Below are 122,951 nucleotides of genomic sequence, written 5' to 3'. Positions count from 1 at the left end.
AGGATCAATCTTAAATTTATACTATTTGAAAGTTAAAATTCGAAATTTGAAATTTCTAGAATCATGGATTCTTGATATATGGTTTGATGTGAGGCTGAGATGAAGATACTGCTAATAGGGAAAACTATCTCTTTTTTATGTAAGAAACCACCGAAATGGAAACAAATATAAAAGAAACTCTATGAATGGGCATTGAATTTCTTTATTAGTGGTTCAGAAACTTTACTCAGTTCCTCCATTCCCCAGCATACCAACATATTTTGGGTCATCACAAAACCATTAATAGGAAGTATCTCAACAACCCCAAGTTCAAAAAAAAAAACAAATTGTTCATCACTCTTCATCTTCACCTAGCTCAATTGTGTCATCACTCTCATTTTTTCTAATTTCCCTAGCTACTTCATTTGATCATTGCTAGATTCTTCATGTATGGCAAACTTCAATACTTAAGGCATACTTCTTTGCTCCAAAACAAGAATGTTCGAAGCCAATTAGTAGAAAGTGTTGAAGTCCAAAATATTAAAACAAAAGAGTTTATCATCCTCAACACCAACCAAAACCAAAACCAAAACCAGTTTATTGGTTTTTGAAATTAGACTACAACTATTTCAAGAGAATTAGCCTCCTCCAACCTGAAAAATAAAAACAAAAGAATTTTGCTATGGTACTCCTTTATAATATTTTATAAAAGATTAAAACATATTGGATATTGGACAGTCCAATAGATTAGAGTATTCAAGATATTTACTTCTTAACATGTTAGCAACATGTTAGCTATAGGTTATCAGCTTCCTACTGTTTTATTATCTATTAAAAAAAGTATTATCACTTGCCTTTTTTTTTATCTTTTATATTCAAGAAGAGGGAAGCCTGCTTCTCAAGTAGCAGATTATCATGCATTCTCATCACTCCGATGATTTTATCTGATAGACCCACGCCTCTGTTTTGTCTCCAATACATTTTCTTCTATTATCTGACTCTTTAGATTGTGTTCTCACCCGGTGTACCAAAAAACCAAAACAAAAGAAAATCCATCAAAAAAATATATACAAACAATTTAAACATAAAAATTACAAAAGGAAACCCTCAATCCAAGCACTCAGGAATCTCTCTCTATCAACCCAAGTACCGGATCTTATTTTCTCAAGCACAAGAAAGAAACAAAAGAAATCTCTGAAATTTTTAAACCCCCATTTTCAAGGGACCAAAAAAAAAATTCAGAAAAATGGAAAGAAAGTTGGAACAGCAACATGACGCGGCTGATGCATTCGAGTGACGACGTTCTTCGTGCCGGACTGCTTGCGCTCCGACGCTCCTCCGCTGGCTTCTGCCCCCCGCAACCTGACAACCCGGTTCATCACTCGCACGGCATCCTTTATCCAGATAATCTCCCGTCGACGCCGCCCCCCGCCTCCCAGCTTCGCCCGCCGGAGTTTCCTTTTCAAGCTCCGTTGTTGGGAATGCGGGCCGTCGGGGCCCTCCTCGGCGGCCGTCGCCTGCCAGTAAGCCCGTAGGCCGCCTTTTCTCCCGCCAGCGCCGCCGCCGCCGCCGATTCGGACCTCCATGTCGCCGGCGGATTACTCTTCACGTCCGAGGTGTTCGTACCCGGAAGGGATAATATATAGAGCGTGGAGGAAGCAAGAAGGGGATTCACCCGCTCCCCTTTTTTCTAGGGAGTCGCCATTTCTTCTTTTCCATCCATTTTAGGCCTCCTCCCTCCTTCGCTCATCATTCGTAGGTTGACTCCTCATTTTGATTACTCCATATTTTGGTATGAACTTTATAGTGTTGCATACATAATAATGAAATGATCCTGATGTGCTAATTGGTGGAAAATTTTCCCTATAACTTGTGTGGCCCACGTTCATCTTAAATTTTTTTATACTTAGTTCAGTTTTCTATTCCAGTCAAAATAAAAGGTCATGAAATAGTATATCCATTTGCCATAAAAGTGTCTTTGTAGAAATAAATACGTGATTTCATGTATAATAGGAATTGTTCCAAAAATGCTGTGCGTTTATATACAAATTGTCAAAGAGTTATGCTAATGGCAACAAAAAATCATATAATGACAATGCAGGAATGTAATCGTAGCTATGATGAAAGGTTAATTAAATTTGTCTCAACCATAGTTCTCTTCCAAAAATGGTATGCCATGTTTGGAAGGCGATCAAGCTTGTGTCCATCAGTATTATTACAGTGATATATTCTTGAAAGGAGATGATTCGCCACTATCCATAAAAAAAATTGAAAAATACGATTGGCCACCAGATATATTGCACTTAGGTTGTTGCACCAAAGTGCAGGAAGAGAGAAGAAATGCACTAATTATGCAGTGACAATAAAATCCATATAAGCTCGGACTATAGCATTAACTAATCCTTTGAGCTCTATGGAAAAAGATTAAATTCGTTTAATAGCCTTTCAATGCTTAGTAGTTGACCTATGCATGAATTGACATATATAATTGACAGCATAGGCAATATCCGGCAAGTGAGAGTAAGGTATTGAAGGGCCCCAACCATACTATGATAATAAGTCGGGTCTGAATATAGATCACTTGCATGTAGTGAAAGCTTGGACTTAGATGGTGTTGGAGTAGTAATAGACTTGGAGCCATCCATGTGAGTCTTCTCGAGGAAATAAGAAATATACTTGGATTGCATAAGAAGTAGGCCATCTTGCACAAAGTGGGCCTTAATGCGTAGGAAATAATGGAGTGGGCCTAGATCTTTTATAGAAAACTCACAAGTGAGAGAAGAGAACAGGTCATCAAGTGGAGCATTAGGACTAACTATGCAAATAATATTGTCAACATATATAAAGAGAAGAAGAACATAAATGTCCATGTATTCGATAAAGAGAGACAAATTGGCTTGATATCCAAAGAAGCTCAAATCACGAAGATAAAAACAATGGCACTAAAACAAAGCCCGCATAGCATGTTTAAGCCTATATAGATAGCATTGGAGACGATAAACATAATGTTGACAATTTGGATCAGAAAAGCCTAGGGGTGGTTTTATGAAGACCTCATCAAAGTATTCATGAAGAAAGGTATTTTTGATATCTAACTGGTGGATGGGCCATCCCTCATAAACTGCAAAGATCTTATCATAATCAATACCTTCTCATTAGTTGAAACCTTTGGCCACTAGTCGGGCCACGATCTCAAACAATCGGATTTGCATTTGATATTATAAACCCATTTGCAGCCTATAATGTAATGATGTGGTGAGCGGGGAACTAATTTTCAAGTACCATTAGCAATTAAAGCATTATACTCTTCAGCCATCACCAATGCCAAGTTGCTTCTTTGTAGGCCTTTGTACAACAACTGGGCTCTACCAAGGCGACATAAAAAGCCATAGAATGTTTGGTGTTGAACCAAGGAGGTTTTAGTGTGCCACTCTTAGCAAGTCACCATCAAATGACTGTCATGAGAAACTGAGTCTTGAATAGTGGATGTGGGCTTGACAATCTGATCATCAGACGCAAGAGATATACCATTGACCTGTGGGGTACAATGCTAGGTCGCACAAATGAGAAATCTGATGGCAATGGTGCTGAAGACGACGGCTGGGTATGTGCTGACCAAGCCTTGATTATGGCATTATCACAACAGGGCTAATATCCTGATATCCATGTAGGATAAAATATGCACAGCAGAATAATAAATAAATAAATAATTTTACTGACCTCCGCCCATTGCTGTTCAAGCCCGAAGATGTCACACGAGAGAGAGAAGAAACCCAGATCTTCTAACCTATGCAGGACTTGAGTGCCTTAGGTAATAAATCCACAAGCTATTTATAATACTAGGTTAGGGATCCGTGTCATTATCTATAAGGTTTATCTCTAACAGTTTCCGTCTATCACAGAAACCACCAGATAAGATAAACTCTTAATAACCTCTTAATTTGATTGGATTTAATCACAATTTAAATGAGGTATATCTTGATGTGGGATAAACTGATCAAGTGGGCCACATTAAGTTTCCTAGAATTAGGAGACGTGATTGACATCGGTTGCAAAAGTAGCTCCAAGAAAGGTTTGAAATATTGAGGTCATTCGAATCAAAACAAACCTAAATCAATATACAGTTAAAGCAAAACTATCTCATATTGTTTGGGATAATTAAAACAATCCTTTTTGAGTGAAAAGTAAAACTTCCTACGTTGAGAAAATTATTTAGAAAATTGTTTTATTTAGGTAAATTTTCTTCTTGCTTAATCTTTTCTTATTTCTTTAGAAGTATAAATAAAAAAGTTTTCTATTTAATTGGAAAAATCAAGAAAGAATTTTGTCATGTGAGGATTCAATGTGAATTAGAGATAATTACTTTCGAGATTTCAGAACTTCAAAGCCACATTCAAAAAACATTAACCCTAAATTTAATTTAAAAAATTCGAATCGAGAGATATGGCTCAGACTTGAAAGTTTGGGGGGTTGGAAACTAAGCCTAATGACATAACACGATTGGATTAGTCCAACTCATAATTAATATGGCATCCCACCTGGCCAGACCAAGTCCACCTCGGTCAAGCTGGGAAGTAGGACATATAGACCAAAAGACCCTTGAGGTCATATGTCATTTGACATGGAACCTTGAAAGTTGAATCTTGGGTTGATAGTCTTCGACTCAATGCCATGCCATAGATTGACCTGAATCCTCTCACCTCAGCAGTCATTTTTCCTCCATATGCAAAAGGGTGTTTAACCGGAGATGAAAATTGCCATAATAGATTGTTTACATCTTAAATTTCATTTTTTTTGGTTTTAGAAACAGAAAAATAGTATCATGACAATAAAAAAGTTAGAAGTTCAGCGTGTTTTATTATTTTTAATAGAAACAACTTCAAAAATTTTGGAAGTTTCAGAAAACAAGCTCTTTGAAGAAGAAAACTGGCAACACAATAAAACAAGCTTATTCATGTTAGATTATTGCGTTTGCAAATGAATAGCTGACTTATAGGGGACAGATTAATACAATGAGAAATGCAGATTTTCTCCGGAGTTGATCTTTCGTTTATTTTTACATTCTACTGCAGTAGTGAATTGACCAAATACTAAATAAAAAATGATTTAATTCCATTCTGAAATAAAGTTTGCAAGTGAAGCTAATTGTCGGCAGAAATTATTATCTCTATGACTAATTAGCGATTAAAACATAATGAAATTGTGTTCGCATCTATCTTTCTAATATTATTTTAGTATAAATTTAAGACTTATAGGAAAATTTAGTTATTTGATAATTAAATATGAATAATTCAAATGAGGATTATGATGGATATTGGGTCTCATCGACAGTGGCCGATATAGAATTAAGAGTTCTGATGTGGTTTTGATCTAATTGGTAGATGGCAATGATGTGATTCTGAGAAAAAAAGTTTGACTGTTTGACATAATTCCAAAGGTTACAAGGTGGTGGGTTATTGGATTGTGTAAATGTAATTTAACCCTGTAACTAAGCCAAACCTCTTTTTTTTTTTAACAATAGCTTCTTTTGCGATAGACTTCTATTTCCATGAGCGCACATAAATGTAAGAAAAGGCGCATGCTTCGTAAATCAATAAAAGACTATTTTTCACTTCATCATTTCTAAATTTTCTACACTTCATTAAACTCTTGCTATAAGTGTAATTGATTTTTCAAATCTTTAGTAAATTGGCATTCTAAAGCCAAGAGGCCAACAACTCTCAAAGTATCTTTTCTTGAAGCAAGTCCAAGCAAAGAAATTGCCAACAAAAAAGACAACTGCCCTCCCTCTCCAAAGAAATGGTCTATGGCTTTGAAATCATTTTCTTATGATCATCATGCCATCTTCCTGGAGGCAGCAGATGATCAAGAGTCATCACAAAAGATTGGTCCATGACCTTGGAAATGATTTACAAATAAGGCACCTGATGTTGAGGCTATATCATTGATGATGATCACCCAAAACTTTTAGGCCAATCCAATCCATCACCAGTCTGAAGAGCTTTTCAGCTCTAAACCAACTGTCCTGCACTGACAGTTGCAGCCCTTTCCAACAACAAAATCCCTGTCACACACAAGACATTCCTTCCTCACCATTCTAATCATAACATCATCACCATAACTTGAGAAGTCCTCAAATACATAGCATCCATTACAGAACTTTTCCAAATAGTAGATGAACAATCACATGTCAGATCAAGTAATAAATGAGTACCAAACTCAGTAGAAATCACATAGACATAGTTCAAGACAGTCTTTTTTTTTATTTGTAAGCAAAATAAGGATCAGGAAAGAAAAAGAAAAGCAAGCAAAATTCTTCATTTACGGTAACATTATACATTAGAACAGGGGAGACAGTATGCTTGATTGATTAAGCCCCCCTCCCCCTTCTTAAACCAAAGAAAAGAAACAAAAAAAAGAAGACCAGCATCCAAAACTTTTCCTCTTCTTATCCTCTCTCTCGACTAATAAAGACTAATATAACAGAGTAAAACTAAGCATAGAGGAATCCAGAGGAGAGGGCCATCAAGAGCACAGCAGCCTCCTCCACTTCGCCCATCCTCCTCTTCTTCCTCTCAAGAAGAGATCTCCTCTTGAACAATACTTCACTCCCCACCCCTAGCATCCTAAGCTTCACCGAAACCCCACCCAAGTCTTTGGTGCTGCTGCTCTCCTCTCTCTTCTGCTTCCTCTCTCTCCTCTCCCCTTCCTTGAGCCCCAGCACTGCCCTCCTCTTCTTCCGGTATCGAATCCCGCACGCGTTGCAGAGCGACTGGGGATCACAAGCAGCAGGAATAAACAACAACGGATCAGATCGGAAGCCCCCACAAAACGAATCAAAATCCAATTTTTCGAATCGATTAGGGTTTAGATAGATCGATACTACTACCTTAGGTCCCGAGGGGCCCCCTCGCCAGAGCGGCGTCTTGGTGGTCCGGCAATCCGCGCAGCTCTTCAGCTCCCCTGAACTCTCTCTGCTACTGCCCAGATCTATAGATCCGGTTTCCTGAAGCCAAACCAAAACCAAAAACAGATCAGCGCACTTAAATCCGTTATACTATAAAACAACAAACGAAATAAGAGATCAAAATGGAACAAATCGATCCAAGATCTCACCTTTTCACCACATAGATCCATCACTCGGTCCAAAATCGCTTCTTTCTCGAAGATCTAAAACGAAAAAAAGGAAGGCGCCCTTGGAGTATAGAAATCGAGATAGAAGAGAAGACGGGCTTGAAAGCCGCTCCCTTAGCCGAGATCTGATAAGGGGGATTGGGGCGGAACAGCAAAACCTCACTCTCACTCACTCTCCTCGCGAGATCTTTCCTTGCAGCTCGCTTTAAAAAGAAAAAGGAGCGATCTTCGAACAGAGAAGAGAAGAGATCGCCACGAAAGAACTAAACCTCCCTCCCCCTCGCTAATCTCCGTGAGATCTTTGATCTCTTAACGATTTCCCCAAAAAAAGGCAAGATTTTTAGAGCTTATAAAGAAAGAAGGAGCAGAAGAGAGGGAAATCTATGGAGAGAGGGGAGAATGGAGGGAAACGGAAAAGCATGGAGGGAAGCGGGAAAAAATAGGAGCAGCGGAACGAGGGAGAAAGGGATCCAATAAAATATAACTCTCGTAGCAACTTCCAATTTAATTAGATTTAATTGATTAATAAATAAAAGGCCTGGGCCCAAACAAGCTTCTATGGGCGCCGTGCAGCCTTTATTTATTTGCTCGTGCGGGCGTAAGTTACCGTCTAAACCGACATAGGTTCGGACCCAGCTCCCAGATCCCCTGCATGCCTTCGAACAGCAGGCATCTTACAAATCCAACGTGGCGACCATATATTAGTTTTTGGGAACAGATACACGTGGCCTCCATATGTAAAGCTGGCTGAGTGATCGTTTCGCTGTTTGATAAAAGACGGCTGATGAGATTTCGGCACCGCCGCAAAAGCCCTGGAGGCAGAAGAGCTCACGAAACCCTAGCGCTGGAGATTTCGCTCAAATGACGGCGATGCCCTCGGCGAGTTAGATTTTTTGACGGTTGTCTCCCTGTCTGTCGTGGGCGGCGCCGCGGAGGAAACCTCGTCCGGCGGACCGTGCGTGAGCGGTATCGCGTGGGGGCATTTCGGTCATTTGGGCTGGGAGTGAGTAGGAGACGGTCTGATCGAGATCCGACGTTGCGATGGGGAGCGGTGGCGTACAGGGTCGACGGTTGGGATGGTCTCGCATCGGGCCGGCAGACGGGTCCAGACCGGACGGCCCGGCCAGGCCCACCGTGAGGTAGGGGAGAAATGTCTCTCTGGGTGGGGGGAAAAACTGCCTGCTCGGATGGTGTTTGATCGATCGACTCAGTGAGTCTGAATTCTCAGTACGGGCAGAGTTTAGGTGTTGACGGCTGATTGGTTCAATAGCATGCATAGGCTGTCGCCACCCGTACCACATGGCAGTGCGCCGATCGCATCGTATTTCTCAAGCCTCCATTCGTCGAGTACTTATCTCGATGATTTTTTTTTTTTTTTTGCTGAAATAAAAGAAAGAGGAGTGAGGAAGTCCTCACCCGCGTAGCAACTTTCACTGGACCTCCTCTTTGTTGAAGAATGTTCAATACGGGCAAACAAGTTTTACTCATACCCTCTCCGTTAGAAAATGTTCGATACGGATAAACAAATTTTACTCATACTCTTCCCACCCGCGGAGGAGCTTCACCAACGTGGCAGCCCCTTCCATGTGTGAGTACGTCACACCAACACCACCTAAGTACCGGCAGATCAGATGGAAACTTCACCAAACAAATAAGAAGGAGAGCATCCGGTCCCTGCATTTAATTAATGATTCACCCATAGACAAACAAATCTATGATTAGCATAGTACACCACCATATGGTATAGGATATACGGCGTCCAGATTAGAAGTGCAAATAATTGGTTATATTCTAGTTTGCTATGTCACATTTTTTTTTCAATTTATAAAAATACTACCAGTAATCTAGGACTAATAAGTCCTAATAAGTCTACACCCATTGTATAAGCTATGTAGAGATAGAAGTTACACTGCAAGGTGTCGGCCTATAAAAGTATAAGAAATAAAGGTGTAAAGACATGATCAAATTTAAATATACCATATCAATACAAGAAATTTAAATAGATTGATCAATAATTGACAAACTCATGCTGTGAAGCAATATTTTTCGTAAAAGAATTAGAAAAAAAAATCTTGCTCTAACGTTCAAAAATTGGTTAATTTTCATTCTATGTTATCCTAATTTTTGATGGATTGGTCATATTTATAGAATCCATGCACGGATTGGTCCAGCATTAGTATCAACGCTCATACTTTACGTCGTGGCAATATATCGATGTATCATATCTCCTAGTAGTTTTAATTTTTAGGTTTTCCAAAGAGCAATAGTAGTCGGCATTTCACTTGGCCTATGTATACGTTAAATTTCATAAACTCGCAAAAAATTATTGAAATATTCAGATGTCGCACTTATCTTAAATCTCATTATGGAAAAATTAAATATAAAATATGTTTAAATATTCATCATGACATAAAAACAGTGGTTTTGTATAATCATTTAATTCGATGATTAATAGTGGTTGCTTTAATATACTTCTGCTTATTTATATATACGTAGCCGGCAAGACATTCTATTATTTTTGGAGAACCAGATAAATGGAAGCATATTGGAACACCAGAGCAAGGATAAAAGGAAAAACCCAGCTCCCTTGTATTAATAAAAGGGACTTTAACTACCTAGATGGTTGCCACCTTATGAGACAAGTTTCTTGAAACTACTAATCTAATCCCAAATTTGAGGCTTCCAAACCATGCCAATTACTCAAATTAGACAAGTCTCTTACTTTCACATCATGCCTTTAGATTGCACTAATGTTTTAGAAGTTCATAGTATTTTCACAGCCTATAAGAGATCACATAATGCATTGCAGTTGTTCGTCTCTGAAAGGTGTTTCTCGTGCCATTAGCATTACTACAGTCAATGACCATTAAAGATAAGATTAATAGACAATTCCACATCGTTCATCGTTTTTAGAAGAAGAATCCTATAGTTTCTCTAGTGCTATTTAGCTTGATGGGAATTGTTGATGCCCATGCCTAATTGATGAGTAGAATGTGATAAAACTACATGGTATATCAATAAGAAACTAAAAACCTCATGATATATCAGATGAATTAAACACAGCGTAAATAGAATTACCTCCAGCCATGTGATCAGATTTGATGTCGTTTGTCTAAAGGTTTAGGGAGATGAAGACTTTGAGAATGGAGATTGTAGGGAACAAGAAATTCTTCTGGTCTATGCCTTCTTCCTTTTAGTGTCTATAGATGGGAATGGCAGGCACTATCTGGCAAGACCAGGGACCCCTTGTATGCACGTTGTACAAGTTAGTTTCATCCCATCAAGAAAACTAACTCCTATATGTATGCTGATAACTATCTCACAACCTTTAGTTTGAACAAGTCAAATAGCTACCCTTATCTTCCAATATGTGGGCCACTATGGAACAAATAAATAAATAAATAAACATATCATTTTATTTAAAATATCTAACATAGAAGGCACAAGCTAGCAAGATTGTTATTGTTCCTGAGACTTTATAGTTACATGTTATCACTCCCATAGCGTAATGAACGAGTGAATAGCTATATGGATGAAGTCAACTGCCCATCATGCATATATGTCTGTGCATGTCAAGAGTATGGCATACTTTTTTTTTCTTCATTTTCTTGATATAGAGAGTATAATATTGTTTCCAATTAGATTATGTGCTTGCTAATGCACATAAGTCTGAGTTGTTCTCCATGTTTATTATTGATGGGGGGCAAAATGGATCATCCTGCTCAGGGCAAGGGATCATCCTATTCCGGCCGGGCAAGACCACAACTCTACTCAGAATCGCCCAATCTCAGACTCCGCCGAATATTCAGTTGACCTCGGCCGGATCTCTCCGCTACTACGATCTGTCGTAACCTCTTTCAACACCTGTAATGACATCCTGAACCCAAGCTCAGAATACCCTGCTGAGTCAATTGCGAGCCAAAAAGTTCCTTCAACCATAGAACTATTCGCCGATACGCCCCGACTCAAGCTCGGGGCGCCCCTATATTCGCCAACGCATCCTGACCGAGCTCGGGGCACCTTTTATATTCACCGACAAGCCCCGACCCGAGCTCGGGGCGTCCTTAATTTTCGACGATACGCCCGGCCAAGTTTGGGGCGCCTCATCTAACAATACGTCCTGACCCTTGAACTCGGAGTGCCCTACTGAGCAAATCTCGGAATCAAGAAAGCGAGGCCGACCTCACCGAATACATGATGCGACCCCTCATCGAGCTCGGCCTCACCCATACCCGCCTACGTGGCCGTACATTACAACGTCTCCACGCTATGCTTCGCTTGCTGGCCAACGACAGTCAAGGACCACACCATGCTACTCCAGCCATACCCTGCTACAACTGCCAACGCCTTACTGTTCACAAGAACGGACTGCACTGTGCGCCTCAAGCAAGCTCTAACTACGTGCCATCTAGCTTAAAGCCATCCCCTCTCATGATGAGAACGGGTCATATCTCCGCCACCTAGGCACCTTTACAAGTACTATAAATAGCCCCATCAAGTAATGCCTAAGGAACTTTTGAACTAACTAAACTCTACTCTAACTTGAGCATCGAAAGGTCCTCACCGAAATCATAAGTGAGGCTTTGTGCAGGTACACCGTCGCGCAGAAGGTGGCTCTCCTTCCTCAGCTCCAGTCGGTAGCTCCCTCGACTCCTCCGACGTAGTCACCTTTGGGTCAAATTTGAACCACAACAATTATCATACCATCATGCAACAATAATGTCCCTGTGGTTAAGCAAATAATCCAATCTTCCACCCCACATGCATCCATGCAAAAAGTATGCTTTTGGTTTGCGAGCATGAAGTGAAATGGCAACCAACATGACTGTATTTTCTAACGCATTTGGCCTGTAGCCAAAATTAGAATCTGAATGAGATTCAAATATTATGAAAGAGTCAGAATTAGGGTTTCGAGGGATTAGAGTATTTTCATTTCTATTTCACAGTCCAACTTTTTTTAATTAAATATATTCAAAAATTATTAAATAATATTTTAAAAAATTAAAAATAAAAAGTGGTAGAGGCCGGCATTGGACTCGAGAGTACAAAAGAAAGGACAGAGGCCGGCGAGACACCGCGTTTACGGGGACAAGGCGGCCGAAAACGAAAGCTAGGGATTCCCATCTGTTTGGTCTCTTCTTTTCTCAGCATTCGACAAAAATACCACCCAACTAAAACCAGCTAGGTCCAAACCCAGAACAACACAAACAACATCACTTAATTAAGAACAAAAAAGTGGGACATATAAGATGAGATGTTTTATGATTTTATTGTGCTTTCGTATTCTATTGAGTCCTGAGGAATCTAAATTACCTCACTGAACCCAACAAGACTGTCCCAAGTCTTATCCTATAGAAAGCAAGATGTCCTTTTTTTTTTTCCTTTTTTTTTTTTTGTAGGGGGGAGGAAGAGACAAGCCCATCCCTGCGTAGCAGCCCCCACTGGGCCCCCGCCCCGCCAGGAAAATATTCGATGCGGGCAGAAATGGCCGTGTGTTGGGCATCCCGACTGGTTTTACTCATACCCTCCCCACCCGTGGGCCCGGCTCAGCTACTCCTCTGAGCTCTGGCTCGAGTCCCACGTGTGAGTACGTCACACCCGGCACCACCCCGGCTACTAGCGGTTCAAGAGCGGTCCTACACCACAAGTCCAAGCAGTGGCCAAAGTAGTGAGCTCCGGTCCACAATTTAATCGTCTCCGCAACGATTCGAACTTGGGACATTGTGGTTAGAATTGCTGCCCAGTACCACTAGGCTACCACCTTGGTGGCAGCAAGATGTCCTTCTCCCCTTCATAGGGGTATAGCATCTTTGCATGTATCAGTTTAAATATTAAGAAATTTAAACTGAGGCATCACCTTTTAAATTAAACAATCTTGCCATATGAATTCTCTCCTTGGGGAGGAGGGGTCATCTAACGTAATTTTACCATGCATACATGGTGGGACAAAGTATGGGTGTTTGACATATTATATTTCAGATTTTAATATGTCGATATCCTAGGACATTAATCCAACACCATGGTGTATTAGACTAGCAAATTCTGTTATTAGAAGGTATATCGGAGTTTCCTCAAAAAAGAGAAGGTATATAGGAGTATTTACATAATGCACCCTCAATATAATCCAACACCATGGTGTATGAGACTAGCAAATCTTGTTCGTACGGGTATATAGGCGTATTTATATTATTATGCACAAACAAACCCACCATATAGCAGTTTTTCGAATACCCTTTTTAGCTCTTGGAAAAGGTTCGATTCCGATGCTCATGGGACCATTTGATGGCTTGATGTAGTCTTTAATCTTGTATTTGATCTATGGAAATCATGGGCGGTCTGTAATGTATATCAGTGCAGTATGCAAACCTGCACTTTCATGGATATCATTAAAAGATCAAGAGCTAGCATTGCATCCAACCATATACCATTAAAGGAGTGCTGGACCCAACCAACTTCTTAAACCTCCCCTTCTTCTCCTAGGACTTGTATGGGAGATTATTCCTAGAAATTTATTTTTTGAATATTTTTCTATTTTTATATTCGCACTTAGGCTTCGCAATTAGAGCTACATAGTTTTGAATGTCTGTAGCATAAAATTGCAGAACTCCATTAATATGTACCATACTACAAAAATATTGTGACGGAGGGGCATGAGCGACATCTAAAGCAATCTTTTAATCTTGATGGATATCTTGATCAAGATATCGGTTCGCATTGGTTTCATAATATAAGAATGAAAAATTTTCAATCTTGTTGTAGGCCTTAAATTAGTTTCATTAAATAAATACCAGTCTTTAATCTAAAATTTAATTTTATCAAAAGGATATCTATATATATTAGTGATGAAGAGAGGCTAATTCCCATCTTTTCTACTTTATATACCTTATCCCACAATGGCTGATTCCTATTGGAATCCAATGGCAAGGGGTGATACCATCGGGAATCCCAATGGCAAGAGGTAGACTACTTTCTCTTGTGCTTATAGTGATCCATCTAATTAGATGTCTGACTGTGCTGGGATTTGCAGTGTTTACTTTTCTTAAAAAGAAAGAAGTATCAAAGTAAGCAATCTATTGTCTGTAAATGAAATATAGGATTCTAGGGTGTAACTTTGAGCTCTATGTACACCGAACCCAACTCTAAGACTTCCATGCAACAAAATTTGGGCATGGTTTAGTTAGGTAAAATTGGTACAAATGGTTTTAAGTCAGAAGGAGCTAAGAGTCCATAATTTATGGTCAATCTTAGAGACTAGTTTCCTTTCCTTACAAGATAGGAGAGAGAAATACCTTCCTACCATTTTAAAACTTGACCTTTGTAATGGAGGGTGATATCTAGACTTATAACAACGGAAACGAGATGTTGAAAAATTAGGACCTTGATTGCTATTATAAGAAAAAGAGATGTCAAAATCTCGACTTGGAAGATTAACTACCATTTTAAGGAATTGATTTTTTTTTTTTGAGACTGGGATAAGCTAATCCACACCTTCTCGATCCAATACCCATGCCATTCTTGAGGCATGACTCTAACCAGAATTGCTAAAAAAAAGTAGATCTTTTATTAATTTTATATTAGATGATTTCTCGAAACATATCGATTAGCTCCAAGGGAGATGATAAGGATTATAGCTGAGATGAAAACTCAAATGGCTAAAGCAATACAACGCCACATAACATCATGAAAATCTTTCACATTGGAACATTCGATTAGGAATGAAGTACAACAATACAAATTACTAATAAGATAGAAATGAACATACAACGATATTCTAATTATCACATAAAGAACAAAGAACAAAGAACCATGTTAGCAGCCAAATAATCCCATTAAATCATCTAAAAACGTAAGCTTTGACCAGATGACAAGCCCTCTCCATTCTAATCATCTCATCAAAACTCAGAACACCCAACCATCACTACACCTATCAATTACAACAATAATACTAATGGTACAACTTGAACAATGCAAATCAGTCTAACGACCAACCCGAGCCTAATCCAACCAGGAAAATTTCCAATCCTAAGTCAACCCAACATTCTCAATCCAAGTGGAATTAGGGTTGGGTTGGGCGGGAAGTCCGTAATCATGTAGCATATTGTTCGAGTCGGACCCAGATCCGAGACACATATGCAATCGGCACGATGCAACGGAAACTATCGGTTTTGATTGAGCTATGGCATGGGATCCAAAATCAGCACAAGTGCAACCCTAGCTAGTCTTCCGCAAGCTACTACTTCCACTTCATTGTGGCCTAAATTTCTGCTCTCTACTAGCCTTGGCCACCTTGGAACAAGAAGCGGAAAGGAAAGCGAAGAAGGCCGAGAGGGCGCACATGGCCCAAGAGAGGACCAAGATGAGCCAGTCCTTGACGTTGGGCTTGGGGGGGTGGCCCCGGTCGGCCACCAGGAGGGCCCGGTAAACGGCCTCGGCCACGGCGTAGGCGGTGACCGGATCCGTCTCGTCCACCAGGGACCCGTCCTCGTTGGCACACGCCACGTCGTAGACCCCCACCGTCTCCGACACCCCCAAATACTCGCAGACTTGAACCCTTGTGTTGATCCGCTCTTCCGCGGTGAGCTCATCCCCATGGGTCAGCACCAAGATGGGGTTGTCATCTGTTATCATTAACAAAAGGAAAAAAAAGGGATTAAAATACTAAACAAATAAGGGTCACAGCCAAGGTTTGATATAATAAATAAATTTTTTTATATGAATAATCTCTTAAATATTAAATTTTGCATAAATATTCTTGTAAAATTAATATTTACATGTATATCTTTATACTTCTTTTACTTTTTTTTTTTTTTTTTGCATATATATATATCTCCTCCTAAGAGAATAAGGGAGGTCGGTTATTTTCTTATTGTTCAATCGGTCTATTTTTTATTGGATCTAGTTTAAATTATAAGTTCATTCCATACCGGACCAGACCGGAATAGGGTTATTTACATTCTTATTATGAGAAGGGGTCATTCGAGCGTATGTAAATAGATACTATGTTTACATATGGATCCCTACGTCGTTACATTCTATTTAGGATTAGGAATAGGCGTAATCGGACCTGCTTTTGACATATCTATCGTTATTTGGGTACCATATAAGGAACTGACCGTTAAAAAATTAACGGTTTTCAAATTAAAATTACTAAAATATTTTTAATGAGTAGATGTGCGGAAAAAAAATATTTATAAAACAATCACGATGAAAAACTTAATAGAATGGTAGTTACTTACCTGTTATTTTATTATAATGCTCTTCAATTACGGCTTACATGAATTCGTCATGATTTTTTTTTTTGTAAAGAAATGACATGAACATCTGAATTTTATCTACCTATTTACTCACACAAACACTAAGAGATAGGGGTTATAAAAAATTTAATAAAAGAAGAAGAAGAAGAAGAAGAAGAGGAACACCAAAAGAACTACCGTTATCACGGCCGTTATTTAACAACTGTTACTTATCACAGCAAAGGGCATCCAAAACCGTTACGGCTATTATAGCACGTGTTAACGGCTATTATAACACGTTATAACGGCCGTCAAGGGAGAGGGAGGGGGAAGACAAACTCACTGCAGTACGTTTGGATTGAAGGGGAGTGGAAGAGCCCGCGCGTGGCCTCAAGCGGCCGGAGGTCACCGGAGACGAGGGATTGGTTGAGCTCGGAGAGGTCGGCGACGACCATGGCGCAGTTGACCCGTCGCCGGACGAAGCGCTTGGCGGCCGCGACGGCGGAGGAGGGTCCGGCGGAGGCGGGATCCGGGAGGGCGGAGCCGCGGCAGGGCTGGCGGTGGCGGACGCCATCCTCCATCCACTCCGCCACCTCGACGAGACCCTCCGCCACCCGGTCGTAGTCGAGCCCCCGGGAGTCGAAGACGCAGAAGCCGTTCCGCGTCGACCTCAGAACGTTGTGCTCCTCCAAGTACTGCGTCCGCCCGTCCTTCCCTGCAACGTCGAGAATTCAAGTAGGAAAAATTTAGAGACGAGGTTTTGATGATAGCTGTCTCGAAAAATCGTAACTTTTGATCCGAAATTGGAAGAAAAGAAATCAAATCAGAGTGGAAACTATACTGTAACTAGCTCCGAAATCATCGCCTTTTTCTGAAAAAAAAATAAGGGGAAAAGCATGCCTAGTTCGAAAAAATTGAGTTTTTTTTCAGGAATTAGATCAATTTTTTTCATGAGAAGTTTAACTTCTTGAGCAAAGTACGGGAGGCTTCGTTCGGAAAAATTAATTTTTTTCAGGGAAGCGTCGGAAACAACAGAGCTTTTTTTGTGGAACAAAATTCATGCATACAGGGCGATCCCAGTTCGGAAAAATCAGAGCTTCGAGCCGAAGCATGGATTGGAAGCGAGGGAGCAAGCTATAAAAAAAGAAAAAAAAAAGATCACAGGTTCATTAAAAAAATCATTAGAATCTTTTTGCAAAACAACTCAAACTACGTCTAAAAAATCAGAGATTTCGGCGGAAATGTGGAAGTAAAGGGGGAAAAGGCCATACTCACATCAGAAATTTTAAGTTTTCTAAACTAACGCAAGCCGCAGCTCGAAAGATCAGAGCTTTTTTGATAAGAAATCCGCAGAAAAGCCGATCGATACCCCCGCTGAGGTTTTACAATTTTAAAACAAACCCAGTTCAAGAAAGCAGAACTTTCGGCCGGAAATAATGAGAAAAACAAGTAAATAAGAGGAGAAAACACATAACGACATAAAAGATCGCCAAATTTTAGAACAACAGCAAAAACCCAGTTTTCCCACAAAAAAAGAAAAAAAAAACCGCATCTTTGCAACAAGTACCGGCAGGGGAGGCGGAATGGGCGAAGGGGACGAAGCCGGACCGGCCGAAGACGGAGTACATGAGATTAACCAGCGAGCTCTTCCCCGACCCCGCAAAACCAAGTAGCAGTATCGTGATAACCGGCGGGATGTCGGTCTCCTGCTTCGGGATCCCACCGGCGGGGAACCAGAGATCCCCGGCTCTATAGGTAAGCAGCTTGTGCCGCAAATCGTCGAGCGACTCGTGCGCCAGCATCGCGAGCCTCTCCAGCTCCTTCACCACCCGGAGCCTTGGCGTCAGGCCGCCGGAGGCCCTGGAGGAGAAGACCTCCCCCCGCCCACCGCCGTCGAACTCGGGGAGGGACCGCCACCAGTAGACATAGCAGAAGAGTTCCTTGCGGTGGTGGTCGTCGTCGACGCCTCCGCCGCCGTCGATGAGGGGCGGTACGGTGCTTCGCATCCCCTCCGCTTCGTTCCGGCTTCGGTGTGTCTCTCTTTTTTTGTTCCTCTTCTCCCCTTTCTTGGGGGCTTCGCTCCTACACTCAAAGGCGGCTCCTCTCCCTCTCTCACTCTCTCTCTCTCTCTCTCTCTCTCCCCGTGCGGGGCTCTGCCGCGGTTCTTAGAAGGTGGGTTTTGGCGCAGTAGGGTGGATGCGAGTCGGAACTCATGCACGTAAAAGTGGTGCATTAAATATTCCGGGACCAATTTTAATTATTTCGTCCTACATTAGCAGGAACAGTTATCGAGTCCGAGAAGGTTCCCATGAAACTTTCAAAACCTTACCATGAGCAAAAGAGTGATGAATTGGCATTTAGCAGGGGTGGATTGCGCAATCTTGGTACGATGTGTTTAGGAATGATTTAAACCAAACTAAATCAGTACTCACAGACTTCCATATATAGATAGATATTGTGTCATATTCGACACATACATACATTCATACATATACACACAGATGGATAGAATTGGACCTTTCTATACAGCATCAAATTTAAGAACACCGGGGCTCTTCTTTCATTGAGAAAGGTTCCATGCCATTTTTCTATTTTGCTGCAATGCCTCCTTACATAAAGGGTTTCAGAGTTTATTGATAAGGGTATGGATTGTATCTTTTGTGCGAAAAAATGATTGATCTTCACGTTGCCGAAGTATCCTACACAACCGAGAACTAATGGGATTTTTTAAACCAACCTCCTCTTAGCTGAAGTTGAATCCATCAGATGGAAATGGGACCTGCTCGTTGTTCCCAAGTATCTTTGCAGCCTTCTTATGAATCTCGGCAATGCCGGCCATCAACTGCACTTACAAATTTAGCACTCCCAGTGGTGCTCAACTTCTCAGCTTCACTGGCCTTCATGATGTTTTCAAGACCTTCGAAAGAAACTGTTGACAATTCTTGGGTCAGGGCGGATGAGGAGATCGCACAAGGGCTTGATGCAGACCTAGCTCGTCGGAAATCTGAACCCCAGTTCACAGCAAGATCAAACTATGAGAGAAACTTCCAATTAGTGAACAAGTAGAACACAAAAAGACTGAAATGGCAAGCGCATGCTTTATTTGGTCGTGCATACCGCTGGAAGTTGCATTTGAGATGGCCAACAAAGCCTCGTTCTTGATATCAAACTCAGCAGTCTGCAGCAGGTGCAATGAAGAACCAATAGTAGCAACAGTAATTACAACATGGGATTTAGTGATAAAAAGTTGTCCTAGCATAACAATAAGAGGAATTCTGATGGGACAAAACAAAGGTTGTTGCACTAGGCACTCAGTAATTCAATGAAGAATAAATCTTTCATCTTTAACTGCAAGAATTTTCTTCAAGAAATTATGATTATGTCTACAGAAACATGATAATAGCTTCACTCACAAGGTCAAGCACACTGTTGGCAAACCTGACAATATGCAAAAGAAGAATGGTATCCAATCATGTCATTCACTTTCACCACCCATGCCTATATCTAAGGTATGCCGAACTGATCGGAACCGGTTGGTTCGGCCCATACCGAACCGGTGCCGACAGGCACCGGTACGATACAATATTTAAATTCGGTTCCGACCGAGTTTGGGTTGGAACTGATTGGTTCCGTACTTAAACCGGTGCGTACCGGCTCGGTACGAACCGATACAAGCCGGTTTCCACCGGTACAAGCTATTACCTCGTGCGGGGCAGCGTGCCCACGTGGGCTGGCAGCCCGCGTGGGCCATTTAACACCACAGCATCTAACACATCCGCACGCGGATGCATAGTTTTTTTTTTTTGCGTCCGCACGTCGCGTCTCTGGTTCGGTATCGGTTCCGAAACCGATACCATTGTCCACCGGTACGTCGGTACGGTCGGTCCGGCGAACCTTGCCTGTATCTGATCCTTGATTCCAGCTGTGATGTTTCATATGGTCCAGCAAGCTTCCCTCTTGGTGGATTTCTTATGATTGTATCTCAAGAGGCTTGGAAAGGAAAGGAAGTGTTTGATCATTGATAACACACTTTGTATCATGATATAGGTAACTGAGACCAGATGAAGAAGAACATCACAACTCAACATAAGCCAAATGTCCAAGAGTTTGACACATTCAAATCCAGCAAGTTTAGAGAAACTATAAGAGCTACAAAGACTGAAAGAGAGCTAATACCACATTGGCAGCCAGTGTGACATAACCATGATATCGAAACAGCAACTTTAAGACAATTAAAGTTATAGAAAAATGAAAGTCTCAATGAATAAATGAAGTATGAAATAAAGCCAATACATTGGTGATGTTTTGAGAAAATCATTTTTTTTTAAAAAAAAAGTAGGCAAAAATCAAAGGAGTTGCATTTGACAGGAACAATTATCATGCCTACGGATTCGACATGCATATAAGATTACATTGCAAGGAACTCTCAATATAGGTAGCAAGCATGCAAAATATGGGAGCTTGTTCATATATTGGCTTGGGTTCAATGATGGAAAATGCATTCTCATGGCAAATACAACAGTTTTCTGCCTCACATGCATCAGCACCATTTATATCTAATAGCGGCAGAGTTGAAACAGATGGCACCCTAAAATGTATCACTAATTCTTCTAGGTTTCCAGCAGCCACCTTTGTTCCAGTGTCGTCCAAGGTCTTTCATTGGTCTTCCCAAAAGAACTTCCTCAAATAAACACTACGTGTCAATTGCATCATGATGTGCAGTCAAGCTACAAAGGTAGCGACAGAGCAACTTCCAAGTGATCACCTAGTATCTAAAAGATATATCGCATCAACCAAATGAATCTCATGGCTATTTAGAGGCTATATCTACTTTTTTCATGAATTCTAGCAAATTCATTAAATTCATGTAATGTCAAGATTTTATTTTTCCATATTTCTACTACCATACTAAAAGAAACTCTCATCATGCATACCTCTCTCACATGACAAAGCTTTAGGATAACAAATATGGGTATGTACTTAGGGCTGGAAATGGGTTCGGGCCGGGCTATTGGCTAGGCCCGACAATTTTCAGGTCGGATTTGGGTTTAATTATAGAGCCCACTTTTTTTTCGAGCCAGGCTCGAGTATATCATTGACCCAGCCCGGGCCCAGCCCAAGCTCGAGACTGGATAAGACCCGAAATCCCCATGCCCTCTGGTGTCGGCTCCGGTCTATGAGAGAACTTATCGCTTCAATGATCACAGGAGGAGACAAGGCATCGGAGCTGGTGATGGAGCGGCTCCTGCAGCTCGTGAGGCGTACATCGACGTAGATTCAAAACAAAGGCTCAATATGAAGGAGGTGGTCCAATTGATCGAGGAGATAGCCACCGGAGGTGCAGACCAGGCGAAGGATGTCGAGGGCGGGTCGTTCGGACCACTGCCGTCGTTGAAGGACGGCCACGCCTACATAGCGCTGGGCGCACCGAAGCCTACGCCAGAATGCATGGGGAGTGGGGGGAGTACCAACGAGCAACAGACCGTCGATAACTTCTCTTATTCGGTCTATTCCCCAAACTCCCAAATACGGAATCCGATCGATCAACAAAATCCAATCCGGAGCCTAAGGCTAGAGTTCTCCTCATTCACCGTTCTCCACCTCTCCTCGTACTCGATTCCTCTTCTCTCCGCCTCCGCCGCCATTGAAGAGGTATCATGATCTTCTCTCTCAATCTCCCCACTTGGTTGGCCTAATTGGGCTTGGGCCGGGGTTTCGTATTTTTGGGCCTAAGCCCGGCTCGAAGCCCGAAAAAATATTTCGGGCCGGGCTCGAGTAGGGGTGTGGCTCGGCCCAGCCCGGTCTATTTCCAGCCCTATATGTACTCATTTCATGTAGAGACCTATGATATTATACACAATGATACTAAGAGAAAGCTTGGTAGAGAGAATAATTGTTGTTGCAACTATGTAGCTGATTTTTTTCATTAATTCTATCACAAAACTGTCACAAAACAAAGTTAACCATAAAATAATGGTTGTTAAGATGCAAACTTAAGATCTCAAAGCCGTAAGTCTGCAAAGTAGGGATATGGCAGAGACAGTGTGGTGACTGGATGAGTTGGCTGATGAAGTTAACTGGCAATAGAGCAAATTTGTTAACACGATAAATAAACACTGCCCTCCTATGAAGTACATGCCCAGCAGTGCCACATATAGAGTGATGGTGCAACTAGATGCAGATGATGATAAGAATATGTGCGCAGGCAAATCGATTAAATAATAACCAGCAATGCATTCATAGCATGGCTAAAGAGGAAACATCTTAAAGCAGGAAATGCTGAAGTTAGAGAAGCTACCAAAGGATTCCAAGTGTGGACGGTGAAGTAAGGAGTTTCAGTGCAACCATCTAGTGACTGATGCAAGTATGAAGAATTGAAGATGGCCCAAATATGGACTGTGATATTAACAAACTTCTACACAAGAAAAAAAATTGATAAGATGTTTCAGGCACAACACTTATGCACTTATGAAAGCACAGATTAATAAAAAAAAGGTAATTGAACTTCAGTTTAGAAATACAGACAAATTGTATTGTACTCCAATTAATGTATTCTTAAGTCTTTGATCTGCTTATTCATCATATTTATGAGGTTAAAAGGAAGCATAAACCAGACCAACCGAAGACAATTTTCGTTTTAAATCCATGAATATTAACTTTTGGAGCACCTTCCAACAATCTGATGGTCGTGATGACGGCTTTAGTTATCGGGGGAAACAGAATAAAATTTGAGTTTTGAGTATTAGAAATCTAACATGTAATTACATATATAGAAAAAAAATTAAAGAGAGAAGGGATACTGAGAGAATACTTTTACTACTTTACTGTCTTCCACTGACTGATGTTTATGCTATACGATGGCTAACCATATTCTCCATGGTTGAACCAAAAGTGGTTCTGCCTGATTATATGGTCAAAATCATGTAGTGATTATCTCTCAACTCCAAGGCTCTATTTGGACACATCTTACTTGTTGAATATCTCTTGCATGAGGGGAGGGTGAAGAGAAAAGTGGAGTGAGAAAGCCAGGAAGGAGTATGTAGGATCAGGAGAAGCCGCCAATCACACTATCCCTGTAAAGCATGATTTACATTATCCATAAAATTTAAGGATTTCAAATTTGATGGCTTCCCTCAATAGGCCCTTTCTTCCCCTTCTGGACTACTCGCACTGCTCCTTGTGATGCATTTGTGATATCAGCAACTAAGCAATGTCCACATCCAAACAGAGCTTAAGTCAAGTATAAGTCAAGCATAACTATTGAAGCGCATATGACATCTGATGCTAAAAGTTGAATTTGTAGAACTATCCAGCTCACAGTTTCCAGCTTCGAAATAAAAAGTGACAAAAAAGTGGAATTAACAACTTTGACAGCATAGAATTTTCTAAAATGTTCACGCTCTAGACCTTGACTATAAATTCTCTGTACTTGATTTAGGAATCACATCAGTGATCCAATATCATTGAAGATTTGAGCACAGTAAATGAGACGATGCCACAGGCCTGATTGTTAAATTCCATCCCACATAACAGTTTTATCATGGAAAAGCATACAGAGAGAGATAAAGTATCCCTTATAAATAATAACAGCAGATAAAGATCTGTACATCTTTCCAAATTATTTTGATAGTGATGTTAGTCATGTTTATAGCTATTGTTGGAGGGTTATTGCCCACTACCATGGTACTTCTTTTCTGTTCAGAAAGAATATAAGGCATAGCTAAAGAGAGTGTAACATAACAAAAATGCGTGAATATGGATAAATGCAGTAGGTCCAGGGCAAAACCCAGCCATTTTCCCAACTTGTTGCTTATGCTTGATGCACTCACAATATCTGAGGTCAATTGTTGTATGGGGAGGCTCAACTACTTTTCCAGGTAAAAAAAGTTTTAAAATATTCTGATATATGTAAATATAAAGAGGAGTATATCAGTAAGATTTTTAAAAGAAAATGTTAATAGAAACAGGAGTCCAAGAAATCAATCTTCAAGTTTAAAACTTAAAAGGGAGCAAGAAGTCAATCAGCAACATGATTTCAGTTAGCATGTTTTGAAATGCCATTTGTTTGAATTAGCTAACGTGCTCGATCAGAAAACAGCGGTTATTTCACTAAACAATTCCCATAGTCACTGAAATGAGAAACAAATGCTACTGTCGTCAAAATCCCAAAGGTTATATCAGATATAAAGTGTAATTTGCAAAAAAAAAAATAGAAAATCAGAAGATCTGTTCAAACAATAGAAACATTGAGATGTTGATGATAGTGTGCATGGGAATGTTTGCATCCATATAAGCGAGTGTGCACGTAGGCCATGTGTGTGTGTGCATATGTCTTTCTGCACGCATGCATGTGCATGCTTAATCACAGCTTTTCCATGATAATAATAATTTGAAAGGGAGAAAACTTCAGGAGACTGTTCGAGAACAAACTTACACATAAATGAAGTCCACTTAACCATTTAAAGTCATCCTAGCTATCTTTTGCAACACTAATGTAAAGATGGAAAATTAGTGTATCATATTGAAAAGCAGGCGCCATCTTCCCCTCATCAGTAAGCCATGAATTGTATACATTAATTTCCATTCCGTGATGTCCCATGGCATTGAACTGACAGCAGTTTGAAAGGAAGTGCATAATTAGCTATTTATTAAAAAAGAGAAAGCAAGAGGTAATGCACAAATCACCAGAAAACCTGCAACTGAATTTTCTGGAAAATACTGGAAATTGAAATGTTTAATTTTGGGTACTTAAATGAGTTCACTTGTCAAATGTAAAATTAAAAATTTCCAAGAACAAAACCAAGCAGAAAATGACGAAACACCATGGTATCAATATGTAAAAGTCTTAGTCACCTTGTACAAGATAATGCATAAACTCCACCATCCTCGTAATATTGTTAAACATGGACGCAGATTGCTGCCATCTCAACCTGGTTAGGTTGCACCTTCACTGAGCGCCTTCAGTTATTGTCAGCTCAAGAATGAAGACATTTTATATTGGTCCAAATTTCAGATTTAAGATCATAACAGACCACCAAAAGTGAATACGTGCTCCCTAATTGGTGCCTGATTTATAAATGTCAACTCAAGCAAGATAAGATTAGTCATTCCAGGACCTTATCACTATCAAAAGATTAAATATACAAGCAATTCATAAATGGCATAGACTGATAAGAACCATGCTGCATACTCTCTCTCTCTCTCTTCCTTATGTACATGCTTTTTCACATGGTATCAGAACACTGTGCTCCATATTGTAACCACTTCTTCCTCCGTTTCCTTTTGATTCTTTTTTCATTTTTCCTTTTTGCACCTGAAGCATGGTTGTTTGGCAATCTCAAGAGTAAAGTTGATTGTTGAAGAAATCCAAAACATTCTTAAATAAAAAATATCAGATTCTTGCTGTCACTTCTTTCTGGATTGATTCTGTTATTGCAGTAACTTTTGACATTCTGTTATCATTTTCATTCTACTACATCTAGTTTGTCACTGAACATGACAAACCATAAAATAATGATTCATATCTTTTTCTGTAATTCATTTGGCCTCTGGTCTGGTTCAGAAGCTTCTCCTTCCATCAATCAAGGCCTTCTAATGCAAAACTGCCAGTATATCGAAAAGCAAAGCCACTCTGGGCAAAGAAAGATGCATTCGCAGGTTCTCTTCCCATCAATCTGGACCTTCAGATGCAAGATTGCAGATAACTTCAGAAGCCACTCATCTTTGAGCTCTTTAAAACATTAGATAGCGAAGCTCAGCTATGCCCATCAAGGTCAGTGAATGGTTTAATGCTTCCACAAAAAACCAGAATTCTGCAAGCCTCATCTGATCATCGTTGCCACAAAAGCCCCCACCAGTAATTTCCTCGTGAGCAACACCTGTTCTAGAACAGTTGGAACCAGATTCTTTATCCATTAAGAATTCTTTGCTCCTGACCATCTAGCAGTTTAGCAGAGATTCTTTCTATGAATCCCCTCACAAGATAAATACAAAGTCACCAATAATCTCCACAAGAACAAACACCATTTTTAAAATGGTGGAACCTGTTTCCATCTCTTATGTCAATTTCTCTTTCAGTAACCTTGGATACGAACTTGATAAAAGTATGGCAGTCACCACAAATTCGGAGGTTCTTCATAATTTGCATTGGTGTGCCATTGGGTGTTGTCAGGAGACTATAAGCAACAGCTAGTTTCTCACTGTGGTAGAGAAGAGCATTCTCCTTCTGCTCCTCCTCCACATCATGAAGAACAAATTTGGTGTCAGGAACATAACCTGTATCTTTCAGTTTCCTATACAACTCCTTCAGAGTAGCACGTATCTCCTCAATCTGCTCATGCTGCTTATCTCCAGTGACAAAATAGTGCATCTTGTTTCTTATTTGCATCCAGCTGCACCCTGGCACTTTTGTCACACCTCGCTCCCTCATCAGCTTCCTCACCTCTTCAACTTCATCCCACATCCCAAGAGATGCATAGATATTTGATAGTAAAACATAATTTCCAGAATTCTGTGGCTCCATATCAAACAGCCTTTCAGCAACCCTTCTGCCAAGTTCCACATTCTGATGGATTCTGCAAGCACCAAGCAGTGCTCCCCAGACTACAGAATCTGGCTCAATAGGCATGTTCTCTATGAATGCTTCAGCTTCATACAAGTGACCAGCCCGGCCAAGAAGGTCCACCATACAGGCATACTGCCCCTCCAGTGGCATGAGCCCATAATCTCTGTTCATTGACTTAAAATAGTGCCATCCTTCATCGACTAATCCAGCATGGCTACAGGCACATAAGAGCCCCATGAAAGTGATCTGGTTTGGCAAAACTCCTTCAGATTTCATCAGCTCAAAAATCTCAATGGCTTCTCTCCCAAAACCATGCTGACCGCAGCCTGCAAGCACTGAGTTCCATGTAACTATGTCACGCTCCACCATCTCATCAAAGACCCAGAAAGAATCAACACAGCCACACTTAAAGTACATTGTTATCAAAGCATTGCCCACAAAGAGTTCCAAAGCATAACCCAATTTAATAGCAAGGCCATGGATCTGCCGACCTAGCTTCGTGGCACCCAAGCTCCCACAAGTACTAAGCAGGCTAGTTATTGTTGACGAGTTGGGTAAAATTCCTTCACGTAACATTCTGAGGAATAGTTTCAAAGCCTCATTCCCATGTTCAGCTTGTACATATGCTGAAATCATGGCAGTCCAGGACACTACATCTCGATTGGGCATCTTATCAAAAGCAGTTCGTGCATCCTCCAACATATAGTTCTGAGATAGTGCCACAATCAAAGAGTTCCAGGATACAGTATCTCTCACTCTCATCCAGCTAAAAACCTGACTTACATCTTCCATCTTCCTGCACTTTGCATACATAGAAATCAGACCATTGCTAACAAATGAATTGAACTGAGAACCAGCCTTAATTGCAAGAGCATGCAACTGTTTGCCCATCTCGAGAGATCCAATGTTAGCACAGGCAAAGAAACCACTGGTGAAACTTGAAAGGCTGGGCAGCATCCCGAGCCCATGAAGCTCTGACAGAAGCTCCAGAGCTTCCTCACTCCGCCCATTCTGTGCATAGCCAGCTATCATCGCGGCCCATGAGATTGCATTCCTTACGGGCATTCTATTAAATAACTCCTCCGCCTTATCAAGCATACTGTTCTGTGCATACCCAGCAATCAAGGCATTCCAGGACACCACATTAGGGTTTGGAATCTGTTCGAATAGGAGTCTTGCCTCGTGAATCCTACCATTTTGAGCAAAACCAGTCAGCAATGCAGTCCGAGAGGCGATCGACTTCTCGGGGTCCCTCTCATAAACAGAGAGAGCATCATCCAACCGTCCAACATGCGAGAAGGCAGCAATCATAGTGGACCAAGAGTATTCATTCCTCTCCGGCATTCCCTCAAAGAACTTCACTGCCATGTCCAACCCTGCACTCTCTCTCGTGTATGCATTTAGCATCGCGGTGCCCACAACCACATCCCCCTCAAAATCAGCCTTGATCGCAAGCGTCCGCAGGTTCTCGAGCAGCTTGAGGTCACCGAGACCAACAACCGCAGAGACAGCGGCGGCAAAATTGGCCTGGTCCGGGCTCACTCCCTCGCGGTGCATTCTAACAAAAACCCTCCACGCCTCGCTGTGGTCATCAATCTGAGCATACCCAGAAATCATCACAGTCCAAGAAACCAGATTCCTCTCTGGCATATTTTCAAAAAGTCTTCGAGCTTCCCCCATCCGATGCGCGTGGCAATACCCGGTGATCATAGAGTTCCACGACACAATGTTCCTCTCAGGCATTTCATCGAACAAAATCCAAGCATGCTTGATGTCCCCATTCTGGACATACCCACTGATCATGGCATTCCAAGAAACCTCATTGCGCTCCGGCATTGAGTCGAACAGGAGGCGAGCCTCGTCGACGCGCCCGTTCTTGGCGTACCCGGAGACTAGAATGGTCCACGTCCTGGTATTCCTACCAGCGAAGGCATCGAAGAGAGAGCGAGCCTCCTCCATCATGCCGTTCTGGGAGTACCCGAGGATCATGGAGTTCCAGGTGATGGTATCCCTGTGCGGCATCTCGTCGAACAACCGGCGGGCTTCGCTGGCATGGCCGAGGCGCGCTAGTTCTCGGATCCTGGAGCTGTAGACGGAGAGGTCTCTTCCCGAATTTCGATACACGGGGAGGGCAGAAGTGGAGATAAACCGGAGAAGAAGACGACGACGACGAACCATGGGATGAGAACAAAGGAAGGAGTTCCTCCCCCATCTGAAGACCACCGCCATGGAATTGGCGGAAGACTGAAGCCTTTTTCTCGGCAGTCGGAATTCTTTCAGATTTCGGTAGCCAAACTCGCAGCACGTGTATCGAACGGCTCTGATTAATGACCATCAGGTGTAACTCCAGAAGGGCGGGACGAAAAGGGCAAGAATACTAGGTGAAATGTGTATCAATGGATGTTAGCTATGTATCACCACACAGAAAAGACTTGGGTGTATATCACTTTGACAAACGTTATATATTAACAAAATATCAATTTACAGTTTCAAATATCTATCGATAAAAATATATTTACGTGTATCAAGAAATTGTTAGATATGTATTAGGATATTGAGAGCTTGAGAGGTGTAAGTTGCAGCTGGCGAGCCAACACTTTACTCAGGCTGGGGCGACAGTAGGAGGAAGATCATGTTAAGAGACGTAAATGAAGAAAAGGAACCAAAGTTTATTCATCCATCAACAACTTTCTTTCTTCTCCGTTCAAGAACTACAGGAACTACAATCGCCCCATCCAGAAAAGAAATGAGGCACTTTGATAGCACTTCACCCTTCATCCAACAAATAAACGAGGTTTTTTATATTTCAGGCTCCGTATCAAATAATATCAAAAACGAATAAAGAATACTGCAACACAAATTTATTGAACTGGCCACGAACTGATAGAAATGTTTACAATTAGATTTGAATGAATTTAAATTCTAAATTGTTACAAAACTCGATATACAGTCAGCATCCTTTCACATACGATCCAAACACTTACCCACAGTTGAAGATCCAAACACTTACCCACAGTTGAAGAATACGAGGATTGAAAAGATCCAGAGACTTTCGAAGTTTTGAAACCCTTGGAACCTTATAAAAAACCTAATTTTATACCGCATAAAGGAAAGAGATTGGGGCAAATATTGCAATGAAATACGGTGAAAACCAATAAATAAAAGATACAAAATACAGAAGGCCAATTAAACATAAACTTAATACTTTAGTGTACACATTTAGTGGGGGCAAAAAAAAGTCGATAAACCACTAGCAGAAGTAACAACGCGTTGAATAATTATAATCAAGAGTCCACACCAAGCAATAAAATTTGACCGCATCCAGCTTGAACCAATAAAAGTGGACACAAATAAGATACTTCAATTCCATTTCTCAACGTTTTGAAGTTGCTGTGACTTGCACGACATGCTACAATACACTCTATCAGAAAGGTCAAACAAACGACCCCTTCAAGAGAAACAAACCAAGAATGGACCCTATTAAACCTCTAAAAGAGAACTCATGCTATACATGAGGTAAAAAGACTATAACCTGTGTTTTATAATCACCTGCAACATGCAACAACACATACTTTTTGACTCAAAGTGGGCCAAATATTTTCCACTCCCTTTCTGACATTCATAGACCATCAGGCTAACCTCATATCCACTGGTAGGAAGCCAGAGGAGCTAGACCAATAAGACTTGTCTCAGAACCAGAATGCACCCTGGAATGATGTCTGCCATAAAACCTGCTCCTTTATTTGGTAGAACCTTCATCAACGCTTCAGACTGGACCGACTGGACCCGACCGGACAATAACACAAGACTCCCCCGACCGACATTTGAACAGGCCCCATCAACATTGCTGGGACACCATCCTTCAATGTCTGCAGAAAATCCAGCAGGTTGGGCACAATGCAATCTTCTATTACTCAACAAAAACAATTGAACTTAGGCCATTTAACTCAGGTGTTAAAACAGAAGAGAACTAATGTTATATCTTACACCATCTAACCTTTCAACTGAAGTTGAATCCACCAGATGGAACTTGGACCTGCTCGTTGTTCCCAAACTGGAACCCACTTTGAGCAGCATCACCTGTAGGCATGGCATCATCTTCCTCCTCCAACCAATATGTCTCGAGGATCTTTACAGCCTTCTCATAGATCTCTGTGTTGTCATGGCTCTGAAGATTCTCAATCTTCTCTAAGCCCTCAGCTTCATCAATCATCTGCGCATACAGGTTCACACCCGCAGTTGCACCTAAGTTCTTTTCGGCCTCGCCAACCTTCAAGATGTTCTCGAGCCCTTCCAAACAAACAGTAACAATTCTTGGGTCAGGGCAAACAAGGAGATCACACAACGGCTTGATGCAGCCCTGGCCCACTAGAAACCTGCACCGCAGTTCACAAGCAACCATGTCAAGTTATAAGCTATGAGGAACATCCAAATGTGAAAAACAGCATGGAAGTTTCTAGACTGTCAAACACATACTTAATTTGATCATGGGTACCACCAGAAGTTGCATTCGAGATGGCCCACGCTGCCTCCTTCTTGATATCAAATTCAGCAGTCTGCAGCAGGTGAACTAAAGGACCAATGATACCAGCAGCAATCACAGCCTGTAATTCAGTTGTATCAATTATTCTTAGCACAATAGTAAAGGAATTTTGGTAGGGACGAAGAAAAAAGTTGTCGCACTAGATACTTAATAATTCAGAGAAATATAAAACTTCCTATATTTAACTTCCGAGTCTCTTCAAGAGAATATGCTTGTGTCTCTAAAAACACAAGTGGACTCATTCATGATATGTAAATGAAACAAGATATGTAATTAAATGTCTTTCATTTTCATCATCCATACCTGTATCTGATCCTTATTTCCAGCTGTGATATTTGAAATGGTCCAGCAAGCTTCCTTCTTTATGGATTTCTTATGATTGTGCGTCAAGAGGCTCAGGAGGCAAGGAAGTGCCTGATAATTGATAACATACTGGACAGGGGCAAAATATATTGTTTCATGACATCATGACATAGAATATAAGATTAGAGGGAGGAACAGTACAGCACAGTCTAAGCAGAATTTCTTCAAAACAAGAGTCAACACATTCGAATGCAAAAAAAAAAAAAAAAATCCAGTCATCACTTAATTAAAGTAAAATTCAAATTTAGGAATGACATGCACTAGGAGAAAACTGATATGATGTGGAGAACAAATGTGGCATAATTACCAATATTGAAACAGCAACTTTAAGCTAACTAAAGCTAAATTTGAAATAAATTCTTTAGCTATAAAAAATACATGAAAAATGTACTAGTGATATTTAAAGAAAACTGAGTACCAAAAGAAGGAACATGCACGCATCATCATGCCATATTTAGCAAAAAATGTGGAACATTGGTGCTTTTTGACTTTCGGATATCAGCTAGGCTCAAAAACAGAAAAAGTATAGATTCGTGGAACAAATTGTAATATTTCTGCCACACATTCATCTGATACCAACAAAGTGAAAATAGATAGACTAAAATGTGTCATCGTTCCTTGTCAGCTTCCCATAGTCATCTCAATTTCCAACATTTACTGATTTATCGATCTTCCCAAAAGAAGTTCCTCAGATAAACAGAAATTGTCCGCCTGTATCATAACATGCAGGAAAGATACACAGGAAGCAGCAAAGAAGAATTTCTAAGTGACTCAATAGAACCTGAAAGATATAAACACAAGAAAACCATTGCTATTCCAAAGCTATTTGTTGTAATTTATGGATACTTCTTGTAATGACCCAGGACCTTATCCGAAAAGGCTAGCCAGAGAACTGTTATTTTGATTCCTTGGCCTTGTATAAGTGACTAAGATCTCCTTGAGGCACAGTTAATTTGGGACTAAACATGTGTCCAAAATGGGTCCTCACACCCTCCTCTTGTTTTAAGCCTTGGCATTCTCGTTAGACTATCAAATTAAATCCAGTTGCAAACACCACAATTGGCTAATGGACAGCCCCAAATGTCCCAAGCTGCAGCTCCCCTAGCACACATAGATCATGGGTCAGATCCACTCTGATCACCAAATTCCACTACTTGCTTTGGTTTTCACACACAATAATTATCTAAAGGGCAATAACAAACTATCCTAAACAAACAAATTATGTCGTAACCTGTTAGGGACATTTAAATTACACAAAGAAACGTGGCCACCACCAGAATCACACACTAGTTGCACAAGGTTTTCAACTGAAAGCACGATCATTACTTTGTGATTTTGCTGAGAACCATGAAAATATTAAAAAATTCTACTAAGGACTTGTAACTTGTACAAAATTTGGTTGACATTGATCTTGGTTACGACCTAACTTCTCCATCTCATCAACATCAATAAATTCTACCCTTTCAAAGACATACCAAGCAGGTTTTTAAATGCCCAACCAAGTAACTAGAGGACATCCATACATTTACACACAAATGCACTTGGAGTACCACCTCCAACAACATTAGCATACAAGATTCTAAGATGAATCTAAAAGGTAGCTTGTGGTACACCAAAGATACCCTAGACTTCAGATGTTAACATGCTTTCTGATTTACCCCACTTCTCCCTTTATCCAGCTCCCCAGTTCCTTCAAATCCTTCTTTGTATAGAAGCAATAGTCAAACCAGTCCAAATGAAACCATATAGAGCCACAGGGAAAAAACATCACAAAAAAAAGTGGAAGCCAAACAAGAAATTGATGCTAAATAAATCCAAGCAAGGGTCAATGCACATTGATAAAGGGCACTGCAACTACCACTAGCAAGGGTGTTGCAGCTTCCTCAAATTCAAAAAAAAAAAGTTCTACAACAATGGCCGCAAATCAACATTCAAACATGCTATAAGCATCAAGCTGAGGAATATCCATTTGTTTCGTGCAGAATTTACATCATCCAGAGTTGTCAGTGCACAACAAATAAAAACATCAGAGAAACTTGTCAACATGCTTCTCAAATTCTAATTAGCATCTCATAAGAGTATATACTTGTTGAAAGGCATCAAGCATTAAAGGATATTCTAAAAGAAAGCAAAGAAATGATACAAATTAGATGATCAGTGCTCGTTCAGATACCTGTGTCTGCACGTCGTCTCCAGTGACAATGTTACCAACAGTCCGTAGAGCTGGAATAAGCACCGAAGGTGAAGGATGCCTGAAAAGATAAGACACCAAATTAAGAGGACATTCAGAAGAAAGTAAAAACTCTGATAAAAGTTATAAACAAATAAAAAATACATACATAAGCAGCTCTACAAGCCGAGGGATGACACCCGCTTCAATTACAGCTTGGATTTTGTCATTGGTACCATCTGACAAATATGACAGTGCCCAGCATGCATCAGTGAGAACTTCCTCGTCATTTGAATGAATGAGGCGCTCAAGTGCAGGAAGAGCTGGCTTAACCTGCTCATCAATAAAATACAAGCCTTTGATACAATCATACAGATTAAAAGGAACACATTGCCAGATTATAAAGAACATAATAATATAGCCAACAGCCAGACCTGCTCAAAAACTGGTTGTGGTTTTCCCCTGCAGAAATTCGACAGAGTCCATGTGGCATTCCTCAACATTGAGAGTTTGGCATGCTCGTTCAGTTGAGCCAACAGTGGAATCAATGCGCCATTGGCCAAAACAAGATCACGGCATCTTGGGGAATCACCAGCAACGTTTCCCAAAGCCCATACCGCCTAAAATTCAGTATAGGGTCACATAATAAGCTAAAATGAAAACCCGCAAAAACTAATCCTTTTTTAGCGTTATCAACAAGGATATCATGAAAAAAATCCAGATTCTCAATTTACAGATCTCTATACACCTGCTCGCGGACATCATCGCTGGGGGAACTTAGAAGCTTAACAAATATCGGAACAGCCCCGTGATCTATCACGACCTTGGTATTCTCTGAGGTCCCTGAGGCGATGTTGGTGAGTGCCCAAGCTGCTTCAAACTGTCCAAATTATTCAGAACAAGCAAAATATTAGAATGAATTAAACAGCCAACAGCATAAACGCGCATGACCAAATTAAATTAGCTTCAACAGAAGAAATTCTTGCCTGAAGTTGGGGAAAATCTTCCCTTGTAAGGAATTCCACAAAGCGGGGAACCACTCCAGATTGGATAACCTCCTCAATTGGAGGGCTTCGTTCTATTTTTTTTTTATAATAATACAATTACAACAGTCAATTTCTCGGAAATAAAAAATCACAACTGAGAATATATTATTGAAGAAAAGGTACCGTAAAACCATTAAAATTGAGGGAAAAAGAGAAATCTTTGATCAATCCTTTACCTATAGATAGAAGCTTTCGGAACTGAGTGGTTGCCTCAAGCTGCAGCGTGCTGTCGTCCGAATAGACACCCGCCACCATCGCCGGAAGGCTCTCCAACTGCGAATTCGAACACAGTATGAAAAAACAAAAAAAGTCCATGAGACCTAAATCCAAAAACCCTAGCCCTAGAGCTAGAATAACCCTAACAGGCCCATCAATCAGGCCGATCTCGCGATCCAGAAGACTAGAGCAGCAGATCAAAATGAAAAATGGATTCACCTTCTTCTCGAGAGCGGACGCGTGTAACGCGGGAGGGGGGAAGGGCTGGGCCTGCATGCCCTCGCGGCGCTTCTTCTGGAGGCTCTCCTCCCGTCGGCTCTTCCGGATCTCCACCATGTTGTCCTCCCTCCGCCGCCGGCCCTCCTCCGCGTCCACCGCCACCTTGTACCGGTTCCGGCGGACCTCCGCCCGCTCGCTTGGCCTCAGCGACATGGCACCCGACCCCGGAGAACGAAGAAGAAAGACCTGGAAGAGAAGAACACCGGACGAAGAAGCGGAGGGCCGAGGGCTATACCCTAACCCTAGCGCAGTTCGTATGAGAGAAAGCGAGACAGAGAGAGAGAAGAGGACTGGAGGAGAACAGAAAAGGGCAAAGGGTTCTTTTTTATAGGTTGAAATGAGAGACGCCACGGCCGACGGGAGACGAAAAAACCCTAGAATGCTAATACTTTGAGATAATTTCAAACCAAACGGAACCCCCGACCCACCCGAATAATTTCTTGTGGGTCCCGCTTGCTTTTTTTTATTATTATACTGTCTTGGGCGAACAAGTGGGTTAGACAGACATTCGTGGTTATTTGGAAATAATTTCCAGGCGACGGTAGAATGGTAGATGTGGAAAAAAATCGTGGTAACGTGCTCTCGAGAAAGAATGTAACTAATCGGATACCGGGTACGTGGCAGGTATTGCTTATCGACTACGGTTACGCAAGGTTGCTACAAACTGACACCAGATTGACGCCCATCTATGACATGTTCGGGCCACGCGGCATCTTGGGGTAGAGGTTTAGGTCGGTTAAAAGTTCGAGGGCAAAGGTGGTGGGGATGGAAAGAATCGCGGTATCGTGCTCTCCGGGGAGAAGATTAGGTAAACCTCATCTTGAGGATGTGGCGAGTGACGATTGGCTGTTATTTGACTCGAGGGTCGGTTCGGGAGTGAGCGCTCGTCTTCCACGTGCCGTATTGTAGCTTAACTAGATCTGGTTTGGTGTAAATTTTACGTAAGAAAAAAGGGTCATGAACTGTGACCATATTTACAAGTTAGTAACATTTGAACTACGAACGGGGGGAGGGATCTCGGCCGTTGGATGGTAAAGGTTGGGCGGTGGAAGAGAGCATCACGGGAATCTGGTTACGGTTCGTTCTCCGGTAAGATGTTCCTCGATATCGTACCGGTTGCAGACGATGGTTTGAATTTTGACTACTGACCCGGTCAGAGAGAACACAGAGCGGTGACTGGATTCTAAACCTCGCACGTATTGGACGGCTTTGTTGACTTGAACCACGCGGGCTAGTGTGAGTCGGATTAGGTTCGCACGAACGACAAGACGCACGATAGGGAAGCGTCTTTACCTCATCACGACCTACACTCCATGTGAGCTATGTCGTGGGATCAAAGCACGCTCAACCAATATGGTAGTCTGGTGGTAAAAAAATTTGGACTCCATTCGAGTTGTCCGGGTTCGAAATGTGCAGCTATCGATTAAATCAGGAGACCGCATGTCTCACGCCTGAATAACTCTGTGTGGATATGCTTTCCTTCCATCAGTACTAAGGTGACGCTGGGATGACGTACTCACACGTGGATGGCCCAGTGGAGTTTTCCACAGGTTGGGAAGGGCACGCGGAAACTTGCGATCCGCATCGAATATTTTTTGATAGAAGGGAGGCCCAGTGGAAACTGCTATGCGGGTGGGGTTCTGCCTCTCCCCCTCCCCTCCTATTATTTACCATAAAAAAAAAAAGCACCCTCAACCAACGTAGCTGCAAATGAATGAGTGGCCAGCTTTAATTAACTCAAACCATATGCTAAGTCGAGATTGTGCAAGTCGGGCTTGAACCTACAAACAAAATATGAAAGAATTTTGAGCTGAGCTTGGTGCTAAGTCTTAACCTGGCTCAAGGCCCAACTTTATTCTTAATCCAACCAAGTTATTTGTTTGAGGTCTAACATGTGATCTGAGCTTTTGAGAGTCTATCTCGAGCAATTAAAATTTAGTCACTATCTCACTAAGTCGGATTCTTGAATCCTTGATGGCCTAATCCCTAATTCCCTAATCCTTATTCGGCTATTCACCTACTCCTTGCTCTCATCCATCACCCCTCTCATAACTTTTCGTTGCCTCACCTACTCTTCCAAATAGGGCAAGCAAGCCCTCCTCTTGTTGGCAATTAGGCACCACCTCTCTTCCTCTTATCAGCAGTGTTAATCAAGTATCCTTTGTCCCTACTGCTCTCTCACTCTACGTGATATGTCTCTTGATATCCCCCATTCAATGGATGAAGCGAGGCTAGGGCTTGGCTCAAAGCCTGCCAAAATTTTGGGTCAGTTGGGCCGATTAGGTCCTCCTAACCTTTTGGCCCAACCTGGCTTATCCGATATTGGGCCTAGGCTTGGGGACACGTTGGGCTCAAGCAATGATTTTGAGTCCCAAAAAAAAAAAAAAAAAAAAACCTTTGGCTTAGGCCCAACCCAATGCCCAAAAGGCGAGCCCAACAAGGAAGTGGTTTGGCCTAGCTCGGCCCAATTCCAACCCTATTCAGAGAAAGATAAAAAATGAAAATGATTAATACTAATAAGAATTTTTGCATAGGAGCCTTATTAAGCAATCTATTAGATAAATGCTTGCTCTAATTCTTTACTCATCCATCTATCTCCTTATATTTTATGCATTTTCAGCATTCTCTTGTGACCTTTGTATGTGGCTACACCTAAATTTATACATCTCGTCGCAAACTAGGATTTGCCCTGGTGGTCACACCCGTATTTAATAGCCAGATATCTTGGATTCTATCTTTGGACAGTGCACTATTTATGCATTTTCAGCATTTTTTAGTGATCTTTGTGTGTAGCTACACGTTAATTTATACGACTTGTCGTGACGTACGGTTTGCCTTAGTGGTCACACCCATGTTTAATAACTAGATGTTTTGAATTATGCTCTTATATAGTGCACCTCTGGAAAGCTAGACCTAAATAATTGCAATGTGGATAAGACTTTCTTTGTTTAAGGGGGAACAAAGCAACTTATCGGATCCCATGTCGCGGAACAAGCTAGAATGCACATTCATCCTTGCCTAATATCAAGTGTCCAAAAGGATGTAATTGACTTAAACCTAGTTCTCCATGCTTTGGATTAATAAGGTTTGTCAAGTTAGACCATAGAGATTGACAAAGGTCCTAAGCCTGCTCACATTTATAGCTATGCCTTAGATTTTGGGGCTAAACTCGAACCTTCAAATTAATGACATCAAACTTCTAGGCAAATCATTATGAAGTTGTTATTAGACCACAGAAACTATCTTGAATCTTGATTGTAACCAAATGTCCCATTTTTTCCTGTATTTTTCTTAAACTTTTTTCTCGTATTAATTGGAGATTAATCTATACTATAAGTGCTTGAAATGTCAAAATCAGCCCAATTAGAGCCCAGCTTGTTAGGAAAACGCGGCACCTAATAGATGCAGCCAAACTCCTAGCCTAACTATTTAGTTAGTTCAAATGGGTTGGCAATAGGTAAAGTTGAGTTGGGCTAGGTTGGGTCAAGGCCATATAAAATGTCTTTCCATGCTAGCTTGACCTGAACTTGACCTACAGCCAACTTAGCTGACCTGAACCTCACCCATTTAACTAGCTAACCTCCATTTATTAGTTTTGCACTTTTCTTAACATGGGTATGGGAACCGAGCTACTCATTTTTACTCTTTGCTATGTTCTTTTTGCACTATTTAGACTACTGGGTATAAGGTGGGACTCTGAACGGGACATGCCAATATCCAAGTCTAGCTCGAAAATTTTTTTCAAGCTTTGATCTGAGCCTAGGCCAAAATTTTTATTTTTAAAAAAATCATAGCTTGAGCTTAACGTGAATTTTGGGCCGGATTTGAGCCAAGCCGAAGGCAAGCTACATCGAGAAGCAGATAGGAAGAGGGAGATCATAAAGAGAGGGAGAGAGAGAGAGAGGGGTAGGAAGTAGACACTAGAGATGCCTGATTAGTATTGTCGATGAGAGAAAGAGAGGTGATGCTTGACTACCTATAAGAGGACTGTCTCATCTGCCTTGCTTGGAATCGTGGGTGGGATGATCGAAGGGGCAATGAGAGATCAAGATGGATGATGGGAAGGATCACCAGACTGGACGAGAGTAAGTTACATGTGAATAGCCGAATAGGGATTAGAAAATTAATGATCGAGCCATCGAAGGTTTAACATTGAGATAGTGACTCAATTCTAATTGTATGGATCGGACTATCAAATGCATGGAGCCCAAGTTAGACCTCTGGCCATTACTTTAGTTCGACATAATGCCAGGTCATGCCCCGATCGAAGATCAGGCCTAGTCCCAAGCTCTTCAGGGCCAAACAACAATCCAAGCTCAAATTTCTTTCCAACCTAGTTTGTAGGTCCAAGCCTGACCTTCAAATTAGTAACATACACCTATGCTCCTTTGCCTTAGTAATGATTAACCTAGCAAGATTTTTGTTAAGTTAGCCCATGACATAATCTCACGCGTGTTGTGTCTACACATGCATATAAGCGCATGCATGTGCGTGAGAGAGATGAGGGGGGTGGGGGGAGAGAGTCACATATTTTTATATTATAGAATCATTAATATTATAAGAAGGGAGGGAAAGAGTCAGCACATTTTTTTGTTCCTATAAAATCATTAATATTATAAGATTTAAATAACTTGAAATTTGGCATGACCTAATTAGAGAGAGAAAGACTCAAGGATCATCTTTTTATAGGTTACATGGCATGGACTAGCTAGAGAGAGAAGAAATGATTTTATATTCATATATTACATTTATTAATACTATACATAAGCATAAGACATGTGTAACAATTTAGGACCTTGTCTAAAAAAAGACTAGCCAAAAGATACTACTTAAATACTTTGATTTTGTATAAATGCTTAGGATCTATTTATTGCATAGTTGAATTGGGACTAGACATACTCCCGCGTAGGTCCTAACAACATGAGAGCCCTAAGATGAAGGCGGAAAGCATGAACATACACAAAAAAATGCAAACACAAAAAGCCACAAGCCGAACATGAAGAAGGAACCATTTGGTGAAGTTGAATCAAAATCATCGTGGCACCCACTATAGTTCAATCCCATGGTTCCACAAGCTTGGATGATCATTAGGGTCTATGTCCGCCATACTAGTATAAGTACTACACCCTCCGACCCTAATCCCAATCCTAGGTTATTATTGAGTCCTTCAAGTAAGTGCAACAAAGTGTGTTTCAGCACACGCTCCCTCCTTCAAGAAATTATATCCTACACTATGTGCACGATGTGATGGTACACCACACCAATCACAAGCACGCATTTCTATCAGCCAATCACCGAGATAAGCGCTTGATGAATGGGTTCCACAAGAATGAGCATATGTGATTGGCATGGTGCAGTGCCATGGTGCATATGGTGTAGGATATAATTTCTCCCCTCCTTCGATCTCCTTGAACTTCCTCCAAAGGCAGTTTGAAAACCAATTCAATGGTGAGAGTAGTATGGTTTCATTGCTTACGGTTGGATATATTGAATGGAGAGAGCTCTCATTAGTTGTTAGACCACCTTTGAAAAGGTCTGTAGGGTTGCATACATCCTTTCATCTTTAAGCTTTTGGATTGATGCTAAGGACTCGAAGAGGAATCACACCAACTGAGAGAAACTCAAGCATGCACGTTGTTGTTGCAGTATAGTATGGAGTCGGTATCACCGTAGTTGGAGCTCGTGCTTTAAGGGTATGGTATTTTGGCGCCACCACAGAGAAGGCAGGCAAGTTCTTGAGCGCACCCAGGTAGGGTTGGGAGAATGACAAGGAGGGATAATGTGGCTGTCATGGTGAGGAAAAGCTTAGAGGTCATGAAGTTTGGGAGCCTAGTTATAGTGTTGCTTCCGATGGGCAAGGTGAATATTATCTTTAGGTTTGTAGCTTGTAAGTGCAAATAAAAAGGGTACATGATTGGATGCCATATGATCTAACAAATGCCATCATCCATAGGTTACCGCATAAAACTTTCTGTAATCTAAGAGTGAGCTTTTTCCATATCCATAATACCATCCAATTGTATTTCTGAAAGATAATAACATAAGTAAATTTCACAGTATGTCGACGATGGGAAGCTTCGAGCACTTCGTTAATTAGTTTTTTTAATGGAAAAGGAGAGATCTCATTTGAGATGTTATTAAAAAGGATAACTTAGATTTATCTCAATGATCATATCCTTCTAATTAGCAACTAGTGGTTTTAGGTATTATTTATGAGTAGTGCATCTTCAAGTTGTTGGAATTATCTAAGTATAGTGCAAATGGATCTCTCTTTTCAAAAGAAAAGATTATAGCTTAATTCATTTAGCAATAGGATAGCACCCTGCTGTTTTGTCAATTATATTGCTCTTTTGATAAGAAGATTTTTTTTTCAACTTCGATTGTATTATATCTCATGGAGTTTCTTGCCATTCAATTCAATTACATTAGTAAAAAAAAATGATATAGGTTTAGCTATAGCTTAAGAAAAAATTATAATAACACCTCCTCAACCTTGGACTTTTTCTAGCTCTTAACTTTAAAAAGTTTCAAACTGATCATTCAAATTTCGAAATCATTTCAAGCTAATCCTGCAGCTCCCCAACCAGCAAACAATGTTAGCCTGCCATTGCAAATGACCAAAATGCTCCTTCCCTCTTCCAAGTGGAGATAAATGAAGGAGTTTGGAGTGCTTTGAGATATGTGCGATTAGTGATCCTTAACTATGGGCCATACACTAAGGATGCTTTGAAATCTATACATGCAGTTGAATGAAGGGGTTCGAAGTGCTTTGAGATAAGTGCAGTAGGTAGTCCTTAAATATGGATCATATACTAAGGATGCTTTGAAATTCATATAGGCAGACGAATGAAAGTATTTAGGATGTTTTGAGATTTGTGTAGTGGTTGTTTCTTAGCTATGAGTCATATATAGAGCTGATCATGAGGCAGGCTTGGGCACAAAAAGTCAAATTTTAAATAGGTGCCCTGGCTCGAGGCTTGACTAAAAATTAATATAGTTTAGGTCTAAGGCTAAATTTTGTAATATTTTTTTGTTATACTACAGTCATCTCGAGAGAATGGAGAATTAATTTTTTTTTTTTTTTTTTTTTTGAGTAACCGTAGCATTGCCTAAAAGATAAATATAACTTTGCTGATACGGCAACTAACTTCTATTTGGGCACAATTATGGTTGACCGTGTACCTTACTCGGATCACCTGAGCCACTCCATACGGGCGGACCAAATGTTTCTTCTCCTGTCCTTCCAAATATTAGGCTCTCCTAACGGCTCTCTATTTTCTCCTGTGGCTCTCCCCTCTACTCGCTATTCTTTTCCGAGCCCAACCCCAACCACCCTTTATTCTATTCTCTCCCTCTCTTTAAAACTATTTTCCCCTCCATTGGGTTCTTCCAAAGATCTCTCCTCCAAAACCAAAACCAAAGGGAAACCCCAGAGATAGTGACCTTGTGAACCACGGTGAAGAGATGTCCTCGGAAGGTTATGGACAAATCTCTGGTCCATCGAGCAATGCAGGCCAAAAGAAGAAGAAGAAGAAGCTCGCTATCATTGGTGGCTCGGCGGCAATCCTCCTCTGCATGGTGGTCGGGGCCGTGATCGGTGTCTCGCGCTACAATTCTTCCAAGGGTGGCTCCTCTGATAGCAGTGGTTTTACTACCACGTCGAAGGCAATCAAATCCATTTGCCAACCAACGGATTATAAGGAGATATGCGAGAGCTCTCTCACCAAAGCAGCAGGCAACGCGAGCGATCCAAAGGTGCTTGTAGAGGCCGCATTTAACGTCACGATCAGCTACATTCGTGATGCATTCGACCATTCATCGGTGCTCCAAGCGACTGCGAAGGACCCACGGACCTCCGATGCACTCGATGACTGCAAGAAACTCCTTGACTACGCCATTGATGAACTCAGGAACTCATTCACCAAGTTTGGCCAACTCGATATGAATCACGTCGATGATGTCATCGACGACCTCAAGATTTGGCTCAGTGCTGCAGTCACGTACCAAGAGACGTGCCTCGATGGATTTGAGAACATAACCGGAGATGCCGCGGAGTCCATGAGGGAGGCATTGAATAGCTCCCAAGCCTTAACAAGCAATGCTCTTGCCATCATCGATGAGATTTCTTCGGTGCTCTCCACAGTCCGGGTTCCTTTCCTCAAGAGAAGGTTTCTCTCGCACGAGGAAGAGGGGAGCGGCGAGTACCCTTCATGGGTGGCAAATGGGAAGAGAAGGCTCCTCGCCCTTGCAGCGGATCAGATAAAGCCAAATATAATTGTAGCTCAGGATGGGAGTGGAAACTACAAAACCATAAAAGAAGCACTTGGTGCAATCCCCAAGAATAGCAATTCGATCTTCGTGATATATATCAAGGAAGGAGTGTACAAGGAGCAGGTGTGGCTGGATAAAAGTATGATGAATGTGATGATGATCGGGGATGGCCCAACCAAGACGAGGATCACCGGAAACTTGAATTACATCGACGGCACAACAACCTTCAAGACTGCAACTTTCGGTAAGCAATTCGTTACAATTCAAGCTATTTGCTACTACTCGGGTTTGAATGATTCCTGGTATTAACATATGTAAGCAACTTGTATATTATCATAAAAGATAATTATCTATATATATCTGTCTGTCTATCAATTTATCTATTTTTTTTGTCTATATATTAATTATATTCTTTTTGAATGATTTTTAGATTCTTTAAATAATATTAGGTAATAGAAAGCTGACTATGGACATGAAATGCATGTCTCCATGTGTACGTACTATTGGATTTTAAAAGATTTTCGTGCTTTAGATGTTAAAGAAATTTTCATAAAACTAATTCGATCTGAAACTTGAACTATTGGGTAGGGTAGTTCGGTTCAGATAGAACTGTTAAGATACTAGACCTTTGTAGGTTAATAATAAAGAGAAATGTCGAAAATTCAGCACTTTTTAGCCATGACTTTCAAGGGAAATAGTAATCAAAACATCAAGGAAGAATCATATATAACCTGGTTTAAATTGATTGTTGGTAAAAGGAACTTTTGTCTCTTTTGCTTGCAAGATTATCTTTAAAACACTCCTATTTAACTTAATCTTCGAATTTTGAAGATCAGATCGATGCGATACAAACTCTAAAGAACGATATCAATTTATGGAAAAAGCTTCTTGAGTTAATATATTACGTTCTTGTATCTAGCTAGTGCATGCTCGATCTCTTTTAACAACACTTGATAGATAGAGTCGTACATGCATGTTTGGTAGTTCTAATCACGTCGATTTTGTTGATAAAAAAGCTGTGGTGGGAGATGGGTTCATCGCCAAGAACCTTGGGTTTGAAAACTCTGCGGGTGCGGAAAAACACCAAGCCGTTGCCCTGCGGGTACAATCCGACCGTTCAATCTTCTACAACTGCCAGATGGACGGCTTTCAGGACACGCTCTACAGCCATACGAAGCGCCAGTTCTACCGGGATTGCACCATCACCGGCACAATCGACTTCATCTTCGGCGACGCGGCCTCCATCTTCCAGAACTGCATCATCCGAGTGAGGAAGCCATTGGCGAACCAGCAATGCATCGTGACGGCAAGCGGCAGGAAGGACAGGCGAGAGGCCACCGCCATCATCCTCCACAACTGCACCATCGGCGCCGACCCTGACTACCTACCGCTCCGCGCCAGAAATCCATCGTATCTTGGCCGGCCATGGAAGCCATACTCGAGGACCTTGGTCGTGCAGTCTCAGATTGATGACTTCATCCACCCGCAAGGGTGGCTGCCATGGCTAGGGGACTTCGGCCTTAATACATGCTTCTACGCCGAGGTCGACAACCGCGGCCCGGGGGCAGCCATCGCCAAAAGGGTCGCGTGGAAGGGGTACAAGAAGATAGACTACAGCCATGCGCAGAAGTTTACAGTCGAGCAGTTCATCCAAGGGAATTCATGGCTTAAGCCCACAGGTGTGCCCTATATTCCAGGGCTGCTACCAGAAACGGAGGCCGGCAGGGTGCACTAGTTTGTAATCTTGGTTGTATGAAGTTGTGGAAGAGAGAAGGGATGCAGAGATATTGAAGAAAAAAAAAGGCTGTGGGACAGTGGGAGTGATGTCCCTTCTCTCTCTCTCTCTCTGTCTCTGAGTAAAGAGAGGAGTAGGATTTATTTGCTTCCTCTTCTCTTGAATAGGTGGAAATTAATAAAAGAAGTATTGGATTCTTTTATTTGTACAACTGTTATTATTTGATGGAGAGTTCTATGTGCTCTTTGTTTTAATAGAAAGCCCTCATGCTGTTTTATTCCTTTTTTATTTTTAAGCAATGTTTTATTCTTTTAAGATGATGCAAGTTAGTTTGCAATTTTGGTTCTTTTTGTTCTGTACACACTATTCAGGTAGGTGTTACAATAGCCATATAACATGGCTCGGAGGGAAAAAAAAAATATTAAATGTTGATGATCGATCGTATGTGAGATTTAATCCTAAGTAGAATCATTAGTGGGAGATTGATGAATTGATACAAATGACTAGGTGAAAAAGTTAATGGTTTAAATTTTTAAACAACTCTAGCATACTAGCTAGCCCCATGTAACAATCTTTGATCTCTCGTTCAAAGCTTATCGACGTAATGGATCAAAAAGGGAGATGATATGAAATTAAGGCATGGAGGCTTTGTCAAAAATAAAATGATTATAATATTCTTTTGAGTGAAAGTAATAACAACACAATTCTAGTTATGTAGCTTGATTGCGACAAGCTGCAGCCTTATTTTCTGTTAAATGGTTTGGGGTTAATTTTGTTGCCTATGGACTTAGGCCATGGTCTTTTGCGGAAAATACATGCAAAAGCTAGCACAGGCCTGTCAATTTCCTCGCCAATAGCCTTGGAAAGTTGGCAGTCATGCCTTGAAGACAAAACGTGCACATCCGTACAAAAGAGATTGATATAGCAAATGGCCATCTCTTGCTCGAGTGAAAGCATTTGTTGCTTGTTCCTTTTGCTTTCCTCACTTAACATTGCATGGCCCAAGCTTTATATTTGGGTGCAAGGGGGTCAGAATTGCACAGATTAGGTCTAGTTTGATCAAGACTAAGGCTCCATTTAATAAAGTTTTTGAATGATATAGTGGCATTTGATAAAAAATCAAGAACTTTTTTTTGGCTTTGCCAGAAAACTGAAAATAGTAATACTACTAATAATAAGAATATCACTAAAAATAGTAATAGCATTAATCATAGTAATAATACTAAAAATAGTAATACCAGCAATGATAGTAAAATACTTAAAAAGTAAAAAAAATTAAAAATACTAAAATACTAAAAATAGAAACAGCACCAAAAATAGTAATCATACTAAAAAATAGTAATAGTACTAAAAATAGTAATAATACAAAATAATAATAATACTAAAAATAGTAATAGTACTACTAATAATAGCGATAGAACTAAAAGTAATAATTGTATCCTATGGGATGGCACTGGCCCCATCCCTTAGGGCCTTGTGACTCATCCTAGCATACTCATATCCATATGTAGTGAGACGCTGGTTTACCAAAAATAATAATTATTATTATAACAATTGTAATAGTACTAAAAAATAGTAATAGTACTAATGATAGCAATAGTAATAATACCAAAAAATAATAAAAATAGTAATAGTTTTAATAATAGTAATACTACTAATAGTAGTAATAATATTAAAAATAATAATAATACTAAAATAGTAACAATGCTATAGTAATATATATATATATATATGGACATATATGTATTATTGCAATCATAATTTGATATTATTATGATAATAATTTTATATTATTATTATAATATTATAATATACCATTACTAATATAAAAGATAATCTATTATATTCTGTTATATGATTATATTATAAAAATATTATATTTTTATTAAATATTTATATAATGATATTTAATAATAATATAAAGGGATTATTTGCTTGTCCATTTGAAGTCATAGTGGTTGACAAGAATGGAACCTGCATTGTTTCCTCCCAGCTGAGGACCATAGAAGAAATCAGTGGAGAATTAATAAGATAAGCTACAAGAGGAGGTGATACTTTTATAACAGAGATTCTCTTGCTCTTCAAAGCTTCTTCATGGTGCTTCTCCAAAAAGTGGTTCTCCAGTAATTTAGTAATTCTCTTTGAACTCTTTCTGAAATGATCCCTCATAATTATCTACTGCATGCTTCTTCCGACAATGAGAACTGATTTCCCTACAAAGTGGCGGCTTCCACCAGGTGCAAGAGTGAACCATAGATGACCACATTTGCGCAATACTTTATAACTACAGCAGGATGATGATGGCTCTTGTAGCTCGCCAAAGTTTATTGCCTTGTCCTTTCTAATAATTATAACACATCATCCGGAAGTTTATATTAACAACGACTTCATGCCAACTTCATCACAGAGCTAAATTTGGCTGGCAGCAAAACCTGTCAATTATAGTCCCACCAAATTCTATTGTCAAGATGCTAGATGTTGCCAATCTATTATGACTCATTTGGTTCGCAAATTTTTTTTTTCTCAATAAAATATTTTTTCTAAAAAAATAAATTCTGAAAATATAAAGCTGGGAAAATTTTTTTGGCATGCTTGATTGTTCAAAAAAAAAGAAACATATTTTAAAGTGGCTAATATTTAGTTGAGCATCTATTTTTCTAAAAAAATATATGAAATACCTGCTATATATTTAATAAAGAAAAAAAAAATTATGTATAGATTTTGATGGCTTAGAAATATTTTGAAAAATTAAAAAAACTTTAATTTCCAATCAATAAAAAAATAGTTTTTTCATGTTTTCCATAGATTTGTTTTTTTATGAAATATAAAAATTTTATTCTCTTAAGTATGTTACTTTTCTATCTCTCTTCTTTAAAAACTTCAAGAGATTTTTTTTTTCGATAGCCAAACGAGCTGTCAATGTTGAGGGGTCTCTTTTTTTTTTTTGTGAAAACGGCAATTCATATAGCTCTAACATGAGTACATCTTGCCAAGTCACAAGAAAGCAAAACGTACAATGGGGACGGAAGCTCTACTGTGGATGTTCAAAGAAGCTCCTCGAAATATCGTGCAACATAAAAGGCGACCCAGTCTGCTACCTTGTTCGCCTCCCGAAAGACATGTGCTGCCTGGAACTCGTCCATCTCTATAACCAACCTGCGAGTCTCATGAATAAGAGGATAACCATCTTCATACCTGTCCGCACCCTAAATCCAATCGATCACTATAGATGAATCCCCCTCGAGGTGCACCCGCTCGGCATCGAGCACCTACCTCGCATAGGATATGCCCTTTCAGGCTGCCCAAAGCTCTGCCCCAACTACAGTAGGTCCTGGTGTGCATTGGCCACCTGCTGCAACCAATCTACCAAGGTAGTCTCTGATAACGAATCCAATCCCTCCGGACCTCCTATCCATCGCCATGCTGCCATCAAAGTTCATCTTGAGACGACCAAGAGATGGGAGCACCCAAAAAACAAGGACAAACCTAGGTACTGTTCCGTTGAGGGGTCTATCAATTGCCAAAGAAACTGTGAGAGGTGGAAGGTTGTGCAGTTACAAACCTGGCATGACCTCGGAGTAGCCCAAGGCAATGACATCACAAGCAAGAAGCCCAAAGAGGCGACAGCAGCATTTAGATCAAGTTATTTATTTTTGTAACTTTGACAGCCAACCACCCTTTTATTTTAATAACATGAAGCATGTGGCATATATAAACCACCACTGTCCCATTCATGGACTGCCGTACCAGTCCATACCGGCCAGTATCGACCGTACGTACCGATCCGGTCTGGGATCGGTACCGGATCAGTGAGGAATCTGGTACCGGTAGCTTATCATTGGAAAACCGGTATGGAACTGGTATGGACCGGTAGAAATCGGTACAAGACCAGTATGGAACCGGTACGTACCGGTCGGAGCCGCCATCGGTACGCTGACCAGTACCGATACGGCGGACCTTGGTCCCATTCTTAGCAAATTTAATTCACTGTTGATGTCCGCACAGGATAAAACATACAAATATTAATCATAATCTAATGGTTTAACAGCAAATGCAACGGTATCAATCAAACGTCTGGATTCCAACAACTACCAAAAAAATTTCTTACAGATTGAATGAAGAAATGTAGCTGTACAAGCAAGCATATTGTCATCTTGGATGCTCTTTTTTTTTTTTTTTTTTTTTTTTTTTGGGAAGGTCCAAGATAACCATCGCTCGAGTCCCACGAAGCATGAATTGGATGGGCGACAGAAATGGAAAGGTCATTCCTTGTTGGGGTTTATTGGAAAAAGAATCGACAAGCTGGTAATGGAAGCTCGAGTCTCTCAATTATACAGAGGGGCTGAAGCAAATGACAAGACACAGAAAAAAGCTCTATTTGGCTGCTGCAATTGCTTTGTAGTTTAGAAGTGAGAAGCACGCGAGAGAAGAATTTGAGTATGGGATTTGGAGGTCGGAGCATGGTTGAGGGAAGACTGATTCAGAGAACCCTGAGACATTTGAACAAACCCATGAAGCAGAAGCATCTAAGGTGATAGACAAGTTGATGTTTGAAAGGCAGATAGCAGTGAAGGGATCATCTTCAATTCCGGAGAGGACACCAGCAATGGAAATGTTTGTGCCAACCACATTCTTAAGGGTAATCTGCTTGACGACCGGAAGAGCATCAGGATCGTATTGGTCATCAGGATGGCTGCCACAATGTCCTGTGAACCGAAAAGCCTCATGAACATTTTCCATCTTGACATCCGATATGACTATGTTTTCAATGAAACCACCTCGGCCTCGGATAGTCTTCAATTTTATACCGGTGAAAGAATCATGGACATGCAGGTGCTCAACGTATATGTCAGATATTCCACCAGACATCTCACTCCCGAAGGCAATCGCAGAGCCAAGAGAAGTCTGCAGGTGGACATTGTTAATGTGAATGTTTGAGGAAGGTCTTCCAAAAGAGATTCCATAGTTGTCCCAACCGCTCTTCAGAGCAATGGCATCATGTGAGACATTAATGCTGCAATCCTCAATGCATATATATGAGCATGAATCTGAAGCAGTAGTAATATGTGTTAGATATGATAAAAATTGTTTTGTTTGCTGAATCTGTTTAAGCAACTGAACAATCCAAAAAAAATGGATAGTAGTAAATAAAGAAGTCTATGATGTCATGACCGATTAAAAGCTTAAACAAATAATAGTTTTAGCATGTACATTTCAAAAATTATCACATGGTCCAATTACATTTGTGATGATAACAAAGGACACACATGTACCTCAAGACTTTTTGCTTTAACTACAGGGAAACAATTTTCTAGCCCCACCCATTTTGAACTCTGTAGGAGTGACAGTAACTTTCTATATAGGTTCACATGCATGAGATAAAGGCATGTTAACAGGGAATCCTACCTATTACTGCCAATCAAATTTTATGGCCAGAGCTAGTATCAATAACAAAATGTAATGAGTGAATTATCTAAAGGTCCTTAGCAATGACTGAAGCGGCTGATATGCTGATGCTGTGATGTAGAGCAAGATAAATGTGAACCTCTGCTGAAAACATTCTGTACTAAATACATCAGATGTTGGCTTTCCATGATCTTAACTTTACATATTGTCATTCAAATGAAGTATTGTTGGCACTGAAGGAGCCACATCAGGCATCATGATGCAGCCATTAGGTTCCATTCTATCATCGCATGAGAAGGAACGGAGCAGACAATCCCTTTTCAATGTGAATCAACAAAAGTTGCTTGTAGATGACTCCCAGGAATCCTCTAGGTGATCCTAACTAGAACAACAGAATGAATAATATGGAGTATGGGGATCTGTATCATGCTGTGCATATTTCTCCTATCTTTGCAGTAAATTAGTTATCCTCATTCCAGATCACATATAGTGGCCTTTCTTTTTGATTGAACTGTGAACTGAAAGCAAGTTAGGTCAAGACCTGATCAAAGCTTGCACAAGTCACATCCTACAGCTTGTATAATATCAACTTGTCATGTAGAGGAGTCGAAGGACAAGCATTGCAAGTTGCATGTATATAGAACATACAATGTAAGCATCAGATCTAGACCGCTCACTCTCAATAGTCAATGGTAATTTCACATAATATTGTAATCCTGGCACCTGAGAAATATGTTCTGTACGAGGGCCTTTAACTTATCTTCCATCAATCTATTGACAAAATTTTCAAGCTTCTAAAATCCATAATGTATTCTTCTAAGCCTAGTAAGTCCCAAATTCCTATTTATGTATGGCAGTTTTTGAGAAGAACAAATAGTCAGCATATGAGCACTGCAAGGAACTAGCTGAAAAGGATATTAAGGAGATAATAACAGAGAAGTCAGATGATTTTTATACTCTGATGTATATAACAAACAGAAAGCATAAAAAATGCAAATAGATATCAGAAAGGAAGTTGGATGCTAACCTGGAACTATACCGCTTGTAAATAGAGACTTGGATGAAGTGCGGATTGTTATTTTCTGAATCTCCACATTGCTGCATCACATATAAATAATTATGAATAGTGGCTATGTGTTCGAATTCCATGAGTAAAACATGCTCTCCAACTTTTTTGTTCCAGAACTATGATTTGAGTTTGCAGGGAAAATGCAACACTGGATACAAGTAAGGTAGGACTAAACACACCTACAGTATACTGGATGAATGCTCCAAGCAGGGGAGTTCAAGAATGTCAAATTTGAAATCACAACATCATTGGAACTCACAAGCTCCACAAGGTGAGGACGGCTAAAGTTTAAGGTGTGAGTATGGAACCACCCCCACCAAACAGAACCCTGACCATCGATGGTTCCATTATCACCTATAGCAACAAAATTAGTAAGGACATATGCAATCTCACTGTAAGAAGGATGAAATGTCTGCCGATCTGCTATAAATGTATAGTAAAAGAAAATAAAGGTGACAAAAATCTTGCCTGTTATCACTACATCTGTCAAGTTTTGCCCATTTATCAAGCTACCATGCCTTCCACCTGGAAGATCTAGGCCTTGGCCATACGAGGGTAATGGCTCAATAATAGGCCACTGAGATGATTCCTACAAGCAAGAGGGGAAATCATTGTCTGACAATAGAACATGCCTGAGTGTAAAATTTTTGGTTAAACAAAGTATCTTTTGCCTTTTTTATAACTTAAATTCCTGCATGCTGATTTTCATAACATAGTAAAATCTCCAGAACAGGGCAAGAAAGCCACCAGCACAAAATTTTCAAGACAACACAATTTTCCCTTTCAGATTTACTCGGAGTAATAAAATCCCAAGCAAGCACCATTCACCTCTTTCAACAACTAACAGAATTGTATTAGCTAACACCATGCTTAAGTTGATATGGAAACAGAAAGCTCAAATCTGGATATATTGAACCATAAAAGAAGAGTATCTGTTTTTTTTTTTTCAAAAAAAAAAAAAAAAACATCTACAATGATGAAATTCATGAGGGTATTTGGAAAGTCATGACATTATAATAGTGTGAGGCTACATCTATTCTGTTATTTAAATGAAAACTTCAGAGTGGCATATGAGGCTCAGCTCGTGCATTTGTCTGTCCCCACAGCATATGCATTGCATGTGCCAAACTCCAGTTCACCACTAATGAAGAGAAGGCAAGTTGATACTGAGAATAAATAGTTTGATATGAAGCTGAATGAAAGCTGTGTCACACAGACACTCATGTCTAGCTCCTAAAATCCGTGTCAGACGCACGTCCAAATTAGATATATGCCAGACACTTGCATAGTTATCAAATTTTTTCTAGGTGCAGCTTCTTAAAATTGGGACAGAATAGGGCTGCAATGAGTTCAAAGTGGACTTTCAGATTAGTTCAAATGTATGTATTAAAATAATTTTGCAAATTATCCTTTTTCTAAAATTTTTAAGCTAATTAGGTAGTTTGGATGAGAAATATCATAAATATGCATAGTGGAAGACATTTTTGGCAACAAATATGTATCACACATTGAAAATCCTAAATATTCTATAAGCTCAATGGGAGAACTTTTTCCTTGGTTTGAGATATTGATGAAATATAAAGCATGTCCATTGTGTTGCATGAATGTCCAGTATCTATATTAAGAATTTAAAAGTACAGTACTATACATCATTCTATCATGGGTATAATGGCATATTGGGGTTGTAGGGTACTTCTACAGTAGTGCCCTGGTAACATGAGTGCCCCAAATTAATTATCGACACCATCTTGTGAGCATATAAATTAGTCAGACTGGCATATAAGCCATGACAGGAAAAATACGACAAGAATAACAAAATGAATGTCAATACATTATAGAAGAAGACCTGAGTGCCAATTATAATGGCATCCTTGTCCAAAAAGAGGGTAAGGTGGCTGGTGAGGTTGAAACTTCCAGTCAGCCACCTCCCTTTAGGAACATACAGCTGAGCGCCGCCCTTGTCGGCAAATGACTTCAAATAGAAGATAGCATTCTGAAAGGCAAGTGTATTTAGTGTCAACCCGTCTCCGATGGCGCCAAAATCCGTTATGGAAACACTGTGCGGTCTTGGGTTCAAACCCCTCTTGTATTTGCAGTGCCCATCCTCCCCTCCATTGCCTCTGACAGCATGAGCAACTACTAAAACTAATAGCACAACTACCTGAAGAAGACAAGAACCAAGCCAACACATCAATTAACACTGCAAAGTGCAAATAGTGCATGCACTCAGTAAAACATCGACCAAAGAGACCAATAAGAATGGAAACTTTTAGTGGTTAGAAGAATCTACAAAACGGCAATGAAATGGATCCAATATCTCATGGATATATAATTCGAACAATTACACGCCATTCAGCTACACTTCCAGCGCTGATGAGGCAAAAGAAAAGGAAGGGTTCCACATTATCTAAGAGAATGCAAGCCTACTATATTGATATAATGAGAAACAAGTGGCAATTGATTGAAGAAGCTCAAGTTGGAATTGAGCATTGAGACAGAGAAGATCAGATTGGCAACTAGGATCTACTTTATTAAATTAACTCTTCCACAGAAACCCAATGATTCTTCTTCTCCAAAGAAAAAGTAAGATCAAAGAAAAAAGAACTTCAATGCCTGTACTCCTGAGCCAATCAAGCTCATTAAAGGAGGCAAGTGGAAGTATCTTTGGAAACTCTTATGATTCAATAATACAAGAATTTATATGCGTCAAAGAAATACAAAGAATCAAAGCTAAACTCCCTGAGACAAAACCATTAGTCTAATCGAACCCCACCCAACAACAAAAACTAAGTAAAAACCGAAAGACTACATGAAAGAAATGGCGGGTTGGTTCAAGAATGGGCAAATCTAGGCATGACTGATCACAAGACACCTCATAAAAGGAGCCAATGATTGAACTTAGCCCAAGCTCCCAAGCACCCAAAAGAGAATTTTTTGGGGAAACAACACCAAATTGGGGAATGCCGTAAATCCCGGATGGCGCATGAAGAAAAAAAAGAAAGTGGAGAGCATCGCAAAAAACAGCCAAAAACGGCAAAAATGAAAGCAAAATTGAATTTTTCAAGCATACAACAGAAAAATAAAGGCAATCAAACTCTTAGAGATCCATTGTCACCGAGAAAGATGATTCCTTTATCAAACAATAAGCAAAAAATAGCCAAAAAAACAAAAAACGTACTTACTTGCCTCTTCATGAGCCCCCTCAAGCCCAGGGGCAGGACAAGGCACAAAGGAAGAAGCTCCAACCAGAAGAGCCGCAAAGAAGAACGAGGAGAAGAAGAAGACTTTGGTTGGGGTAGGGGGTGCGGCGGTGGAGGTGAGAGCGGAAGCGTGGAATTATCGAAGAAGAAAGAATGAGAGACACGAGAAGCACAAATGCTTAGAAGCTGTCGGGTCTATACTTGAGAAACAAAAAATGATGATAAAAATGGAAGAAAGTGTTGCCTTAATTGCACCCAAAAGGCAACCCGAGTTGACCCCAATCAAGACTTTACGGGATCAAGCTAGGTGGAGACTCGAGAGGCAGTCATGGTGAGTGTAGGAGAAGGTCCCCGTGGGGGTGGTTTGGGTCTCCTTGTCAAACACACACACACACACACAAATGTGTGTGTATATATATATATATATATATATATGTATATAAAAGAAAAATTGAGGGATCTTGCCATGGTCCCAAATAATAAAAAGGTATGGGATTGATCAGTTATTCTAGTGAGGATCTTAATAAAGGAATAAAGAAATTACCTTCCTTGGTGAAATGAGTTGGCACCAAAGGCTAGAACTATGGCATCAACTTAATAAATTTTGAAGAAAGCAATTTTGCTTGCCAATTAAAAATTTTGGATAGCCATAATTATCTAATATAATATCAATATTTGCACAAATATTATAAAATATACATAGACATCTCAGTTCAGTTCTCGATGTACTTTGAACAACACGCATATCAATAGTTTACCTTACTAAATATAGAATAATGCAGCACAAACATCTCATCTAAATAGTCCTTTATAAGATAATTATATAATTAATATGTGCATTTCTCCCTGTTATATTTTACCAATAGTTATGCGTAAATTTTTAATAAAAAAATCACATGCAAATCGTTGAGAATAAATTACCAAAAAATTAATTTGATTCTATAATTTTATTTTGTGAGATGCAGCAATTAATTAATTTTTTTTTGTTTAGGTAAAAGAAAAAAGAGGAGAGGAAAAACTAATCCGTCTTGCAATTTTCATTGGACTCTCTTCGCTGAAGAATATTGATACGGAAAGACAAATTTTACTCATATCCTTTCCATCCACGTCTTTTCAGGCGGATACACAATCGTGCTACTACCTCGGTGATATTAATTGAGCATTTTTGAAAACAAATGTTATAGTATATGATAGGATATCATAAATGGAGTTGTAAATCTAAGTATGTTATATATATATATATATATATATATATATATATATATATATATATATATATATATATATATATATATATATATATATATATATATATATATATATATATATATGAAAGTGTGCACGAATTTCTTGTTTATTAAGAAAAATAATTAAGTATTTTTTCTGCAAAGAAATATAGTGAAAATTATGGTGTTTTTCTTGGGCGTATCTGTGGGTGAGCGAGAGAGAGAGAGAGAGAGAGAGAGAGAGAGAGAGGAAGGGTTGGCGTGGGGTGGGAGGGGATGCATGGGACTGCGTGTCACACGTGGGTTGCCAGGAAGGAGGTGGGCCCCACCTTCAGCCATGCCAGCGGATGCTAGCCTGGCACCGCTCGCTCGCCTTCGACACGACATCGTGTCGCATTTACGCTGGCCTCTCCGTCACTTACGCTCCAAAAGCTCAAGAGGAATCACCTGAGCCCCCCGGCCCACGGGACAGCAAAGCTTTCGAATCGGACTCTGACACATCGGATTAGCAGGTGGGGCCCACGGAAGGGTGGGAGGTTTGGCTTGTTCGCAAGTTAGGATTGCATTCAACTACAAAGAAAGGAGGGAAAAAGGGTTGTTATGGTGAAGGAAAGTTGTGGAATGATCAATCTATTAATCTATCTTTGGCGCATTTCATTCACTGGACTTAGGTTCCTAGCTGGATTAGGGTGGAATGATCTAGATCCCATGTTAATTTACAACAAAAAAAATAGCATAATGTTGGCTTGCTCTTTTCTTATCCTCTTGCAAGCTATATTATAACTTGTTTAGAGTTAATGACATTATGAGATTTTAGCTATCATGCTAGAAAATATCACTAGTTTTGCTCATTCAGGTTTTCTATTTATCAGCAAGACTCTTCTAATACTTGCATTACGATATAGGTTAAGTTCGATTAAGCTACGTGCTGAGCCGTACATTCATGATTATATGCTGTAGTCAGGTCCCAAAATTGGAAGAGAAAAAGGAAGGCGAGTGATCTCTCTCTAATTTTACAAATCAGTACAAGGCTTCTTGTATTTTTGCTTTCGAACCTTGTGCTAGAGTCTTGATAAAACTCATGAAAATATGGTTACTAAGAATAGATAATGCGTCATTAAACCATTAATGTATACTTTACATGGCACTTGTGCAATGTTGCCATGAAAAAATTCCAATATCACATAGAAAATTCTAGGTTTCCTTTAGCTTATTCTACCAAATATTCTTTAATCTTTTGATATTCTTAGATTACACATGCATCTACCTATTCTCATTGATTTTCTTTCTCTCTCTTTTTTTTTTTGACATGTTCATAACTTATCATGTCCCTTGCTTTCTCTCCTTGTGATTTGATTAAGCATGGGCTACTCAAAATTTATTATACCCAACTTATAGGCCTTTCCCTTCCTTTGATACGGTAAAGCCCATTAAAGTCTGCAAAACGTATGACTTTTCAGTCATAAAATTCTCACGACAAGCACATCTCACTCATCATGGAAACTCATTTCTTTCACATCTAATCCCATGCATGGTGCTTGCAATTCTCATCATTGATTGGGTCATTTTTTCTTAATTATGAAGCCAATTTTTTTGGGCATTTTCCACTGACGTGGCATATGACATGTTGATGCTTGCTTCGTAGAACATAAAGGTCTACAAAGGGATTTATTCCCCATACCTAACTCTGAGTGTTTCTTCTTCCATATCTTGTTTCTTATCCCCATACAAGTGACTTGAAGCATTCATTTCATGTTTTGATGGCCAGTGATAGGTTAAGCATGAAAAATGAAGAACAAAAAAAAGTTGAGATATTCTTAGTTGTCCCCATCATATCATTTGTCAAGCCCATATAGTGGAGTTATGAGTTAATTACCTTGCTTTCCTGCGCCACCCTTCAATCTTACCCCTACAATGATAAGGAACTTGGCTGTTGCTTTGCTTACAATTGAATAATTTACCTACCAACATTGATTCACTTGCTTCATAGATGGTTTTCAATCCATCCATGCAGAAAAGGAGCTTCATGGTCCATGGCATCTTAATCACTTCCTCTACACTTTCGCCCCCAAGGTTGCTAATCCTCCTTTTCTTTTAAGAGGGAGAGAGGATGGAGGAAGATTTATCTCGGTTTCAAATTACTCAGATCTAGATTCTTGATGGTATATTAGCCGAGACTAAAACCAGTAATTTCCATTTGTTTTGTGAAGGATAATGAGATGCAGTGGATTCTTTTGAAGCTGCGCAGATCCGCATCTATCAAGATATGGCTTAGTTCATGATTGCCTTTGCATGCTCATGTCAATTTCTTTGGAGTTAGTTTGCTTTGAAAGCAATTTTCTGCTTATCAGTGACAAGTCTTCAACTAATCCACATCTCCAAACTCATCTTTGATTCTTAGATTTAGGTTCAAGGGACTTGCCAAATCTAAAGTAGCTTGATCCAAATCTTGTTTGCTTTCTTAGTGCATATTCAAAAAGTTTAGATATATGGGTCAAGCATAAATTGTGACCTTAGACTTAGGAACTCCAACGTAATTTGGAAGCAAGATAAGCAATTCAGGCATAAATCGTGACTATCCTTGATAAATATAACAATTCCAAGATGAGCTAGGATAAAGTAGGATACCCTTTTTTTGTTTGGATTTAAATCATATTTATCCACATATATCATGATAACATTGCACGATAGTACAATCTATAAGACTATAACACGGCAATCAGCTTAGGATGAAGACATAAAAAATATTTCTCTCTTTATATCCTATCTTTATTAATAAATAACTTTTTTAGTCATTTCACACTTTCAGATGACATAAAAAAGACTTTAATCTCATACTACTTAAAATATTACAAAGCCTTATTATCCGCAATCAGACCAACCTTGTGCAATGTTTACAAATAAATGATCACTTTAGTTGTCTTGGCACTTCTAGGTGACATGAAAATGACATCGATTTCATAGCACCTAAATTATTAGGGAGCCCTAATTGTTCACTGACCAACCTAAGAACTCTATTTTCTTTTTATTCTTTCTATTCCTTTTTTTTCTTTTGATGTGTTTTGTATCCATCCCAACAATAACATGGGCTCGGGCGACTAGCAGGGATCCCGCAAGAGGTTCGGGGTCAGAGGGACCAGTTTTTACAGGCCATGCGCCAATGTTCAAAGTCCCTACTGCTTCGCCAGAAGGCGGCTTAAGCGATTTGCACGTTCTACCAGATCTGGCTGGCTAGGAATGCTCAAACTTTTGGCGAACGCAGTATATCGTCCAAATTTATGGTGGAGAGTGCCCATGTGCAGGCGGTGAAGCTTAATCACATCATACCTATCGAAGGAACCTTGACAGCTTAGGACATCTGGGTTTCCATTTTGCTTGATAGTATCTTGTACGGTGTTTTTCACCTGGGAGCCTCCACCTCCGAGTTGCTTCAAGGTCAACTTCAATGAGTCTGTCTTGGACGGAGATACGATGGGCGACGCAGGTTTTGTTATTTGGGACCCATCTGTCAGGGTCGTGGCTGTAGGGATAGTTAACTCTTTGACATATCAGTTTCGGGTGTTTATTATGCCCAGTGTGTTTTACGGGCCAATTCCATCGTCCTGAAGGGGGACTCGGCCACGATCATCAGTTGGATCCAGAGGGGCCCAAGGGATAATGGTTGCGTCCATCCTTTGCTCCGAGATATCTGGGCAATGGTGAGGGATGGAGGGCCTTTCATGCCAAGCATATTTTCCGTGAAGCTAATGGGGCTGTGAATTGGGTGGCTGCTTATGTAGCCAGTCATTCCGATAGTATCCTGTGGGCTGGAGATGAGGAGTTGCCCTTGGCACTCCGAGGTATTTTATTTTTTGATTTTATTGGGTGCATCTGTACTCGTCAAGTATGATCCGCCTGCCTTAAAAAAAAAAAAAAAAAAAAACTGAGCATAAAATAAACCTATGAAAATAATAATTTCTGGTCCAACGGACCCTGTTAAACCCTATATATCAAACGGCTGATGATGCGTCTGATCCCTGGTGATCCCTAATGTGTTCCCAACTTAAGCAGCCTCCCTAAAACCCTCGCAGGAAAACAGCTAGGCGAGTCTTCCGCTTCCCAAAACCCTCGCCTCGACACCGAGAGGAGTCTCGGATCTCTTCTGTTCTCTTCTTGCCTATGGCGGCTATGGAGGAGCTCGGTGGATTGAAGAAGAGGAAGCGCGACCTCTCTTTGGTGAACGGAGGGGAGAAGCCTGATCCGAAGCACCGCAAGAAGGCTTTGTCCAAGCCCGCGAAGCTCCAGGCGACGGGCTCCGACAAGCCTCCGAAGGCCCTCAAAGCGAAGTCGGTTAAGCTTGCCGAGCCGGAGAAATCGGCCGCTTTTCGGCCGAAGAAGAAACCCAATACCCCCAAGGAGCGTCGCTTGGCTGCTAAGGTCTCTTCCTCGATCTGAGTCTGTTGCTTTATGGCTTATTTCTATATTGGATTCAAGTGGATTTCGTTGGCATCGATATTTCTAACCGAATACCATCGTTTCCTCTTAATCTCTGATCAAGTGATGCTGTTGGAGAAGGGAAAAAAAATGCCCCATTTATTTACTATTTTTGGTATTTCGTCAAGGAATGCTGATTCTCGAGAGAAAGTGGTTTCTAACTATTTTTCGTTTTTTTGGGAAACCAATGTGAAAAATTTAATTAGCTATGGGAGAATGTTGGAATTGTTAGTTTCATGGCGAGCAAGAATTTTAGCCGTGGAATATGAGCTGGGTGTTGGGGGTGTTTCATTTCCTTAGTTTTTTTATGTATTTTCTGTTTTTAAGATGATGCACTGCTGGAACTAAATGGAGTTTAACATCTTGTGTTTAAGGAGGATCAGATACTAATTGGGTTTTGATGTTTTGGTTGCAGGACATGGCAGAGACAAGGAAGAAGAAGAGGAAACCAAATTACAGTCTCGAGAAAGTAATATTGATTGCACCCAATTTTATTTTGGAATCCGTTTACCCATGTTGTTATCATGATTTAGTTACAATCAGGGATGCATGTTAATCTCCATGCGTTATTTCAAAATTTCATGCAAAGTTTGGTTGGTTTGCTTCTCAACTTCCTTTGCTCTTTCCCCCCCATTTTGGCATATGGTTTTGATAGATTTTTGAGAGTGCAGCATGGAACAATTAATCAGCCTGTTAAATAATTACATCTAGATTTTAAGTTTCTAGCAGTCGCAATAATCTATGAAATCCAGTACTGTATATGTTATAAATTTTGAACATTAGGCGTAGGTAAATAACATATTATCAGTCATTCATGCAGTGTTTGTTTATCTGTGAGAGCATACTCTCCTCGTGGCATTTGTGGTTATGCATACACACACTTTAACGTGTTACTGCCATCCTTGCAGCGATACATGCTGTTTTTCTTGTTTTTGTTCATGATGTTCACTGCTTGCGGCTCTCATGCTCAAGTTCCACATATAAAAGTATGTTTTGTTTGTAATACAATTTGTAGAAAAAAATTCCAAACATTTTCAGAGACATAATATGCTGCATTAATTATCTTTAGTGTAGCCTGATTATTCTAATGATGAACTAGATCAAAGTCTGAAAAAGCTAACCTCTTTTAACACATGTAACAGGAGCTTGCTTCATTATGGGAAAAAATGAGATGTTACAATATACAGAAAGAGGACAGATCCAAGTATGTTTTTTTCTTGGTTAGTTATTTATGTTCAATTGTTACCTTCTCTTTTGACAAGGTTAACAAATCTGTAGGTTGGTAACTGAAACTCTGAAGAAGATGAATGGAAAGTTTCTAGATATCGTGGGTTCTCATGTCTCTGCACGTGTTCTTCAAGTGAGTTCAATTTTGTACTCAGGGTTTTTTTCCACTTTGCAAAATTTTGGACAATGAGTTATTGGTTGTTCTCCATGTTTGTATAGGGTGGGATAACTTATGATTGTAACTGTATGATTGTAATTATGATGTTCCTTGCCGATGTGTGATTCTTTGCTGATGAATATTGCACTGTTTATCAGACATGTGTTAAGTACTGTTGTCAAGCAGAAAGAGATACTGTTTTTGAGGCTCTCCGACCTCATTTTCTTACTCTTTCACGCAAGAAATATGCGGTTCACCTTGTAAAGAAACTTTTAGACACTGGTACGCCTCATAAACTGCATGTGGAAATACTTAATGACAAGGTCATTTGAAAGTCTTTTGCCCTTTTTTTTTGTTTCTTAATTTGTATGAAATTCCTTCCTGTTTGTTTTGCAGCCACAAAGAAACAATTGGAATGGTTCATCTCCTCTCTCCATGGGCATGTTGCTTCTCTTCTTCGACATACAGTAGGATCTGCAGGCATGTAATAAAACTGTGGAAATTGTTTAGCTTAAGCAATCTAGTACGACACAGTTTTCTGATGCTATCACTATGTCATTGCTTAGTGCTATTTGGTTATTCTAATCAGAAGACAGGACTGATAATCAATAATTGCAATTAAACTCAATGGAACTGAAAGAAGATCCCTGATAAACTTCCTGCAAGAAACATGTTTTAGAAGCACACAGGAACATCTGCAATTTTTTTTTTATCTGTACTTATTATGCTTGTGTAGAAGTCAGTGCCAGATTTCTGCGTGTGCACGTTATTCATCATACTTTGGGTAAAAATTATAAGAAAATTAATGCTTTCGGCATGTGAAAACTTGGGCTTGCCGGTGCATCAATGTTGCTTCATTTTTGCACGTGATGCCGATGTTCATATTCAATGGTTAAATGGTTTATGCTAAAGAATAGGATGCATAAAAGCTTAATATGATCGTTCAAGGTTGAACAACTTGTGACCAATAATGTATCAAACAAGGTTTGTGGGACCGCTATAGGGGGTTATACCGGTTGGTGACTGGTTCGGAACAGTATGGATATGTACTGTACCATGTCGAGGCGTACCATAACAAAGAGGAGGGGAGAGGGAGAAAGTGAGAGAGAGGGAAGGAGGGAGAGGGAGAGAGGAAGGGGGGAGAGAGGGGGAGGCTTACCGACAATGGGTTCACGGCATTGAAGAGTGGGGAGAAGTGGCATTCGGCGGAGGGAGAGAGAGAGAGAGAGAGAGAGAGAGAGGAGGGGCTTCTTTTCAATTAGGCGAGGCTTTTGAGCACTCCACCGCGGGGGCTTGGAGAATATGAGGGATTTCTTCTCCTTGATTGCTCGGTGAGAAGAAACCCTAGCCTTCGAGAAAGAGAGAGATAGAGAAGAAGAGAGATAGAGGGGAGGCTTACTGATGACGGCTTCCGATGTTGAAGAGGAGGGTGCGAGCAGTTGGAGAGGAGAGAGAGCGAACGAGAGAGCCCTCAAAGGCTCTTGATTCATTGAACGGGGGAGGGAACCAAATCAATCCAATCTGATGAACTGTCCCAACTCAGCATCATTCAGTTGAGTATGGGCTGAATGGCTCGGTTTTGATCGATTCGGCAACCATTGGTATCAGCCCTGCTCTGCCTCACCCTTAAAAGGAATTTGAATGCATGACTTTAAGCTTGACTTGACTCCATTATCTTCAACACAAATACCCTAGGCTCTGTTAGGCTAGTTTGAGTAAAGCATGCATGTAAAGGTATCATTTTATTTGTGGTTTTATGTAATACTCTCAATATATAATTTGGATCCTTTTAGGATTTCTTCCATGTGGAGTTGGTTGTGTTGCATGCTTAAATAGTTTCAACTGAACTTGAGTTGAAATCCTGTTAATGCTTGCCAACCTAAACCCAAACATGCTATTGCTTGCCTAGCCAAACCCAAACCAAGTACATATTGGCCTTGTCCGACTTGAAGCATATGCTTGGCTCGAGTTGCACCTGTGATGATACTTTTCATACTCATCATATGCACGTGCAACTGCTGGGTTACATATAAAAAGCTGAACAATCTAGGAGAAATTGGAGCTAATTTAAGAATGTACTATTTTTTTTTGTCAAGCTTATGTGCTGTTTGAAGGTTGTTGTTCATGAAAATTTTGTTGCACCTTCCTTGTTTCCTTACTCAAAAGATAGCCTTTTCTTCTTATTAGGTACCATATAGAAACTCTCCATCGTGCATTTAAAATAGTGTATGCTGATTTCTTATATGTTTGAACCTCTGATATTGAATCAGATTTAGGTACTTTTTAAAATGAATCTTGTTTCTTTTTCTAGTCATTGAACATGTATACCATCTGGCAAACGGGTCTCAAAAACAGAGTCTTTTGATGGAAATGTACTCTGCAGAGCTTCAGCTATTTAAGGACCTGACCCTAACAAATTCAGGCAGGTAAGGAGACAAACATGATTCTTCAGGTGCTCTCTGCTTTTTAATGCTTGCATTTACCATCCATCATCCTTCTGTTATATGCAAATTATCTTGCTTTCTTATGGCTTACATGTTTTCCGCAAGGATAATGTGATATGGCATTTGGCCAGGATCATGGACATGTTGTATGATCTGCCCCCTTATTTCTTGCTGGGTTGCTGTTCATTTAGTAATGCCTTTTTTCATAGTATACTGTTTAGTACTATTATTTTGCTGTACCATGGGTGCTGCAATGCCTCCAATCTCTACTACACTTTTCAAAACTTCCATGGCCTCAGTTCTTTGGCATATTCTTGCCGCCATTTACTTTTAGTCTTCCAGTCTCCTATTCTTCTTGAAACCAAGGGAAATGTATCAATGTTCAGTAGAGGTGTTGGCCTTAATCCTTTATATTATACTGTTTTTGGGTGTAATGGTGGTGCACCATCTTAATCTTGGTAATACATAACTAGAAAACAGTCAGCATATAACTTCCAAAGCATAAAATTGTGCAGAAACTCATTGAATAATATATCTGGAGGAGCTTTTTTTTTGTGATTGTATATTGATGATTAGGGCATGGGGAAGGTAACTTTGCTAGGCTTGTCATATGGTGTCCATATTTTATGGAGAAAGTCACTTGTGTATTTACAGAAAAAGCCATACATTATATAGCATATGCAATGCAAGAAGGAATTCTTGTGATTAAAAATTTTCATTGGTTGAATTGGATTTTGCTATTTATTTAGTGTTGGAAAGTTGTACCCAAGTCTACCTCTATGTTGAAGTCTTGTGAACAAAAATACTTTAGCCTATTTAAGGGCTGGCCATGTCTTTGTCCACCGTATTTAGCCATATATCTAAACCTAAAATGTTTAGATATATGGATGATATAGCCTTAGTGGATGAAACTAAGGTCAAGGCGAATCATAAGTTGGAATTATGGAGGAGTGCATTAAAATATAAGGGTTTTAGGTTAAGAAGAACCAAGACAGAATACATGGAATGAAGTTTAATAAAATTAGAAATAGAGATTAATGTGGAGTGATCCATAGGATTCCTGAAAGCTATCATTTTAGTATTTAGGATCAATTATTCATTAGGGGAGATTGAAGGGAATGTTATCCATATGATTAAAGCAGGTTGGATAAAATAGAGAAGTGCAATTGAGATATTATGTGATCATAGGATACCTGCCAAGTTGAATGAAAAAAATTATAGATCAGCGATACGACTGGCTATGTTTTATGGTATAAACTGTTGGATTGTTAGAAAACAACATGTGCATAAGATGAGGGTGGTCTATCGTAATATAAGAAAAGATAGAAGAAGAAATGAAATCATTTGTAAAAAAAAGTAGAGATAGCACCAATTAAGGACAAATTGAGAGAAGGACAACTTAGATGCTTTGGACATAAACAATGTAGGCTAGGGGATGCACAAAGTATGAATGGGTGATTTTATCTTATAAGAGGAAAGAGGGGTAGAGATAGATCAAAAATCACATGGGATGGAGTAGGAAGAATTTGATATCTCTACATCTTTTAGAAAGTGTGGTCCTAAATGGAGCGGAATGAAGGAAAAGGACTCATGGAGCCGACCGAACTAGTTTGGGATTAAAGGCTTAGTTGAGTTGAGTAGAGTATCTAAACCTAAATGGTGGATGAAAATGTAAGGCAAACTTGTCATTTAGAAAGAATTTTTCTTTCAATGATTCTTATCCCATAGATAAACCAAATGCTTTATAGTCCTATCCAAGTTGATCTTGGTAGAAAATTAAATATGCAATCAAGAAGAAAAAGTTAACCCAAGGATGAAACTTACATATAGGGATAAATATAACCTTAATCAAACTGGACTTTATAAAATATATATTCAAAAAATATAAACATAAATACAAGGAAAAGAAATGCGGTTCTGAGCTGTAATTGTTTTGGAAAAACCGTAGTTGAGTTGATCTAGGAAATTTATCCTTTTAGATGAAAAACATTATGAATGTAAATGGGACTGGTTTAAAATACTCTCTTTTCTCTTTCATTGAGCTACTTGTCACATTTTCTACTTTCTTCTTGAGAGCTACACGATATCAAAAAGATAGAGTGTAAATTTCTTTAAAGGTGTAAATTTCTTCGAGGTGATAAAAAGTGAAATGTAATATTATAATGATGAAATATTATTGGCAATGACAACTGATGATTTGTCGTGATATCAATAATTCAATTGGTTTCATAAAGTGGTGAGTGTACGGATTCCGGTGGTTATGGTTTGTGGTTGTGATTGGATTTGTAGTGGAGATTATGAACTCTAGTTGATGAGAGGTATAATGTTGTTTCATGCTGGCATAGTAATGCTGGTACAATGGTGCTGGAAAATTTTAGGTATGATGTTCTCTGGTTGTCGATGGCTGTGGCAGTGTGTTGGTTGATTGCTGAGGCGTGACATTAGGCTGTCCTGGTCTTTTATGATGGTGATGGTGGGTATCTGAATCATGTTGAGAGAAGAATGAAGCAACATCTTTAGTTACCACTACTCTTATAGTTGGAGCATTAAGTCACCAATGTTTCATTTTTCTATCCTCTGATTTAACGTTCGTTTAATGTAATGCTGGTTGGACCACAATATTCACTTGTGACCCTAGGCTTGGTGCCCCTTCACCTGTCTGGTCTCAGTGAGATATGTCTGACAAGTAGGAACTTGTCAGGCCTTGACCAATAGAAAAATGCCACATTACTGGGTTATCTGAACCTGAGGTCCAAGAAGCATTCTCCTACTCGTAACATGAATTCAATTTAAAATTGCAATTTTCATCTGCAACCAATGAACTATATATATATATATATATATAAGTGTTATTCTTTTTTTTGTGATAAATGTTTTTGGTTTCATTTGGAAATTCAATCACAGAATATGAGTGTGTTTTCATCTGAGCTAACATGTCACCTTTCACATTTTATCAGGTTGGTAGATATAATCTCTAAACTTGGACTGCAGAAATCGTCAGTGTTACAGCACATGACTACTGTAATTCAGCCACTTTTGGAAAAAGGAATTGTTGATTATTCTATCATACACACTGCATTAGTGGAGTACTTCACAATAGCTGACAGGGTAATGTTAACCATGTTTAATTCACTACCTTTAGATCCAGTATGTGTTTTGTCTATGACAGCAGGTGCTGCTATGTCTTGTCTGATTTGATTTTGTTTAAAGTCCTCTGCCGCAGACGTGATTCAACAGTTAATACCACTTCTTGTGCAAGACTCATCTGCTGCAGATGAGAGCCAACCAGTTCCACAGTTACCCAAAAAAATGAAAAATAAAAAGAAAAAGTTGCAACTACCACTTCTTGTTCGAATGATGCGTACAAGAGATGGATTGAAGGTTGGGATCCTCTGCGTGAAGCATGGGAGTGCAAAGGTCTGTACAAGAATTTTATTGTGAACAATGTTATTGACATTGTCTTTCATTCTAATATTTCACTTAATAATTAAATTGTCAAGGTGCTTGTTGATAATAACAAATCAGCAATTTCGATATACTTTATGATGTGGTATCTTTCAAAATCTTGTAGGTCATTGAGTATCTTTACTCACGGCACCTACATAGCCTTATTCTAATTCTCAGGATGATGGTTAATTTGTATTCCAATGTTTGAACTCATTATTTCAAAAAATGTACTTATTGTCATCCAGAAGCGATATGCTTTTCTTGATTTTCATTATGCAGTTTTTGTGCTGATCTATGCTCATGGTTTGTCATATGCATATAGAATATTAATTGAAACAATGTTGTGACTCATTTTGTCTCTAAAATATTTTTAATATCATCTGCTTTCAGGAAAGAAAGAAGATAATTAAAGGCATGAAGGGAAACACTAGAAAGCTAGCTCTTGAACAGTATGGGAGTCTTGTAAGTACTCCTTCCTCAACTCTGTAGGAACAAGTATTCTTGACTTTTGAACTCTGATCATGATTAGTTATCTCAGAACATATGATCTTATTATATCTCTCTCTCTCTCTCTCTCTCTGCGGATGCGTGCTAATTGTATATTTTTTCATTTTTTTTTATTTTGCTTATTGTACCACCATGATAATTTTTGCTACTTTTTTTTTTAATCACAACACCACTTTGCCTCACGAATGCTTTTTCTTTTTAATTTTCTTAACTTTTTTAAAGGTTTTAATGGCTCTCTGTCTCAATTTGCATAGAATTTGATGAGTATGGGGGAAAAATATAGTAATACATGATTGAGTATCAGTGTTTATCAGCATACAGGTAGGGTTGCTGCAGAATCCAGCTTCATCAGAATCAGAATCCTATTAAGATCAGACCTAGGGTCATATCTATTAATTTTAAACCCAAGTTCTAATGTGTTTACAAAAAGATTCTTGTATTTGACTGACATTTAAGTAGGTTTAGGTTAGCTCGACCTGATCAATTTGCATCTCAACATGTGATTATCATAAGGGTTTTACATATTATATCCTTAGTTGGTACAACTATGCTTCGTTTAAGGCACTTGTTTCCAGTGATGCTGAACTGACCCTAACCAGGTAGTTCGGCTCGAACCAAACTAAATCGATGCCAAGTTTGAACGGTTTAGCCACATCACTTGGTTCACTTAATAACCCTCCTGTCCAACATGGTTCAATGATTCAAGAGCCTTCGAGGCTCTCTCTTCGCTCTCTGTCTCTCCATTGGATGACACAAAGCCTTCAAGTTTGTGGTAACCCTCTTCGACGTGAAACCCTCATGGTAACCTTCGTCGACGTGAAACCCTCGTTGGCAAGCCTTCAAGGCTCTCTTCTTTGTTCTCTCTCTCTCTCTCTGTGTGTCGAACGATCCCCCCTCTTCAACGTGGAGCCTTTGCAGTGAAGCCTCCCTCCTTTCTCCCTCTCCCTCCCTCCCTCTCTTCCTCTCTCTCCTCCCTCTCCCCCTCCTTGTTTCAGTATGCTGTAGAACGGCATGGAACATACCCGTACTGTGGCGAATCGATAACTGGATGGTATGCATCCTGGTACTAGTTCGGCGAACCTTGCTTGTTTCAATACTATTCTTCTTTCATTAAGAACTCATCTCAACAATTTTTTGCCAGATTTATATTTTGTGCTTAGGTTTTTTTTCTTGTTAGCGGATGTTCTTTAGTGAAAAATGCTTTTGATGAAGTTTGTGGCGAGTTCATTTTTTGGAGTTTTGTGACTATGTATTACTTTTGGAATCAATAGTTGTTGGCATCGCTTATTGCATATGACAACCATAAGCATCTCATCTTGTTCTGTGATTTGAATGATAAAGTTGTTTCGTTTTACTACATTATATACCACTTATTGTGCTGCTAATTGTGAGTTTGATTATTAATAGATGTATGAAATTTGTGGTCAGCTTTTAGTTGTGTTTATCACCACCAGCATGCACATACTAGATTATAAAATTGAACTTATCGACTGTCTATATCAGTAAAGCATGTAATTTTATTGTGCTTTATCTAAAATTTACTACAAATCCATCTAAAATAGTCTACGTTTGTCCCAAACTCTTTATTTTCTGGGAATCCCTATCATATTTTTCTTAGCACACATGTTTTCCCCCTTTTTTCCATTTGCACCTTCCATTTTTGGCATATGGTATACTAAAACAAAATGAATATTAACATACAACACTTTGAAAGTTTAAATGGTTAATGCATAGCAATGTCGACAAATGTTTGCTGTGATTTGGATTTTATGCTTTTTGACAATTATTATATGTTTTCTTTTAACATATATAATTTTTACATCCAAGTTAGATTTTTGGTCACCTTTGGACACCTAGAAGTTCCATGTATTCTCAATCTTCCAATTACAGGATGCTGCTTTTTTTTCCCTTCCTTTATTAACTTATGAAGTAAGTTATTACAGAAGTTCCATGCTGCTTTTTCCCTTCCAATTACTGATCTAACTTGCTTTTAGAAGTTTTATTACTAGTTTGTTAGTTTTGGATAAATTCTTTTTGTTAATATTCTATAGCATAGTGAGCCTTTGGCTCGTCTTATGATTTCAGTGATTGAACAAGAACTGTCAGAAGATTATTCTATGTATCTTCTCTGAGCTTCTATGATCCTTACATTTCAAGTCATTTCTAACCAAGTTAAACGAATGTTATCGTGTGTATTATCCTTAGGATCAGTACTGATTTACATTATTTTGATTTTCTAGCTGCTCATCTGCATCCTTTCAGTGGTTGATGATACAAAGCTTGTAACGAAGGTCAGTGCCTTGTTGTTTGATTAGTATAAATGTTGTATAATTTATTACATTCAACCTGGTGACACTTATCTCAACATATCTGAATATTATTTATCAGATTGTAATTCGTGAGCTGCAAACAGTGCTGAAGGAACTAGTATTAGATAAGGTAGCAGATTGTAATATCACTGGTTGTTTCTTATTTCCTTGATATTTCTTCTGGCAAATTCAAAGGGTGCGTATTCATAGAATAACAAAATAATTCTTCTGCGGACCTTCAGAATGGAAGACGCCCATTATTGCAACTGCTCCATCCACTGTGCTCACGCTATCTTAGTCCAGCTGACCTGGCTTGTCTAAATTTATCTGTTCCTTCCCTCTGCACAAAGGTATTTTTTTGTTTGCAATTTATGCAATTCAATCTAACAGGGTGTAAGAATAAGTTTAAACCTTACATTTTCATTTCAGGTTGAAGGGCAAGAAGCTCTTGCTGAAGCAGGCCCAGATAAGGAATCAGAGATTGAGATGAAAGCCTCAGTATCTGATAATGATAATAGCTTAATTTGTGGGGAGAGCGTGCAGTTAGCAGTGGAAGGAAAGAAGGATCCTTCAGTACGGAGACGTGAACTACTATTGGATAGTGGGCTTGCTGAGGTGATGTCTTGGATCCTTCTACATGCATGCAACATTCCAAATCTAAAACTTACAAGTTCATTCACATACACTGCCACTGGAGGGAGAGGGAAAATTGAACATTGTGCTTTATAAAGCTTACTGATTTATGCATCCATGACCAAAATAATCAGATACTACAAAAGTTAGGTGATGAAGTGATAAAGATGGTTAGATAAGATGTTAGACAGTTTATACGATGGTTATCAAAGCTTCGATTCTAAACACATAAAACTTAATTTAAGTCATTGCAGTAAATCAAACTTATTGTGAAGTAGACGGAATGAGTTTAGAACATTAAAAAAGGTGCTATTAATTGGTGGTTGGTTGGCATGTCCTGATGCACGAGTTTTTTTTTTCTCTTTAGCCCATGCATGTAGTTCTATATGGATGAACAATCTCAATAAAGATTTTGTGTGGATTAACAAGATTTCATTTTGCTTAATTGGAGGCTTGTAGCCTAATTAGATAGTGTTCTTTGGTATCCAGGCAATAGAAGCCATTTTGATAAAAAACTAATTTTTTGACGTTAATGGGTTTCTGGGATTTTGGGTTGTTCAGGACTGTTGATAAAGAAACTAATGTTTTGGGTTTCACAAAGCGATTTTGCCTTAGTGAGTAGGTGGGACTAAGTTGGTTGCTATGTTTTATAGGTCTAGGTATTGAAAGGAATACTTAGATATGCAGGTTTTGATAACCAATCGTGTTATGGAACAAGTGGGGAAATTAAGAAAAATGGTGCAGTCTACACCATCTTAGTTCATGTTTTTTTGTGTATCATTATTTGTAGATATCTTAAGTTAGTTGCTCCAGTGGATGCATTCTCCCAGATTTGGCTCATTCACATAGTATGTGTATCAGAGCATCTATATCCTTCAAACTAGTATTTCAAGCCCTGCCTGCTTGTGCTAAAACAATCATTTGCACCCAATCATATTACATGGTTGTATATGCTCCTTCTGACTACTGCCTAGATCACTAAACCCAGATCAATCTCAGCCTATGATGTTGCATAAATATACTACTGGATGGATGAACAACATGTGAGACTAATTCTGACATGCCACGGGACTAATGAGCATATTGGGTAAGCTCATGGATCTTGAATTTCCTAAAATTTTAGGATGTCTCATTCCTCCGGAAAGGCGATTAACTGTATTCTAAATTGGGACTCTAGGAATTAAAATTTCCCATCTCAGTTGTTATTTTTTCTCTGTGCAGTTGACTTTTCCTTAAACAGCTATGTTTGGTTTATTCCATGGATGAGCTGTCTGCACATCTGAACAGCCCTAAAACTAGGTAATCTGACATGATTGTGTAGTTCGAGGCGTCATTTGCCTGCATCTAAATGAGCTTATGGTTTCCTTGTGGATTAACCATCACAGCTAAGGCAAATAGGAAGTATCAACAAGGTTTTGAAGAGAATAGAGCAAATATGAGAGCTCTAGGGTATGTCGAAAAGTTTTAAATGAGAAGTCAAAGTATAACATCAATGCATCTTCCCTTCAAGAAATGAACTTTGATATGCCTTAAATCAGATTCTTCAAAATTCAAATCAATTAGGGGCCCGAAGATGGATAAGATATTCTAGGGGCATCACTAATTGTTTGGTATGTATGGCATTTGGTAGATAATATTATTAGCAAAAGAAAATCTTCCAATCTGAGACAAGGATTTACTTGGGAAAAATCCTGTGTATACACATTTATTCTGTTTTTATAGTGGAGCTTCAAGAAAATTTTAGGATGTGATTTTTTTTTGGGGCAGGGAGATTAATAACTTATGGTGCTTAGCAGAAGATTTCAATATATCAGGTTCTTATCCCCCAAAAGTGAAGTAAACTAAAATATTGGACCTTGAGTTTGTTGATGGGATTAGGGAGAATGAAAAGAATCTTGTATCTTGTGTACAAATATCTGATAAATGACAATGATGCCTTTAGAACTTGTAAATCACTTGTGTTATTGAAGATGGATGGACTAAATGAGTAGATTTTTCACCCCTTCATTTTTTTTAATGTGGTTGCGTTGTAAGGACTTTTTAGTGAGAGAATGGTGGAGTTTTTTCTTATTGTGTCAACGGATGAAAAGTTTGATGAAGATCTGGGATTGCTGAGAGGGAACCTAATTCAAAAGATTAAGTGTTTAGAGATGGAGAAACAGTTGGGAAACATCTTTCTGAATGTTCAAAGCTTTGATAAACTTAAAACACTATCTTTGGTTAAATGGTGTATCTCCATCCTCTTTAAACGGTGAAGATAAAAGTTGCTAAGTGGATTGCCAAGGTTCGATTCTCCGTGGAAAAACTCAACAGAGACAACCTAGAAGGATATAATAACATAGGATTTTTTATGAGATCACTAAAGGAAGAACAAGAAATACTGATTTGCTGTGGATGGATGTGGAAGCATCGAAAGATAAAGTCTTCAAAAGAATATCAGATTTTCCAAAACCTTAAAAGGTAACTTACAGCTTATATGGGATGATCACTTCCATGTTAGCCTAAAGCTATTATGTGGGCTCTTTCAATCAAGCTGAATGAGTAAGAACTTTTAAATAGCTGTAAGAAGTGGTTGGTTCCTTGAATAAGATAAAGTCTTTAAGGTTGGGTTGCTTCTTGATTTTGGCCTTAAACAGTTTCACAATCTAACAAAGAGCAAGATGATGATTGTCAGAAATTCATCAGGATGCAATGCTTCAAAAGCCTAGGTGCAGGAGGGCAGTTGGGAGGTCACTTAGCACCTAGGTGCTAGACTGGTGCTCAAAGGTCAAGGACCTTAAGGTGGCCCATTTTTAAAAAGAAATCAAGAAAAAAAAAAGATAAATATCAAAATAGTGATAAGAAAAAAACATAAATGTTAAGGTGGCCCATTTTTTAAAAGAAATACGATAAATCAAGAAAGAACGTAACATAGCCTGTGCTCAAGCTTTAATATAGGGTCTTTCTTTGCTCAGGATGGTGCAACATTTTTGCTTTCTGTGTTTGGCTAGTAAATGAATCTGGTCAAATATTGTTGATGATGTCATTGGTTAAGTTGCATTAAGTGTAAGAAATCAGACTTCAGTGTTGGCATGTTGTTCCGGGAATAATGCAAAAAAGGAATTTCAGAAGGTTGCAGATTTGGTATTATTTTCTTTTAAAAAATGGTATCAAATATTGAATGATGCACGCTAGAAGCAGGTTTCCATGCAGGTGGTAAAGCTCAACTCTAGGTTGTCTCCACCTTTAGTTTTATTAATAAAATGAGTGCATGTGTGATGCATTTAATTTATTCAACAGGCAGGAGCATTTGATGGATGGCTGTGATTCCATCAATCATGTTTGTTTGGAATAGATTGATAAATATGCTCCCTTTTTAATTATGTTTTCTTTTCCATGATCATTTATTAGGGAGTGAATATGGAGTGCATGTTTACTAATAGAGGGGTATATTTAGAAATTAAGGAAGATGCTTAGCCTTACGCTCTCCTTAAGTGAGACACGTGGCAGACATCCAGCAGCCATGCTGGTCATTTCTGCTATATATTAAAGATTTTGGGCTCTGAGATCCACCATTCCAAAGAAGAAAATGAAATAAAGAAAAGGAAAAAGTTTAGTAATTACTGCATTCAGTTTTTGAGTGACATGCTTTGGGATGTGTCACCAATAGCTAAATTAGTGATTTCTGGTGATTGTATTGCAGAGTCTCATTGCAACTTGTATTGAGAATGCTGGTGAGCTACTCCGATCAAATTTCGGCAAGGAAGTAATATATGAGGTTATTCCATTTTACTCTTTTTTTTAAGCAATTATGTGGTTGTAACTGTGAAGAAGACTTGGAGTTTTGTGGCTTTACAGTTCAGGCCGACAAGGCGACAGATTGTTTCTGAGACAATTTTGAATAGTCTTGGAATTGCACCTACATTTCCCATTAGAAATTTTAAGCATTATTATGATCAATTATAATTATTGAACAACGTTGAACTTTTTTGCTTGCAGGTTGCTGTTGGTGGAACTGATGGAGTCTTGCAACCTCTGGCTGATAGGTTGGCCGCATTACATAAAGCAATAGCTTCTTTGGCTGCTCTTCCCAAGATGAATGAAGCTGAAGAGGAGCATGTTTTTGAGAACTTTCACTCCAGCAGGACAATCAGAAAACTTATCCTGGATTGCTCCACCTTTGCTGTCACACTATGGAAAATAGCATTGGAAGGAAAGTGTGAGATGTGGGCTCAAGGTCACAGGTATGATGTTTCGTCAATTTCGACTTGCTAATTTTGATTATATGCTTGTATCCACAGATCATTGGCAGCACTCAATTTTCATTTGGTGGCTTCTGCAGTTGTAAGGTGGTCACTGCATTCTTAGAGTCATCTGATACCAAGGTGAAAGATATGGTGAAATCTGAGATGCAGCCATTGATAGATCGCGATGTCCTTAAAGTCCCCGAGAATAAAGCTAGTTGAGAAAGAAGATTGAGTCTCTCCTACCTGGTGATACTGGAATATACCAATTAAACAGATATCATGAGTTACCAAATTTGACATTGGTGGCTCTTGATAATTTTCAGAGACATTTACGTGTAGCTTCTATGACTCCATACTTTGTTTGCTTCTATCTTGCTCATTAAGGTACTAGATATCAAATATCAGATGAGTGAAAAATTTTGTAAGAGACTATCCTGAATTGCTGCCAAACTAAGTACAAGAGAATGTTGTTTTTGATGTATGATAATTAACTAAAGTCGTCTCCATAATTTCTTTGTTCCTATCTTGCTCGTATCAGATGAGTGAAAATTTTCGTAGGAGATTTATCTCGAACTGCTACCAAATAAAGTCCAAGGAAATGTTGTTTTTGAGTGTATAACATATAATTAAAGTTGCCGGGGATAATTGCTATAAGCTCTAAATTTTGACTTGAATGAAAACCAGGTACAGGAGCCATATGTTCAACTAAGTGAACTCATGTTCCAATGATATGGATCAAGGGCATAGATTGTTGAAGCAAAAGAGACAGACCAAGTAAACGATGAATGTATCTAGAACTGGGGTTTTGAGATAAATTGTGCTTTTCTCGCTGTCTGGTTTTTGTTCTTACTCCCAGCTCAAAAGACAATTACACGAGCAAAACCAATCATAGGTTCATTCCAAGCATTCGGGGACCGTAGAGGACACTTAAATACAACAACATTCAACTATAACTCATATTGCTGTTTTGGCTCCATGCAACTTCAATTACTCGGGATCTATGGTTACTAGTAATCAACGCATATCTTGTATTCACAGGTTGATTGTTATATTTCAGTACATATGAAATAAAATTGAAATTATAAAAACATCCCCACAATGGTGAAGATGGACCAGAAAAAATGTTTTGCCGTAGCTCATTTTTTTGCTTCACTCATAAAAAACCGCAGCTGAGTGTCATCTGTTAGCCATTAAAGTAGATATGCCCTGGCTTACTTTTTGATGAAATTTTGAGAGAGTCAAAGCGTTCCTTTGTGTTTTCAGAACATAACATGGCAGAAATGGAATCCACAGCCCACGAGAGGTAGGTATTTGAATTATATTTGCAATTATTAAGGCTTCACCATACTTCGCTTCGAAGAGAAGATGTCCATCTCTTGGAGTTCCTCTGCCATCTTTAGTCTTCTCATGCTCTCCACAGGCACGATGAAGACCTTCAGGCTCGGGAAGAAGAAGCCACTACTGTGACGGAAATGGTACAAGTGTGGTGCCAAAAGAAGCTGCAGAAAATACATTGCTTTCTATCATTGCAGATGCCACCAGTTCCATCCCCCTGGTAGAATCATGCATATGTTTATGCTGCAAGTTTTGGATTCTAGCTCAGGGTAGGATGCTATAGGTATTGAATATGCCAGTATCCATAAAACTCCAAGGGCTTGTTTGGTTTGCAGGACGCATTTTCTCTCCTAAAAATATAATTCATGGAAAGCAGATTCTTAGAAAAAGGATGCCTGAAAAAAATACTTTTGGCATGTTTGATTGACAATGAAAACGTGACAGATTTAGTGCTTATGTTTGGTTGACCATCCACTTTCCTGAAAAAGTTATGTATAATTCCTATTATACCCTTAATAAAAATTAGATCTTTAATGCCTTTTTAATGCTGAAGGGCTTTTTTGGAAAAAAATAAAAAAGAAGTAAATTTCAGCTCACGAAAAAGTAACTTTCCCATGTTTTTTTATGGAAAAGACTTTCTTATGAAACGTGAAAATCATATTCCCATAAGAATACAACTTTTCCACCTCTTTCTTTTGAAAATTCCAACCAAACAAGAGGCATCTCATTACTTTTTCGTTGACCACACTTTCCCCCCTTCTTTTTCTGCGAACCAAACGAGCTCCAAGAGATTTATATGGTAAGATTCAACTTATAACGAACTATGATAAATAATCACTATATGCTTACGTAGAAAAGAATGATGGAATTATTGTTTGGCAAGCTTGAAAAAGATGAAAATGGTTGCGAAACCATACCGATGTGAAAAAGAAATAAAAAGAAATAAAGAAAACAACCGATGATCCATGATGATTGGCTTAAAGTGATGTACAAACCCTATAAAAGGCCTGATACAAAATAACAGTTTTGATAGATTTGCCGTATGTATGTCTAGGTTCTAGGGCAAGAAAGCGGTTGAGAAGACTCAAGAAGCCTGGACAGCTACAATAAAGCTCAGATGTCTGAGGACTTGTTCAACATCAATCAAGAAAAGCAACATAAATTGTAACATGGCTGGTAAGAATGCTTATCCAATTATTTGCAAGATATATTTTTTTCCCCCACTCATTTAAAGGTAATACCTTATCTTTGTTTTTCTTCTAAGATGATTGCAACTTTTTTGAGGCATTAGTTCTCCATCTCATGAACTTTGTTCTGCAAGCGCTTCCTCTCTCATGGTGAAAATGAAGGCAATGAAGACACCTTGCTGCAAAATATCTCGAATTAAAGTCCTGCAACTGTTTTTCAGTCTTTTACCTTGAAAATTGTAAATGCATTATAACATCCTGCAATCCAAACAGCAAAGAGCTTATAATGGCCATAATTCTATCAATAGCTACAAAGACAATCAATCAGGCTGCTTAATGTCTGCTATTAGTCTAACTTCTGAAGTAGCCAGTGGCGTGCCACCTGCAGCAGATACCTGGCATTTTCGAATATATTTCTTTCACTAGCCTGAGTTAAGTCGCAGAGTTGCTAGATCTGGCAAAACCAATTTACTCAGGACAAAACTGGAGCCATTACACGACCACTAATGAGGCACAGTGCAGCTGACAAGATAACAGAAAGCTTCACCTTATAAAAGTTGAATCCTTGCATATAGGCTTATCCACCTAAGCTAAAAATCCCGATTAGAGGAGTAAAATATAATTGGAATCTTAGGTTCTCAGTTCAAACAAACCATAAGATTGTCTTAGCACAAGGTATTATACATTTACTGCAACACAAATGTGGCCCACAAAAATGAGGTTAAGAACAAACACATCACAGAATAATACAGAATAATGGAATTTTCTACTTGGTAGCCTGCCCAATCATGTTGCTAATAGAACTAGCCTGCTCTTGAGCCGTTTCCACCAAAGAATCCTGAAGACCAAATTCAAATCATTAAAACAGCATTTTTTCCTATAAAGGAACTTTATGAGGGCAACAGTCTTCTTATTCCTCTCCTTGGTGGTTATTAGTAGAAAGCTAGATGATCAAACTGACAATAATAGAGAAGTAAATAAACAAAATCAGTAATTCTTTTCCTAAACAACTTCGGGAATATTATCCACACACATGTTTTCTTCTTAATTTTACTTTTTTTCCACCTATTTTTTTCTTCTAACAATTATATGACCATTAACTGCTATCTGATGAAAGTGAATTGCCCTCTGTCATTAACAGTCAAGAAGAAATACAGTTGAAATGTCCCTGGATGGCAGGCTAAAACATCAATTGGCATCAAGGAGATTTAAGAGCAGAACAATTGTAATTAATCAAACCTGTGCTGCTATGAGCCGTGCAACAGTCTTCTTGCTTGGCTCTTGAAATTCACCAGCAATCAGAATCTCATCCAATATATAGTATGCCTGCTCGTTTGAAGGCAAGTGACAGGGATGTTAGAGCAGGAAACAAAGATGAAAAATTGATCCAATACAATGGCGATAAATGGCAATACCTTGTGAAAATTGAAGATCAAGTCGAGCTCACAAACCTGAAAAATGTAAAGAAAAATGATACCTTTATAGAGGAATGTGTTTACAAATCAAGAGTATATAATTACAAGACAGTGGACTCACACTGCCAAAGTATCGATCCAATATCTCAACAAAATGATGAATAATTTCAAGAATTTCCAGTTCATTGTCATCAGCATCAATGCACATGCAGAAGTAGAGGCTGGCATATCTGAAGATGAAACAAGAGCATTATTTGGTAGCCCTAACAAGCAGCACAAAAACCAGCACTTGAAAGTGGCATGTTCATATTAATTTCTGCAGCATAACATTACCTTCTATATACAACCTTGTATCCCTTCCACTCAACAAAATTGCAGAGCTTTGGGCCTCGTGTGAGAATCAATCCGCTAAGCTCTCGAATGACCTTTGTGAGACAATGAAAGCATTTAGGATGCACATGGATTGAATAATATTATAAACACTTGAAAGAGATACAGGATATCAACAAAACATCCTTCATCTATACTACTGACTCTTCAGAATTGTAGATATACCCTCTTTGCATAACAGATAAATTAGCATCCCAAATAGAAAAACCTCAATATCAACTTTGAAGCAACAAATGCAAATGGTAAGGTTAACATAAATGTACCTGATTAAATAAAAGGAACAGATGACTACCAGGAAAAATGTAACATCTACTAGAGAACATAAAACAAGTCATAGCCCATCAATTTTGTGTCAGTTTTATGGTTTGGTCAAGACAGAAACAAGAAGCCCCATGGCATCAGTCATAGACACCTGATATCTTGAATTGATGAAGTACAGCCAAACACAAAAATTATTTATTTATCATATTAGGTTGGCCTACATTTCCTAGACTACATGGAACATGATAGAAGTGATGACCCCAATCTGATGAAAAAATAGCCTTTTTTCTTCCATTACAATCCCATCGGTCAAAACATCTGGATATGAAACACGTTAGTAGAAAACAAACTTCAATATCCATTCAACTAGCTGTAAATTGCATTTCTTGAAACAAGTGACCAACAAACAAAAGCGTTAATTGAAATTTAAAACTAGGTACATGTAAATGATACAGAACCATAGAGAGGATAACAAAGGACACAGAGCCACAAGGCAAGCTGATTACCGCCAATATTACAGAAGGAAAACAGTTCCATTTTTTGAAGCCATGAGTTAAATGGTAAAGTTCACATAAGACAAGCTTTTGAAACCGAGAAAGCAACAACAAAATAAGTTAATATGTTAGGGAAAATAGAAATTAGCAATATATCAAACATGATGGATTACAAAATTTTATAGAACAACATACCTTGGTTCTTTCCTTTTGTGAATATGGCGAGTACCATTTTGTCAATCTAACCTTTCCTTGTCGGCTAAGTAAAATTACAAAATGGATCTGGAAAAAGTAAAAGAAAAAAGTTATTAGACATGCAATATAAGAAATTAAGAATAGCTGCCAAGGTCTCCAAGCAAGTAGAAAATCTAAGAAAGCATGCTTAATGATAAGAAGTAAAACCACTGTCTCTCTCTCACACACACATATGATCAAATCGGGCACATATATAAGAAGAATACTGCAAGTATCTCCCAGCAAGAAGGAAAGTAGTGGAGCAGAATTGGTGTTTGGGATGAAGGCATTGTTACTGAAAGTTACCTCTGTAGTTAAAGAATTCCTATAAATGATGGCTCTCTTCTTTCCTTACACATTTTATTCATCTTCCATGACACATAACCATATAAATGCAGAATCAACCAATAACTAGAGGGTAGATAAAGGGTTGATACCTTAATTATGTAATTCATACAATTGCTCCATGGAGCCTTCCTGAATGGAGCTTGTCTCTATATCCTACTGCATATTTGATTGGAAAAAACTTGAATGATGATAGCTATATTGACCTGCATCATCTTACCAACCTGATTTTTCTATCACCTTATCTTCTAGTCCCACTTAATGCAACCACCGAACTTCCTCCGACTTCCTCATTTCTCCTAGACTTCCCACAAATCTACTCCGGCATTCTCGTCCTCTTTGGTGCCCCTAATAACCCACAATATCTACCATTATACCTTTGTAAAGTTCTATCTTTACCGCTCTGAAAAAAATAGACAGAGAGAACTATAAATATGGCTAGGGATGGGGAAAAAAAGAATTCATCATGTAGCAGTAAAAATTCTTATTCACGTATATACAAAAGGCTGCATAGCACTCGGATTAAATAACAACCTATAAAATTCTTCAGCAGAATCTTTAATCATTACAACAAATCATCACAATACATTCCAAGATCTAAAAGGAAGACCCATCAGAAAAAAAACTAAAAACTTCAAAATATGGTTTTGAAATACTAAATCAGAAGAAAGGTAAACAGAATTAAATGTGAACTCAATAATCTAAAGATCGCAATATGATGCCCATAACTTACATTTCTCGAGAGGAGAAAGCAAGCAGAATACTGACCACATAAACGTTCACGTAATCACAAGAATCAGCTCAGATCTGCTGATCCGTTGAGATCATTCCATTCAGATCTAAAAGGATTTAAATACGCGGTAAAATCCATCAAAACAAGTGCACGAACCCTAAATCTCAAATCAGGGCAGAAATTCACCGAGAAGCACACACATGGCTCGATTAGTCGATTAAGACTATATTTTGAGATCGGCTGAAGATAACTAACCATCTTTCCTGGGATCGATCGGGCTTCTCTCGCTCTTCTTTCACCGAAAACTTCGATCCAGCGACGAGGCTCCCGTCGTAGAGAACGGAAACAAGGCGGTAGTTTTTAACCCACGCTTCTGCGCTCTTTACAACTATCGGATTCGGGTCGCTGTTAACGGTCCATCTAGAGAGGATGAGCTCATGAACCTGAAAATGCACCCGATAACCCGACTCCTACATGCTTCTCAAATGTTTGACCGAATGCCCGAGTGCAAGTGAGTTCGGGTTGGTCGCAGCATTACTGATACTGAGATAGAGGAGGGGTGGGTTATGTGATCAGAGATCATGAATTCAAATTTATTATTGTCGGACGGTATATCTTTGATGAGCCAATCAATGATGTAGAGTTGAGAGCGGCATGGAAAAGCATTATTTATGCCAGATTAATTTTGGAGGTGGATTGTATCCATCTTGAAGGCGACGTAGCCATAGTGATCGATTGGATTCAGAAGAGCGTTGATAGGCACAACTGTCTTGATAGCCACCCATTACTATGGGACATATGTGAGCTTGTGGGAGGGCTTATAGTTTTTCAGATCACTCATATCTATCGGAAGGCAAACAGTGCTGCTGACTGGGTTGCCTCCTTTGCTGCACATCATGTAGAAGAGTTCTGCTAGGAGAGTTTCCCTCTCCCCTCAGACGACTTTTTTTTTTTTTGACTTTTATGGGTATACTCATGCGCGTATGGTGTGAGTTACTACTGTACCCAAAAAAAAAAAGTGAGTTTGGATTGTCCTCGAAGAAATTATATCATACACAACATACACCACGTGGTCACAACCTCTCATTTCTAAAATGATTAGCAGCGATGAGCATTTGATGAATAGGCCTGTATGAATGAGCGGTTGTGATCGGCAATATGCATGATCATATGGTGTACATCGCATGGATACAATTTTTCTTACTGTCTAGTTTGAACCGTAGAGATGCATTCTCCCAGCAGGCATGATTGGATGAGCCCAATGTAGTGTCGCGTTATACCATATTTTTGGTCTATTTAATCAATGAAATATCTGGACCGCCGTGATCAGAAAACTGGACCTCTTCAATTTCAAGAGAATCACCACTCAAGTTCACCAAGCTGGTTAGCATAAGTTATGTTTTTATTGAATTTTATTTGCGAGTCTACACTAGGATATGGAGTTTTAGTTTGACCTAAGTTTCGGATCATGTTAAAGTCCAATTGATTTCGAGCTTTGTCATGTTTTTAGATTTTCAACCTAAACCTGAATCAACTTGATTTTTCTTTTTTTTAGTAGAATCAACCTGAAATCATATTAAGATTTTTTTTTCTCTTAAAAAATATTTAAAAAGAGCTGATTGATATTTTGCAACCAAGTTTGATGCAAGTTGTATGCGTATTCGTCCAATCAAACTGGATCCAGTCAACCCATGCACTAACTCTACAGATAGGCCATGTGTCATTTGTGACTTGTAATGTGAGAAGATAATTAGGGACATGATGAGAGAAAAACAATTTTAATGTTTCAAAGGAGAGGGCGGACCCATAGAGAGTTGGATTTGGATGAATTGAACCTAAACGTCAACTCAAAATATATCATAGTAGGGGAGAGCGGCTCAATGCATTTGGAAGCTTAAGGTGAACTAACTAAGATGAGCTTTTTTTTCTTTCCATTTTGTCTTTGAAGCCGAAACTGCAATGGGCCGGCCTAAAGCGAACTAACTAAGGAGACATTTTTTTCTTTTTGTTTTGTCTTTGAGGCTAGCCTTCTTTGGGCCGGGGCCTTAGAAGACCACCTTAGTCGTCTAAGAGTTAGGCCGGCCCTGCATGGTAGAGCTGACCAATTGAAATGACTTATTTGAAGTTAACCTATTGCTAGTAAGCGTGCTGCGATGAAGTCCAAAGATCATTGAGTACCAAAAAATTGGTTTTAGCTCATGTTTTGAGTTAGTCCCAACCCAACTTTGGGGTTCATTTGCATATTCCACATTATGACCTTCACTATTATTGGTTCACAAATTTTGATCAGTGGGCCAATAAAATGGAGTCAGCAATCCAACCTGCTTGTGATGATAACTTAATCTAAATAATTTTCCCAAGATTTTTTTTTTTTTAAGGAAAAGTGGAGCAAAGACCAAGAAAAAAAAAGTATGAACAAGTTCCCCTCAGGGAAGATGACTCAAAGCATTACTTCTCTAGTAATGACAAAGTTCTTTGCACCCAAAAAAAAAGACAAAGTCCTGAAGTACAATGATGCTTCTAGTCTTTAAGCAACCCTCATATATTCTTCATTATTAATAGGGGTCAATTTTTCTTTTTTTTTTATGGAGGAAGGTACAGTTTCTTTCTCTCATAATGAACCAATAAACAACCAGAACCAGTTGATTCCAGCCACCCCTCTAAGCTTTTAGGAACAATTCTTCTCCTCCATGCAGTCCCCTGTCCACATTGGAGGGAGCTTGACCTTCAACTATCACGTAGGGTTTGAACCACTTCCAAATTCTCCTAGTAGGTTTGTAGTTCATCTTGAGATAAGCCGTTTCCTTCGGGTAGTTGCAAAGAACACAGCCTTCCGGTACGTCAACCTTTCTTCCCCATGACATCCTTCGTTTGCATCTTTCCTTTCATGGTGATCCATGAAAAAAATCGTCACTTTCTTTCGATGCTGCCGCCTTCCATAAAGCTGAATAATGGAGAGATCAAATGCCAAGGAGTCACCGCGTCATCGTCCCTTGGATTGACTAGAGAAATCTGGAGCTCTTACTTTGTTCTTGTAGCACTCAGGACTGTGCTCGTTTCCTGAGAGCCCCACTGATTTTCTCAAGGTAAAATTCGGCAGTAGCATCAAGGAGGATGGATGGTATGGTGTTGGATTTGTTATTAGGGACCAGAAGGCTAAATTTGTGGCAACTGGGGGTCGACGGATTTTCGATCAGTCTGTGCTCAGCGCCGAGATCAGGGCCGCGTGGAAGGGTGTTTCCTATGCGAGAAGAGTGTTGAGCGCAGATCGTGTTATACTGGAGGAAGACTCAGCTACAGTGATCGAGTGGGTCCAAGAGTCGGGCCGTATGGCAGGTGGGTTGCGACTGATACACGATATCCACAGCCTTTTGGAGGAGTGCGTCTCTCACCAGATTATCTATATCTTTCGAGAGGTTAACAGTGTGGTGGACTGAGTGACATCTTTTGTGGCTTACTACTTTGGAGACTTTGTTTGAGATACTCATGCCTTGGTGCCATCTTCAATGTATTTTTTCTTTCTGTCTGATTTTATGGGCTGCACTCGCACTCGATGTATGTGAGGCGCCGATATACTAAAAAAAAAAAAAAAACCTTAGTTAATTAATAAAACATCTAATTTCCTAATCCATAGATAATGCTTCGGGGTGTTATTAAGTATACATTAAATGCTCCTCAAACTATTACTTGGCTTGCCAAATTAACATCAAAGAACCCTCTTTATCATATCAATTCTCAAATTATATCAATCATCTCGTGGCACATGCCCCCTTTTTTTTTACCAACTCCAAGTCCATGGATACATGTTCTGGTATTAATAGCAGCAAACTAACGAACTAGTCACCAGACTCCACCTCCTTCCATGCATCCTATCATATCAATTTCCGACAATGGTCCATGATTGGACAAGTTGCTTCTTTATTCTCAATATATATATATATATATATATATATTATTTTTGATAGATCAGATGCGTCGTAGAGCTTAAGGATGGGCTCATCTTTAAAAAAATTAAAAAAAAATAAAAAGTAGCACTAGAAGAAGAAAATAATTTTGTAATTGTTCTAGAGTACCATAGAAGGCAGCTAAATCGTTACCATATTCATCTCTCAATATACAAGTGATTCGGAAGGCAATACAATTCTTCTTCAGGCCGTAAATATCTTACAGCAACGGATGCTCATTGGTCGTTTCATACCACCTCTTGGTCCATCTAATTACTGTGGCAATTTTCTTCGGGATGAATATAGTCTGCTCCTAAGATGAACCTTGTGTAGATGATGCTTTTTTAGTAGCTTTCGGCTCCACTTGGAGGATAGAGATACCATAGATATGGCTATCCTCTGCCGCAATAAATCTAGGTCCAAGGTCCATGCTTACAAATATGGCTACTAAATGTCCATATTTTTATCATCAGTGGTGCCATCTAAGTTTATTCTCAAAAAGCTGGAAAATGGAGGCCCCGATATATTTAATATATTCTTGTTGTGCAAATAATAAAGGCCACTTGTCTTAGCATCTCACATCATCATACTCTACGGTAAGTACACGAGGCAGTTGAGTGCATGCATCTGGAGCTCGATCTATCCGGCCTTGCTGGTCCACCAAAACGCTGCCTATGGGACAAGTGGACTTAGCTCAGATACGGAGCATGCCAACTGCACCAAATTTCCCACACCCATTTCAACACCCTCCACGTATTCATGGATGATGTAAGCGATGACGTAGCGGTTGCAGTTGGATACCACGTGTGTGGTGGAGTGCGAGCCCACGTGAGCAGGAGAGCAAGTCGTAGACGTATCCCCCCGGGTTCTGGGTTCTCAACTGTAGGGTGCCCTATTAACCGTACTTCCTTCCATTCATTGAACCCGGCAAGCCGGCGTGAAGAACGGCGGACAAAATCTAGCCGCGGTCGGGCGAGCCTTTTTTAACTCTATTTACAAAATGAAATTTAAGATTTTAAAACTTAGAATCTTAAAAAGAATCGCAATTATCTTTTTCCTGTTTACGATATAAAGATCTTTATTTTAAACTACGCAGACAGGAGCCGCATGTTCTCCACTTCGTGTCGTTCTCCGGACCATGGTCAACCTATCCTCCGAACAAACCCATAAAAACTTCTCTGCGAAAACCTGATCCGCCGTCTTTAGCAAAAAAAAAAAAAAAAAAAAAAACCTGATCCGCCGTCCGTTTTGCTCGTAGACGCCACCGCATCCGCTCGTGCGAAATGCGTCATACGTATATATTCTCCTACGCCCCCGGGTTCTGAAAATGGAAAGCGGTCGGTATCCGACCGTGAAGTGTGAACTAAAGAGAATCGGGAAAAGAAATAGCCTCCTACTCCTGTCCTCTCTCTCGCATGGCCTTTATTCGAGTCGAGTCTCTTTTCCTGCTGCTCTCAGAAGGAGTCGTGTGAAGGCGAGGCGACGATCTCCGATCGTAATCTCGAGGAGCCCTCCGCTTTCATAGTTTCAGTTGTAAGTCACCCGTTAATCAGCTCGCCGGAGCTCGTTTTCTTGTCGTTTCTTGTTCTTGATTTGGTGCGTTTTCTGTCTTTGATCGGGTTGAGTTGGAATTTTGTTTTCTGTGTTTGGGGGTTGGGGTGTTGGATTTGATGCTGCGGTCTAGGGGTGTAGGGGAAGGGCAGTTGGATTGACATTTTGCGGTCTAGGGGTTCCAACCAATGGATTTGTGACCCCTGTCATTGAAGGGGATTGGAGAGGTAGAATGGGCATTTTGGAATCGCTGAATATTAGTTCAGGCGTTTAGGCTTGAATGGTTGTAGTTTTCCGTGGTCTTTGGGATTTTGGAATGATGTTGTGCAGTAAATGCTCCATGTGATAGTTCCCTGGGGTTCGTTATAGGATGCCCTGTCGATGGAGCGGATGAAAGCAAGATTCTTTTGTTTTTCCCTTCATCTCTCTTTTCATTGTGGTCCTTTAATGGAGTCATGGCACATGATATTAACTTTTGGAATCGATGCTCAGCAAGTTACTTATCTGGCATCTATCACAGATTTTTATTTGTATTAGATTTTATTTTTGTGTATCAGAACTTTGCTTAATTAAGTTGCTGCTTGGGAGTTTGCGTTCCTGTGGAGTCTGCTTGCTTGGGAAAAATCTTGTCTTTGTTACATTGAAAAAAAATGCCATGTGAAATATCCAATTTCAAAAGTTGGATTTCTATATAGGTGGTATGTTTGGCTAACGATTGTTTTTTCTTATCGCTTAAAGGAATGTGGCGGCTGCTGGGAGATGGAGGGCTGTGACTGCATTGAGCCTCAATGGCCTGCAGATGAGCTTCTGGTGAAGTATCAGTATATATCGGACTTCTTTATAGCGCTTGCCTATTTCTCTATACCTCTCGAGCTCATTTATTTTGTGAAGAAGTCTTCATTCTTCCCATATCGGTGGGTGTTGATACAGTTTGGTGCTTTCATTGTTCTTTGTGGAGCAACCCACTTAATTAATTTATGGACTTTCACAATGCATTCGAAAACACTTGCTTTGGTGATGACAATGGCAAAAGTGTCGACCGCTGTTGTGTCCTGTGGAACTGCGTTGATGCTTGTGCATATAATTCCTGATCTGTTGAGTGTGAAAACAAGGGAGCTTTTCCTGAAGCATAAGGCTGAGGAGCTTGATAGGGAGATGGGCCTTATAAGAACACAGGAAGAGACAGGAAGGCATGTCCGAATGCTGACGCATGAAATCAGAAGCACACTTGACAAGCATACTATATTGGAAACTACGCTTGTCGAGCTAGGGAAGACTTTAGATTTGGCAGATTGCGCACTGTGGATGCCATCCCGTAATGGTTTAAATCTTCAGCTTTCTCTCACTCTAAACCACCAATTACCTCTTGGATCCGTCATCTCTATTAATCTACCTATTGTCAATCAAGTTTTCAGTAGTAATCGTGCAAGAAGGATTCTGCATGCGTGTCCACTAGCAAGGGTCACAGGAAGATATATGCCACCAGAAGTTGTTGCTGTCCGAGTGCCACTGTTGCATCTTTCAAATTTCCAAATAAATGATTGGCCTGAGCTATCTGCAAAGAGCTACGCAATAATGGTTTTGATACTCCCATCGGATAGTGCAAGAAAGTGGCATGTCCATGAACTGGAGCTTGTCGAGGTGGTTGCTGATCAGGTTATCATCAACTCCTGTTTTCCATTTTCTCCAATAAACTATCATTTGTCTTTTTTTTTTCAAAAAATAGTTGTTATTTTACTAGTATCTCAATATGGTTAATTGCTATGGTGTTAACTTTGATGAAAGCGATAATGCATGTAGTCTCTAATTGCATTTAGTCAAATCTACTACTCGGTATGGAAATGAGCACCTAATAAAGTTTAAGTGTCTTTATTTGATAATGCTGGAACTTGGAGAAAGATATTTTATGAGAACTTGAAGGTTGGCCTTGGAAGGAACTTGCACCAAAGGGTCTCACGAACTCATTTGACTACATAAAATGTAAAGCAATTTCATCTGTTTTTACTAAGAGAACCCATGTTACGTAGAAGAGATGCACTTCAGATACATTCTAGTTGGAATACTTCCAATATAAGCCACAGAAAGGATTTGTTTCCAAATTTGGCTGGTGACAACAAACCCATAAGCCAATGAGATGCTTATAGTACAACCTTGTAGGAAAAAGATCACGGATTTCTTATTTCGAGCATCTCACATGTTCAAGTTCATTGTCAATCTTGCAAGAATCCAATTGCATTAGGCAGCAAGTTTTAGCAAACTCCTTGTCATTCAATTTCCTCCTGAAAATCTGAATGGACATGCCCTCCATTGTATGCCATTCAATAATCTTTCTATGTTACATTCAGATTGAAGATCCTAGGGAACACTTTCTGGAGATCACTCTGGATTTTAAATTCTTTCCAGCTGTTGCTTGCCATATAATTTTTGTTCTTGGTGCTACCACCACATCTCACTTTTTTTTTCTAAATAGATGTCAACTCTAGTCGTTGTTCATCGAATCCCATTCTGGCTAGGCTTAGATTGTCAAAATAGTTCTTTGGAAAATGTTTGGTAATGCATCTGAGTTTAATAGGGTTGGATTTGGTTTACATGCATGACCTTTTTCTGGTGGCAGCATTTGACTAGGTGTTGCTGAACTCTTTAACTGAGGACCTTTTCAAGATAATTCACGCACTAAATACATGTGATCCCCTCCACATTCCTTATCACTTGCATCAATGAGACCTCAACTAAGAAAAACGCATTTGCCTACTGTAAGGGCTTTATAACTTTTATTACAGATATATGTTCCAAAGGTGGTAAGCTAAGTTTACATTACTTATGTGCTTTTAAGGGTTCAAAAAGGTTAAAGGATGAAAATATTACATTTCATGCTGTGCTAAGTGGCTGGGCCATGTTGGTCACATTCCCAATCACATGCCAAAGCTTGTGGCAAACAACATGGGCCCATCACACACCCTGCATGGATCAGTACAAGGAATGTTGAACCGGCCCATACTGGCCGGTTTAGCCCGTATTGAATCGGTCTGGTCCGGCGTTAAAAAATTGTACTGGCTCGTACCGGTCCGAACCGGCATGTACCGGCTGGTACTAGCTCATACCGGCTAGGCCAAATTTTTTTTTGGCTTTTGGAGACCGAACCAGTGGTACCGGTTCAAACTGGTTTAGTGGCCGACCAGTACGCCTGCTAGTACCGGTTTGGCGATCCTTAAATCAGTACAGACCGGCATAGTTTGATACACTGCATAGAAGTACTGCTGTCGTACCATGCCCATATCTCGTTACATTGGCATTGGCATAACGCAATACTTTAATGCATGAGTATGAGACCTTGAGTCACTGGTTGATATTGGAATACCTTGGAATGATCTCATGTTCTTCACTTTTCTTGAATACTTTTTTACTGGTTTTACTTTATATTTTGGGGATAGTAGCTGAATTGCCCTGAAATCATTTTGCAATGTTTCCTTTTATCTTTTGTTCCTGCTGCTTTTGTTAGATCTGTGTTGAAGAGGAAAAAATTTCTGGAGTCGAATAAAGCTAGTGTGATGTGCATGTTATTGCTGATCTGAGCTTGTTCTGATTTGATTGTTTTGGGCCAAGGGGTTTATAAATGCAAAATTGGTTTGTTTCTCTCATTTTAAAAAAAAACTAGGTGTTTGGGGCCTGACTGCATTCTGCATCATTGTTTCAAACTTAGGGACTCATGGTTGGATCCCTCCATTGCTGAAGATCTGCCACTATGTATTGTTGTTGATGAAGTTTGATATGTAGCTGTCACTCAGATATGTGTAAAAAAAACTTGTTTCAATGAAGTTTTCTATGCAAGATCATGTGAAACTATATTCTGAAACAGTTTCAATATTCTGTGAAAGATCATCATATAATGAAGTAAATTATCATGCCATTCAAAGGAAAACTGTGAACAAGTTGCACCATATTTCCAGTTCAAAAATTATTAGTGGATATGTTAATTGAAGAATGTGTGAAGGAAAATTCTGGTTGTGTCATTGCAAACTTGATCGATACAATTTATACGCTCTAACTTGAGCAGGAATGCAGGATATTTGAGGGCTTCAAACATCTGCATTTGGGTTTGTTGTATGCAAGCCCTGTACCAGTTGTTTCCCCATAAAAGGGCTGTCTTCTGTGCAAACAACATGAATAATCATAATAAAAAAAATAGAAGAGACAGCTGCCATGTGTGACAGACCATTGTCTCTCCCTTCTTGTTCTCCCCACATCATCTTATCATGTTCTCTCTCCATCTTTTTGTGTTTAATTTTACTTAGATTTTTATCAGATTTATTTACTTTTAAGCAAGAAGGGTATTGTTCTAGCATGGCATACAAAATTGAGTTACTGCTAGCAGTTTATTATAATCAAAAACTCGATACCAAGACCCACCCAAAACAAATAAAGTGAAAAGCAGTGGACTCTTGTATTTTCACTAAACCTAGGTAGCTGAAATTGTGAGTGAATTGACTTTCTTTTTTTTTCCGATAAACTGGCACCTCACACTAGTCGAGCATGAGTGCACCCCGAGCAATCCGAAGTGAGTAGAGCAGGCGGGACCACCTCAACACTCTAGTGAATTGACTTTCTATGAAGCTTGTTCTTGTAAATGTTTTACTGAATCAATAAAGTTACTGGATTCTTCTGGTAACTTCTTTTGCTATTAATAAGCCTTTCCCCCATCTTTCAGATATTTCATCCACTATAAATTGAATGATTTTTTTAAAAAAAAAATGTTCGAAAAAAAACTCAGCAATTAGCAAGCTGTAATTGTGGCAAAGCATCAACCTTATTCTGGAAGGTAATTTGTTGGTGTTTATTAAATTACAAATACTTTCCTTATTCCTTCTCTAACATCTCTGCTTTTCTTTTTTCTTGATTTTCATGATTGTTTTTTGAGCCTTTGACTTCTTTTGCAGTCACTGATTTGAGTGCATATGTTATAACTCAGGTAGCAGTTGCGCTTTCTCATGCTGCCATTTTGGAAGAGTCTATGCGGGCACGCAATCAACTCATGGAGCAAAATGTTGCTCTAGATTTAGCTCGTCAGGAGGCGGAAAAGGTGATTCGCGCTCGCAAGGATTTTATAGCGGTCATGAATCATGAAATGCGGACTCCAATGCATGCAATTGTTGCTCTGTCATCCTTGCTTCTGGAAACCAAGCTAACTCCAGAGCAGCGCTCGATGGTGGAAACTGTATTAAAGAGTAGCAACCTTCTAGCAACACTCATCAATGATGTTTTAGATCTTTCTAAGCTTGAGGATGGGAGCCTCGAGTTGGAGAGTGCAACTTTCAATCTTCATTCTGTTTTCAGGGAGGTAATATTTTTTTTTTTTGGTTTTGTCAGTATATTCATTTGTAAGTTTTTCTGTTTACCTGATCAAATTGTTGCTTTGATTTGTAGGCCGTTAACTTGATCAAACCGATAGCAGCTGTAAAGCAGCTCTTGGTATTGGTTGCACTGGCACCTGACTTGCCTTTGTATGCCATTGGTGATGAAAAGCGGCTTTTGCAAACAATTTTAAATATTGCTGCTAATGCTGTCAAGTTTACAAAGGAGGGCCACATATCAATTACAACTTCTGTTGCCAAACCAGACTCGCTAAGAGACCCTCGAGCTCCTGAATGTCATCCAATTGCTGGCCATGGGCACTTCTACTTGCGTGTGCAGGTCTGCTAGCATCTGAAACTTGCCTAACCACGGCTAATTTATATCATGCGGCTCTGATATATTGGTGCTTTTACATAGGCCAGGGTGTCTTGATAAGAAATGGATACAATATCTAGCTACGATAGGAGCAGAGTTCTCTATAAAGCTGCTTTTATTTTTTTAACTGATGCAACAACCGATCTTAATGCCAGGAATCGACCAACCTCAAATCCATGCAGTAATTTATTTTCTTTTTCCACAAAAACGTCATCTTTAAGTGCATATTATTGTGTTAGAACCATCTCAAGATGACAAACTTTAGATCCCTTTTCTTCAAATGCTAATACTTAAATGCTGCAGGTGAAGGATACTGGTTGTGGAATCAGTCCCCATGATTTACCACACCTCTTTACCAAATTTGCACACTCTCATAATGGAGCAAACAAAGGTTGTAGTGGAAGCGGACTTGGGCTTGCCATTTGCAAGAGGTATAATCAAAAAAATATTCCAGCAACATTTTGTAGCTATTTTAATTGTGATCTGATGTGTTTAATTTTTCCTTTTAAAGGAAAAATTTGATGTGTTATGTTACTCTTTCATTCTCTAGAATCATCTTGCATGAATTTTCAGAGCCCTCTAAGAATCTAGTTATGATCAAGAATTTGCGAGAGCATAGATTTTCCATGCCTGCAGTATATACATCAGCATTTTGTTACTTTGGTATCACATTTTCACTGGTGCAATCTAGGTTCATAAATCTCATGGGAGGACACATCTGGCTTGAGAGCAAAGGTGTGGGGAAAGGTTGCACTGCAACATTTATTGTGAAACTTGGCGTCTGCGAAAGTTCGAGCAATCGTCTATTCATTTTCAACAAATAATGACAGTGAGTAGGTCAAATAATGGAGATGAAGATATTTCTGGCGCTGGAGCACTCTTTAAAGATGAGAATGGGTTGGTGCCCTCGAGGCTTCGATACCAGAGAAGTGTGGAAGAAAATGATCTACATGATGGAGCATCACAAAGTGAAAACCTATGGTTTGTGGAAACAATTTTGTGATGATTCAAGGCAATGAATTGCTCATTCATCACCACAAGTTAAGTGTACAAGGATGGTATATTGATGTCATGCGCTGAGGTGATTTGATCTGCACCTAGGCTAGGCTAAATTGAACAGCAAGTTGCCTTACGGAATTAATGTTTAACAAGTTGTACATTAGGAAATCCATTTGCTTACTGATGGAAAATATTGTATTTTGCTACTTGAAATAAATTCAAATCTATTGGTGAAGGGGTTTCCTTGAACTTGGCTTTTCTTAGGGCGCATGCTTGTCTTTTACAGGGTCGCATATATCTTTTTAGTTGATACTTGGGTTGGAATAGGTTTCACCATATATTTCTAACCATTACAAATATTTGGGTTCTTGTTTTTAATCTTAATTGATTTTTCAAATATGAACAATCCTTTGGTTCCCCATGTAATGAATGGCTGATCAAAATTTATCCTTCCTTAGGAAAGTTTTTTTTAGTATATGTTATTTTTTTATTCATGATTATGTTTGGCTCATGCAATTTGCTATCCACCATTCTTTGTCATCATTTATTTCAATGGGACAATGACATATTTATATTTTCAAAAGACCATGGTAAAATGATATTATATATTTTTACAAGCATGTACTCTAATAGTGATTTTACATAAAAGAATTGTTTTTTTTTTTTGTACAATGGCTACTCACACCATTTTAGCATGAGTACAATCAGAGTCGAGAAAGAGAGGGGGGGCATCAGATCATGTACCTCTCCAAAATGATAGGCAGTGAAGGAGACAATCCAGTTTGCCACTCTGTTCACCTTCCGATACACATGAGCAGCTTGAAATGAACCACAATCTCTCTCCAACTTTTGGATATACCTAGAATATTCTTCACGAAGGTGATACCCTCCCATGCTGTCCTAAGCTTTGCTCCTATAACTATAATGTCACAAGTGTGAAGTCCTCTAACAGCAATCAGCTTGGAGTTATGATTCCTAATCATAACACTGATTCCTCCTCTATTTCCACTTGTCGACACACTACCATCGAAGTTCACCTTGAGATAGCTAGAGGGTGGAGGCTTTCATGAGATAAGAGTAAATTTCGGCGATGTGAGAGCCCAAGATATCCCCAGTCCTTCCGGATGAGATCGCTATTGTAACATTAAGAAGAATTGTTAATAGTTTATTCTTTTAGTAAGCAAGATTATCTGTCCATATATAAATCTTAAGAGGAAAAGTATCAAGAAAGAAGGGCTAGAACTGAGGCAAGAAGCAAAAACCACGCAAAATTAAAATGGATTCTGTAGTCATTTGGCAACAGCCCTTTCTTTTTGTTGTGTGGATAAATGAAGCTATAAAAGAGTTAAAACACTACCAACATTGCACCAACATCTTACGATATTAGTGTCTTTTCTCAAAGACAGAGCTAACAACAAATACTGTGAGATTTCAAAAAGAATATTTAGAATGTATAGATAAAGATTTGCAGTAACATTGATTAGAGTATCACACCAAAATACTAACTCTACTCATCAAAATTGTTGGGGAAAGAAGGAAATTGCTATAAAAACATTCCTGTGTAGATTTTTTGAATAGGCATGAACAGTTAAGATAGGACTTCAGTAGTGTCATGTTACAAATGGATGTGTGGTGGAAGAATTCTTCTTCTACTTTCTTTTTTTTAAAAAAAGATAGAAGCTAAGGGTAAAGGTTATTTCAGGCTGTACGTTGGACCGCCTTAATATATACAGTCCATATGCACATGGAATTCGCATCACACATTAAAAAGAAGGGAAAAAAGGGTTCACTAATAGAAATAACCGTTATAAGAATGAAGAAAATTCAACTTTAATCAAGGAATAGTGGTTCTGTGTTTGGAGGTCATGTTAATAACATGTCATAGGGCTGTAAAATTTAGACAACTAAATCTGAGACCTGCTAATCCTGGAGTTACATACATATAAATTAAAAAAAAGAAAAAAAGAAAAGAGTTGATTTAGAATGAAAAAAAAAGAAAAACGTTGATTTGGTAGGTTGCAAGAAGGAAGCATAGAATAGAAGCTTTCAGCCAATAGAAAGAAAGATAAGGACTACTTTTTCTTCTTTCTCTCTCTCTCTCTCTCTCTCTACTTTTTCTTCTTTCTCTCTCTCTCTCTCTCTCTCTCTCTCTCTCTCTCTCTCTCTCTCTCTCACAAATATAAAATAAAATAAAAATCTGTCCACAGCGTTACTTGGGAAACATTTTATCATGCATTATTAAGAAAAAAAAGGAGAGAGCAATATAACCTTTCTGCCACAAAGAAATAATATATATATATATATATATATATATATATATACTTCTACAAATTTAAATTTGTATGAATACTCTTTTAAAATTTATATTTATTTTTATATTCTCATAAAATACTATTTTTTACAAATGCCCCTATATTTATTTTTATATCCTCATAAAATTCTTTTTTTTTTTTTACAAATGCCCCTAATTTTTTGTTTTTTTTTCGCTAAAGAAAAGAGGTAGGGGGAGGAAGGGATAAGCCCACCCTCGCGTAGCAGCCCCCACTGGACCCCCACCCCGAAAGGAGAATGTTCGATGTGGGTAGAAATGACCGTGTGTTGGGCACCCCGACCGGTTTTACTCATGCCTTCCCCACCCATGGGTCCGGCTCAGCTACCCCTCTGGGCTCTGGCTCGAGTTTCAAGTATGAGTACGTCACACCTGGCACCACCCCGGCTACTAGCGGTCCAAGAGCGGTCCTATACCTCATGTCAAAGCAGTGGCCGAAGCCACATTTTAATCGTCGCCGCAGCGACTCGAACTTGGAACCATGAGGTTAGAATCTCCGCCCAGTACCACTAGGCTACCAGCCTACCACCTTGGACATGAGGTATAGGACACAGGCAGAAATGCCCCTAAATTTTTCAAAAGCACCGTTAATAAAAACCATATTTACTTTAATTAAAAATAAAATAAAATTTTGAAATTATTTTTTTATCATCATCTTATATTTTTTTTCTTTTACACATCTACCTATTAAAAATATTTTAATTATTTTTAATTTACAATTATTATTCTTTTAACAAAATTAGACAGTTAAGATACATAAAAAAATAAGGATTAAAAAAAAAAGCTGCATAGCAAAACAAACATTTTACAAAACTATACATATAAATATCAATTTTAAAAAAATATTCATGCAAAATTTGATATATAGACAAAATTTGAACAATGGATTCATTTTGACAACAAGATGACATAAAAGCACGTAGGCAGAACTAGCTTCGGCTGAACAGTGTTAAACTTCACTGTCTGAATGATCCACGTAGGCAGAACTAGCTTTGATATCTTGAAAAATATTATACATATCAAGATACGTTAAGGTGACTTACCACAACAAGTAAATATTTATAAAAAAAATAAAGTGGCCCACCAGAATCCACAGCCGTATCCAACCCATCCGCAGCCATCACGGCAAACAACCAGCCCAGATCCAAAGCAAATCTAAGCGAGAGAGCGGCATCGTTTGGTGAAAGGTCCGATCTACCATCTCACCGGCGAATCGTTCAACGCAAGCCGCGGGCTTCCTTCTTCTGCCCTAATCTGTTAACGCCGTGAACCCGGAACACGGTAAACGACGACGGGCTTCCCCAAGAAAGAAGCCGTACCTCCCGTAAAGGACGTGACGGGACCGTACTTCTGTTTACCGGAAGCGGAAAAGAGGTACGGCCGTCGCATACCTAGGGCTCGCGGAGCTTGCAGTCTAGGGCAAAGGAAAGAAGCGGCGGGGATTCGCTGATCGGACGGTAGATCGAGGCCTTTCGCCAGACCATGCCCCCCCGCCCTCTTCGTCTCCCTCTGATGCACGGTGATGGAGAGGGATGCTGCTGCGGGAAAGGCTCGATGGGGAAGCTAATGGGAGGAAGGGTCTTAATTTATTGTGGCAGGGGAAGGAGACGTCTCGGGTTATCCGTTGGAACGAGATCGGACGGCTGTGAGTGCGTTAGGGTTTTGGAGGATGGGGAATTAGGATTTCCTCCGAGGTTTGTTGCCATAAATGGGCTGGGCCCCAGAGGAGGGCGCTCATGGAACTCGGGTTAGGCCAAAATGAACCTGGGCTCCGAGTCGCAACTCCAGATTGATTGCCACATGCAGACGGCGCACATATGACATTACTGTTATAGCAGGAAGCTTAGGGCAGTATGAGAGGGTATCACATGTGCGAGGAGTATCCTAGAGACTGATAATATTTTTCTCGAATGAGACTCTGCCATGGTGATCGAGTGGATACGAGATGTAGAGCAATAGGACGACGACCACCCACTGCTCAGGGATATCTAAAGTCTAGTGAGAGACTACTACTCCTTTCAGATTACCCATGTGTACTGAAAGACGAATAGAACGGCAGAATGGGTCACGTTCTTTGCTGCTCATCATTCAGGAGAGGTCCTGTGGATATGGTCTGATATTGCCCCCAATATTTATGCTATTTTATTTCTCTCGACTTTGCTGGTTACACTCACACTAAATTGATTCTATCAAAAAAAAAAAAAACCTATTTTACTAAAAGAATTTGTAATGATGGCATTGATTTGTGAACGACTTGCAAAGTGGCAAGGTAAAACAAATCAAAATCCATCCTGATTTCACCGATTTATTTTTTAGTATTTTTGTACCTAACCATCTAGTAGGTATGGAAGAATGACTCTATGTTGACATTGTATTTGGTGGGTTTTTTTTTTTTTTTGGTAAAACCTGCCATTCATGTTATGTATATAGTTGAAAGAATCCCAAAACATGGTCTTATGTTTGGCGCAACAAATAAACTGCTTTATTACTAGTACAATGAATCTCACCAATGTCTTCTTCATGATTCTCGTAGCAATCTAGGCCGGTTGTAGTTCAAAAGTGAGGACTACTTCGTTTTTAGTTTACCTATCCATTACTCAAATAACTTCAATGATAGTTTAGAGGTTGTATAAGTTGCTAAAAGACCAAGAAGATCTCAATGACTGTTTCTTGTATTTTTCACTACCTTCAAATTGTTTATTTTCGTTATATGCTTGATCTGTGTGTATTGAGTTCTTTCTTCTCCGGCTTAATTTGGTTGATTTTGATTTATTTCTTCATTGATGATGCTTTTTTCCAGGTTACACCAATCTATCCTTGCTTAAAAAAGTAGAGATAATAAAAAATACCGGTAAATACTTAATCAAGTAGTTATTGAGAAATGTGACTATCCAAGTGGTAGAACTCTAGTTGAAATCCTCATAAATAATAGCCCAATCTACGAGTCAAAACTTTAAGCATGCTATTAGAATCAAAGTTCTTATTCCAAAGTGTGATATATATTCTTTTGCTACTGTATCTTATATTTGTGTTTTTTTATTTATTTCATTTAGCGTGTGTGTGTATATATATCCAACAAAATTGCGAATTATCACGACGCAATTTCAATAGATCGCGAAAGAAACTTGATTAAATAAGAAAGCATCACACTGAAAATGACATAGCCAATCATCGAAATTATCCCATATAGGCAGGAGTTTTGCATGAGTTATTTATAAAGAAATTATCATTGGCTGCTAAATTATTTGAAAATTTTAAATCTTATAATGATCCAATAAAAAAATTACATTGGTTATATTAATTTTGAGACAAGTTTATGTGTCATCGAGCATTTATTAACTAATTTTACCTATATACACAATGATGACATGCTTTATTTTGCTAATCCAATGGGCCCATGCAAATATGACAATAGGTAATTAAAGAAACACTCATGCAGTATGTTGATTTTGTCTAAAAGTTGAATTAAGCAAAGTACTTAAGGTTTGGAGTGGGTTGGACCAACTTGAGGGATAAGCCCATGTACGGCCCGGCCCAGCCCAGCCCATCCGCCGGGCGCAGTACGAGAAACCCTAGGATCATTTTAAAGCGATAAGATATATAAGCCTCACCCGTCGCCTTTCGCACTCCTTCCGGAGAGAGGCGGCGAGGGGAGAGGGAGAGAGAGAGAGAGGACGAAGATGGTTTCTCTGAAGCTCCAGAAGCGGCTCTCCGCGAGCGTCCTCAAGTGTGGGAGGGGAAAGGTCTGGCTTGATCCCAATGAGGTCAATGAGATCTCCATGGCCAACTCCCGTAAGCTCTCTCCTCTCCTTTCTTCTCCTCTTACCGGTCTTATGACCCATCTAGTGTTTAGGTTTATACTTTTCATCATACCTTCTGCTGGAATCGGGTGTTTCGATATCTTTCTGAGTCTTCTTTTGTAGATCGGCCGGCACAGCGATTTTGTTTTTTCTTATAGTCTTGTCGTGACTTTTTTAATATGAGATTTATACTCTTGATTGACTCGAAAACATATTCTTTCTTGTTTAGAATAATTTTAATCAAACCAATTACTTCGTATTTGTTTATGTTGCATGACTGAGGGTAGAGTTTGTCGGTGGGAGTTGGGATTTCGGGATCGTGAGTTTTAACAGTTATGTTGATGTGATTTTCTATCTTTGTGCGGACTTGTTATTTGATCTTCTTAAACAAGATGGATAAGATGTTATTTTTCCGTCATGCTGAGGTTCATATGATCACTGCTTCATGGCTTTTTACTGAATGAGTAGTTGCAAAGGGGAGAACATTAGAATAGAAGTATAATCTTTTGAGTTGATTCTCTTAACTATTGCTTTCGGGCACTTCTAGATTTCCTGTAATGTTTTGTAATGTTTTAATGTAGAATCTTTTCTTGGTCATGATGAATAGCATACCTTGGCGTACTCTGCTGTGTTTACGGTTGATGTTCAATATGTTACTGCTAGATGAAGTTCATGATGAAGCTCTAGTTTTTGATCCTTGCTATGATTCCAATTGCTAATATACTATGTTTCTCTGATCCTACACGAATTTTGAATCAGTCCAGGAATTTTATTATTTCTTTTATGCATTTAAGCATTTAATTTGAAAAATTTCCATGTCAAGTGGTGAATCATTCGATCCAAGCTATTTAAAATAAAATTGCTGTTGGCTTGGATAAAACATTAGCAGATTTTGCACAAGTGACCTGTTCATTCATGACTTAAATGAGTTGGTAAGTTAAAAGACATGTCTGATGCTAATGACTATTTTTTGTCAAAGGATGTTTTTCACTTTGGCATTTCTGATGTGAAATTTCACTGAAGTGAGTTAGATTGACTTCAAAACTTGCTATGTAGAGCATATGCACCCTTATTTTGCACCTTTCTTTTTCTTGCGAGGGGGCAGTATCTTTCAAATATTAGTTCTATCAACACTCTTCTGAAATGCTCCTGGAGCTTCAAATTACTTTATATAGGTTATAATCCGTAGCACTTGTTGGCTACCTAATTTGTAGACTTCTTTGTTATTCCACAAACCATGGTGCTGCACTCATGACAAAAATCATTCTTGTATTCAATCATCGGTTCGGGATGAGTCCTAAAGAATTTGCCAAATTTTGAATGTTATATCCTCCTTAAGAGTATGGCTTTGCTTGTTACGATTTCTGCGAAGTTAACATGTTTATTTTTGCTAATACAATTGCATAGATTGTAAAAGATTTTCTTAATTGGATTTAATATTAGTCTACAGCTTTCTAAGGAGATTTGCAGGAGGAAGAACTTGGAATTTCAATAATATTTTAACTTATAGTTTAATTATAAAAAAATATGCTTCAATAATTTTATCGGTCTAGCATGTAAGCCTTCAAGAAGTATTTAAAATTTACAAACTCTTGGTAAAAGAATTCTATTATGTACTGTGTTATTATTTTTAAATTATTATACGTGACAAAGTTTTGTAACTTGTTTAAACTTGTAAATTTACCTGATTATTGACTCCAAGGAAACATTTTCTCAGTCACCAAGTTGACTTGCTGAAGCTGAATATATAAGAGAAGATGAACTGAGAGAGTCACCAGTCTTCCAAAATCCGAAGAAATTGACTTCTGGCAAGTTTGAGAAGAATCAGCCACTAATGTTTTATTTGTTGCATTATGAAGCATATGATTGATATGGTGGATTTCTAAATCTACTCTAGGATTTATGATTTACTTTAGGATTTATAATTTGTGGTGTTCAAAACGGTAGGAAATGTTAAGATGTCAGGCGTGGGTAAGAAAATACTTTCTTTTGTGGTGCTAGATTTGATCTGTTTTTGTTAAGTATACAAAAACTTACATATATCGAGGAAAATGAATCAAGTCTAGTCATAATCTATCGGTTTAAAAACCATGTTATGACCTTTTCTTGTACCAAACAGCTTTTTGGCTCATTTTTCAGCAAAAGATTCTCTTTGTTGTCTAGGAGTAGCATACATTATACATGTTGGTTATCTCATTGTTGGGATAAGATTTAGAGAAGTAAGAAAAGAGGCTAAAGGAATCAGTGTATCATCTTGAATGGATACATCATTTAGATTGGGTTTTTTAATTGAAATATTGTCACTGAATGTTAACTAATACACCCTTTCTGTCACTGGATGCAATGTATGGAGACATTGTCTAGAGGAATGGATTATCAAATTATGTGATTTGTTTACAATTTTTTCCAATAAGTTTAATGCTAAATCTCTTTCTATCTCCTCTGATATTTTTTTCACCAATGCCCTCCCCCTTCTCTTGAAAAAAAGAAGGAAAAAAAAAGAAGGAAGATGTTGGTGGAAATCATTGTCCTTCTTGACTGGCTACCTCCTTTCTTCTTCTTTAGAGTACTGCTTCTTTCACTATCATCGTTATGAGGGTTCATTATTTTCTTCATGGTGGCCTTATTTTTGAGGGATGACATAAGAAAGAGTTCTGGTCCTTAATATTGCATATGAAGATCTGACATCATTCTCCAAGAATACTAGAAGCTGAAGATCCAATTTTACTGGTTTGAGTGATAATTTCAGGCTTATGCACAGTTTCTTGATATGTATGCATCTGCGTTCACTGGTTTGTAGGCCTAGTTGAATTTATTGTAGCATCAGTTTGTCTGAATGCTGTTTATGATGTGTAATTAAATGTTTTCTTGGCATGGGAATAGTTTTTGTGATCTGGATCTCGAATGATTTCTATGCTTGTCAATGCAGGTCAGAATATAAGAAAGCCGGTCTGTTCACTGGTTTGTAGGCCTAGTTGAATTTATTGTAGCATCAGTTTGTCTGAATGCTGTTTATGATGTGTAATTAAATGTTTTCTTGGCATTGGAATAGTTTTTGTGATCTGGATCTTGAATGATTTCTATGCCTGTCAATGCAGGTCAGAATATAAGAAAGCTGGTGAAGGATGGATTTATCATTAGGAAGCCCATGAAAATTCACTCACGGTCTCGTGCAAGGAGAGCGCTGGAAGCAAAGAGGAAAGGACGACATTCTGGATATGGTATATCTGTACTAAATGAGAATGTGCAATGTATATCTGACTTTTTAAGTTAATTTTATTCATCGATATTTCTAATGCTGCAGGTAAACGCAGGGGTACAAGGGAAGCTAGGCTTCCCACAAAGATCCTCTGGATGAGGAGGATGCGAGTTCTGAGGCGTTTGCTGCGAAAGTACCGTGAGTCAAAGAAGATTGACAAGCATATGTATCATGACATGTACATGAAAGTGAAGGGCAATGTCTTTAAGAACAAGAGGGTGCTGATGGAGAGCATTCACAAATCCAAAGCTGAGAAGGCAAGAGAAAAGACTTTATCTGACCAGTTTGAAGCGAAGCGGGCAAAGAGCAAGGCAAGCAGGGAAAGGAAGCTTGCCAGGAGAGAGGAGCGTTTGGCTCAGGTGAGATAAAGTTTTATCCCTGCCTGTTTGTTCAGTTGTGGATTCTACCATCGGATGAACAAAATTAAGGTTTTCTATTCCATTATTTGATTTTTACTTATCAGTTTTTAAGGAATAACTTCTCAAGAGGAGGCCTGTTAGATCCTAATGTACCTAATGCTCGATGGTTGTCATCAAATTGCCATCAAGAAAATTTGTATGATGAGGATGCCTGCATAAGTTCCTGTTAGATCCTAATGTACCTAATGCTCGATGGTTGTCATCAAATTGCCATCAAGAAAATTTGTATGATGAGGATGCCTGCATAAGTTCAAATGTATGGATTCCTCATAGACATATATCATTGCACTCACCACTTAAATTATTTTTTTCTTAAAGAAGTCCCAACATGTATAGTGAACCCATTAGCCTTCCCAGATGGCAGAAGGTTGGTTTTCCCAGAAGGTTACAAAGAGGTTAGTTCAATTCTGGCCCTCTGGAACCATTAACAGATAAATCAGTTGAGGGAAAAAAAGGAGTGGCTTAAGGTTACAGATGGTCTTGCTGGGCTGGATTTATTGATTATAGACAGGTGGTATTATGGCTCTGTTACGAGGCCCATCTTCCATTATTACGACTCTGTTGTGAGGCCCATCTTCCATTATTACGACTCTGTTACGAGGCCCATCTTCCATTGGAGTGTTCATACTCCTATTCTAGCTTGATTGAGTTTTAGAGTGCAAATGCAAATGCTCTATCATACTTGTAATTGCCAGACAACATGATACTGTCGATTTACCCTTCTGCGGTGGCAACTATTTGATGCTTATCCTAGTAATCCTAGAGTCATTAACATCCTTCAGCCATCCCATGAAAACAAGAATTTGCTTTCATGGTGTAGGTTTTTCTGCTTAAAATTTACAAAAGATTGAACAATCACTTGCTATTGATAGGCTTTGTCAGGCATTGCAAAAGACTGTTTGGTTGTTGCAGTATGTCTAGTGTACTAGGTTGGGAAACCAACTAATTTTATGTTCCGATTTTTTTTTTTCATAGGGTCCTGGAGAGCGGGCACCTGTTGCACCACCTGCGGCTCAACCTGCAGGGTAGGGATTCTTGCCTGTTCTTTTTATGCTTTTAGTATCTATTGGACAGTGGGTTAATGCTGTTTTTCCATTGCAGGGCTCCCAAAAAGGCCAAGTGAAGATCAACTGCAAGTAATGCTTAAGGACAAACTATATTTTGAGTTGCAGGATAGGTATCAGTGGGAAGTAATGAAGCATTGTTTTCTGTCTGTTTTGTTTCTTCAAACCATGAGATGGTTGTTTAAAATACTGCAAGATTTTAGTGGAGTCTTCTTTTTGTGGTTTCTTTGATGTTCTTCTGTCAGGTGTTTGTTAGAGAAACTTGCATGCTTGTTCTTTATTCTCCCCTAAAATTGGAGAGTTCAGAAGACCCTGGAATGTGGTATATGGTTTGTAAACCATGTGAAGACTGTTAGATGGCCATTATTTCTAGAAATTGGCTCACCAAACATCATTCTCTGTGCGAACACTGGATGGTTCTGCAAAGGTATATGTCAGCATCGCAGTGTCATGGTTCCATGCCATGCAATTGATGCTTGCTGGGGTCATCAACTCATCATGATGGGTGATTTATTGACTCGATTATTTTTCAGGTCATCACCCTTAAATATTTGAAGGATAGAGAAGCTTCTGTTCCCATATTTGATGCTAAGTAGTCAGGCTTTGGTTGCATTCAGAAGACTAACATAGTTCTTTTTGCAATGATGTCGATTATCTGATGTTATTGCTGTGCTTCCATCCGCATGCACGCTGTTGAAAGGATTGAAATGATTTGATAAAGCAAAGCACCGGCAAAATTAAAATCACACTATAGAGCTTAAGGTTCAACACTTTTCTTTTGGTGGGAGATTTTTATATAACTCCGGCTCTATCCTAATCCGAGCAACAGAGTGGGAAATAATGTGGAGCATTTTGCAGTGTTATGTATCATGTCTTAAGGGGCTCTTGGAAGTAGAGCATTTCAGATGTGTTATATAACTAAAGAAAGAACCCCAGCGATTTCAGGTGTGTTATGGGCACGGTCTTTTGCCCTTTTTCATCTGTTTGCCATCTCTCCTCTTCTTTTCAGGGATTAATCATGGGATAAACAGGTTGCCTGTACGATTGCCTGTCTGAGAAAGTTCTAAATAAATGTAAGCAAGCATTGAATTTAGTTTGCATGATGTGTTCCCATCGTGTCGCTAACTCGACTTGTCAAGATGCAAATGAGAATTTAAGCATCAACATGCCCTTTACAATAACTTTGCATTAAGTGAAAATATCTTTGCGTTACGCATCTTTCTTATTTTCTTGGAAATGAATTACACAAATTCAGTTGAGTCCAAAATGAGCAAATTTAGTGTATTGTTGCTGTGGCTTATATTTTTCATGACTACGGTGTTAATTTGTGGTTCTAACTAATGATGAAAAATTTAGATAATCTATATGCTATTATCCTAAGTTTGAATCTAAATGCCTGTACTAAAGGATATGCTTGTATACTCCGCCTAGTTCAATGGAGGAATAAACCATGAGTATGAAACTCTAGATGTCAAAAATCCTTACGGTGTTAATGGTGGTTATTAAGTGGTTACCCAATGTTAGTAACTTGACGGTTGGATAGATGATGATTTGACTTGTTCATAGGCCAATATGAGATATGTCTCATTCTTTTAGACACAAGCTTATGAGAAAATCAACATGGCATCATAGTTCTTTTTAGCATATGGAGCGCCAACATGGCATCGTAAAGGATTGTGCGGAACATCTATTGCTTTATTTTGTGCATCAGATAGAGGAAGTATCTTGATAGATTCTGACATGTTGGTTTTGTAAAATGATTGTATGCAATAGGAGTTACCTCAAATTTCAAACATAATATATTCAACACCAAAATTTCATCACCGATGAGAAAATTAATAAACCTTAGGTCTACTAAACAAAGAAATAGCTTAACCGCTTATGAATTCTTAAAATAAATAATGATAAAAATATCATTTTTACGACATGAATTAAGTAAAAATATAAAATATATTTATTTTTCAGATTTTATTACACAAGTGCCACAGAAAACAAGCAAATAAATATCACTTTTATCAATTACTTGTTTACTAATTACCAACTAGAAGTCGGGACATTTTGGCAAATTATTAAATACACCTGATGCTGCCGTAGGCGGTCGCACAATTATTCACATATAGAGCTACAGAGATCGTCTCCATATTTGTCCCTTCCACAAATTCCTCCAACTCCAGTAGCCGCCGATTTCCATCTCTCTCTCTCTCTCCCTCTCCCTCTCTCCGCCACGATCTCCATCTCTTATGGAGATCCACTGATCCGCCCCATGGCCAATTGCCTCGTCCAGCTCCAAACCATCAAGAACTCCTGCAATCACCTCATCATCGCCGGTAAAACCCTAACCCTTCCCCTCTGCAAGAAGACCCTAGATTTGCCCCCTTCGTCCCTTTCAACGTTAATTCTTTGTCATTTCCTTTCTTGCTTGTTGGGGAGTTCTTGTTTCATTTCTACTCGAAGATCCTAGATCTGTCGACTGTAGATCTGTAATAGTTTAGTTTTTTTAGGGCTTCTTTGGGCTTGTGGGCCTGCCAGAAGAGGTCAGGCCCAAAGCCATCATGCTCTGTGGCATGATGCAGTGGAGAAGAAGACCCCAATAGGAGTCTTCTTCCTCCTCCGATTCCGGCAGAAATCGAAGATATCCAGGCAATCTAAGTTCGAGTAGAACTCTAGGATTTTGCCTATTTAACTCATTCTCTGTTGAAAGCCATCACTGGTTTCTCCAAGAATCGCCGCCGATCTTGACGATTTTTCTTCGAATCTCCTCTCCAATTCATCGCCGAAAGGGGCCGTCAGAACCTCGCCGGACCGAGGTGAGTGTTGTTTGCCTTCCTCTCCTTTTTTAGGTTTATAGCCGTCCTTTTGGGTTTAAGCTGGCTAATCACCGGGATTTAATCCAAAATAAGGGTGCCCTGTTTTGGTGTTTCTTCCTCCTATGTTTGCTGCCGCTGGCTGCTGGAAAAAAGCCGAACCTTGCCGCCTCCTGGGGACCCTGAGATCATGTGGTGGTGGGTTAGGGGAACAACCATGATTAGGCCGAGTTGATCCGTTCTTTGATGATCCGCCTCCTTTTTTCCTCCTTGCACCAGTTGACCACCGTTGCAGGCGATGCCTTGGCAGAGAGACCGCCCTGGCTGCCGCCACAGGAGCTGACTGCCTTGGCCACTTGGTGGCTGCCACCCTCGTAATCCAAGAAGAAAAAAGGAGAGACATGCTCTCCCCTCTTTCGACAAGAAAGAGAGCTTTCTTTCTTTTCTTTCTCTCTCTCTCCTCTCTCTTATCTCTTAATTTTCTTTCCAGAACCCAATATCTAGACGTGTCGACTTGATCTACGAGCTCGAGTTGACCTATGTAATTGACCCCAATCTGCCTCTAGTGTCCGAGCGGTCTACTGGATTGATCATTCCGACCCTGTTGAATATCCTTGATGAGCCATGTTGATTAATTTTGGCCCTGATTAGTCTGATTTATTGAGCAAATTATTTAGAGCTGACATATAAAACCACCATACACCTAGTCATGTTATTTCATATTATTTTATTAAGATCATCAATTAGACATTAATTTTGTTATTAATATTTGAAATGGGTCCAGTGGAGCCGTCTAACGAAATCTGATGGTCTAAAACAAAAGAGGTAGGTAAATCTTATACTCTTTACTAGTTTTCGAACTTGTAAGTAATCTTGACACTCCTTATTAGTTTTAAAATTTACATATTTTTCATGCTTATGGTACTAAATATTGATGATGTCAATTTTTCTTAAATTTAAGAATCAAGCATACGATATTCTAAAACTCATAATTTATTACAAAATAATGGTTTCATGAATATTTTAATATTAATAACTTGTTTATGAATTATGAGATACATATTTATGAAAATTAAATTTTTCTTATGAAAAAATAATTTTATGATTATTCATTCTTCTGTTAAACGCTTATTTATAGAATATGAACTTTATAAAACCTCGACTAATCACCCCAGTCTTGTTGAATGTCCTGAAAACCTTCATTGATAAACCATGCTGATTAATCTTGTTCCTAATTCAGTTCGATTTATTGAACGAATTGTCTAAACTTGATCCACATGAACCACTGTACACCTGGTCAAGTCTCTAATATTATTTTATTAAAATCATCAATTAGAAATTAATTTTACTATTAATATTTTAAATAGGTCTAGCAGAGTCGCTTAACGAAGTCGGATAGTCTAAAATACTAGAAGTAAGTAAATCTTATACTCATTACTAGTTTTCAAACTTATAAGTAACCCTGATATTTCTTATTAGTTTTCAAATTTTCATATATTTTTCATGCTTATGATACTAAATATTGATGATGCAATTTTTAAAAAAATTAAGGATCAAACATACGGTATTATGAAACTCATAATTTATTACGAAATAATGATTTCATGAATATTTTAATATTAAGGAGTTGTTTATGAATTATGAACTACATATTTATGAAGATTGTATTTTTTTATAAAAAAATAATTTTATGGTTATTCATTCTTCTGTTAGAACACTTATTTATAGACTATGAACTCTATAAAGCCTGGACCGATCACCTCGGCTCTGTTGAATGTTCTTAAAACCTTCATTGATGAACTATATTGATTAATCTTGGCCCTAATTGAGTCCGATTTATTGAGCAAATCGTTTAGACCTGACCCACATGAAACCACCATACGCTTGGTCAAGTCTTCTCATATTATTTTATTAAGGGCCCGACAAATCTTTGTTCGTTCAAAGGGCGAAGCCCCTCCTCCAGCCCTCCACGGCCCTTCAGTGGCCTTTGGCGGCTCTCCCTCTTTCTCCTTCTCTCTTTTCCTCTCTTTCCTTCTCCCCCTCCTTTAGTTTCCTCTCTTTCCTTCTTCCCCTCCTTCACCGGTTTCTTATTTTGAATGCCGAAACCGTCCCAATTTACCGTCAGCATGGCTAGGTACGCTCCGAACCAAGTAGTTCGAGACGGTGCTGCACTCCCTGGATCTCACTAATATCAAATCCACAGCATACTATTCTGTTAGGCATCAACAATGTGAGGAACAGCAAAAGGTTCATTCTTGCCTGCACGCCCAAGTCTATCCAATCACTGCTTTTTCGCATCTACCACTTGCATTTATAAGGTTTTTCTGACAGACCAGCAGGACATAGATATAGATAGTCAAAAGAATCTCAAACAAACCACAATCCAGAACAATTCTGAAACCTTTTCGGTAGATATAGATAGTGAAAACTCACAAGAAGCTAGTTTCTTCTCTTCAATACAAAAGGCAATACCATGTAAGTAAGGGATTGCTAACAACAAGAAATTGGTTATACCACACACGAAAAATTCATAAAAGGCAGATGCAACATAAAATAAGATTTAACGTTCAACAAATAAGAAAGAAAACAGAACATGCATACACTTTCTGAAGAAGTTTGTAGGTTGTAATGAATCATATGCAGAAACTAAGTTTCATAACAGTATATTTCAACACTCAATATTGCATATTACGATGCCACCATCCCCACTAATCAATCATAGCTAGCATTCAGAAACTTCAGCAACTCATTGCGGTTGTTTTCTGCCAGCTTGTCTTCCTTTGTTTTCTCAACCTTCAGCATAATCTAGAAAAAATAATAGAAGTCTAGGAATAATTTGATCTTCAAAAGTTTCTAGCAATATATCAATGAATAAAAGTTCGCACCTTTTTGCCAGACACGGCACTGCGTCGAACGCCATCCTCTTTGTCACGACCAAGAAACTGAAGAATATAAGAAATTTCTTTTTAAATAGAAAGAATTTAATGAAATCCCTATAAAGCCTGAAACGAAGACTCTTGATTTCAAGTACCTTTGAAAGCTGGACAGGACTGCTGCACCGCTCAGGCTGCAGCTTCTATATTTAGCTCCCATAGCCAAAATCACCAAGCCAACATGATACCCAGCAAGCCAATCCAACATCCAGTTACCCGTTTACATACCCCAGCTCCAATGCCAAAGAGCCAACCCAGAAACAAACAGCAAGTAATATAAGATTCCCTTGCTATAAGTTTAAAAATCCTGGAAATACTATCATGTTGCTTTTTATTTATATACAGATGAAATGAAGATGCACAATATGCAGAATGGCAATTCTAACTATCAATAGAGGTGGCAAAAATTTTGCCAAAGCAATATTGTTAACTATTGACTTGGTTATCATGGATCAAAGCTAGAATAGTCTACATCATTAATCTCCAAATTCGTACATCTGTTATGCACCTTAATCTCCAAATTCTACAAGTATATTTAAGCTAACTAAGATATCGCGAGCTCAAATATGCCATCATCCTTAACAACCCACTAAGTCTAGAGGACAATCAAAAAGCACCTGAATATTTTCCCAAAGAAACCTATATATAACATAATAACCTACCTCTTTACGCTTCTGTTTGTGCTGTTTGTGCCTCTTGCTTCGGTCTTTATCCTTGGTCTAACAACAAATATGGAGATAAGAACTTCAAAAAAATGCATATGATGCTTGAGAAACTTTGAACATAGATGTGTTAATAATAATACCCAAAAGCATATCAGGACGCACCTTCTTTGATCTTTCATCATGCTTGTGCTTCCTCGGACGATTTGATGCCTCGTATCCACTATCAGAAGAGCTCTCACTGCTGCTGTAAAATCATAATCAATGTTCAATACTATATTAACACCTAGACAAATGAATGATAAAACTCTACAGAGATGAAAGAAATCATCACATAAATCACAAATGCTGGGTCATGAATATTCTAAAGATAGAAAGCCGTTCTATGGTAAGAAAATTATGCAGCTTTCCGATAGAACCCATAAATTTGTATTGTGCATTTCAGATGGTCCTCATCATTGGACAATCATGACTGACAAAAGTTTGTCTCATCAACAAGAAGTATACTGTGGACTCACAACTCTAATTCAAGAAGATTCCTCAAAAGGATTGAGGAAAAATTCTATAACTGGTTGTTCACATGACATCTCCAACAGAACTGGTGTTAGATCTCCTGTCAAAAGACTGAGAAGCCAAGCTGGTGAGTGAACAAGGACCACCATTTGGAACAAACAGCCTAAGCTTATGCACCAAGAAGATGATTCTTCAGAATTTCATGCACCCAGAAAAATCAATCATGTTTTGATGCAGGGGATCACATTCATCTCTAAGGCACAAGATTTAACTAAACAAATGAAAATGATCCCCAAGTCCGTATCTTCTGTCAGCCTCCAATACAAAAGTTTGATAGGAAAAGCATTACCCTTGCGAATCCTTCAATAAAAACCCTTAGGGCTCGTTTGGTTCGCGGGAAAAGAAGGAGGGAAAGTGTGGTCAACGGGAAAGTAATGAAATGCCTCTTGTTTGGTTGGAGTTTTCAAAGGAGAGAGAAGGGAAAGTTGTATTCCCATGGGAATGTGATTCCCACATTTCATGAAAAAGTCTTTCCCATGAGAAACATGGGAAAGTTACTTTCCCATGAGGCGGGAATCGCTCCATTTTTACTTTTTCCCAAAAAGTCCCTTCAGCATTAAAGAAGCATTAAAGAGGCATTAAAAACCTAATTTTTATTAAGGGCATAATAGGAATTATATATAACTTTCCTAGGAAAGTGGATGGCCAACCAAACATAAGCATCTTGGAAATTTGTCACTTTCCCATGGTCAACCAAACATGCCAAAAGTACTTTCCTAGGCATCCTCTTCCTAGGAATTTGTTTCCCAGGAATCATATTCCTAGGAAGAAAAATGCTTCCCGCGAACCAAACGAGCCCTTAAAAAATTCCAGAAATCCCCTTGGTATCAAGCAATATTCTAATTCACATATACAAACCAAAATAATGCAACAACATATGAAATCAAACAGAAGGCCTCAAAAACCAATCTTTAATAGAAATTCTCAACTTTCCAGCCACGAATGTCCATTACATATTGGAAAGGAAAATTCTGCATTAAAGGGACGAGATTCCGACCGAATTAAAAAAAGCCACAATCCTGACTCTAATCTTAAAATTCCTTATAAAGACCGATTAGGCTAAAGAAGCGACTCGCCTGTAACTATCGATGTATGAAGAAGAGGAGTCGCTGGGAGATCGGTGTCTCCTCCTCCGCTTCCCCCGAGACCGGTGATCTTTGCGAACCCTAAGGGCGTCTCTGCCCTCACGGCGGCGGCGGCGGCGTCGATCCCGGAGAGAAGAGGAGGAGGAGGAGGATGAATACGAAGAATCCGAAGACGATGCGGACGCCAAGGGCACCATGGCGGACGGGTCGACAAGGGCCGCTTCCCTCCGGTCTTCCTCAAACCCTCGCTCCCCCGATCGAGAATTGCCTCCGGTTAGCGGACCGAATCCTGAAGGCAACCCTTACAAAGCTGCGTACCGTATAATGGACGCGGACATGGGCTGGGCCTGTCCATGATGGGCCCACTTTAAATTTTAGATGGCCCAAGCCACATGGACTGGGCCGTATGGCCCATCTGTAGATGTCCGAGGAGAACTTGGCGGAGCCTATTTAAACATAACATATCAATATATTATGATATAATATAATATAATATTATATTTATAGTATAATATAATAATAAAAATATAAAATATTATAATTATTAGCGTAATTTAATTTTTCATAATATAATAAATTTTTTAACTAGGTGATAAAATTGGTTAAATAATTATTAAAGAAATATTTTGTGTAATTGTTATATTTTATCATGGGTATTTTAGTCAAAAAAACAACTTTCCGATTGGGTCTAAAAATACTTTTCCGGAAAACTCCAAAATGGAGCCTCTCCTAAAAAGCTATTTTAGCTTTTTTAAAAAGCTAAAAATAGCTTTATAAATTTTTTACCAAACACTCCTATTTCATCTAAAAGTATTTTTGAAGAGGCAAAAAGTACTTTTTGGCCTTCTAAAAGCTCCCCCATATGGGGCTTAAGAATGACTGAAACCCCCCAGCACTAAGATCACTGCATGGTGTATGGTGGATGCACATGTGCCATCACGTTATCATTGCAGGCATATAGTAAGATTATATTGTACCAAATGATTAATATTCTAATAAAACGAGATTTCGAACATGAATGTATGAAAGTGAGCACTCCATTTGGTAATCTGTTTCAACTCTCAAGGTTTACAATGCTGCATAATAAGTATTGTGTAACATCTTTGTAGATCAGGATGGATCATCTTTAAATAAACCCACATAAATAGATAGACATATGTAGAGGGCTAAGTATGCAAATAAAAAGATTGGAGGGATTCATATGTAAGTTCGGAAATCACAGGGACTATGCAAAAAAAAACCCTAATAAAATAGAAGTAACTATATGTGCAAAAAAAAGATGGAATATCGTGCCATGATGACATCTCCACAAATTCTATCTTAACCAAAAGCCAAATTGACATCAACATGTTTCGAGAAAAATCATCAACCTTGCGGAAAAAATATTTGCTGCGTAGGTTATAAAATGCGATCAAATCCTGGATAGTAGACCTAAGATAGAAGAATTTAAGCTCCGGCATGTTATTTTGAATTAGTAGTTTGATAGGACTTGTTCCCTTTGTAAAACTTGTCTTATATTAGGTGAGAATGGTAAGAGAGTAAGTTTTTCCAATGGGAACTTTGAAAACCAGCACAACTAGATGATGAAGACTGAGCAGCCGCGAGAAGTATATTGACATCCAGCTGCTAGTCCTGTTTAGTTGCTGGAGTTGAATATCTTGAGCCTTCAAAGATGATGCATGTCTCCGCCGGAATCTAGTCTATACTCCAAAGTTAAGCAGGTCAAGGTAACATCATAGATTAACTTGGCAAAGCAAAACTTAGTCTTCTATGATGTCACAATGTGGAACAAAAGTAGTGGGGTTTGCAGGATATCAAGAAGCCTCTCGATGTTTGTTTCTTCTATGAGGGGGAAGAGGGAAGCTGAGTTAATGATGAATTTCTTCCTTCTTTTTGAGGTCAGAGTTGAGATGTATGGAAGCAAACATGGATGGTTGCTACTCTGTAGTATGACTCTTTTATTGAAAAGATAGGATAGGTGCAACCTGAAGAGTTAAAGGGATATGCTAGTGAATGATCAGTAGTTCAGTAAACTTGAGAAGATACTGTCTACAAAGTTCGATGTACAAAGTTCGATGATCAATTTCATATTTCTTGGAACATATGGTAGCTGAACATGAGTTCTTTTCCTTTACATGATTGCAATGGAGTAGGCCGGCAGAGGGGAGAGAGCTCATTTCAAATTTTTTAATGCTATAACAAATCAGCTGCTTCTTTGGTCTTCTCTAAGCATGGATCATCAAATTTTGGCATCTTATAGAGATTTTGGTTTAGACTTCTTGCTAATGCGACTTCGGCTAGACTTGCTCAAGGAGGTGAGGGATTGGACTTTTTATCTCATGGCTTCAACATTGAATTCTATTTGGCTCTTTTACAGTGTGATGTCAGAGCTTCAATTTCACCCTCATTACCCATAGCACTAGGTCATATATTTTGGTATTTGGTATTCTGGGTACTTTCATTCATCTTTCAAACTTTCTGAACTTATAGGACATTATTCTGGAAACTTACAATGACATCATATATATGCAGCAGGAAGCAGAAAAATTCCAAGAAATGTTTCATTGAGGCAGTAAGATCAGAGACAAAATTAAATCTATCAAAGATCTAGTGGACTATGACTAAAAGACACTCAAAAATATTTTGAAAAGAGTCATCATGATTGGCATGAAAAAGATTCAATTTTTTTAGGATCTAGAATAAATCCAGAATCTCTTCATTTTTTTCAAAATTATTGGGATGCCCCCATCGTTACCAAGGAAAAAATGCAGAGTTTTTGAAAAATAAATTTGTAATTTTAAATAAGTAATTTAATATAACTCATTTGTAATCTTTGTCTAGTTCATTTTATATTCAATAGGAATGATAGGGATGGGTAATCTTGCTGTCCACGATATCAGTTAAATCAGTTCTTGTGATGTTGAACTTTGAAACTCAGAACTAGTAGATGATTTAGACCAGGCAACTGTGAGAAGAGTCTTAATCCTTGGCTGCTATTGTTTTCACCAGCTGAAGTCAAGTTTGTTTGCTTTGGATTAAGAAGGTCAAGCAATTTGACAATTTAACTGCACTGAAAGTAAAGAAGATGATGGTGAATGGTTATGGAGGTGTGTTTCTTCTCCTCCACTGTCCCAGCGACAAAGTATTGAACTCGAGACAGCAAAAGATGGCCTACAATGCATCATGCTTATGAAATTTCACCTGCTGCAGCAAACTTAGTGGTGCTTACAACATGTCTAAAGCTTTTTGATGGTGATGTTTTGTTCTTGAATTGAACCAATAAATGAAGGCAGAGATTCTGAAGCTTTTGAATGCAGAATGCCCTGTTTCTTTTCTGAAAGCAGTAAGGAGAGATTATCAGGGTACATGGAAATTTCCATGGTACGTTAATAGGATTCTTCATGGATGACTTTAGGATGGTAATATCATTTTTTTTATTGGAAAATAGAGTCAATGCAGAGCTGAAAGTTTTATTCATGGTACATAATCCTCAATGACTCGACAAACAGTCATTTAGGAATTCTGAAAAGGTTGACAATGAACTACAGTTGTTCCTGCTGCAGAATTTAAACTGGAAGATAAGTTTATGAGGGGGGGAAATTTTCCCTTTCCTCGAAAAAACAAACTAGATCTCATCCAAAGGAAGGATGCAGTTTTGCGAAGCCGCTGACATTTGGAAGTCTTTCTTGCTCAATTTTCGTTATCATATTTCTGATTTTCTTTTGACTCAAATAGTTAGGTTCCGGAGATTTTGGTAGCTGTTATGTGTCGGTCCGCCAAACCACAGGAACGACAAAATAAATGGTTCACGAGTCTGATGAACCTGGACGCCATGGAGGCTCTTGTTGAAATCACCGTTTGTCCTAAAAGCTTAGGCCAGACTTTTTTTTTTAATGGATGAGCCTAATATATGAAATTTTTAATAATAGAGTTAAAAAATAATACCATATTGAAATCACCATTTATTCTAAAAGCTTAAGCTCATAGAATGAGTTCTAAAGTCCAGCCCGAAGCCTGCGGCCCAGCGTGAGCCATCACCAGTCCTACTAAGGGAACACAGAAGCTCCGAGCTCGGAAACACTCTCCTCCTCGCTAACCGCCCAAAGATGACTCTTAAATAATAAAAATACCCTCCAGCTCAATACCTGGCCATACGTGCACGAAAAGCTCCATATACATCACAATCACTGGCCTTCCAGCAATCTCACTTGTGGGACCACCAATGCGACGGTGTCTTCCAGTATCTAGCAGCCGTCTGATTGCTTCCTACTGGCACTTACTCATATTTCGGATGGACAAAACGGACCATGAACCTAAGTGGCAATCTCCGTAATTTCATCGGTTTTAAGGGTGTATTTCAATAAATGGGTGGCTATACCAATATTGCCATCTTTATTGCTTATGCCATATAGTTGACTGCCATATAGTTGACTTCACAACCATCACCATTATTACTATCTCTTTACCATATTCCTACCGTCATTATTGTCACTTCTATCATAACACTATTATCACCATCATTATTTTACCGCTGCATTTTCTCCCACCCCTACTAAGTACTAACACGGTTGTCTTCTTTATTTCTATCGTTACCATCTTTTTTCACTGTCATTATTTTGTTTATATTTTTAAAAATAATCGACTACAAACATATTTATATTTTTAAAATTTCAAAAATAGAAATAGAGTTTTTATTCTTTTATTTCTTAAAATAAAAAAAATAAAAGTGATATCAAACAATAACTAAATTATTTTTGTACTGGCTTGTTTGCTAACTAGGAAAGTAGTTGTAATGGTACTAACTGCATGGATTCGGTGGACTCTCACTGCAAGCCCCAATATCCACAAAATCCACACCCTAGCATATCATATGAGAATCGCATGTGTTTAGTATACGTATCCATGTGATATCTTATTCACGATCTTTCAAAGGAAACAGAGCAAAAAGGAAATATACACTGCACACGGTCAAAATTTTACAAGCTCGTTCATTTTCTCCAACTGAAATATGACACGCAAAGAAAACCCAATAACCCAAATAAAAAAAGTAATAATAATAACGACAAGAAATACTCCACCCGGTCTACATATATCAGCAAAGCTGGGACAGACCTACGCCTCTTAAAACGGCATCCCTTTCTCGTGCTCTCTGTGATTACTGGCGGTAAGGAAGATGTGCGGAGGAGCGATCGTACCCGACTTCCTCGCTCCAAGCGGCGGCCGAGAGCTCATCCCGCCGGTTATCTGGCCGTCGGAATCATCCGATATCATCCCAGGTAACACCAAATTCCTCCGCCGCATCTCCATAACGTTTCCCGCGGTTCGTCTTATCAGTTCTTCTATGTTCTTTTAATTCTCTTTTTTGGTAAACTTTAAGGTGGCGACTGCGAGGGCGAGAAGACGGTGGAGAAGGGTTCGGTGGCAGCGGCCGACGTTGACGGTAAGGCCGGGGGGAGGCGCCGAGGGCCGCGGAAGAGCGCGTACCGGGGAATCCGGCTGCGGCCGTGGGGGAAGTGGGCGGCGGAGATAAGGGACCCGAGGAAGGGAGCGCGGGTGTGGCTGGGGACCTTCACCACCGCCGAGGAGGCCGCGCGAGCCTACGACGCCGCCGCCCGCGAGATCCGCGGCCCCAAGGCCCGGCTCAACTTCCCCGACTCCCCATCCTCCGCCGGCCCCGTCTTCCCGATCCCCAAGAAGCCCCGAGCTTCGGCGCCGAGGGGGAGCTCTGCGTCGTCGCTGTCGCCGTCGCCGGCGTCGTCGGGCTCCGTCTCATCGCCGATGCAGTCCGTGGTGTCGCTCGCGGGGTCGGGGGAAACCATGCCGGGATCGGTGGGCCGTATAATCTCGGGCTGTGCGGTGACGTGCGCCTCGTCTGATCCATGATAAGATTTCCTCGATGGACGGCTGTGATGTATCGTAGGCTCGTAGCTGTAGTGTTATAAACTGTAATCTCCTGCACTCTTTAAATGAAATAATATTTTATTTCCCCCTTTTTTCTTTTGAAAAAAAGGAGAAAATTCGAGTAGTTTGCCTCCACGTGCTAACGGAAGGGCCCGCACCAGTGTCAATCAATCATTCATACCTTCTCATAGAAAATCCATGCGAATGAAATATCGGCAGTACAATTGTCCACGTGGGCACTTTGGACGGCAGATCCGTCTCCGGCATAAATATTTCTATGAGTACAAATTTTCCAGTTTCTTGACTTGCGCGGGATGGCTTTCAAACCGACCGCCCAACCGTTTGCCGGCAATGGTAAGATTTTTGTCGGATTCGGGTGAGTGGGAGTTTAAGTCGAGTGGAAAGGACGAGGTACTGATGGGACTGAGAGCGTAATCCACGAAGGGTTCGGGTTGTATCTTTCGCGCGAAAGAATGATTGCCCTTCTTTCGCGACATCAACCGTTGGATCGCTCTATGCACAGCTATCAAAGCACTCCAGTCTCTTTCCTCAATCCGCTGCACAGATCTCCGAAGCGGATTTTGCGAAATCTAACGGTTGATGTCGCGAAGAAAATCTCGCGAAAGATCCAACCAGAACCCATCTTGGCAACATGGTAAACTGGGTGCTGACTTCCGGTGTGCGGATCTACGCAGGGTGTGCCCATCGTTTCCTCTTTTAGCCTTTTTTGGTGACACGTTAAGTTATAGGTCTGAACTCTATATGCTGCTTTCCTGCCGTGCTTAGATCATTCAGATAAGTGATTATGATGTGCGGCAACTGATCACCATGGGCGTGAGTGAATCATACCATATTCTTACACGTGGCAGGCGTGCTTTGATCCATTATTTTAAATAAGGGTAATAAAGAGCTGTTATTGACATTATTGAAGTAATTATTTTTTATTGTTATCTGTTACGATGAGTTGTTATGGCATAAATAATAACAGTTATTGTTACTTGTAACTTCCTCCAAATAAGACAATGTTTTTCAAAGTTTTTATTTTTATCTCAGAATTCTCTAATAATAATTGTAAGGTCCAAAAGATAATATTATTTTATCTATTAAAAAAAGTTTAGAAGAAAATAACACCATTATTTTTTCAATATTATCCAATATTTTGGTTATAACGCTGCTATAATATAGATGTTATTTGGACAATTATTTTAATATTCAAATTTGAGAATTTGTTTTTAATGATAAATGAGGGCTGTTATGACTGTTACAGTGGTTAACAGTAGTTTCACCATTTCTGTTATAATGGATAATTGTTCTCTGAATTTATTATTTTTTTTAAATGGATATTATCAAGCAGTCATAGAATAAATACGCCCATCCACATCCGTTGTCAAAATATTATGAAGCTGGCGAGGAACCCAAGATATTCTCGCAATGGACTCCGAATGATCATAAAGATGTTAAGCAATTCGATTCATTGTACTATTGGTCAATACGTACAGAAAATTTTTTAGTGAAATGTTACAAAAAGATCTACCACTACATCAGGTTCTCTCTTTCATGGTCTCTCTAAAAACATGAGCAGCTTCAAAACAAGCCAAGATGGGATAAGCCTCTAAATGTCTCAAAGCAAAAGGTGAGAATTGTCCCTTTGATTTTTTACCGCATGATATATGTGAAATTACAGCTTTGGATTCTTCTTCCAAGATAAGATAATATTGGAAGCTTTCAGAAAGTGTAATTTTCTCGTACTGATTTTTCCAAAATAGAGTTAATAATAATATCACAGCTGCAATTAGTGAAATTATTTTAACATCACACCTGGCCAGACGCCTGAGAAGTTAGTGTATCACACATATGGGCGTTATTGAATAGCTTAGTAATTCTCATGGACGAAATGTTTGAGTTGCAACATCTCAAGGGACAAAATCTTGGGCATGCTAATGAATGGCAAAAGGGTCGATGTATGGGCATCCTAATGGATGACAAATGGGTTGTCGCACGACATTCAAGCACAAAAATCTAGCCATGAGCTGCCTTGGTCTTCTGTTCCTCCATGAAAGAAAGAACGCATCTTCATTGATTTGGGAAAATGAGGATAGGTTCCCCTAGATCAAATGCAAATTCTAATTTAATTATTTTGGAAAAATAAATGGTGCAATCTCACTATCTAAGAGAACTCCATACCTTCCAAAGAGGAGAGGGATTCCAACAAGTAAAGTTTAATTCATCTATTGATATTTGCTTTGACAGATCATGCTGGTTTGTTAAAGTTCGATTGTAATCAATTCCCTGCTAGATCTCCATTTAATGCTCTGCATGGACTTGATACCTAATCCTTTTTAATCAAATGTGCATGTTATAAAAAGATACAAGTCAAATGGGACTGGTAGAATAAGCTATGGCTGAAAGAAGAGCTCTTGAGTTATCTATTCCTTTGGAATATTTTCAAGGAGATATTATTTAAATTACTTCTGATCTTGCGGTGGCTTCATTGATGAAAGTGGAATGAGGATTCCTGCATGTATGTGTTTATTTTTTTATTTGCTACGGATTAAAAAGATCTTGGACATTTAAATTTATACTAATTATGTAGTGAGAAGATCTTAGATACGTATATAATATTAAGGAATCCAAATAATATCTTATAAACTAGTCTTTTTAGGTTAGACCTTGAGTCATGATATTAAAATTTGTTTATTTATTGAATGTTAAATAGGAATTGAAATTGAATTGTTAATGTGATAGATTTCATGCCACAAGTTCTTATGCCTAATATGTGGTTTAATTATCTTTTTCTTGCAAAAATATTTATTTTCAAGAGATCATGCTGGACCCTAGACAGAACAACTTTTCAATTATTTGACTCAACTATCTTCTTGCCTCATGGGATGAACAAATCAAACAACTATCTAGATTTGGCATGCTTTAATAGGACCGACATGGGTTGGCAGTTTAGGTATATCACAAGGAGTATTGTCCCCACACATAGAGCTTATTCCCTATGGACGTCTTTGTACTAAAGAGAGAAAAATAAAAATAAAAACATTCATAATTCTTCTATATACACAATCGAGCAAATTAATTGAGGGGGTTCTATAAATTTTTTTCTGAACTACTATTTATAAATGTCATTTGTTGCCCAAGGTGACAAGCCAAGAGGGGGGGAGGGGTGAATTGGTTTTTCTTAATTTTCGATTCCTTAATTATGTTAATTGATGAGTGAGTGATTTAGTTAATATAGATTAAGTGCAAATAGTGAAGTTAGAACAATACGCAATATAAATAACAAGAAGTATAGTGGTTCGGTGTTCTCCTATGCACCTACGTCCACTCCCTAAACGATCCCTTGGGAATTAACTATAATCCCGCGGATTAAAGTTGGATTTTTTTCGGGCTCATAATCCAAAAATCTTTACACTTGGTTTTCCGGGATCACCAAAAACCTATGTTGGTTTTACAGGCTCACCAACAAATCTTCACCGTTGGTTTTACGGGTTCACCAACAAACCTACACCGTTGGTTTTACGAGCTCACCAACAAACCTTACAAGATTGTTAAGAAGAAGAAGAAAGTTGAAACTCCTAGATGAGCAGATATAATAATTATAAGCTACAAAGAAGAGTTAAAATATAGTTATCGCTTTGATATGGCTC

The 122,951-nt window shown here is 39.0% G+C and overlaps 11 protein-coding genes and 1 pseudogene across 27 annotated transcripts; 5 read left to right on the top strand and 7 right to left on the bottom strand.

Annotated features, from left to right (window-relative positions):
• Positions 1–6,269: 6,269 nt before the first annotated feature.
• Positions 6,270–7,601, bottom strand: LOC103712613 (GATA transcription factor 15-like). Its single transcript, XM_008799178.4, has 3 exons — positions 7,096–7,601; positions 6,869–6,985; positions 6,270–6,751 (listed from the first exon to the last, which is right to left on the bottom strand). The coding sequence occupies exons 1-3, from the start codon at positions 7,114–7,116 to the stop codon at positions 6,473–6,475; spliced, it is 417 nt and encodes a 138-aa protein (XP_008797400.1). The 5' UTR covers positions 7,117–7,601; the 3' UTR covers positions 6,270–6,472.
• A 7,321-nt stretch (positions 7,602–14,922) lies between these two features.
• On the bottom strand, positions 14,923–18,687 carry LOC103698753. Its single transcript, XM_008780797.4, has 3 exons — positions 17,914–18,687; positions 16,690–17,061; positions 14,923–15,731 (listed from the first exon to the last, which is right to left on the bottom strand). Exons 1-3 carry the CDS (start codon positions 18,350–18,352, stop codon positions 15,358–15,360), a joined length of 1,185 nt encoding a protein of 394 aa, XP_008779019.2. The 5' UTR covers positions 18,353–18,687; the 3' UTR covers positions 14,923–15,357.
• A 161-nt stretch (positions 18,688–18,848) lies between these two features.
• LOC103721672 (pentatricopeptide repeat-containing protein At4g02750-like) lies at positions 18,849–29,928 on the bottom strand. 8 transcript variants are annotated; one of them, XM_039116307.1, is made up of 4 exons: positions 25,200–29,928; positions 22,645–24,954; positions 19,464–19,524; positions 18,849–19,378 (listed from the first exon to the last, which is right to left on the bottom strand). In XM_039116307.1, exon 1 carries the CDS (start codon positions 29,137–29,139, stop codon positions 26,341–26,343), a length of 2,799 nt encoding a protein of 932 aa, XP_038972235.1. In that variant the 5' UTR covers positions 29,140–29,928; the 3' UTR covers positions 18,849–19,378; positions 19,464–19,524; positions 22,645–24,954; positions 25,200–26,340. The 8 variants fall into 8 exon arrangements, with proteins under 8 accessions (XP_038972235.1, XP_038972233.1, XP_038972232.1 ...); XM_039116305.1 differs by having other exon boundaries at positions 18,849–19,350; XM_039116304.1 differs by having other exon boundaries at positions 18,849–19,350; positions 19,464–22,758; positions 24,781–24,954.
• Positions 29,929–30,251: 323 nt separating this feature from the next.
• LOC103721674 (importin subunit alpha-1b-like) lies at positions 30,252–35,893 on the bottom strand. Of its 3 annotated transcripts, none has more exons than XM_008811971.4 (11): positions 35,468–35,893; positions 35,209–35,305; positions 34,973–35,064; positions 34,735–34,866; positions 34,421–34,606; positions 34,156–34,319; positions 33,990–34,068; positions 31,757–31,885; positions 31,387–31,514; positions 30,898–31,286; positions 30,252–30,779 (listed from the first exon to the last, which is right to left on the bottom strand). In XM_008811971.4, exons 1-10 carry the CDS (start codon positions 35,678–35,680, stop codon positions 30,911–30,913), a joined length of 1,596 nt encoding a protein of 531 aa, XP_008810193.2. In that variant the 5' UTR covers positions 35,681–35,893; the 3' UTR covers positions 30,252–30,779; positions 30,898–30,910. The 3 variants fall into 3 exon arrangements, with proteins under 3 accessions (XP_008810193.2, XP_008810194.2, XP_008810191.2); XM_008811972.4 differs by having other exon boundaries at positions 30,252–30,817; positions 30,908–31,286; positions 35,468–35,892; XM_008811969.4 differs by having other exon boundaries at positions 30,908–31,286; positions 35,468–35,892.
• A 6,994-nt stretch (positions 35,894–42,887) lies between these two features.
• On the top strand, positions 42,888–45,813 carry LOC103721692 (putative pectinesterase/pectinesterase inhibitor 28). Its single transcript, XM_008811997.3, has 2 exons — positions 42,888–44,042; positions 44,815–45,813. Exons 1-2 carry the CDS (start codon positions 42,992–42,994, stop codon positions 45,531–45,533), a joined length of 1,770 nt encoding a protein of 589 aa, XP_008810219.2. The 5' UTR covers positions 42,888–42,991; the 3' UTR covers positions 45,534–45,813.
• A 3,742-nt stretch (positions 45,814–49,555) lies between these two features.
• Positions 49,556–55,416, bottom strand: LOC103721675 (probable polygalacturonase). 4 transcript variants are annotated; one of them, XM_008811973.4, is made up of 6 exons: positions 55,191–55,416; positions 53,840–54,169; positions 52,477–52,597; positions 52,188–52,362; positions 51,967–52,037; positions 49,556–50,581 (listed from the first exon to the last, which is right to left on the bottom strand). In XM_008811973.4, exons 1-6 carry the CDS (start codon positions 55,200–55,202, stop codon positions 49,908–49,910), a joined length of 1,383 nt encoding a protein of 460 aa, XP_008810195.2. In that variant the 5' UTR covers positions 55,203–55,416; the 3' UTR covers positions 49,556–49,907. The 4 variants fall into 4 exon arrangements, with proteins under 4 accessions (XP_008810195.2, XP_008810196.2, XP_008810198.2 ...); XM_008811974.4 differs by having other exon boundaries at positions 52,477–52,585; XM_008811976.4 differs by having other exon boundaries at positions 52,477–52,585; positions 53,855–54,169; positions 55,191–55,415.
• A 5,052-nt stretch (positions 55,417–60,468) lies between these two features.
• LOC103721676 (pumilio homolog 24) lies at positions 60,469–76,380 on the top strand. The gene is made up of 17 exons (XM_008811977.3): positions 60,469–60,850; positions 61,323–61,376; positions 62,050–62,111; positions 62,186–62,267; positions 62,450–62,573; positions 62,688–62,771; positions 64,603–64,717; positions 67,693–67,843; positions 67,946–68,152; positions 68,573–68,644; positions 70,930–70,980; positions 71,078–71,128; positions 71,241–71,348; positions 71,428–71,613; positions 75,314–75,388; positions 75,610–75,854; positions 75,953–76,380. Exons 1-17 carry the CDS (start codon positions 60,593–60,595, stop codon positions 76,074–76,076), a joined length of 2,049 nt encoding a protein of 682 aa, XP_008810199.2. The 5' UTR covers positions 60,469–60,592; the 3' UTR covers positions 76,077–76,380.
• A 2,522-nt stretch (positions 76,381–78,902) lies between these two features.
• Positions 78,903–82,650, bottom strand: LOC103721677 (AP-1 complex subunit sigma-1-like). 3 transcript variants are annotated; one of them, XM_026810246.2, is made up of 9 exons: positions 82,507–82,603; positions 81,725–81,921; positions 81,611–81,677; positions 81,135–81,221; positions 80,128–80,219; positions 79,916–80,024; positions 79,795–79,830; positions 79,619–79,705; positions 78,903–79,217 (listed from the first exon to the last, which is right to left on the bottom strand). In XM_026810246.2, the coding sequence occupies exons 3-9, from the start codon at positions 81,626–81,628 to the stop codon at positions 79,146–79,148; spliced, it is 501 nt and encodes a 166-aa protein (XP_026666047.1). In that variant the 5' UTR covers positions 81,629–81,677; positions 81,725–81,921; positions 82,507–82,603; the 3' UTR covers positions 78,903–79,145. The 3 variants fall into 3 exon arrangements, with proteins under 3 accessions (XP_026666047.1, XP_026666046.1, XP_008810201.1); XM_026810245.2 differs by having other exon boundaries at positions 81,611–81,921; XM_008811979.4 differs by lacking the exons at positions 81,611–81,677; positions 81,725–81,921 and having other exon boundaries at positions 82,507–82,650.
• Positions 82,651–87,514: 4,864 nt separating this feature from the next.
• Positions 87,515–94,718, top strand: LOC103721679 (annotated as a pseudogene).
• Positions 94,719–100,420: 5,702 nt separating this feature from the next.
• LOC103721680 (60S ribosomal protein L19-3) lies at positions 100,421–105,648 on the top strand. The gene is made up of 5 exons (XM_008811981.4): positions 100,421–100,590; positions 103,697–103,819; positions 103,903–104,216; positions 105,252–105,301; positions 105,378–105,648. The coding sequence occupies exons 1-5, from the start codon at positions 100,479–100,481 to the stop codon at positions 105,397–105,399; spliced, it is 621 nt and encodes a 206-aa protein (XP_008810203.1). The 5' UTR covers positions 100,421–100,478; the 3' UTR covers positions 105,400–105,648.
• Positions 105,649–110,655: 5,007 nt separating this feature from the next.
• Positions 110,656–113,699, bottom strand: LOC103721681 (protein FAM133A-like). Of its 3 annotated transcripts, none has more exons than XM_008811982.3 (6): positions 113,389–113,699; positions 111,905–111,986; positions 111,740–111,796; positions 111,176–111,220; positions 111,030–111,086; positions 110,660–110,949 (listed from the first exon to the last, which is right to left on the bottom strand). In XM_008811982.3, the coding sequence occupies exons 1-6, from the start codon at positions 113,592–113,594 to the stop codon at positions 110,857–110,859; spliced, it is 540 nt and encodes a 179-aa protein (XP_008810204.1). In that variant the 5' UTR covers positions 113,595–113,699; the 3' UTR covers positions 110,660–110,856. The 3 variants fall into 3 exon arrangements, 2 of the variants coding, with proteins under 2 accessions (XP_008810204.1, XP_008810206.1); XM_008811984.3 differs by having other exon boundaries at positions 111,905–111,983; positions 113,389–113,698; XR_003388452.2 differs by lacking the exon at positions 113,389–113,699 and having other exon boundaries at positions 110,656–110,949; positions 111,176–111,310; positions 111,905–111,984.
• A 4,792-nt stretch (positions 113,700–118,491) lies between these two features.
• LOC103721682 (ethylene-responsive transcription factor ERF071-like) lies at positions 118,492–119,414 on the top strand. Its single transcript, XM_008811985.3, has 2 exons — positions 118,492–118,673; positions 118,775–119,414. Exons 1-2 carry the CDS (start codon positions 118,571–118,573, stop codon positions 119,278–119,280), a joined length of 609 nt encoding a protein of 202 aa, XP_008810207.2. The 5' UTR covers positions 118,492–118,570; the 3' UTR covers positions 119,281–119,414.
• Positions 119,415–122,951: the final 3,537 nt, after the last annotated feature.

Source organism: Phoenix dactylifera, unplaced genomic scaffold (assembly GCF_009389715.1).
Source record: "Phoenix dactylifera cultivar Barhee BC4 unplaced genomic scaffold, palm_55x_up_171113_PBpolish2nd_filt_p 000077F, whole genome shotgun sequence".
In the NCBI taxonomy this organism is placed as follows: Eukaryota; Viridiplantae; Streptophyta; class Magnoliopsida; order Arecales; family Arecaceae; genus Phoenix; species Phoenix dactylifera.
This window is presented reverse-complemented; position numbering and strand designations above follow the sequence as displayed.

Excerpts from the sequence above, each read along its gene's own strand:
- LOC103721680 (XM_008811981.4), top strand. The coding sequence starts at position 100,479 with ATGGTTTCTCTGAAGCTCCAGAAGCGGCTCTCCGCGAGCGTCCTCAAG. Across the intron at positions 104,217-105,251 it reads GAGAGGAGCGTTTGGCTCAG|GGTCCTGGAGAGCGGGCACC; the intron begins GTGAGATAAAGT and ends TTTTTTTCATAG. Across the intron at positions 105,302-105,377 it reads CCTGCGGCTCAACCTGCAGG|GGCTCCCAAAAAGGCCAAGT; the intron begins GTAGGGATTCTT and ends TTTCCATTGCAG.
- LOC103721675 (XM_008811973.4), bottom strand. Across the intron at positions 52,598-53,839 it reads CTCAGGTCTTCTTCTATAAT|GAATCATCTCAGTGGCCTAT; the intron begins GTATTGACATTC and ends TCTTGCTTGTAG. Across the intron at positions 50,582-51,966 it reads TACAAGCGGTATAGTTCCAG|ATTCATGCTCATATATATGC; the intron begins GTTAGCATCCAA and ends CTACTGCTTCAG.
- LOC103698753 (XM_008780797.4), bottom strand. The coding sequence starts at position 18,352 with ATGCGAAGCACCGTACCGCCCCTCATCGACGGCGGCGGAGGCGTCGAC. Across the intron at positions 17,062-17,913 it reads CCATTCCGCCTCCCCTGCCG|GGAAGGACGGGCGGACGCAG; the intron begins GTACTTGTTGCA and ends TCGACGTTGCAG. Across the intron at positions 15,732-16,689 it reads TTCAATCCAAACGTACTGCA|ATGACAACCCCATCTTGGTG; the intron begins GTGAGTTTGTCT and ends TAATGATAACAG.
- LOC103721674 (XM_008811971.4), bottom strand. The coding sequence starts at position 35,680 with ATGTCGCTGAGGCCAAGCGAGCGGGCGGAGGTCCGCCGGAACCGGTAC. Across the intron at positions 35,065-35,208 it reads CCGAAAGCTTCTATCTATAG|AACGAAGCCCTCCAATTGAG; the intron begins GTAAAGGATTGA and ends AAAAAAAAATAG. Across the intron at positions 34,607-34,734 it reads GCGATGATGTCCGCGAGCAG|GCGGTATGGGCTTTGGGAAA; the intron begins GTGTATAGAGAT and ends ACTGAATTTTAG.
- LOC103721677 (XM_026810245.2), bottom strand. Across the intron at positions 80,025-80,127 it reads TACAAGGTTGTATATAGAAG|ATATGCCAGCCTCTACTTCT; the intron begins GTAATGTTATGC and ends TTTCATCTTCAG. Across the intron at positions 79,706-79,794 it reads TGATCTTCAATTTTCACAAG|GCATACTATATATTGGATGA; the intron begins GTATTGCCATTT and ends TCAAACGAGCAG.
- LOC103721676 (XM_008811977.3), top strand. The coding sequence starts at position 60,593 with ATGGCGGCTATGGAGGAGCTCGGTGGATTGAAGAAGAGGAAGCGCGAC. Across the intron at positions 64,718-67,692 it reads ACCCTAACAAATTCAGGCAG|GTTGGTAGATATAATCTCTA; the intron begins GTAAGGAGACAA and ends ACATTTTATCAG. Across the intron at positions 68,153-68,572 it reads TGAAGCATGGGAGTGCAAAG|GAAAGAAAGAAGATAATTAA; the intron begins GTCTGTACAAGA and ends ATCTGCTTTCAG.
- LOC103721681 (XM_008811982.3), bottom strand. The coding sequence starts at position 113,594 with ATGGTGCCCTTGGCGTCCGCATCGTCTTCGGATTCTTCGTATTCATCC. Across the intron at positions 111,797-111,904 it reads ATGATGAAAGATCAAAGAAG|ACCAAGGATAAAGACCGAAG; the intron begins GTGCGTCCTGAT and ends ATTTGTTGTTAG. Across the intron at positions 111,087-111,175 it reads GTCCTGTCCAGCTTTCAAAG|TTTCTTGGTCGTGACAAAGA; the intron begins GTACTTGAAATC and ends TATATTCTTCAG.
- LOC103721672 (XM_039116306.1), bottom strand. The coding sequence starts at position 29,139 with ATGGCGGTGGTCTTCAGATGGGGGAGGAACTCCTTCCTTTGTTCTCAT.
- LOC103712613 (XM_008799178.4), bottom strand. The coding sequence starts at position 7,116 with ATGGATCTATGTGGTGAAAAG. Across the intron at positions 6,986-7,095 it reads TGGATCTATGTGGTGAAAAG|GAAACCGGATCTATAGATCT; the intron begins GTGAGATCTTGG and ends GTTTGGCTTCAG. Across the intron at positions 6,752-6,868 it reads GGGGCCCCTCGGGACCTAAG|TCGCTCTGCAACGCGTGCGG; the intron begins GTAGTAGTATCG and ends TGTGATCCCCAG.
- LOC103721682 (XM_008811985.3), top strand. The coding sequence starts at position 118,571 with ATGTGCGGAGGAGCGATCGTACCCGACTTCCTCGCTCCAAGCGGCGGC. Across the intron at positions 118,674-118,774 it reads ATCATCCGATATCATCCCAG|GTGGCGACTGCGAGGGCGAG; the intron begins GTAACACCAAAT and ends GTAAACTTTAAG.
- LOC103721692 (XM_008811997.3), top strand. The coding sequence starts at position 42,992 with ATGTCCTCGGAAGGTTATGGACAAATCTCTGGTCCATCGAGCAATGCA. Across the intron at positions 44,043-44,814 it reads CTTCAAGACTGCAACTTTCG|CTGTGGTGGGAGATGGGTTC; the intron begins GTAAGCAATTCG and ends TTGATAAAAAAG.